Below are 119759 nucleotides of genomic sequence, written 5' to 3'. Positions count from 1 at the left end.
CAGCTCTCCTCTCCCCCACCCTGCTTCTAGCTCCCCCACTCTCACCCATGTTGGGACAAGGAGGTGTGAGGCCGGACAGACAGTTGGATTCTTTAGAGGAAGAGATGAAGATGGACAGTGGCTACAGCCCGTGTGATCCCACCCGTGGTGGCACAAATCTGGCCCCATGCCAGCCCCAATCCAAAACCGACAGGGACATTTCACAGGACAGGGAAGTAGCACCTGTTTGCTCCAGTTCTGGCATGGCTAGGAGGGAGTTGTCCTTTGAGCTTCTGGGTGTAGACCGGCCTGAGCCAGAGGAGAGGATGATGGCCCAGGGCCATCTTCCCGTGGGTGGCGCTAGAGAGAGACCGTGCAGGCAACAGGACAAGGCGGAGGCAGGCTGGCCCGGCTCCGACTGCCTGCCGAGAGTGCAGCGCAGCGGGGCGAGGGATTCCTAGTTGCCCAGAGCAGTCTGTGATTGGTGGTAGGTAGAGGCTTAGTGGACGGGCAGGGGGCCGGGGGGAAGGAGGGAAAAATGTTCTTCCAAAACTTTCCAATTCTACTCCTTTAGGGACAGCTTAGAACTATTTGCACTATTGAGTCTTCATGTTCCCACTTCAAAACAAACATGCTCTGAGAGCAAGCTGGTTTCAGTCGGTGACACTTTGTCACTCAAGCCACCAGACGTGACGGTGTTTAGAACTACCTGGATCTGTATATACCTGCGCTTGTTTTAAAGTGGGCTCAGCACATAGGGTTCCCACGAAGCTCCGAAACTCTAAGTGTTTGCTGCAATTTTATAAGGACTTCCTGATTGGTTTCTCTTCTTTCCTTCCATTTCTGCCTTCTTTCATTTCATCTTTTCATTTCTTCCCCTCTTCTTCCCTCCTTGTCCATCCCTTCTGTTCCAGGCAGCCGCAATGCCCAACTGTTCCCTGAGCTGACGCTGTTCAGCTCAGCTCCCTAGAACTTGCCCCACCCTTGGCCTTCTGCCCTGCCAACCCACTCCCACCCACTTCTGAGCCCTGAGGAAGCCCCGAGCTCTGCTGAGTCCACCTGGCCCCTAGCCCCTCAGCCTATCTAAAGGGCAAGAGAACAGCAATGTCTTGCTCTCCTAGGGAGCCCCCTTCCCTGGTCAGGCACCAGACACGGGGACTTCTCAGCCTTCTACTCGAGAGAAGCGGGTGGGAGAAGTTAGGCTGGATTTGGATTTGGGAGCCGAGGACAGCACAGAGAGACCCCCTGTGGCCTGCCAGAGTCATCGAGTGACCCAGCTCTGACCTTGGCCTCTACCAGCCCCGGCTAACGCAGTGTAGCAGCAGGGCAGCAGGCGGAACAAATGCAGACGCCCCCAGAGCTAAGCTGGGACCAGAGCCTAGACCCTGGCCTCTCTGCTCCTTCTTTAACCTTGAGTCCTTTTCAAATGGAAAACATTTGGCTTTTGCTTGCTGGAGCCTGAGTGGGGCCAGGACATCACACATTTCCACATTTGCGCCAGGGCTGTGGTGTGCCGGATTAGAGGCTCAGGTTTGCTGTGGGATGTTAACTGATCAGTTTTCATTTGGGTTCCCATCCATTCAACCTCTGTTCAGGAAGTCCTTATCTAGCTGCATATCTTCATCATATTGGTATATCCTTTTCTGTGTTTACAGAGATGTCTCTTATATCTAAATCTGTCCAACTGAGAAGTACCTTATCAAAGTAGCAAATGAGACAGCAGTCTTATGCTTCCAGAAACACCCACAAGCACGTCCCATGTGAGCTGCTGCCATGAACTGTCAAGTGCGTGTTGTCTCGTGTATTTCAGTTATTGTCCCCTGGCTTCCTTACTGCGGCGTAACCATGAAGGAGTGGAACATCCTAGAAACCGTCTAGTACTTCTTTGCCAGTCCTTAGTGATCAGGAACCATAGTTGACAGTTCCAATCAGTAGCTTAAGAAAAACCGTGTCTGTCTCTTCCAGAATGGTTAGAAGCAAGGGAGTTTGCCCTGTTCTGTTTGTACAGCCAGAGTCGGCCTTTCTGGCATTTTTGTATCCATCTCCTTATGCTGCAAAAGCCAGTCTCACAACCAGACCCGCTCTGCTGCCAGTCCCCCAGGCTTCACTTCTGACTCCTCCCCAGGAGGGGAAGGGGGGTCAGGAGGAATGAGTCCTTCGGGACCCCTCTTTCTCCAAGGACAAAAGGCTCCTGACCCTGCAGTGGCCTCATACGCCCAGCACCCCCAAAGGACGCCTATCCATGCGAGCATGACGTCAAGCCAGCTTGTCATGGAGGCCCGTCCGTTTTGGTCAGTCAGGTTTTTATGTGTTACACTTAGTCCAGTGAAATATAGCTTCTGGGACCAGTGTCAGGAGCCAGCTTCCCCATCAGCTCGGTACCATCTGGTCCTGGGAAGAGGAGTGTGGGGCCCACCAGGCCCGCCTTTCACCTGTGACAGTTCATTCAGGGGCTGGCTAGGCATTGGTGGTCAAGAGCACAGCATTTCAAGTGTCGTTTTCTTCCCATCCAGCCCGACCTGCAGCCCAGTTGTTCCCCAGCTTCTTCCCCTAGAGTTCCAAAGCTGCAGGCAGTGCCTGAGGCTCCTTAGGGTTTTCTCTCTTTTCTTCCCTTTCTTCCACGTTCCTTCTCCCCCCCCCCCAAAAGACATCACAAGTGAATCACCTTTAAGCAGGCTGCCTTGGCAATTTGTCGCCCTGGTGTGCAGGGGCCCTGCAGCTCCCATGCCACCCCTGTTCTAAGCCACGGGATTCTCACCAGCTTTGGCCCAATTTAGGGGTGTGACCTCAATTTCGTGTGTACTTAAACAGCACGAAGATTGGGGGGCATCTTGGAGGGACGGTGAACACAGGAATTGACTGACAGCTTTCAGATACCCGTGGGACTGGGTCACAGATTCACGTTCAGTCTCCCCAACCCTCGTTCTAGTTGTTAGTTACTACCTCCTCTCCCGACAGAGTTCTGTATGTCCTCCAGTTCCTCCCACAATGCCCGGCCGAGCCCAGCCCTGCCTGTTGATGGGCTTATCGTAACCAGTAGAATTGCCGACCTTGGACTGCAGTGAACTGGGGACACTGGGCCACAGCCAGGCTCTAGTACAGCTCCCTTCTGCTGGTGCTGTATTCCCTTATGAGAAGGCACAGGAGACACCTAGAAAGGCCACATCCCCCAGTCCATTGGTGCCAAACTAGCCAAGGACCCCAGCCCCTCAGCTCCCTGGAAGGTGAAAGCCATAGTGTTAGCCCAGGGCTACTGGCCACAGCCAGCATCTGGCTGCTACTCCTGAGACCCCAAGGCAGGTGCGGGCAACAGTTTGTTCAGTGGCATTATTCCAGGCTCGAGGCCATGACCCGTGGCATTGGGACCCGGAGCAGCCCCAAGTTGTCACTGGCTCCTCTGCGCAGCTTGTCATTGCTGTGGTGGTGATCATGAAAGAGGGTACTGGCCAGAAACAAACTGCCACATTGGTGAGACAGGAGTTTCCTTAGCTGATAGGACCTCTGGATTTGAAGTAATTTTCAGTAAGCAGCTCAAACCCAGGAGGGAGCAGTGGATATGAGCTGAATCCACCAGGTGGGGCCAACTGGATGTCACGGAGCCCAAGTGGAGCCTGGCAGTCGAGCTCTGTGCCCCCTTTCCAGAGCATTCCTGCCGGGCTCTCTGGGCTGACGGGGCCAGGAGAGGTCACAGGTACTGCTTCTTAGAGAAGAACTTTGTGCATCGGTTCCTAGCTGGTGTTGTTGCCCTGAGTTGTTTCCTGACTTGAGTTTCACGCACGGATTCTAGGACCAAGGGCCCAGATCTTGGGAAGCAAACTGTCTGGAGCCCTGTGGGCATTTGCTTAGCCAGTAAACCGAGTCCCAGCTGATGGCACAGGGAGCAAGTGCGACAGCGTCGCTAGGCCTGCGGGAGAGCCCCTGCTCCCGTGGTCCTGCAACCCCGCCATGCTGTGTCCCCACTCACTCTGCTCTCTGTAATGGCCCCATCTTTGCTCTCCTCATCAGTGAACTCGCCCACTGGGGAGGGGTTTGTTGAGTCTCCAGTTTTGTGTCTTTCTCTCTTAGATACTGTATCAGTCTTTACAAAAGGCATAGTCTCATTGTTACACACTGCTAGGATACTGCCTTCCCTAGGGTCTAAAGTTACATATTTAAAGGGGAAAAAAGTGAACACGGAATCCCGTTCTCGACAATTCAGAAGGAAAACCTAGAAAACATTTGGCAGAAAATTACATTTCGATGTTTCTGAATGAATAAGAGCAAGCTTTTGCAAAAATGCTGATCTAAAAATACTTGGAGCTTGGTCTGATGTGTGGTGGGCGCTTCAGGTGAAGGGGGATCCAGCCTGAAGCTGCTGGAACTGAGACTCAGGGCCATCCTGTCATTGGAGAGCCAGTCTCTCCTTGCGGAGCAGTCCCCGGGGACTTGGCTGCCACCCATGCCCTATGGGGTGGGCCCGCTTGATCCCAAAGCTGCAGGAGCCCAGCTCTTGGTGTAGAAAGTGGAGTGTTAACCAGTGACTCCGAAGGCCCACGATGTTCTTACTACCTAGTACCACCTGTGTCTTGTTCCTTTCTCATCTTGACAGAGCCTACCCAAGCACTAATTGGTCAGGAAAAAAATGACTTCTGACTAGGACCCAGGCAACTAGGAAGGAGAGGGTGATGTCTTCCCCTTCAGCCTCTGCCTGTGATGCAGCCTGTCCTCTGAGGACGTTTCCCTGTCTGCTCACCTTGGGGCCTAGGGCCTGGGTGAAGTGGCGCTCCCTTCTGAACTTGGAGGTGAGGACAAAGGCCTGAGCACTCACCAGGGTGTGTGCCCCCCTTGTCCCTCACCCATGAGAACCCCAGGGCAGAGGGAGGGCAGGTGTGAGGACAGGTGCTGGGCAGAGCTGAGACCCTCATGGGGGGGGGGGCGGGGCGGCGGGGGAGTTTTGGGGGATGGGACACGGGACTCTGGCCTTTGAGTTCCAGAACCTTTGGGAAACTTGCAGACTGCCTTGGCTCTCCTAGCTCCCTGTCTAGCTTGCCTTTTCTCAGGTCCTACGCAGCAGCAAGGGAAAAATGAGATGAAAAGGCCGAGAGGTTTGGCTCCTGCCCACTGGTAGTCCCTCTCCCCACAGTGTTTGTGTGTCAAGTGACAAAGCTGTTCTTCCTGGTGACGCTGAGTCTCTCCAATACCTTATAGACTGTACACATAGGCCTCCTTGGCCTCCTCTGTCCTGGGCTTTTGCTTTTTAGTTTTGCTTTTAGTTTTTCTGTCCCTTTTATTTAACGCACCGACTAGACACACAAAGCAGTTGAATTTTTATATATATATATCTGTATATTGCACAATTATAAACTCATTTTGCTTGTGGCTCCACACAAAAAAAGACCTGTTAAAATTATACCTGTTGCTTAATTACAATATTTCTGATAACCATAGCATAGGACAAGGGAAAATAAAAAAACAAAACAAAAAAAAAAAACACAAAAAGACAAATCTGTCTGCTGGTTACTTCTTCTGTCCAAGCAGATCCGTGGTCTTTCCTTGCTTCTTTCAAGGGCTTCCCTGTGCCAAGCAAAGGAGGCTCCAGGCCACACCTGGGTTTTGCACTGTTTCTCCTGTGCTTGAGAGAGAGGTCCCAGGATGCTGATGCAGGACAGTTCACCTCAGTGGGTGGGTGCAAGAGCGCTCCCTTGCCCTGGCGAAGTCCAGAATGTAGTTGGCACTGCCTGGTCCCCTTCCACCTCTGGGTCGGGCAGCTGGAGTCCATGGGGGTGTTTTGACACCCCTCCCCCACCCTTTCTAATCACCCAGTCAGAGTGATTGTGTGGAGTGGGCTCAGCAGGCCTCCCCACCAGTGGGGCTCCCACTTTGCCGAGTCCAGGGGCTGGAGGGGAGATGGGAGGCCTGTCGTGTCTCTGAATGTGTGAGCCACACCAGGTAGAACGCCAGGGACCCAGAACCACATATGAGAGTCCAGTGGGTCCCTTCCAGGAGGTAGCGAAGACTCCAGAAACGTCCCTTTCTCTTCTCCCCTATCCTACGAGTAATTGCATTTGCTTTTGTAATTCTTAATGAGCAATATCTGCTAGAGAGTTTAGCTGTAACAGTTCTTTTTGATCGTTTTTTTTAAGTAATTAAAAACACCAAAAAAAAAAAAACCTAGAAACTTGTTCTTCCAAAGCAGAGAGCATTATAATCATCAGGGCCAAAAGCTTCCCTCCCTGCGTCATTACTTCTTCTGAGGCCTGAATCCAAAAGAGAAATGCTCATAGGCTCTTTGGGTGGCCGGGCTGCCCTCGGGCCCATTGAAGGACCTGTGCTGGGGCAGCCTGTGCACCCACTCTCGGGCCTGCTCCAGTCTATGTTCAGTATTAGCGGTGGGTCATAACGTCCTTTCCCACCCAGCCTGGGATGGGGGCAGAGGAGGCAAGGAGGCCATTGCCGCTGATGTTTGGTCACTAACAGGTGGGTGTCCGAATGTGTCCACGTGCGTGCTTTCTGACTGCAATCTGAAATCAGCGCCCAAGTTAGCCTCACCGGGTGACCTCTCGCCCTGCCTGGATGGAGCGGGGCCCACCCAGTTCAGTGTTTCTGGGGAGCTGGACGGTGGAGTGCAAAAGGCTTGCAGAACTTGAAGCCTGCTCCTTCCCTTGCTACCAAGGCCTCCTTTTCCGTTTGATTTGTCACTGCTTCAATCAATAACAGCCGCTCCAGAGTCAGTAGTTGATGAATATATGACCAAATATCACCAGGACTGTTACTCAATGTGTGCCGAGCCCGCTCCTCGCGCTGGGCTCCCGTGTACCCGGACACTGTAACGTGTGCTGTGTTCGCTCTCCTCCCTCCTCCCGCGCCCTCCCCTTGTCGTTCTGGGGTTTTTCTGTTTGGGTTTGGTTTGGTTTTTATTTCTCCTTTTGTGTTCCAAACATGAGGTTCTCTCTACTGGTCCTCTTAACTGTGGTGTTGAGGCTTATATTTGTGTAATTTTTGGTGGGTGAAAGGAACTTCGCTAAGTAAATCTCTTCTGTGTTTGAACTGGTCTGTATTGTAACCATGTTTAAAGTAATTGTTCCAGAGACAAATGCTTCTAGACACCTTTTCTTTACAAACAAAAGAATTCAGAGGGAGGGGATGGTGACCGAGATGAGAGGGGCTCTCCTTTTTCCCCAGGAGGGGAGATCCGAAGAGATGACCCCTGCCCCAATCAGCCCAAATCCACCTGAAGAAGTGAAGCCTAAGCCGACGGACCGAATAGCTGATGTGTTGCCATTTTCAAAGTCAGAGCAAAACCAGGTTTTGTTCCACCCAGTGGATTCTTTTGCCTTTTTTTCACCCCCGAGATTATTAGCATCATCGCTATTTTTAAGGACTGACAAGGTTGATGTTCCTACGAGAGGAGCCAGGAGGGGTGTGTGAGCAGAGCCGACCTCGCTCCTGTGGGAGGAGGATGGGGTGGGCCTGAGTCGCGTGGCTCAAAGGGTGGGCATCTCCCTGGAGACCTCCGCTGTGGCCACAGATCAGGTATATGTTGACAGGGCACATTGGCCACTCTCCACCTGACACAGCTCTTCCTGGACAGGCCAGGCGGTGGGCATTATGGTTCAGGACACCTCCATCACATCCCACCCCGTCCCATGGTGCACAACACTCATGTGGCCTCTTGACCCCACTATCTGGGCGGTAGGATGTTGGCAGAGGGGGTGTGCTCTCTTTGCTGTCATCTAATCCCCAGCAAAATTTGGATGTGAGAAATGCCTTTCCCTTTCCATGTCAAAACCAGACCCTTCTCAGAAAAGTTGTTAGCCCCACCAGACATTGTTTTGGGTTCACAGAACAGGGACAAACATGTGCCCTTAGTGCCCGGCGGCCCCTCCCCTGAAAGGCGAGGACAGTGCTGACTGTAGTGACCATTTGCACATGGGGTTTAGTAGCGGAAAGAACCAGGCAGGGTGGCTGCCCCCTCCCAAGTCGCAGTGAGAGAGGCCGCCCTGTGCAGAGGGAGCCGGCTCCAGCACAGAAGCCCGGCTGAGCATGGGAGAGGTGTGTCTGGGGTGCGGGGAGCCGCCCAGGACAGACTTGGCTGGAGATGTCTTGAAAAGCCCTCTATCGCATTCACCTTCAGTTTTTGTGTTTTGGGACAATTACTTTAGAAAATAAGTAGGTCGTTTTAAAAAAATATATTGATTGCTTTTTTGTAGTGTTCAAAAAAAGGTTCTTTGTGTATAGCCAAATGACTGAAAGCACTGATATATTTAAAAACAAAAGGCAATTTATTAAGGAAATTTGTACCATTTCAGTAAACCTGTCTGAATGTACCTGTATACGTTTCAAAAACACCCCCCACTGAATCCCTGTAACCTATTTATTATATAAAGAGTTTGCCTTATAAATTTACATAAAAATGTCCGTTTGTGTCTTTTGTTGTAAAATCAAGTGGTTTTTTTTCATAAGGTTCTTTTACTATTTGAAAAGATGGGCAGCACGCAGTTTTATTTTATTTTTGTAAGTTTTTTAATACGTGTGAAAGCAAAGAATACTCAGCATGCCTTTCTAAGTGACGCGTTTGCACCTTTTGTTGGGAAGTACTGTATCCTGTGCTGTTAGCATTCTCGATAAATCTCTCTGTGAAAGTGACTCAAGGTCTGGGCTTTCATTATCAGACAGCTCATAGGACAGCATGGTGATGTGTTTCCTGATTCAGTCTGGCTGTCCCTAAATATAAAGAGCCAGCCGCTTTCAGGACTGCCGTGGGAGGAAAGGGCAGCCCGCTCCATACGCCGCCTTCCCTTGGGTGTTCCAAGGCCACCCTTTCTAGGCACACTGCTCCTGCGTGTGATGGGAAGCTCTGGGGCAGCAGGCTGGGAAGGGCCTGGCATGAGTCTGCCCGTCATGCCCTAGGTCGAGAGGGCAGGCAGGCTGCCGACCTTCTGCACAGCAGCACAACTTCCCTGTTCCTGAGGGCCACAGCAGGGGCGCCGCCTCGGTCTAGACATGCCGAGGTGCTTTTGAAACGCCCCCCAGCTCTGGTTCCTCCTGTGCCTACCGCCCAAGACCCTCCTATGGCTTCTGCTGACCTGGCTCGCTGCCAAAGGGGGCACTTGTCATTGTGGGGTTTGCAGGCCTTGTCACACCCTGCCTGTGCTCCCTGGCTTCCTGTAAGGCTGTGAGTTCTCAGGAGCTCCCTGCCCCACCACAGCTGTCCTCACCAGGCTGTTGCTGGGCTGGAAGGGATGACAGAACTGCTCAGAGTCCAGCTTCATGTGCAAATGTGGACACACCTACTAGAAGATACACTTGAAAGTCCTGGCCTTGAAAGTTAAAAAAAAGGGTTGAAATGCAACTTGTGTGTATTGAGCATCCCTCATGTGCCAGGCCTGTCCCAGGAGCTGCAGTCCAGCAGTGAGCAAGTAGGACCAAGTCCCTGTTCCCTTGGAGCTTAGTATGTGCATGCATGATAATTTCCCATACTCAGTTGGTAGTCTCAGTAAGGGCTGTCCTCATGATAAGCCACTTGAGGCTTAGGTCATAGCTAGCCTCCTCTTTGGGAGTGGCCAACAGTGGCTGTGGCTTCTGGGAAGAGGCTCCAATGGAGGGCTCGTCTTGGGCAGACCCAGTTTCTGGAAACTGCCGTAAGTCCCTGGGAAAACAGCTTAGGGGGGAACCCTTTGGGGTCAGGATCAAGAGGGCAAGGGGGGCCCATCAGGGAAGGTGACCTATTGCCTTGCAAGTATGCATCCAGCTGGAGAATCTGCTTGTGAGGTGTTCCCCTATCTAATGGGGGAGGTGGGCAAGTACAGAGGCTCAAGAAGGATGCATTGGAGATTCCCAGGGGGCCTAGGGAGTTTTCACCCTAGCTTCCACCTGGGGAGCTGTTGGAGCTCAACCTTGTCGCACCAGGGCCAGGAAACTGCACGTTCAAACTCCTGGATGCAGGAGCCCTGGTGCATTCACAGAACCCGAATGAGTTCTGGATGGATTAAGGCTGCTGACATGTGCAGAGAGCTAGACGTGAGGTGGGCGGGCAGGGGCCAAATGATGACAGCGCGGAGGCTGCACTGGGACCCCATCAGAGGCCTTCGGGAACCACAGGAAGGTCTTAAGCAGGAAAGCAATGTGGCTTGATTTTGTGCCCGAGGAAGACCACCCAGACAGAGACAAGGCAGAGAAGGATCAGGAAGCAGGTTCATCCAGGTAAGAGGCAGTAGTGAGAGAGCAGCGGGCCTGTGGGGAAGAGATGGGCTCCACAGATATTCAGGGAGATGACAGGAACATAGTGGCTGCTACTCTGGGGCTGGGGAATGGAGGGGTGCCAGAGAATCCGAAGAAATCAGTGGCTGCAGAGCATTGTGGGAATGGGCAAGAGAGAAATTGACGAAGGTGTCCAACAGGCTCAGAACAGCTGGGTGCCTGGTGACTGCTTCAGAGAACAGGGGTAAGAGGGGGCCTCTGCCGTCCTCACAGAGGAGAGTGCAAACTGAGGCAGAAGTATGACAGAAAGAGAGAGGAGGGACAGCAGTTGCTGAAGGCCTGTGTTTAAGAGAGGTAAATGTGTTTTCCGTGTTGGTGGGAAGGAGCCAGCAAAGAAAGAAAAGGGGCAGATACTGTAAAGAGCTAACAATCGCCGGAGCAGGTCCCTGAAGGAGCCGAATGATGGGATCCAGGGCGCAGGAGGTGGGCAGAAATCCTCGGAGCTGGGCTGGCCTGCCCTACAAGCTTCCAGACTGTTCTCCCTGCACCCAGCCGGACGGCTAGCTGACGGGAGTCGGCCCGGGCCTTTGTGGGACCCACATCTGACCCTGTCCTGCCCGTCTCTGTGACGACGCTCCACTGCCTCCCAAATAAAGCCAAAATTTCTTAAGGGGACTTCCCAGGGACTCTCACAAAGCCCGGCTCTAGCCCTTTCTGGAACGTCCAGTGCCTTGGCCGAGCCCTCTGGCCCCAGTGCTGGGAACGGCTGTCCTCCCTCCCTCACAGCCCCCCTCGGACGGCCCCTCCTCCTGGAAGCCCGGCCCGCTGACGCAGCCTTCGCAGGGAGGGACCCCGCGCGGCGCCCCCGTGTGGCCGAGGCGCGCGGCGGCGGCGGCGGCGGCGGCGGCGGCGGGCAAGATGGCGGGGGGCCCGGGCACCGCCCCTTCCGCCCTGCCGGGCGTCGCACGAGGCCAGCTTAAAGGGGAAGTGAGTCAGTGTCCGCGGACCGGGCCGGCCGAGGCCCGCGCCCGCCGCCGCCCGGAGAGGCCCCGGCCCGGCGGCGGCGGCGGCCATGGCCGGGGGGCCGGGCCCGGGGGACCCCGCGGTCCCCGGCGCCCAGCACTTCTTGTACGAGGTGCCACCCTGCGTCATGTGCCGCTTCTACAAAGTGATGGACGCCCTGGAGCCCGCCGACTGGTGCCAGTTCGGTGGGTGGCGGCGGGCCGGCGAGGGTGGGCAGGGGGGCGCTCGGGCCCCGGATGCCCAGGTCTGATGCCCTCCCGTCCCACAGCCGCCCTGATCGTGCGCGACCAGACCGAGCTGCGGCTGTGCGAGCGCTCCGGGCAACGCACGGCCAGCGTCCTGTGGCCCTGGATCAACCGCAACGCCCGCGTGGCCGACCTCGTGCGCATCCTCACGCACCTGCAGCTGCTCCGGGCTCGGGACATCATCACGGCCTGTGAGCGCGCGGCCCGGGACCCCCGGGCTGGGGGCCGCCCTCGGCCTCCCATGGGGCTCCTCCCCCCGGTTGGGCCTAACCGTCCTTTCCTTCCTTGGCGTCCCAGGGCACCCTCCCGCCCCCAACAAGCCCCCCAGCACCACCGCCCTGAAGCCCAGCAGCCTCTCTGCACCCTCTGAGGCCGAGGCTCTCAGCCCCCGGAAGTTGCAGTCGTCAGCCTCCACCCTCCTCTCCCCAGGTAAGAGGGCCCGGATGTTGGACTTGCTGGACCTGAGGAAAGGGCCACCTTGACCATGGCCACGGCTGTACCCTCTGCCGCCGGTCTCTGCCTGCCTCTCACTGATGTCTTTATGAAGCTTTTCCAGGCTCCCAGACCCATTCTGGGCCTGAGCTCGGCCCTGTCCCAAGCCTTGCTGCCCTCCGGCCACCACCGGCATCCCCAGCCCCTTCCTCTACCAAGGTAGGTGGGTCCTGCCCCCAGCAAAGGTTTCAGAGAAGGAGCAAGAAACCCAGCCTTTAGTACATCTGGGAGCCCCAACTAGCCCGCTGGAGCCAGCTGGGAGGCAGCTGGGGGAGGTGGGGCACGGGCTTGCGGCTGGGCAGAGGGGAGGAGACAGGTCCTCACCTGATACGGAGTCTCTTCCCACAGCCGAGCCCAGAGAGCCAGCTGTCCCTCCTGCAGGGGGCCCACCCCTCTCCGTTCTGCTGGCCCCTCCATGAGATTTCCCGGGGCACTCACAACTTCTCAGAAGAGCTGAAGATCGGGGAGGGTGGTTTTGGGTGTGTGTACCGGGCTGTGATGAGGAACACAGTGTACGCTGTGAAGAGGCTGAAGGAGGTGGGTGGAGCATCTCAACAAAGGACCTGGAGGGGGGGCAACAGACCCTCACTTTTCTGGTCCCCCCACACTGCTTCCCTATGCAGCTACTTAAGCCCTCTGATTCCCCGGGTCAAGGTCCCTGGCCCCTTGGTTGGTCTGGGCCCAGGACAGGTGGCCGTGGGTGTGGTCCTCAGTCCTTGGCTGCGAGAGCCTCATGCTGCCTGCATACTGTTTTCCCTGGGGGCTGCAGGAGGCAGATCTGGAGTGGACCACTGTGAAGCAGAGCTTCCTGACCGAAGTGGAGCAGCTGTCACGGTGAGCCTGGGGCATCCTTCCTGACTGGTGGCAGAGAGAGCCACACCAGGGCCCCATTAACCTCCAGGACCACACACCACTCCACCTGGCTCCCTCAGGCCTCCAAAGCCTGCCACGCCCAGCCTAGCTGAGGAACCAGCAGGGACTACCCACCCCCGCAATGGCCAAATGGAAACCGTGGTGGAGGCTGGGCGCCAGAGCACTCAGGCCCCACTTTTTCAAGCAGGTTTCGTCACCCAAACATCGTGGACTTTGCAGGCTACTGTGCTCAGACTGGCTGCTACTGCCTTGTCTACGGCTTCCTGCCCAATGGCTCCCTGGAAGACCGCCTCCACTTCCAGGTAGACTTACCCGGCGTGGCCTGCCTCCCTGGACCCGCAGCACTCTTGGCACCTAGGCTAGCAGGGGGCAGGGCCTGGGCTCTCAGCCTCTGGGAGTAGGTCCCACCAGCAGGCAGGGCCTGAGCTCAGGGTTTGACCTAAGGTGGGTCCCTGTTTTCCCTGGAACTCTTTCCTGTGGCGTCTCCCTGGCTGTTCCTGCATGCCCAAGAAGCTGGGCCATGGTGCCTCTAAAAAGGGGGTTGTCGACTCAGAGTGGCCTGACTCCAGCTTCTCCCCTGCGCAAGCACCGTAGCCGGAGTCTCTTGTCAGTGTCACCTTTGGAAAAAGGGGCGAGTGGGCAGCAGCAGCTGGGCCCTGCCTATCTTGTGTGGCATGCACAAGCCACAGGGCAAGAGCGTCCTCGACCTCCTCTTTAAGCACTCAGGAGAAGCACACTGGTTGGGGGAACAGGGAGAAAGCTTGCACCAACATCCTGATCGCCTGGGACGAATGAATGAACTCCGCGAACTGGGACCACCAGAGTCGGTAACGACTCCCAAAAGCACGTCCCGTAGGCATGCTGTACGAAGCATTGGGATGGCTTAATCTTGACCCTCTGGTGAAGTAGCTCATGGAGATTTGGCTCCTTGTTTTCCAGAAGGGGAAACAAGCAGAGAGTGAAGTGGCTTGTCCAGATCCCGTGGTGACAGGTGGAGGGAGGGTTGGGGGTCAAGGAACGGTGGCCCCCCAGCCTCCCCTGTGCCCCCTGCTCCCTCTGCCGCTCCAGACCCAGGCCTGCCCCCCTCTCTCCTGGCCTCAGCGACTGGACATCCTTCTGGGCACAGCTCGGGCAATTCAGTTTTTGCATCAGGACAGCCCCAGCCTCATCCATGGAGACATCAAGAGGTGAGGAGGGGCCGTAGCCTGGCGGCTAGGGCCCCTGAGAACTGCAGGGGCAGAGTCTACGGCAAGGGGATGATGCTCCCAAACCTGCCAGCAGGGAGCAGTGGCACCTGTTTGCCAGGGCCTGGTGTCTTATCCCGAGGAGCCCTGCCATGAGTGGCCCCTGTGAGGATAGGCCCACCCTCTCCTGCTTGAGGCCAAGGTGGGGACATCAGAGCTGGAGGCCCCAGGTCACTGAGTACCTGGCATGGGACAGGTGTAGAAGCAGAGGTCAAGGATGCACCCCGCTAATGAGCAGGGGCCGAACTGTACGAGGGTGCCCTGGCAGCTGCTGGCTCAGAGCCCCCCAGGTAGCTGGATACTTGCTTAGCGCCAGCCGCTTTCTCTGGGTGAGGTGTGAGTTAGTGGCCCCAGTCCGATTTCATCAGGGCCAAGCAGATGTAGGGGGCAGGGCCAGCCAAGGCCAGGGCCAGGCTGACACCACTCCCTTCCATCCCCAAGTTCCAATGTCCTTCTGGATGAGAGACTGATGCCCAAACTGGGAGACTTCGGCCTGGCCCGTCTCAGCCGTTTTGCAGGGGCCAACCCCAGCCAGAGCAGCACCGTGGCCCGGACACGGACCGTGCGTGGCACCCTGGCCTACCTGCCGGAGGAGTATGTCAAGACAGGGAGGCTGGCTGTGGACACCGATACCTTCAGCTTCGGCGTGGTGAGCTGCCATACCCTCTGCTGGCTTGAGGGGGGAAGCTGTGGCCAGGCAAAGGCAGGAGGGCCTGGAGAATTCCTTGTGGGGCCAGAGGCCAACCCAGCAGGAAGCTAATGGAGCTTCAGCTCCAGAGCCCCTCCCTCTGTGGCACAGGCCCCTTCCTTGGCCCTGCACCTCATTTCATATTTGTCATCATACATTCTTGTTCTTCAAGTGGACCCTCCAAAGCCCTGAAGCTTCGGTCCCATAGCGTGTGGCTCTGTTCCTGCTGGGGGACAGTCCTCATCTGCCCATCCAAGGGCCATGCCCGTCAGCCCTAATCCACACCTTAGTAGCCTCTTTGGGCTGGGCTACCCTGTCCACCCCACAAGCCCCTCTGCACACGGCCCGTCCCACCAAGGCCTGGAGCAGCACCAGGCCAGAAGCCGCTGCTACGCTCTGCATCCTGCCCTCTCTCCAGGTAGTGCTGGAGAGCCTGGTCGGCCAGAGAGCTGTGAGGACGCATGGTGCCAGGACCAAGTATCTGGTGAGCCTCCTGAGGCAGGGAGGGAGGGAGGTGCTGCTCCTAGCAACCAAGAGGTGCAGCCCTGGAGGGCAGAATGATCTGGAACAGAGCACCCCATAGAAGCCAGCCTCTGCTGCTGACTCATCTTTGAAAGTAGGCAGGGCCCCAAACAGCTTCCTTCACCTTGCCGAGGAGAAACCTGTCTTTCTTCTGCAGATGCCATAGGCCTTTCCAGACCTCACCAGGGCTGGGGGAAGGGGAGGGGGTGTCCCTGCAGGGCGGTCCCAGTGTGCTGGGACCAGAAGCTGCAGTGGAAAACAGAACACAGAGGCCTGGGAGAGGCTGTGGGAGAGAATCGGGCAGGCCTGAGAAGCCTTCTCTCAGGCCCCAACGGGCAAGCTGCAGACGAATGCTCCATGTTGTGGGGGCAGGTCTGAGCAGCCCCCTCCCCTTCCTCCTTGGTTCCTGTCTGCCTCACCATGGACTGAGACAGGGCCAAGAGACCTGGCATCTCGTCCCAGCTTGAAGGTGGTATTGGAGCAAATTCCTGCTCTTTGCTGGGCCTGTTTCCTCATATGCAAGCTGACTTCGCACACTTAACAGCACTCGGACACCTCCTGGGCCCAAAACGTCCTCTGTCAATGTTTGCTCTTCACGGTTTGCAAACTGCTAGACCTCCCGCTGCTTCTGCTCCTGGCTCTGGGCTATTTCCGTCCATTACTTGGTTTCAGCAGGTCCGGGCCAGAACCCAGGAGCCCCCTGCCTTCACTTTCCCCATCTGTCAGCGTGTCCTGTTGGCACCATCTCTAGAGCCGACCCCAGCTTGGGCTGCTCTCCATGTGGTCATCGCTGCCACAGAGCAGCACGCCAGTCTCCTCAGAGGTCCCTCTTTGGTCTTCTTGGACCCTTTTTATTTGTTTTCTGTGCCGCGGCCAAAGCAATCTTCAAAAACAGAAAGAGATCATGGTGGCCCCTTTGCTTTCCTCTGTGCTTGGGGCGAAGGCTCAATCCCTTAAGGTGGCCCAACCCCACAACTCTCAGGTCCTGCCGCCAGCAGCCTTCTCTCATCTTCCAAACTTGGCTGGCTCTCTGCTGCCTGCCCCAGGACCTTTATGGGAGCCTTTCCCTCTACCTGAAAGGCACCCCCCCCCCCGCCCGACCCAGGTGCTTCCTCCTGGGCCTTTCCATCTCAGAACTCAAGTTGGCCTCCAGTCCCGTTTTCCCCCGGGGTGCTTCTTCATGGGGCACTCCTCTTCTCCGCTCTGCCCTCTCTGGCTTGGTCATGCCTTCAGATCCCAGCTCAAGTGCCACTTACTCAGGCCCTGGTCAAAACCCCATGGGCCTCTCTGGCACAGCTCTACATTGGTTTATAGGCATGTGTGGGCACCTCTCCCCACCAGGAAGTCAGCTCTGTGAAGGTGGGCCTATGGCGTTCTATTTGTCACTGTATCCCTAGGGCCTAGGGCAGTGCTGGGTGCACACTGGTGCTTAACGCATCCCAAGAAAGACCACAGGAGTCAGTGCCAAGGGCCTGGGGGGTGTGGCTTCAACGCCCCAGGGCCGTTCTCACAGTATCTGTCCCACAGAAAGACCTGGTTGAAGAAGAGGCCGAGGAGGCCGGGGTGGCCCTGAAAAGCACCCAGACCACAATCCAAGCAGGTCTGGCCACAGATGCCTGGGCTGCCCCAATCGCCACCCAGATCTACAAGAAGCACCTGGACCCGAGGCCTGGGCCATGTCCACCCAAGCTGGGCCTAGCCCTGGGCCAGCTGGCTTGCTGCTGCCTGCACCGCCGGGCCAAGAGGAGACCCCCCATGACCCAGGTAGTCCTGCGGTCGGGGGGCAGTTGAGATGCTGGCCACCTCTGGGGCACAGTGGCCTACCAGAAACCCCACATTCCTGGCACTGCCCTGTAGTGAACCACAGTGCCTGCCAGACCTTTTTCTGGAGACAGAGTCTCCAAACATTCCTCACTTGCCCTTCGCTTTTGTTTGGGGTGGCCAGAACCCCACTGAACCCCCCTTGGTAAGTAGAGACAGGCAAAGGGCTTTTACTGCGCCCCCTTCTGGGTGCACTGCGCCACTGCATCTGCCTTTTCCTGTCCCCTTCCTGACCCCCACCTCTTCCCCTCTGACAGTTGAGAATACAGAAGGCTTATTTGAGGGCAGCAGGGCAGTGAGATCTGCTTTCTAGAAGACAGAGAGGAGCCACTCTTAGTTCTTAGCTTTGGTGGCTGTGACTCTCAGCACTCCCTGTGACAAGGACAAAGGGGCAAGGCCTAGAGCTTTCCCGGGGGCAGAGTGTACCAGCTTAGTTGTCCCTGCAACCCCCAGAGCATCTGCGCGAGGCCTGGGGTGGCAGCCCAAGCCCCGAGGCAGGTCACAGACAACCTGGAGCAGCCCTGTGAGGGCCAGAACTGGTCTTTGTGGCCAAGCCTGGCCCACCCAGGAGCTGCGGAGAGCTCCCCGCAGGCAACTCGCCCTGAGAGTCCCTCCCTCTCCTCGCAGGTGTACGAGAGGCTGGAGAAGCTACAGGTAGCAGTGACAGGGCTGTCCCTGGAGCCAGAGGCTGCCAGCCACAGCCCCCCTTCCCCGCAGGAGAACTCCTACGTGTCTACCGCCAGCAGTGCCCTGAGCAGTACCAGCCTGAGGCCACCCCTGGCAGTGCCCTCAGGAGCCCCAGCCCAAACTACAGAGCGGCTCCAGAAAGGCCCCAACCAGCCCGTGGAGAGTGACGAGAGTGTGTCCAGCCTGTCTGCTGCCCTGCATTCCTGGCATCTGACCCTGAGTTGCCCCCCAGGCCCAGGCCTGCCAGGCAGCCCTGGGCAAGGGGCTGCCGCCTGGGCCCCAGCACTCCTTGGGCAGGCCGGCTGTACTCAAGGGGGCACTGCCAGAGAGTCAAGCTGGGGGAGTGGCCCGGGTACCCGGCCCACAGCTGTGGAAGGTAGCTGGGGACAGGTACCCAGAAGAGGGACCAGGGGCCTCCTTTGACAACAGTCTCCATACTCCCCGCCCCCAGCCTTCTGGGAGGAGAGAACTGGGGCCTGCTGTTAAGCTCACTTGATCCTTAGCAAGCTCTAGGCCGTGTCTCAGAGCAGGCAGCCTGCCTGTCCTTGGACAGGGGCACAGAGGACAGCCCGGTGCTGTCTCGTCTACCCAGGCCGTGCCCCCAAGATGGGTGAGAAGAGGCCAGGAGCTCACTTCCTGAAAACTGGGAACAAAGAAGGTTCTGTCCAGGACCAAACTCCTGGCCTAGCTGGGAGCCAGGGCCATGGCGCAGCCCCTTCCAGGCCCTGTCCTCAGAAGGGGAACTGAGGACTTCTGTCTCGAAGGGGCAGGGAGCTAGGCTGGGGGCAGGGAAAACTTGTGAGGCTGGAATCGTCAGCGAGGAGTTCCCAGGGACAATGGCCCCTGCAGCTAAGAAGGTGCTGTCTCCACCTCAGGATCACTCATGGACAGCTCTGCGTCATCGCAGCCACCGCAGATTGTTATCAACCCGGCCCGGCAGAAGATGGTGCAGAAGCTGGCCTTGTATGAGGATGGGGTCCTGGACAGCCTACAGCTGCTATCATCAAGCTCCCTCCCAGGTACCCCCGGGACTGGCCCCATGTGACCAGAGGCTGCAGGTGACGGGGCTTGGACCCCAGAGGGGCCCTGGCTGCCCCATATGTGCTCTGCAGCTGGATGGCCAGCCACCGGGGGCTCTCAGGCACGTCTCCTCATGCCAGCCCCAGACAGCAGAGCATTTGTTCTGATCGTGCGTGGACGAGGCTGCTGCCCTCCAAGGGTATGGGACAGCGCAGAGGCCGGCCACCCCCTCTAACGATGGTTAGAAGCCCCACACCTCCCTTGGGAAGTTGTATATTCTGGGCTAGGCCCTGTCCCAGCTCCCTCACCTCCTGACAATGGCACCTTCCCTTAGACTGGGGGAGCCAGCGCCCCGCCATGCTTCTAACACTTCCGAAGCCCCGGTAGGCATTTGCCATTCCAGGTGCTATTTGAAGAAGTGCTGCTTAGGAATAGAAACCCCTAGTTCCAGAGAGTGCCCTGGGAGCTGAGGAGGAAGCACAGCCCAGCCCTTGAGCTGGGAGCCCTTAGCCTCCCCCATTTGCTAACTGGCATTTCCTGTTCCTTCTGTAGGCTCGGGCCTAGAGCACCAACATAGGCAGAGGCCCGAAGAAAGTGATGAATTTCAGAGCTGATCCGTTCACTTGGGCAAATCCCCAAAACCCGGAAGTCAAAGTTCTCATGGCTACAAGTTCTCATGGCACGCGAATCCTCGGCAGCCCATGGGCAGTGGGGGTGCGGGCCCCAGCCTCGCGGGGGAGAGCAGGTGGTGGCCCCTGCTGTTCTCGCAGTGTGGGCACAGGCAGGGCTCAGAGCCACCCAGGCTAGCTGCTGGAAGCCATCAGTAGGGCAGGACGGCTCAAAGGCCTGCCTTCGGTCCAGCATTTGGGGGAGGAAAGCTGATGTCATGGGAGGGGTGTTAGTGGGGCAGGAGAGCATGTCTGAAGGCTGCTAGCTGCACAGACTGAGGGAGTGGGGCCGCTGGTACAGTGGGACAGAGCAGGTAGCCGACTCCCCTGAGGGCTGGGCAGGGTGTCTGCAGCCCAGGCCTACAGCAGCGGCCCTTAGCCCTTCTCTTAGGATTTGCTGAAGCCCTGGGGGAAAGGGGCCACTCTGTAGAACAGAGCAGATGAGGCCTGGGGCCCTCCCAGCTGCTTGTAATTTGGAAAAGTGAGGTGTGGCCAGCCTATGGTTTAGTCCCCCAGCTAGAAGTGAGAGTTCTGAGATGCCCTAGAGAGTCCAGCAGCACACCCCATCAAGCCAGTGTCTGCAGGCTTCACCAGGGACCTGGGAGCTAGCTTAAGGTGACCACCTGCTAACCAGGACACCCCTAGGTGCTACAGACGGGCACCGAGCCAGGTCAGGCTCCAGAGGCCACAGGCTCAGCCTCAGGCTCAGGCACTGGTTGTGACAGAGGGGCCACTACCCAAAATTTGGCTAGCCAAGGCCTGTGTTAACCCAGACAGTGAGAAGCCCCAAGAAGGCAGGAAGTTGGGAATAAGGCAGAGAGGGAGGAAAAAGAAAATGGGACTTACGATTTTAGAAGCAAGCCAGGTTTCGTGTAACTGAGTGTCTTCAAAAGTAGCCCAGGGCTATCACACTGGCTTACAATGATTTTATGTCCTCAATCGTGACTCACACTACATGCCCCACGAAGCTAGGCATTGGCAAAGTCCCAGTTGTCCTGGAGTAATAAAAGCTTACATTTCGATCTCTGGCTGTACTAGTGGAGTTTTTTGCATGGAAAGCCTTGAGCTTTTCCAGTGCTTTTCATCTCAGGGTTCTTGACTGTCCAACCCCAAACAGCAGAGCCCCCCCGCCCAGTCCTCTGGAGGCTCGTTTCCAGTCCCAGTGAGCCACCATACTGCTATCAGATCCACAGCACTGCTACCCAACAGTGCTTTCACAGGTGGTTAAATTTTCCCCATGTATTTTATGGATTTTGATGCTATTGTAAATGGTGTCTTTATTTCATTTTCTAATTGATCATTGATAGTGTATAAAAATACAATTGAGTTTTATATATTGGCTTTCCATTCTGTGACCTTGCTTAAATTCGCTTAGTCCTAGTAGTTTTTTGGTACTTGGGATAGTCTCTATACAGAATCCTTTCATCTGCAAATAAAGACAGTTTTACAGCTTCCTTTCCAATCTGTATGACTTTCAGTTCTTTTTCTTGCCTTATTGCACTGGCTAGGGCCTCTAATCAAATGTGGAATAGAAGTGGTGAAAGTGGACATCCTTGCCTTGTTCTCAATCTTAGGTGCAAAGTGTTTTTACCACCAAGTATGATGCTAGCTATAGGATTGTCATAGATGTATTTTGTCAATGTGAACCACATCAATTGATTTTCAAGTATTAAACCAACTTTGCATTCCTTAGATAAAAACAGCACTTGGTCATGTTGTGTTATCCTTTCATATATTGCTGAATTCCATTTGCCAATATCTCCTGAGAATTTTTGTATCTATATTCATAAGGGATATTGATCTGCAGTTTTCTGGTAATAGCTTTATCTGGTTTTGGTATCAGGGCCTCATAAAATAAGTTGGAAAGTGTACCCTTCTTCTCTTATGTTCTTGCAGGGCCTGTGTATGCTGAGTGTTACTTCTTTAAATGTTTGATGGATTTACCAGTGAAGCCGTCTGCACCTGGACTTTTCTTTGTGGACAGGTTTTTAATTACAAATTCAATTTCTTTAATTAGATATCAGGCCATTCAGATTTTCTGTTTCTTTATGTGTCAGCTTTAGTAATTTGTGTCTTTCAAGGAACCTGCCCATTTTGTCTAAGTTGGCATAAAGTTAATAATACCCCCTTATCATCCTTTTACGTCTGGAGGATCTGTAGTGATGTCCCCTCTTTCATTCCTGATATTGGTAATTTGTGTCCTTCCTTTTTCTCTTGATCAACCGAGACAGACGCTTGTCAATTTTACTGATCATTTCAAAGAACCAAGTTTTGGTTTCATTGATTTTTCTCCATTGTTTGCCCATTTTCTAATTTCTTGATTTCCACTCTTTATCATTTCCTTTCTTTTACTTACTTTGGAGTAATAAAACTTATTTGGGGTTAATTTATTCATCTTTTTCCAGCTTCTTAAAGTGTAACCTTAAATCATTGATTTTAAACATTTCTTTTTCTAACATAAGCATTTAAAGCTATAAATTTCCTTTGAGGACAGCTTTAGCTGCATTCTACTCATTTGGATATATTCTGTTTTCATTTTCATTCAGTTCATAATGTTTCTAATTTCCTTTGTGATTATTTCTTTAACCAGTGACCTACTTAGAAGTATATTTAACTTCTAAATATTTGGGGATTTTGCATATATCTTTTTGTTGTGTATTTTTAATTCCATCATGGTCAGAGAATTTACTCTGTACAATTTCATTTATTTTAGACTTATTGAGAGGAGCCAGCCAGGTGGCGTAATGGTTAAGTTCAAGCAGTCTGCTTTGGCAGCCCAGGGTTCATGGGTTCAGATCTTGGGTGCAGACCTACACACTGCTCATCAAGCTGTGCTGTGGTGGTGTCCCACATACAAAGTAGAGGGAGATTGGCACAGATGTTAGCTCAGGGACAATCTTCCTCACCAAAAAAAAAAAAATATTGAGACTTCTTTTATGGCTTAGCATATGGTTTAGGTTGGTGAATGTTCCATGTGTGTGTGAAAAGAGTGTGTATTTTGCAGTTGGGTAGAATGTTCTATAAATGTCAGTGAGGTCAAGGTGGTTGGTAGTGCTATTCAAGTCTTCAGTATCCTTGCTGCTTTTCTGTCTACCAGTTCTGTCTGGCAGACTGAGAGAAAAGTATCGCAGTCTCCAACTGTAATGGTGGGTTTGTCTTTCAGTTCTGTCAGATTTTGCTGCATCTATTTTGAACCCGCAAACCCCAGGCCACCAAAGCAGAGTATGCGAACTTAACCGCTATGCCACCGGGCTGGCCCCCTGTTCTTTTCTTTTAGCTTATTAGTGTCTTTATATTTATTTTTATTTTTATTTGTTTTAGGAAGATTAGCCCTGAGCTAACTACTGCCAATCTTCCTCTTTTTGCTGAGGAAGACTGGCCCTGAGCTAACATCTGTTGCCAATCTTCTTTTTTTTTCCTTGTTCTTCCCAAAGCCCCCTAGTACATAGTTGTATATTCTAGTTGTGGGTCCTTCTGGTTCTGCTATGTGGGATGCCACCTCAGCATAGCTTGATGAGCGGTGCCACGTCTGCACCCGGGATTTGAACTGGTGAAACCCTGGGCCACCACAGCAGGGTGTGTGAACTTAACCGCGCAGCCCCGGGGCCAGCCCCTCATCTCCGCTTTTTAATTGGTCTGTTTAATCTATTTACATTTAGTGGTTGGGCTATTTGTTTTCTGTTTGTCCCATCTGTTCTTTGTTCCTTTTTTCCCCTGTTCCTGACTTCTTTGGGATTAATCAAATGTTTCTGGTATTCTATTTTTTCTCTACTATTGTCTTGTTAGCTCTAATAACTGCGACCACTGGTTCTGCTCAGGAGCCCCCTTCTTGCACCATGATCGGAAAGTGCCTCATAGGCACAAAAGCAGAAATCCAGGGTGTTTGTAGGGGTCACTGCATTTGTTTTCCCTCTGATCCTTCCAAAGTGCCTCTTGTCCAATATCTGCAAGTAATGGTTTCAGGTATTTTGCCGAGTTTTCTAGTTGTTTACATCCAGAGGGCTATCCTGGGATTAGTTATTCCATCATGACCAGAATCATAAGTTTCCCTTCTTTTCTGAGGAATTCTTTATTCCTAAGGTCACCCCATCTTTCTCCTGCATGATCAATGTCTTCCTTGCTCCTGGGTCTATTTTCATCAAATATGTTCTAGTAGCTTCCATTCTTAGAGAACTCCTTTGACCCAACACTTCTCTCCAATCACAACCCCAATGCTCTGTTCCTCTTAGAGCTAAACTTCTCATAGTAATTGTCTATTTTTTTTAGTTCTTCTCATTCCCTCTTCAACCCCTTCCAAGCTGGCTCCTACGCCACCACTCATCCAAAGATGGGGAACTTATGGCAACTGGGAATCCAAAGGTCCATTTTGTCATGTAAGCTGATGGTATCTGTGAGACATCAAAGAGGACGTGTGTGGTAGGCAGTTAGAAGTGTGGGTGAAAAGCTTAAAAGAGAGTTCATCGTTGGCCCAAGCCAGACCCTCAGAAGTTGTGCTTTTTTAATGGACTTTGTTAGAGGTGTGTAACTTAAAGGCAGAGAAGTACACAGACTGTACGTGTACAGCTTAAAGACTTTTTATGTATGTGTACAGCCATATGGCAGCCACCTCTCAGACCGAGGCGTAAGTCTGCTCCAGGTATCTGTTGCTAGGTACCAAACCACCCCAAAATTTAAGGGCTGAAATGGTGACCTCGTTTCTTTTGCCCCATGAACCGGCCACCTGGGCAAGCCTCAGACAGGGCAGGAGCTCACTGCTCTGCTCATTGGCAGCGGGGCTGGCCCAAAGGCTGGGGGCTGGAACCATCCAGCAGCTCCCTCCTGCTCATGTCTGGTGGTTGATGCTGGCTGTCAGCTGAGGACTCCGCCAGGGCTAGGACACTAAACATACCTCTTCCTTGTGGCCCTGTGGCTTCTTCCCAGCACGGGGGCTGGCTTCTAAGGATGAGTGTCTCGAGAGCAAGCCCAGAGGAGTTGTGTCACCTTTGATGGCCTGGCTTCTGCTGCACCCTCTTCGTTAGAAGCAAGTCACTGAGGCCAGGCCATGCTCAAGGGGGAAGGAGTTACAGCGCAGCTTTGGATGGGAGGAGGGCCGAAGAATCCGTGGACGTCTTTAAAAGCACGAGGGCATTTCCGTCACCCTGGAAAGGTCCCTCACGCAAGAGAAACACTATCCTGGCTTCCAACACAAAAATTCATCGTGTGTGTTTTGAACTTCATGTAAACAGAATCGTTTTGAGGGGCAGCTGTGTAGTTGCGAGCAGCAGTAGCTTGTCGGTTTTCCCGCCGCATGGTGCTCCCTCACGTGAACATGCCGCATTTCGTCCCCTCTACCCTGAGGGCCAGCTGGGCTATCTTCAGTTTGGGGCTGGTATAAACAAAGCTGCTGTGAACATCTTAGGCCCATCTTGGTGCCATATGCCCTTACTTCTCTCAGGTACTGTCTCAGTTAGGGTTCAGTCCGAGAAGCAGAACCTTTATCAGTGAGAGAATAATCCGTACAGATGGGGTTAGACCTGGTGGTCCATCCGAGGCTGTTGCATCTGCAGTTGGTGTTGGGCCTCAGGTCAGCAGGGCTGGCCTCTGGAAAGGAGAGACAGCCATTTGTTTGGGTAGCAAAGCCAAGTAGAGCCTGCATCTGTCTCACTGTATGCGAATGCTGATGATGCAAGTGGCCAATGGGACAAGCAGGTACCTTTCACCATGAAAGTGCACACACATCTGGGCTGGAATTTGGAGTGACTGGAATTGCTACTGGTGGCTGCTGCCCTGGCCAGAAAGGCACCTGGCCCTACACTAGCCTTCATAGCATAAAAATGCCTATGACTTTTCTCCTCCTTGCCAAATCCCATGCAAATATCTCCTGTGGCCAACCCTGACCTAGGACCACACAAGGAAGGGGATTCTGGGAAATGTAGTTTCAGCATAGCTAGATCGACACACTACAAAAGCAGCACAGGCATATATACTGGGAGTAGGACTGCATGTGGTCAGCTTTAGTAGATCTTGCCAGACGTTTTCCAGAGGGCCTGTACCAGTTTACCTCCTCCCCCGCCCCTGCAGTATCTGAGAGCCCCAGTTGCTCCACATCCTCACCAACACTTGGTATTGTCAGCATGTTTTAATTATAGTCATTCTAACAGGTGTGAGATGGTAGCTCCTTGTGGTTTTAATTTGCATTTCCCTGATGACTAATGATGTCGAGCCTCAGTTCATCTGCTTGTTGGCCGTCTGTGCATCCTCTCCAAGGAAGGGCGTATTCAAGTCTTTTACACATTGTGTAATAGGTTGTCGTTCTTGCTAATGTGGAGTACTTCTGTGTCTACTCAGGATCCGAGCTCCGGGTGACATGTGTACCAGAAACACCTTCTGCCACTCTAGAGTTTACCTTTTCACTCTCTTAATGATGTCTTTTGATGAACAGTTCTTAATTTTAGTGAAGTCCAATTTATCGATCTTTTCTGTTCTGGTTAATGCTTTCATGCTCTGTCTAAAGGATTTTTGCCTATCCCAAGGTCATGAAGATATTCTCCTTTGACTTCTAGACACTTCATTACTTTACCTTTCGTATTTAGGTCTATGCTCAATTGATTTTTGCTTCTAGTGATAGGTGTGTGGCAAGATGTCCTGTTTTCCCACGTGGACATCCAATTTATCCCATAGCAGTTAGCAAAACGATTATCTTTCCCCACAGAATCAAAGTGGGGACTTTGTCATAAATCTGCTGGCTGTCTTTGCACAGGCCTGTTTCTAGCCTCTATTCTGTCACATCAGTCCCTCTCTCTGTCACTGGGCCAAAACCACGGCAGCATCCTGGCTGTAGCCTTAGCGTCATCTTGATTTCCATTAGCAGGGAGCCCTCTAGTTGGTTTTTCTTCAAGATTGTCTTAGTTTGGGGGCCAGCCCTGCGGCCGAGTGGTTAAGTTCATGCACTCTGCTTCGGCAGCCCAGGGTTTCGCTGATTTGGATCCTGGGCGCGGACATGGCACCACTCATCAGGCCATGCTGAGGTGGCATGCCACAACTAGAAGGACCCACAACTAAAAAAATATATATACAACTATGTACTGGGGGGATTTGGGGAAAAAAGCAGAAAAAAAAAGAATATTGGCAACAGTTGTTAGCTCAGGTGCCAATCTTTAAAAGCAAGATTGTCCTAGTTATTGTAGGCCCTTTGTATTTCCGTATAAATGGTAGAACAATTGGAACTCTCATCCACTACTGGTGAGGCTGTAAAATGGTTCAGCCACTTTGGAAAATGGCTTGGCAGTGTCTTAAAATGTTAGCATCCACTTATACTATATTACAACTATTCCACTCCTAGGACTTGCCCAAGAGAAATAAATTCACACATCCACACAAAGACTTATACACAAATGTTCACAGCAGCTCAGTTCACAAGAGCCGGCCAGGGGAAACAACCCGAATGGCCATCAGGTGACTAGAGAAACAAATTGTGTGTTAATACAACGAAAGACTACTTAGCAATAAAAGGGAGCACACTATTGGGCTCAGAATGACTACACCAAGTGGAAGGAACCGGACAAGAAAAGCAGACACACCGTTTGGCTCCATTTATATACAATTCCAGGAACTGCAAACTTATCTCTTGTGACAGAAAGCTGATCAGTGGCTGCCCAGGGGTGGGTGGGGAGGGATGGGCTGGAGGGAGGGGCCACCAGGGGCAGGAGGACACTTTTGGGGGGTGATGAATATGTTTAGTCTCTTGAATGTGGTGATGGTTTCACGAATAAAACTGTCAAAGTGTAGGCTTTAAATACATACAGTTTATTTTACGTCATTTCTAACTCAATAAGGCTGTTTAAAAAAAATACACTGTGTCTCTTTTAAGCAGTATATTGTTGTTGTTTTTTCCCTTTAATCCAGCCTGGCAACCACTGTTTATCTATGGACATTTGAATGTTTTTGCCGATATGGTTGTGTGTGTGTGTGTGTGTTTATGGTGGTAAAATATATGTGACATGATATGTGTCATTTGAACCATTTGTATCCCATTCAGCAGCAGTGTGATGTACCCACCACCACTAGCTAAACCCCACCCAGAACCTCTGTGCCCGCTGAGCAGGAGCCTGATGTGCTTGTGTTACTGATTCCTGTTGTCCCATCTGCTCTTCAGGCCTTCCCTCTCTTATCTCACCTTCTTTCCATGTCACTTGTGTCATTACTCTAGGGTGAACCTAGGCCTGGGTCTGCATCCCTGCATTCCCCACCCCTCTTGCCTGCGTTTCACCCACGTGTCCTCCCTTCCTAGTGGTCTCCGTGGAGCACTGCAGAGCTGTTCTTCCATCTTCCATCTCTCCCTCCCTTTCTTTCTCAAATTACTTCATTTCTTGGCAGAAAAATGGGGTCAAGAAAATCATGAGAGGATAACATCACTATAGGAGACATTAAGGACTATGAGCCATCCTCAGCTGTTTCGGATCTTGACCACCCCTACAAACATTACCCAAAGCCCTCTGTGGGTCCCACAACATAGACATCAGGATATTTTGAGTAACACTTTATTTTTGTTTCTTCTCCCCAAAGCCTCCCAGTACATAGTTGTGGGTCCTTCTAGTTCTACCATGTGGGACGCTGCCTCAGCGTGGCCTGATGAGCGGTGCCAGGTCTGCGCCCAGGATCCGAGCCCGTGAAACCCCGGGCCGCCAAAGTGAAGCACGTGAACTTAACTACTCGGCCGCAGGCTGGCCCCAACCACCATAGCCTATTTTATGGCAGTTTCAGCACTGCAAAAAGAAACACTGTGCCTGCTGGCAGCCGCTCCCCATCCTCCCCTGTCCTCCTTCCAGCCTGAGGCAATTACTAATTTACTTTCTGTCTCTATGGTTTTACCTATTCTGGACGTTTCATATAAACGGGATCATACAAAGGCAGTCTTCTGTGTCTGACTTCATTCCCTTAGCATTGGTTTTCAAGGCCCACTCATGCTGCAGCATGGGTCAGGACTCCATTCCTTCCATCCTGTGCAGAGACCACACACACAAACCATCTCCAGCTGATGGACAGTTTGGGGCTGTACAGTTCAGTGGCATTTAAGTTCAAATCATTCATGTAGTCATATGGTAACTTATGTGTAACATTTTGAGGATCTGTCAAACGATTTCCACCCCAGTAGTGTATGGGGGGTCCAATTTGTCCACGTCCTCCCCAACACTTGTTATTGTCCCTCCTTTTGATGACAGCCGTTCGAGTGAGTGTGCAGTGCTATCTTACTGTGGTTTGGACTTCTACCTCCCTACTGACTGATGATATTGAGCATCCTGTCAGGTGTAGGATCATTTTCCTTCAGCTGGAAGAACAACCTGCCATATTTCTTGTAGTCCAGATAGGCTGGCATTGGGTTGCCTGAATCTTTGCCTGAAATGGATTTATTTTGCCCTCATTTGTAAAGGATATTTTGCTGGGTATAGAACTCCAGGCTGGCAGTTTTTCTCTTTCCACACTTTTACTGATATCACCCCATTACCTTTCATTATTTCTGTCGAAAAGTCAGCTGTTGGTCTCATTCTGGCACCTTTGCAGGCAACGTCTTGTTTCCCTCTGGCTGCTTTGAAGAGCTCTCTTCTGCACTGGATGCCCAGCAGTGTGACTCTGATGACGTGCCTGGCCCAGATTTTCTTTGTATCTATGTTGCTTAATGTTTATAACATCCTTGAATCTGGGGTTTGATGTCTTTTTGTCAGTTTTGGAAAATTCTCAGCCAGTATCTCTTCAAATATTGCTTCTGTCCTTTCTCCCCTGCTGTTTGGGGACAAGCCAGGGTGACTGTAGTGCTTGCCTCCTGCGTGCGCCCTTATCTCATCATACCTTCACTGCTTGTCCCCCAGTGCCTTCCAATGGTTCTTTAAAAATACACACTTTGTCCAGCTTCTACAGTTGTTATCAGTGACAGTTAACCTGATATACTCTATCATGGCCAGAATCAGAAAAAGTCTCAGGAAGTTATTCTTGACTCCTCTCATTCCCTCACGCACACCCCCAACACCAAATAACCAAGGCATCTTATCTTCCAAATTGTATATTTCTCCCATTTGCCTCGTACCACCTTCGTGGCCCCACCCTGGCCCAGGCCACCATCATGTCTGTCAAGGATAGCTACAGCAGCCTGCCACCCTACTGTAGGTGCTCCACCCCTGCCTGGCCCTCTGGGCTCCTCTCCTGCCACTCGGGTCTCTCACTTCTGTCAACATGAACACAAAACTCAGATATGAAACTCTGTGGTTGGTTTACCCTCAGTCAAGACAGATCTGTGCCCAGGCCAGCCAGAATGAAGTCAAACCAAACCTGTGTCCCTTAGCTTTACTCTCAGTTGAATTTATGAACTATACTTGGGGCCGGCCTGGTGGTGTAGTGGTTAAGATCACACACTCCGCTTCAGCAGCCGGGGGTTCACAGGTTCAGATCCCAGGCATGGACCTACACACTGCCCATCAAGCCACGCTGTGGCAGCATCCCACATACAAAGTAGAGGAAGACTGGCACAGATGTTAGCTCAGGGACCATCTTCCTCACCAAAACCAAAACAAAACAAAACAAAAAACATACTCAGTCCCACCACTAGTGGTGGGTGGCTTTTTTTGATTTTTTTTTTTTTCTAAAAATCTCCAAGAGCCATGCTTGTGGTCGACAGGCCACCAGTTGTTGTAGCAACCTTGAGTGAGCACTCGTGAAAGGAAGCTTGCTTTACACTGTCAGCAGGATAGTCTCGAGCGAAGCACCATGAGTGGAGGCGGCACATTCAGTAGAGCCAAAGGACAGGCGGCAGCAGGAAGGGGACCCATGGTCTCCTAGGGACACGAGAGCAGAGAAACTAGAAGAGAAGGTTGACTTCTCCACCCTGTCCATTTCTTGTCATCTCACCAAATTGCAAATGTGACATCAGAAATCCTCTGTCGCTATGGTTTTTCTAGAAGAGAATGAAAGTCAGCAGGCAAAGACTGGAGACGTACCTCTTGGGTTGGGTTTTCTGCTGAGTCATTGCCTTAATGGCCACCCGAGATAACCGACTCCCCCTCGCTCAGCCTGTTTCCACAGCAACCAGTGAGCAGGCTGGGAGCAAAGCCAACCTGGGATCAGAGGGAGTCTCAGTCCCAGCCACCATGTGGCCATTTTTTTTTTTCTAGCCAGAACATTTTCAGAGCCCATTTTTTTAAAAACAAACTTTTCCTTTTAAAAATACCTGCTCATTACAAAGAAAGCCAAGCAGTACAGACATGTAGTGTGCAGAGTAGGAAAACTCCTTCTCACTTTCCCAGCCTGCAATCTCGCCCCCACCCCAGCAGAACAGCCCCACCAGCCTCTACACTCCCCTCCCATGGGCAGCGCTGGTGATCCCGCCCCAGAGACACCGCGGGAGCAGAAGATGACTTAACGTCCTCTGCTGCTTCCAGTTTTTCTGTTTGTGCTTTTGCCATCGTAAGCAGTCCTGCATCCTTGCACATGTTTTTTTGCACACTTAGACAAAGGGATCTTTAGGCAAGACTCCTAGGAGCCAGATTCCCGGGTCATTTTGATAGATGTAGCCCAAAGTGGCCCCCACACAACGCTAGGTTTTGGAAAAAGTTTCACCTTTGCAAATCTAATGGGTGAAAAAGCGTATCTTGCTTTTTATTTGCATTTCTTTCAGTCTGAGTGAGATTGGACATGCCTTTATTGTCTTCATTGGCCTTTTGAATTTCTTTTCATGTAAGCTATCTAGACACATCTGTGGTGAGATTTCCACAGGGTTGTGAGTCTTTTTCTTTTTTTTTAAGATTCACGCCTGAGCTAACATCTGTTGCCAATCTTCTTCTTTTTTTATCCTTCTTCTCCCCAAATCCCCCCAGTACATAGCTGTATATTCTAGTTGTGGGTCCTTCTAGTTCTGCCATGCAGGACTCCGCCTCAGCGTGGCTTGATGAGCAGTGCCATGTCCGCGCCCAAGATCCGAACCGGCGAAACCCCAGGCTACCGAAGCGGAGCGTGCGACCTTAAGCACTCGGCCACAGGGACCGGCCCCATGCGTCTTTTTCTTACCAGTAGCGAGAGATGGGTCCATGTTCTATCCATATGTATTGCAAATATTCTATCCTGGTTTGTGATGTGTCTCTGAGTATGTTCATGGTACTTTCCATGCAAAAATTTCTTAATTTTTTCCTTTACAGCTTCTGACTTGCAATCTCAGGCTTTAAAAGGCTTTCCCCACTTCAAGATCATTTTAAAAATCCATTCATGGGGGCTGGCCCCATAAGCAAGTGGCTAAGTTCGCGAGCTCTGCCTTGGCGGCCCAGGGTTTTGCCGGTTTGAATGCTGGGCCAGACATGGCACCACTCGTCAGGCCACGCTGAGGTTGCGTCCCACACGCCACAACTAGAAGGACCCACAACTAAAATATACAACTATGTACCGGGAGGATTTGGGAGAAAAAGGAAAAAAATACAATCTTTTAAAAAAAAAATCCACTCATGTTTTCTTCTGGTATGAGTTTATCTTTTAATGTTTAAATATTTTATGCAAAAGACCAACATTGATCTGATAGGTCTACACACAGAACTGCGCCCAAGAAACAGAGAATACACACTCGTTTCAAACGTACGTGAAACATTCAGAAAAGTATTACGTGAAACATTCAGAAAAGTATCGTGCTGCGGGCCACAAAGAAAATGTCAACCAATTCCGGGCAGTGGAAATCAGATAGACCCCTGAATACAATGCAAAGAAATTAGGATGAACCAGGAAAAGATAACACCTCCTCCTTGTAGAATCTCCAACTGGAAATTTAAAATCACCCTTCTAAATAAAGTTTGGGTTAAAGAGGAAATTAAAATTAAAAATACTAAATACTAAAACTTTATGCCAATACATTTGAACTTGTAGATTAAATGAAGCTAGTTTCCTTTGCTCCGTCCCCAGTTTGACAATGAAATAGGAATAAATACCTGGTCCCAGAAGGGTTTCTCCTGGAGCCGGGAAGGACCGTTTGCTCCTGCTCTTCTTTAACATAGGGCTAGGAAAAGATGTTGCTTTTGGAGTTCATAACTAAGACCCCTAGGCTACTGTCGGCTCCCACTCCCCTCTGAGACCACCAAGACTAGTTGGACAAGCAAATCCAAGCTCATTGCTGCCTGCAGTAAGGGAGACCACAACCTTGATAAAGCCGTAGAAGCTTCTTGGAAGGTGAGGTCAAGGGTGGGGTGTTTTTTTGGTTTGTTTTTTGAGGAAGATTAGCCCTGAGCTAACTACTGCCAGTCCTCCATTTTTGCTGAGGAAGCCTGGCCCTGAGCTAACATCCGTGCCCATCTTCCTCTACTTTATATGTGGGACGCCTACCACAGGATGGCTTTTTGCCAAGCGGTGCCATGTCCGCACCCGGGATCCAAACCTGCAAACCCTGGGCCGCTGAGAAGCAGCATGTGCGCAGTTAACCGCTGCGCCACCTGGGCCGGCTCTGAGGGTGGCGTGTTTTTAATTTGGTTTGTCAGTCTAGTTTCAGGCAGGTCTTTCCGTGGGGACATCTGACTGGGACAGAGCACACCTTGTGTACGATGGGTGGGCCCTGCAAGGAGAGGGCTTGAGGGTAACCTGGGAGACTAAATGGTCCCCTGACAAGCCCAGCTGAGCCATCGAGTGTTCTCACTGGGGGGCTGTTCCCCTGATGAAGGCTAGTTGAATAATCTAATGTTTGGACAAATGGATTTTCAGGAAGTTCCTGAAATAAACAATAAAGTTATTTGCAACTTCCTCTTCCTAGACAAGAATTTCCTGGCCTAGTAAAGTCACATTAATACGGGGAGATGAGAGGCTGGGTGATGGTCTGTGCTTTTAGCTCTCGGCTGCATAGCTCACATTCTGAGGTCAAAAGCTGCCGCGTTTGGGTGAAGTCGCCTGTCCTTCAGGCTTGCTGAGAGACGCTGAGAGCAGCACTGGCCCCACCAACACCGCCAGCTGCCCCACTGGTGCCCGGGCGACGAGGGGCACTGGCTGCTGCAACGTTTGAAGGGAGGATGTGGAGGGGGGCTTGCCCTCTGCAAAGACAAGGGAGAGGTGCCTCAGGAGAGTCACTCCTGGAGACTAGGGCTGCTTGAATCACCCCGGTCTCATCTGGAGGTGGCCGAGCTCCTGGTGCTGGGGGCTGGCGTGAATGGCAGCTGAGGTGGGCCCAGGCCCAGGCCCAGGCAGCTGCTCAGCCACCGCTTGGCACAGCAAAGGGAGGGTGGGTCTCAAGTGAGCCATGTCACTGACTCTTACCCACAAGGATCCCCTACTGAGCCCCCCCACCCCAGCTAAGAGGAGAGGAAGAGGTCAGAGCCCAAGGCAGATGGACTCCTGTGCAGGGGAGTGCTTTGAATTGGTTACAAGGGTAATGTTTGAAAATGAACACCATTGGGTTTAAGAACCACAATGAGACAAACTACAGGGGCCCTGAAAAATGATGGCCTCAGCCTCTGCTGTCTTAAGGAGTTGAGACTACTACAAAGATGGTAAAGGAGTGAAACCTGATGATCAAATCAGACAAGCCCCAGGAGAAAACTATGTGAGGTCTCAGGGCAGGCCCAGCAAAGAGAGCCAGAAGCAGGCCTGCCTCCAAGGCCACTCTAGCCCACTGGGACCGGAAAGGTGCCTCCCTGACTGATGAGGGGCAGCTGCTGGGCTCACCACCACTACGGCTGTCTCCGAAACCCCCCTCAGAGCTGCGGGCAGGGGACGAGCCCTCTCTGCTGTGGGGCCTGGTCGCCAGGAGGAGCACCTCCCTGCGGCTCACCAGATGACACTTGAGAGCGGAAAGATGCCAGCTCTCTTGCATATTGGTTGGTTTTTTTCATGGGTGGTGTTGCTACAGGAAATGGGGACAGCACAGGGTCCCTCGATACATTTTCTACCTCGTTTTCACATGGAAACCCACCCTTTTTCAGTATGGTGTTAATTTTGTAACCAGCCAACTGACTGTGTGTGCTTATTTTTTTAGTTGACTCTCTTGGACTTTCAGTTATACAAAATCTGATTGACAAACAATGACAGCTTTGCTTTGTCCCTTCCACCAGGTATTCCTTGTATTTCTCTCTTCCAGTGTTCAATAATAATGGTGATCACAGGGATGTTGTCTTGTTCTTGGTGTTTCACCACTAAGCTGCCTTTTGCCTTGAGATAGATATATTGAAAAAAAATATATATATATATATATATATATCAGCTCATGAAGCTATCATCTGTTGCAAGTTTTTCTTTCCAAAAATGGCTGGAATATTTTCCATCCTACTTGCTCTTCCAGAACATCTCCACTCCCTCAGCAAGAGGTGGAGTCCCCTTGACCCTGGGTGGGCCTCTGTGACTCCCTTGACTAGATGGAGTCCGGCAGAAGGGACACTAGTGACTTCCAAGGCTAGGTCCCTCTCTTGGGATGCTCACCCTTGGAACCAGACACCACGCTGTGAGGAAGGGGACATGGCAAGGCATACACGCAGAGGAACCAATGCCCTCTGCCCTCTGCCCTCAGCCCCAGCTGAGCCTCCAGCGAACACCCAGCACCAACTCCCCCGCTTGCCAACTTGGCAACGGACACTCTGGCCTTCGGTGGGCTTGCCCCAGCTGACACCACAGAGAGCAGAGATGAGCCCGGCCCATGTTGCAGATTCATGAGCAAAATGAGCGCATGGAATCGTTTGAAGCCACTGTTTTGGGGTAGTTTGTTATGCAGCAATAGTTAACTGGAACATCATCTATTCCAATTTCTATGTTATTAAGAACATTGAATTTTATCAAATACCTTTTCTTTCTTTCTTTCCTTTATTGAGTCCCTTTTTTTTAATGTGGTAAGATATACATACAAAATTTACCATTCTGACCATTTTTAACTGTACAGTTCAGTGGCATTTAAGTTCAGATCATTCATATTGTTGTGCACCCATCCCCTCCCCCCCCCCCCCGCCCCCGCGGCCGCCATCCTCCTTTCTGTCTCTGTGAAGTTGAAGTTGACTGCTCTCGGGACCTCACACAGGTGGACTCACACAGTGTCTGTCCTTTCGTGGCTGGCTTCTTCCACTTAGCATAATGTCCTCAAGGTCCGTCCACGTTGTAGCACATGTCAGTACTTCATTCCTTTTCGTAGCCGTATGTTATTCCAGTGTGTGGAGGGACCACATTCTGTTCATCCGCTGATGGGCACTTGGGTTGCTTCCGCCTTTCAGCTATTGTGAGTAACACTGCTGTGAACACTGGTGTGCAAATATTTGGTCCTATCTGTGCTTTCAGTTCTTTTGGGTATATGCTCAAACTGTTTCAAATACATTTCTGACATCTATTGATGTCATGTTTTCCTCCTTTGACACATTAATATTACTAATTATAGTAACGTAATTCCTAACTGTATCATCTCTGCACTCTTGGAATGAATCCACTGGTTATGGTATATTTGTTTCTTAATCTGCTTTTGGATTATATTAGCTAATATTTTTAAGCTGTGCATCGATATTTATAAGTGAAAATGATCTGCAGTTTTCTTTGTGGTGTGGGTGTGTGATCTTTGTCAAGTCTGGAAACCAGATTCATTCAGTCAGTCAGCCCAGGAGGGCCCATGGAGCAGCAGACGTGGCTCTGGACTCTGGGAATGGAGCTGACCAAGACCCACAGAGACTGTCTGTGTAGTGCTAATGTGCTCCTGGGAGAAAAAGGTTCTTCCGGTTTTATAAAACACATTTGGAAGCTTTCCTTTACTCTCTTTAATACACTGGGACTACTTGTTTCTGAAAGGCCAGAAAGAATTCATTTGAGGATTCGCTAGGCCTGAGGCTGGTACAGGGGTGGCTCTCTGACAACTCTCCCCATTTTCTTCTCTGCTCAGCTGGTCTCTTTCCTCTGTGGCCAATCTCCCTGCTTCCCAGCCAGGAGCCAGCGGGCCCGGAGCAGAGCCACCACTCAGACCACAGAGAAAGTACCTTGCCTGGGGTTCAAGGGTTCAAGTCGCTCGAGAGTGAGGAGCCTGGCCCTGCAAGGCCCTGCCCTTACTCCCACCCTCCCTCCCTGCTTGCACACTCCCCTCCTTGAACCCCCCTTCTCCTCTGCCCTCCCTCCCTCCCCTCCTCCCACTCTTCTGCTGCTGCCTCCTGCTCTCCCTACTAGGGCAGACACAGAGGCAGCCGAAGAGATGCTCAACCTCATCAGTTATAGGGAAATGCAAGATAAAAACGACAATGACTAACATGAAAAAGATTGTCATACCAAGTGTCGGCAGGGACGAGGAGCCAGGGGGAGTGTCAACTAGGACAGCCACTTTGGATAACTGTTGGGCAGTGTCTCATGAACTTGAACTTCACCTACCCTAAGCAAGCAACTCCATTTCTAGGTGTGTACCAGAAAGAAATGATTGCACACATCCATACAAGGGCTTAGACATGAGTGTCACAGCAGCTTTATTTATAACAGCCAGGAAATGGAAACGACCCAATGCCTGGCCACAGCAAACAGATCAACAAAGCTGTGGTCTCAACAAAGCTGTGGTCTGTCCATACCATGGACCACCACTCAGTAGTAGACAGGAATGAACTGCTGATGTGTGTGTGACTGTCACATGCTCTGTGCTCCCATTTATATGAAGCTCTAGAACCTGCAAAACCAATCTGTAATGACAGAGGTCACAATAGTGTTTACCTTTGGGAGTTGGTTTGATGGAAGCTCCACTGTGCATGTGTGGAAGGTTCAAGTTGTACGCTTCATGTTTCGGCTCAAAGAAATTATTTAAATATGTGAGCTTTGAAAGCTTCAAGTACCACTGTCACTATCATCCACCAGTTTTATTGTGTAGTTATTTTGATTAATGTAGTTCTAAGTATTTTTAAATTCTCATTATCATTTTTAAAGCTTTGCAAGGTACGGTGATTGTGTGTGTGTGTGTGCTGTGCTCCGAGAATGTGGTCTGACACCAAGTCTTTGAACTTACTTGCTTCTTGCTTTATGGCTAGGACGCTGCCATTGTCTTTAGATGCCACTCGTGGTGGACATGGCGGGGCGGGGGAGGACACTCACCCATCAGAGCGCCCTTAGTTATTGGGCTTGTTCACATTTTCCGTATCTTCACGGAAATGTTTTAGGTGTGTCTCTAGTAAATACCAAATGTCTGGAGGTTGCGGTTTTGATACAATATGACAATCTCTGTAATCTCTGACAGTCCTCCCATCCAAAGCCCTCTCAGAGGTCACATCTGTCTTTGTTGTGTTGACCCCCACAGAAGCCCCCAGTAGGGTGGGTAGGTTGCCTCAGGGTTGGGTGTCACAGGCTCAGCTCTTCCACCTGTTTGGGTTGTACAATATAAAGAACAATCTAGAAAAAAAGCCCACCTGAATAGCAAAGATGAAGAGTTTCAAACAGTTAACATTTCCGGATGGCTCACCTGGCAAGGGCAGGGTGCTCTCTGGGGAAGCTGAGAAGCTGGTGTTACCGAACCAGGTTTGTTTTGCCCACTGCACGATTATGTCAATCACCGAGATGACGAGTTTGCAAAGAGAAAGGGTTTAATCACAAGGCAGCCAAGTGACGAGGCAGGAGACTCAATCTCAGATCCACCTCCTTGAAAAGAGGGGCTCAGGGCTATTTCCGGGATGAGGGGGTGGGGCAGGCTGGAGTGTGGGGATGGGTGATCGGAGGGAAGGAGAAGTGAGGTAACCAATGATCTGCATAAGTGTAGTCAAGCTTCGTGGCTCTTCATAGGACGCATATGTACAAAATGGCAGTGTTCCCATGATCTGAGGGTGAAGTTTTAGCTTCTTGATGTCAAAAAGGTCACTCGTTGAGCATTTGCCCAGGTCCAGTTGATGGGTTGGTGGTCTCAACCAGCCTGAACTGGACATGAACTTGAGATGTCCACAACAGGCAGATCCACAGAGGCAGCACATGAGAGGGCGCCCGGGGCTGGGGGGGGGATGGGGAGTGACGGCTAACAAGCACAGGGTTTCTTTTGGGTGAGGACAATGTTCTAGAATTAGATAGTGGTGAGGGCTGCACACCTCTGAATATTCTAAACCCTACTGAGTTGTCCACTTTCAATGGGTGAACTGGACAGTAAGTGATTTATTACTCAATTTAAAAACATTTTTTCAAAATGAAATTCGGATCCCCAAGTCCTGGTGACGAAGGCTGCAGTTACAACAACAAAGTAGCTGCCGAGGGAGGGAGGGCTGTAGGCCCCAGGGCAAACCCCACCTTGGCCACTTCCTACCTCCGTGAACTTGAAGGTCATTCAACTTCTCTAAACTTACTTTCCTTGGCACAGTAAACCCTCCATAACTGTGAGCTACCACCACTGACGGTGTTTTCTCCCCAACAATGCAGCCGTAGGAAAGCAGCGAGGCTGTGCAGAGGTGACAGGAGCGACCCCTCACTCTGGGCAGCCTCTCGCCTAGGCTGCTCTGGGGCTCCCTCTGCTACTCCTCACCGCTGCTGCTAGCATCTCCTTGTAGAGAGAGGAAGCTGAGGCACAGAGAGCTGAGGAAACTCACCCAAGGTCTCCCAGCTAGTGAACTGCAGAGATCAACATCGATTTTCTTAAAAATGTGGTTAAGTACAGATAACATAAAATTACCATTTTGACAATTTTTAAGTGTACAGCTCTGTGGCATTAAGAGCATTCATATTTTGTGCAACCATCACCATCATCCACCCCCAGAACTTTCCATCTTCCCAAACAGAAACTCTGTCCCCATGAGACACTAACTCCCTCTCCCTCCCCAGCCCCGGCACCCTCCGCCAGCCTCCTTTCTGTGTCTGCGAAGTTGACTGCTCTGGGGACCTCACACAAATGCAATCACAGAGTATCTGTCCTTTTGTGACTTGTTGGTTTGACTAGCACAATGTTCTCAAGGTTCATCCATGCTGTTGCATGTGTCCTTCCTCTTTAAAGCTGAGTAATATTCATTTTGTTTGTCCGTTCATCCACTGATGGACACTTGAGTTGCTTCCACCTCCTGGCTACTGTGAATCACGCTGCTGTGAACATGGGGGTGCAAATAGCGCTTTGAGACCCTGCTTTCCCTTCTTTTGGGGAGACCCCCAGAAGTGGAACTGCTGGATCTATGGTAATACTATGACTAATTTTTTCAGGCAATATTGATTTTCAGCCAGGAAAGGCAAAGGAGAAGGAAATGGAATTCGAGTCTCCCCCATCAGACCGGCAGACAGTAAATCCTCTCACAGCACCAAGCGCTGGTGAGGCTGTGGGGCAACAGAACTCTGGTGGGCAGTAATCTCGGCAAGCTCTTTGGGAAGGGATTTGGCAACTTGTAGTCAAGCGGAAGTGTAGCTGTGCTGCACGCAGGCAGATCTCCTTGCGAAGCACTCACAGGTAAGCAGAGAGGCGCGGAGCAAAGGAGGAACTACCCTAATGGGCGCCCCAGGACACCGGGGGAAAACTCCCACCGATCCAGGCCTGCAGCCAGTGGGAGAAGGATGTGGACCACATGATGCGTTTGTAGAAAGTTACAACACACGCCAGGCAGTAGTATACATTGCTGGTGCATATGCCGACACGCGGGAAAGGCGTAAGAGTGTGCCAGGAGTAGGGGCTCCCCAACTTCGGATGGTGGTCACCTGGGGGCTCCAACTGAATCTGTCAGGTTCCATGTCTTTTAAAGGAAGAGACCTGAGACAGCCGAGCTGGTGGCGGTGCAGATACCCTGGCAGAGGCCCCAGTGGAAGTCAGGCGGGGCTGAGAAAGAAGAGGCAGAAGTAAAACCAGAAGTCAGCGGTTCTGAAGAGACACAGAGGACAAAGATCAAAGCGAAAGGCGGGAAGCGGAAGAAAAGACTAGAAAAACATGAAAATGGTTAGAAGGGCCTGCCGTGCTGCCAACAGCAACCAGGCTTGGGTGGCTCTCCAGCCCCACAGGGGCCTGGCCCTGGAAACCAGCCAGCCCCCCGCTCACTGAGCAGCGAGGCAGCGGCGGTGTGAGGGGCACCCAGGATGAAGCCCGCTTGGCAGCAGTGCACTCAGGGGTGGGGGGGCGGCGGAAATATACTGAGGCTGAAACAGCCAGGGCCGCAGGCCTCCACTTAGTCGGGGAAGAGGCGCCCCTAAGCACACGACTATTTGGGGGCTCGTTTGAGGATGTAAATCACCTAGTTTATATTTATCCAAAGATTTCTGCTCCTGGAGACCTTCAGAGGCAGGAGGGAAATGCTTTGCCTGTTGGCTGTGCTGCTGTGAAACAGCTCACACAGGGCCGCGGCACTTCCTCTCCCCACGAGACATGACCACGGAGGGCACCAGTTCACCAGGGTTTGGGACACTGCCATGTTGACAATGATCACAGCTGCAGTGTTTTATTTCTAAGTGTAAATTTGAACTATTTTATAACAATTATTACTTTTAATAATCTTATAATTAAAATTTTATAATGACAAACATCTGAAGCAGCTATAGGAGATGCTGAAACCTGACAGAGCCAACTGATGCACAGACAAGGAGAACCGGGGCCCCCAGAGGCCTGTTGTAAGCAAGGCCGGAACCCCAGGCTCTAAAGAACAAGAATCCAGACACACGCGGCTACGTGTGCTATGCATGCTGCCTGCACATCCCCACAAAGCCAGGGAGAAGCGACAGATTAAGAAAACATATTTATCATCTGTGTGACAGATGAATGATTAATGTTTGTAATACTACAAAAAGAGCTCTTGCAAATGGAAGAAAAAGTCCAAAAATGAGGAAAGGACATAAAGAAGCAACTTACAGAAGAACAAATGCTAACTCCCAACAGACAAATGCACACGCACCAGTTGTGCACCTGTGCGTGTTGCACGTGTGTGTGGCAGGGGCATGAGCTATAATCACAGTAAGATCTCACTTCGCCCCCGTCAGATTGGCACAAACTGAAACAGCGTGCTAATGCCTAGCCGGGAGAAATGTGCATCATGAGCGTCAGTGGGAAAAGCACCCAGGGATTGAAACCCGCGCGAGCTTGCACTTCCACCGCACCCCTGACTGACCCGGAGGACGGCGGGCTCTGTGCTGCAGAGGCGGATGCGCAGTTTCCAGCAGCACTGCTCGTAGAAGGAAAGCTGGGAAGGCATCCCCGCACTGGATGAGGATAGGGTGAAGGAGCCTGGTGCCAGCCCCCAGCTGAGCACGGAACATCACTAAAGCGCAACCGGGCTGGGGCAGTGTCCGTTTTCACTGGGGGGCAAATTCCCAGGCTATGGTATGGGAAAGCAAGGAAGAGGCCAGGTGGCAACACTATTGTCCCTTCTTCGAGGGAGAGGGAGAGCCATGCTTTGGGTGAAGAGGCAGGACGCCTGGGTTTCTGATGCTCAGTGTTGCAACTTTTGGCCAAGCCCAACTTCTAGAGTTTCAGTTTCTGTGAAATGAGGGGGTTGGCACAGATAGTTTCTAAGATCCCTCCCAGCTTTGGAACCTTGCAACCGTTAGGCCAAACGCAGGGAGAGGGCCCATCTGGCAAGCACTGGCTTCTCAGCTGTGCGGGGTAAGACGGAGACAGTGACAACAACGACAACGGATAAATGAACAGGGAGGGGCAAGAAGAACTCCTCAGAGGCAGTGCGGACGAAAGGGCTGCAGAGCTCAGGGCAGAGCTAGGAGGGGGCACAGCCACCAGCCTCTTTCCTCTAGCATCTCAAACATTGCTGGCACCCTTGAACCCTGAGGCAGGGCTGAGGTGGCCAGGGCCGGTGGGGATGCAGGAAGCCGTGTGGCTAACGCTGGCCACACTTTGAGAAACACTGATCAAAAAGAGGGGGCAGGGAGAGAAGGTTCCAGGCCTCTGGCTTTGGTCGGCTCGGCTCAGTGTAGGGTTGTCTGGTCTAGCAAATAAAAAGATGGGACACCAGTTAAACCTGAATTTCAGATAAACAATGAACAATCTTTTAGTATAAGCACGTCTCATGTGAGATTTGGGGGACACTGGTACTAAAACATTATTCGTTGTCCTGCATTCCATCTGACATCTTTGGATGGGAGCCCCGGCAGGAGAGAGTAGGGTTGGGATTCTGGAAGTCTGCCCCGCCCGAGGTGTCCCTTCCACACGGGTCTCTCCTTTGGGTGGAGTCCCCCGCGCCCAGGGCCTCCCTGTGGCCCCTCCTCCCAGTGGTGTGCATAGTACTCCATGAAACTGTCCTGAATCACCCTAATCTGAGTGTGCCACCTGTTTCTTGTGGGGACGCAGCCTGACAGAGGAGTGGAATAGAAACCAGAAGGTTCTCAGGGTTATTTATTAAATAGGTATTGGCAAAAATAGAATAGAATAAAACAAAATAAAATAAAATGTTATTGGAGCTCGAAAGTGTGGAATGAATGAGACAATGCAAAGGCCCGACAATTCTGTTGTCAACGAGGGGACAGCCACTAAGAGAGAAACAGCAAAGTGGGGACTCAATTGGCTACCAGGTGAAAAGCCCGCCCTATACAAGACCCTGGTCCCCCACACTCCTCCACTCTCCCAACCCCCGTCTCTACGTGAGCCACCCAAGCAAGTGCATCTCCCCCCTCCCTCTCTCTGGCCTCTTCCAAGTACAGGTGGCCTCTCTGGAGACACCTATAACCTTTTTCCTTTTTTTTTTTTTTGTGGAAGATTAGCCCTGAGCTAACTGCCACCAATTCTCCTCTTTTTGCTGAGGAAGACTGGCCCTGAGCTAGCATCCGTGCCCATCTCCCTCTACTTTACACGTGGGATGCCTGAGACAGCATGGCTTGCCAAGCGGCGCCATGTCCACACCCAGGATCTGAACCAGGAACCCCAGGCCGCTGAAGCGGAACGTGGGAACTTAACCACTGCGCAACTGGGCCGGCCTGCCTTTTTCCTCTTTTGGGGCGTATAGAGCCTCCGAGACAACGAACGTACCAAAGCTGTTTCCCCAAGCAAATGCTGCCCCTGCTCTTCACATGCCTGCATACCCTGCCTCTGGGCCCCAAGGCCTGGATCAGGCCCCACCATTTGCGCAGGCCTTGGGGGAGGAGTAGAGGCTGGTTGGCTGCCGCCCAGGCAGAGGCAATGCTTGTGGGCTCTCACCTGCTGGGTTCTTCAGGTGACAGCTTGGTTTAGACCCACCACCCACCTGAGATGGACAGAACATCTGGTCCAGGTACTCAGTTTCAAAAGCATCTTGGTAGTCATAGCAGCGGCCTGTAGGTCAACCAGGGAGGCTCCAGGGGGAGGGGCCCCAGGGGCCACTGCGCAGAGGCATGTCGGGGGCTGGTCTTGAGAAGCATTCGGCAGGAACAGGCGTCTGCTCTGCTCTGCCCTTGCTTGTCTCTAAAGACCAGATGCCTTTCAGGTTGCAGGGGATGAAGCGGGCTTCTAAAGATACATGAACAAGTGGGAGGAAAGCATGCAGAGGGCATGGCCTCCACGGGTCTGCAGAGGGCAACCCAAAGGCAGAATCCTCAGCATCTCTTGGGCCCCAGCGTCACCCCTAGGCTCTCTGGTTCAAACACTGTCATCTGTACAAGAAGCACGCTTTGGGGTTTAAAGATGCCAACTCCAGGGCCCCATCCTGAGATGCCATCAAACATCATGGTTCCTAAGGACCTGGGGTGACAGGAATGCAGGGATCGCTCAGACCATGCTCTGGGTCTCTCTAATGGCGACAGACACACGACACCTGAGAAACCCTAGCTACTAAGGACATCTAAGCCACATGCTGGCTCTGAGGGTAGACCTGCCAAGCAACATCCTATTGAGAATCCAACTTTGGACATTTATACGTGTTTCTTCATCTAGACGTGCCCTGCTTTGTTCTACAAAGGACCTGAGGTGACGTGGCTTCCATGTGACCTGTGTCAGTCACAGATGTCATGTCATGGTGACATGCTCTGGCCTTCTGATTTCCCCATCAGTCTGCTGGGCTTGTGTTTAATGTGACTCAGTCTCCCTGAACCTAGTCACCTTTGGGGACACTCACCAGTAACCCTGCTGTCACCGGCCTGCACTTATAACCAAGATCCCAAAGCTATTACAAACAACCATTCTCTCTCCAACTGCGAATGTGATGGATTTCTTGGGGTCATTCCCCCCAACATTTTATTTTGAAAAATTTCAAATTACAGAAAAGTTACAAGAATAGTATAATAAACCCCACATCCCCTGAACCTAGATATTTGCTTTAGCTCTTTGAAAGTTAAGTTGCAGAGAGTATAACATTTCACCCCTAAATACGGAAGCCCATCACTTTGAAGGAAGGGACAGTCTTCCGTGTAATCACCCTGTCTTCTCACACCCAGGAAACTGAACACTGATGACAGAGTGTCATCTGTTAGTCCATGTCCACGTCGATGGTGGGGGGCAGCGGCTGTAAGTAGCTTCTTTCCATACTTTAATGCATCTTCCCCTCAGGAGGAAGTCTTTGGCGAGTGTTTAAATTTGTTAGAAACAAGAATGCAAAGTGGAACTGGAGCACATCACAGACTTTGGACCAGAAGTGGCCTGTGAGCCGCTGGAAGAGAGGCCACCGTGCGAGCTGACGGTCATACAGCTTAAGAACCACAAAGCCAAGGCAGGAGAGCACACCCAGAGCCAAGTATGTTCCTGAGGAGGTACTGCCATAGCGCCTGTGGGCACGCAGGGCCTGGCCCACAGTGGCTGCGATGTGTACACCCAGCGTGACCTCGAACCCCCAGGGGTGCAGCAGGGCAAGGCCGTAACTGCACAGGGAGAGGCACTCGATGGTGAGGAAGCCCCAGGGCATCCAGCCCCTGTCTAGAAGGAGGCACCAGGCCACTGGCCATGCGAAGATGGGCAAGGTGAGCCACTGGTCGAGCACGGCAGCAGGGCACGTCTGTGTCGCGATCCGCAGCCACTGAACGGGGCCATAGACCAGGGCCATGCCAGCAAAAACGTCCTTCATGTACCGAACCCTCTGCACCTCTACGGGGCGCCCCGGCGCGCTGGCATCTCTCTGTAGCCAGTACATTCCTAGGAGCACATAGGCCACGTTAATGAGCGAGTTAAAGGGCATGGCTAGCAAGGCGGGGAGGCTGGCTACCGGTGCTTCGGCATAGTGCTCATAGCCCACTTGGACCAGGACACCTTGGAAAAGGCCCGCATAGACGGTGGCGGCGCACAGGCAGCTGGCCACAGCCACATGGAAGAGGGCCCGCCCCGACTCAGGCTTCATCTGGAAGCCTAGGTGTGACTCAAGGCAGAGCATTTAAAAGAGCGGCGGCCTCCACGGTTCTTCCAGAATTCAGATAAACAGCTTCTGCCAAACGCTCCTCGGCCTCCCCGCTGAGCCAGCAGCCAGCAGGAAGAAGTCCCGTGATCTCCACGCTGCCCACGAGGCGGCCGCCGCCCGGCCCAGCAGCGTGGCGGGGGCAGGCCAGAGGAAGCCGGGGCTCCCGCTGATTGGCTGGCACGAGCGGAGGAACGTTCTGCCTTTTTCCTTTGTGGTTACAAAAAGAGTGTGGTTAGAAAGAAAACCATCCAAAAAAGAGCCTCCATCTTCCCGACTCTCAGCCTCAGGATCCACCAACAGTTTTCATCAGAAAAACAGTGATCAAAGTGAAGTGATTCCCACAGTATGGACGCCCTCTTATGCAGGGCCTCTAGAATCCTCTCTCCTGACACCCGTGCTGTTCTTCTTTCATCTGTGTGCTATAAAAATCCTGCTCACTGCCCTAGTTCCTTTAGAGTCACTGCATTCAGAGACTTAAACCCTCCCTAGGTCTGCTGTGACAACTCAGAACGGGCTTTCCCACCTCAGTGGCATTAGAAACGTGGACGTCTCCAGGCCAGCCCCAAAGCCCTTTTAACCAAATACCCAGTTGAACTCGAGTCCATTAGCTGTGGTCCGAGTTCTGGAATCCCAGGCAAGGGACGGCACAGCTGTGGCGGTGGAGGAGGGGGAGGGGGAGGAGGGGACAACAAGCATAATAAGCATCTCCCCTCTGCTTGTCAGGTGTGAGGCCAGGCAGCAAGGGCGCCATCCCCCAGGCTTCCTCCCCTCCCCCAAACTGCTGTACAGTCCGAAATCACCTTTCCTTGGCCCACAATAAAACCTTCCATTTCCTGCAGTCACAGAAGCAGACAGACAATTTAGAAACAATGTGGACTTACTGTCAACTGCTTTGTCACAGCCAGCTGTGGTGTGAGTTTGCCTAGTAGCCGAGAAATGTATTAATATAAAAGAGAGAAGAGCAGTGATGCTCTGGAAATGACTCAAAGCCAAGATGGCAGGCAGGCAGGTACTGGAACGAGAGGGACTGTCTACTGTGTCACCTGTAGAGCAAGGGCGCCATCAGCACCTCCCTCCTGCAGAGTCGTCACAGGGATTAAATGAGTGCCTATCGATGTAGTGCCCTTAGCAGTGGTATTTCGTGCACTTCGAGGCACAGAGCCCCGCCTGCAGGTGGGGTCCCCGAGGGAGGGCGCAGGCTCTGGCTGCTCTCCCTCGGGCCCAGTGCAGACCTGCTCCATTTTAGGTCAGCTCAGCTCCAGCACAAAGCCAGTGCCTCTGCTCCTTTTCCTCGCCCTCACTGGTCCTATTTGCCATTTCACTTCTCAGATGGGCCCTGGAGGCCCACCTGGATTCTCCGGGGAGGGGACTGCTGAGCTTTCTTGCTCCTATTCTGCCTTGGGGGTCTGTTGTTCAGAGGAGCACGAGGCCCAGCATTTCCATGAGTGAAGTGAAGCCCTTACCCCAATTCTGCATCCCCTCGCTGACCACAAGCCTCCATCTCAGCACATGGCACTGCTGCACACCTCCCCCAACCCCTTCCTCTCTAAGGAGCCTCCAGGCCCAGGGGGCCGCCCCTCCCCGGGGTTCCTACTTCGGGGCTGACCACTGCTAACGGGATCTGCACACAGCAGCCGCCAGCATCTTCCTCAAGTGCCCCTGGATTGGCTCATGTCAGCCTCTGCTTAGCACCCTTCAGTGGCCGGCTCTCTACTCCACGCACTATCACGTCCCAACCTCTTGGCCAGACATCAAAGTGCCATTCCCAGGTGGCCCTGCAAGCTCCTCAGGCCCAGTCTGTCCTCCAGCTAGAATGGGACTCTGCAGTCCTCCTTCCATCCTGTGCCTGGCCTGCTCACACCCTCAACTTAGCTGTCATTTCCTCTCGGGCGCTTCCCCATTCAGCTCCTGACTCCGGCTGAGACACCAGCTGAGGCCCCACCTGGGCTCTGGGTCCTTCCCTGCACCCATCTGGGGCCTGGCTCCCTGGTGGGAAGTGCCAGGCCTTCGGGGCCCCATGTGGCCCACGCTAGCCTGACCGTCTTGTCTGCCAGCAAGCATGGAGGAGGGCCGGGGCAGGAGTCAAACACTGTCGATAGAGAAAGAGGTTCAGGAAGGGTGTGGAAAGACTCCTCTGCAGCGCCAGGCAGAGTCTGCCTGAGCCCTTGTGCAAGCTGAAAGCGACATGTAACCAAAGCAGTCTTCCCGAGTCCACCAGGAAGACCAGGGTGGGTACTTTACGGACTAGCTCCTCCATACCCCCAAACTGCCATGACCCTGGTTACTTGACACTCAAAGTTCTTCGCAGCTTTCCCCGGCACCTGGCACATAAAGGCCTAGGGCTTAACCGCATAGGCCCAAAGTTCTGGGGTCTTCTGTGGAGAAGTCCTGAAAAGCATGACAGTCTCCTGGCTAAGGGATTAAACATGCTCTTTTCAGTCTCCTGCTTCCTAGGGCTGTATGCGTCTAAGCAGGAGCCACTGCGACCTGTCACACTGGTGGCTTCTTTGGCCTGTAACATTTATGACAACTGCTTGTTGTGCCCCTGACCAACCTTGCTGCCTTTCTGCAGATAAGGGGATGCCAGCCTAAGGGCTGTAATGTGGGACACCCCCAGCAGGTGAGGTCAACCTGGGCCACTGGATGCCCAAGGAGCCAGGAGCAACCACAGTGATTCCTGAACTCTGGGGAGAGAACTGCTGAACGTGGCCAAGGCCCCTGGTGATCGGCAGCTTGGCTCCCTTAGTTCACAGGGGAGGGACTCAGGGCCAGAGAGATGAGGTGTATAGCCAAGGTCACTTAGGGCAGTTGGTGGCACAGCCACACAGGTGAGGCCTCTTGTCCTACGGCTGTGTCACAGGCCTCTTTGGCCTTTCTCAAACAAATGCTTCCAAATGCATAAGCTGAGACAGAGAATTAAGACATAAATTTGTCGAAAGACGTTATTAAAATATTTTTGATGGGCCGGCCCAGTGGGACAGCAGTTAAGTGTGCACGTTCCGCTTCGGCGGCCTGGGGTTCTCCGGTTGGCATCCCCGGTGCGGACATGGCACTGCTTGGCACGCCATGCTGTGGTAGGCGTCCCACATATAAAGTAGAGGAAGATGGGCACGGATGTTAGCTCAGGGCCAGTCTTCCTCAGCAAAAAGAGGAAGATTGGCAGCAGTTAGCTCAGGGCTAATCTTCCTCAAAAAAACCAAAATTTTTTTGAAATTGTGTCATACGGTAACATATGTGCTTCTTCATTAATAGGTTAAATCACAGGAGCTATGGGCAGGTTGAATAACTACAGTAACTTCAAAGTAGTTATTTTGCTTGCCAGTACGTCTCGGAATTTAGTTAATTTCAGGCTATCTACAACAAAAGCTGTATGATCTGAAATGATCTGTCATTTCCATTGGTGACAAAGTCACCAGGCTAACGCTCTGCGCTCTGCTGCCTACACAAGTAATTGCAGGAAAGGCCAAATTTCGGCTACAGGCCGGTGAAAAAAAAATGAAAGTAGAAAAATCATCTGTTGTCGCTCCAAGCTCCCGGACATTAGCGCAGGAACCGCGCACTACAGCCTGCGTCTGGCAGTGAGGATGACGGTGCAGCCCAGGCGCCTAGGCGGCCTTCTGCAAGATTTGGAACATGGGGACGACCTGGGTACCCACCTCTCAAGCTTGTTGTGGGAACTTACAGGATTGGCGCGAAAAGGCCAGCGATCACCATCCGGGTATTTTGTTTCTCTCGCTTTGCTAGGGGAAATTCAAATCTCAAAAAAGGGCGGACCCGAAGAGCAGCCGTGCGCCTGCGCGCGGGGCGGGGCGGGAAGCTCTGGGAAGCAAGTGAGGCGACGCGAGGCGGGGCGAGGCGGGGTGACGCGAGGTGACGCCGGGCCGCGGGGGACTCTACCGCGCGCGCCTGGTCGGCTCGGGCTCCGCCGGTCGGCCTGACTGCCCACCCTGCGGCCGGCGGGGCGGGAGCCAGAGGGGTCCAGCTCGCGGCGGCGCTGGGCGCGGGTCCCGGCTCACTTTGTTGGGGCGCGGGCGAAGGTGGTGGCGCCCGGGGGCGGAGCTGGCGAGCCTGGGAGCCTGGGAGCCGGGCGCGTCACCGCCCACTCTCGCCCCGCCTCCGGCTCCACCCGCAGCGGACCTCGGGCCGCCTCTCTTGCGGCCACTGAGTGTGTAGAGCGGGAAAACGTCCGCTCCCTGGCCCGAGGCGCGAACTTAATGCCTCCCGTCAACCACTCTCAGCAACCTATACCCTGTCCCCACTGCTACTTAAAAGCAACTGCTCGGGTGTGTGTCCCCTCTGCGACCCGGGGGACAGTTCCCAAGGGGGGGCGGGGCCAAGCTTGTCTGAGGCCTTCTCATCCGGGCATTCCCCAATTGCCGCAGCCGCCATCTTTGTTTTGTGCTGAAAGTCGCTATTGACGCCCGCGGACGGCCGGGCGAGGGGAAGTGGCAAGATGGCGGCTCCCAGGGCGGAGGCGTGGAGGCGCACTGGGGGGGCGCCGCGGGGCTTGGCGCGCCTGCGCCTGACCTGAACGCGGCCTGAGACCAAACCGAGCGCGCAGCGGCCCTGGACCCTCGCCGCGGAGCAGTGCGGGGGTCCTTTAAGAGGTCTCGGCCCAGAGGCAAAGCCGTGCGAGGGCGGGAGGGGGGCAGTGACGTCGCCCAACTCCGCCCCCTCGCCCGACCGCCGCCGCCGCCATGTTTAGTTGTTACTTCTTCACACAAGATGGCGGCTCCCAGGGAGGAGGCATGAGCGCCCTGCCGTTACCGCTCCTCCTGCCGTACAGTTGCTACTTCGGGGCCTAACTCTGGCTCTTTGGAGCGGCTCCGGTGGGAAGGAGTCATAAGGAGCGAAGCCAGGATCGGACACTGCCTTGCGTTTGGTTTGCAGTGGAAGAACTGACCCAGGAGGAAGAGAATAGGGGGGAAGGGGGATCTAGTCTCAAGATGGCGGCTCCCAGGGCGGCAGGCGCAGCCTGAGCAGCAGAGGCGGACTAAGGGGAGAGGTTCGAGACCTCACGAGCTGTACGGCGCGAGCCTCCGAGCAGCCCCGGAGAATTGGAGCTCGTTCCACTGGCCTCTGGCGCGCCTCTATTTCTTACGAGTGTCGAAGCTGTCTTGGGACCGGCGGCTGCACTAAGCGCTGGGCGGGGAAGCGGGACGGTCTCAAGATGGCGGCTCCCACAATTGTGGTCTGAGCGCCGGCAGGGCTGGGACAACCGCGGCGCTTGTGGCTCCTTTCCACCCGCCCCGGAAGCCGGCCAGTGCAGGGGACTTGGGGGGTGTGGGAACCGGGCCGGGGCTCCGCCATTTCCGGCGGAGTAGGGCTACGACTGAGGAAGGGAGGAGAGAGAGGCGGCTCAAGATGGCGGCTCCCAGGGCCTCCCGCCCGAGCTTGTAAGCGGGAGCGTCCGGGCAAGTAGTCAGGACGGCGGGACTCGACGGCCTCTAGCTTCTCGGGCCTAGGCGCTCGACGGCTTCGCGAGGCTCTTGAGGACACGGGGTGAGCGAAAAAAAGGGAAAGAGCCAAAGGGAGGGAGGATAGTTAAGATGGCGGCCTCCATGGAGCCGTCCACCGCTGTGTGAGGAACCGCTTCTCCGTGAGAGCTGCCTTAGACGAAAGGGGGTGTGTGCGAGAGGAATTGGGGGCCCCCTTCCCGCTTGGTGACTTTTTTCTACCGCGCCCTTTCCCGGAACTATGGCTTCGGCCGTGTCGCCCGCCAACTCGCCAGCGGTGCTCCTGCAGCCTCGCTGGAAGCGAGTGGTGGGCTGGTCGGGTCCAGTGCCCCGGCCCCGCCACGGCCACCGCGCCGTGGCTATCAAGGAGCTCATCGTGGTGTTCGGCGGCGGCAACGAGGGGATAGTGGACGAACTGCACGTGTACAACACGGGTGAGTGCAAAGCCCGCTGGGTCCTCGGATCTTTCCCTCCCTCCATCTCCTCCCTCTCCCTCCTTTTTTTCCCTCCCTCCCCTTCTCTCCTCCCTCTCCGCCCTCGTCCCGCTCCTTCCTCCCTCCCTCCCGCTCTCTCCCTGTTCTCCATGCCTCTCTCTTCCTCGGCACCGATCTGCTTTCTCCTCCCCTCCACGACCCTTTGCTCTGCCCGGCTTCTTTGCTTTTCCCTTCTCTTTCTCCCGTTCTTAGCCTCCCTGACTCTCCTGCGTTTGAGGGATGCTTTTCATTATTGGAGTCGAACCCTGTAGCCCGGCTCGTGAGGGGGCGGGGGTGTCGCCAGCAGTGGTGACTTCAGACATACACCGTTAGCCCGCCGGGCGGGCGGATGCGTCCCTTTGGCGCAGGCAGAGTCCCACCCCCTCCCTCCTCCCTCCTCCCTCCTCCCTCCTCCCTCCTCCCACCTCCCACCTCCCTCCTCCCACCTCCCACCTCCCTCCTCTCTGCGCCTGCTGCGCTCTTCCTCATCTTTAGTGCTCATTCGGGAGAAATGACAACTTCGAAATTACAGATTAGTTGTCTATCTCAAGAAAAGGGGGAGAGTTGAGCAACCTGGTCCTGACCTCTGGCGAGTTGTGTGCCTCGGTGGGTAACCGTCTCCCAGCGTGTGCAGGAGGCTTGGGGACCCAAGGCATTGCTGCCTCCCCCTTTCGGCATTTATTTCTGCAGTGTCTCTCTTCAAATTGGCGGTCTGATGTAGGAGGTGAATTCCAGTGGCCCCGCAGCGGGCCAGATGGGCCCTGACTCTTCTCTTCTGTGAGGTTGAGGAGGTTGCCCTGCCCATTTTCATGCCTCCCCCAACTGCAAGGCCTCATTGATTGCGAGGAGCGGGACTCGATGGTAGACTGCAGGCGGTGGTGTGCCTCTGTCTCGGGAGATGGTGTGTGTGCTGGCTTGTCTTCTGCTTCTTGGCTGGTGTCCTTGCTAGGTCTCTAGGGCTTGGCCACATCCTCCTGCAGCTCCTCCCTCATGGTGGCCACTTGGCCTGAGTTGCACAACTATCACCTTGTTGGCCGGAGCTGCCTGTTGAATGGATGCTGGCCCATTGCCCCTCGCCTTGCTGGGAAGGCAGGCCTAGGTGTATGTGGGCCTGTGTACCTTCTGTTCTGGCTGAGAGCCTGAGAGACTGAGGCGTGGCCCGCGAAAGCCTGCCCCCGCCCCCTCAGTGGTCTTGTAGGAGGCTACCCTCCCCAGCGGGGAGATGCCCCCATTTGGGTTGGTGGTGGTCAGGGGCCCTCTTCCCCACTTGCCGTCACATCTGGCAAGCTCCTTTTGCTCCAGGTCCATCCTCTCCCAGGGTTCTGGCAGTAGGGACTCCTTCAGTATGGGTACTGTCTCCCAGCTTTGAGGTTGCCCTGGAGCTGGGAGCTGGCAACCGAGGGAGAAGTTGGTTGGGGTGGCCAGGGTTGGAGCTGGGCTCTTGGTTGGGTGCTTCCCATCTCTGCCCCCCCCACCCCCACCCCCACCCAGAGAGTACAGTTTTCTCTGCACCTTATAGGTTGTCGCCCTACCAAGTTGACTTTCGAAGCCTGGCAGGTTGCTGGTGACCCTTTGCCTTCCAAGTCTCAGCACCTGTTGCCTCCAGCGAGGCCGGGCTGGTTTTGGTGGTGCTCTGTGCCAGCTCAGACAGCTGTGGTGGCAGCAGTTAGCCCAGTAAGGTAAGGCCGAGGGGCAAGGCTGTTTTTAGAGAGGCTGTTACCCTGAGCAGAACCTCCTAGACTCCTTGGACCAACTTTGTTCTCATAAGGCCTGGAGCAGGTTCCTTGGCAGGGAAACACGATTTTAGAAAGTAGGGCAGGGGCCTAATTACCATCAGCTCCAAAGTCCGCTCCTTCCTGGGGCTTCTACAGCATATTCGCTGGTTGATTAAAATGAACTGACCACTTTGGCCTTGATACGTTCCCTGTCTGCAAGGACGTGTTTTGTAGTAGAGAGTAGCCCGCCTTCCAGAAGGCTGCAGTCTGGCTTCCTCCAGGGTAGCAGTTCGGAAACTGCCCTGTTCACCTCCTTTGTGACTTCTCAGGAGAGGGGCTAGCAGGCTCTACTCCCTGCTCCTCACCCAGCATTGACGCGTTATTTGACAGAGCAGGAATTTGTCCAGTATCTGGTGTCCTCTCGCCTCGCCGTGCTGTGAGATTCTGTTGTTCGTGGGAGAGACAGGGCTTAGTGTCGCCCCTCTTCCACCAGTGGTGGCATGGATCCTGTCATCTTTGGCTGCCTCCCGCTTAGCTTTGTTTTGTCTTAAGTGAGGTCGGAGCATATTGTCTTTATGCCTCTTCTCTCGTACTTTTCCTTCTGCAGGATTAGTGCTCAGAGAGGCTCGCCCTTTGGGGAGAGAGCTGATTTGGAAGCATTGTCTGTTGCTAAGATAAAAGGCTTTAAGGGGCGCGTGCATGCTTCACTGTCTTGGTTAGCTCAATGATCTGGGGGTGACCTGGGGGTGACGGGGCTGGGAGGTGGCAGGTGTGCACTCGAAGGGCGGGGTGTGTCCTTCCTTTTTGGCAGCAGTCACCACAGTGGCTGCAGGACACTTGGCTGGCCTTTGGGAGGTTTTAGGGTAGCTACTGTCCTTGACCTCAGGGAATTTTATTTCAACATAGCAAAGCGGATTACCCAGAGGACTGGAGCAAAAGGATTCCGAGTGCTGGCAGGGGGTGTGCCCTGGCAAGGAGAGGGCGTGACTGGTCCCCCAACCCGTTGCCCAAGGCTGGTCTGCCTCACCGGTTCTTTAATGTCCCTCAACTGTTACAGCTGGGAGGAGCCTTGGAAAATATCTAGTGAAACTTCCTTGTTTTTGCACATGAGGAAACTGGGGCCTGAGAGGGGAAGTGACGAGCCCAGGGTCACCCTACCACTTGGTGGCGGAGTTGGGCGGGAGTACAGACCTTCACAGAGACTGTTGGGCTGTCTCTTCCTTCAGTTAACAGGTGCAGGCCACTACCTTGGAAACTCCCCCAGTTCCTCCGTCCCTGTAGCTAATTGGTCAGTAAGTTGAGCCTGTCTCCAGTCTGTTCACCCTCCATTCGGGGCCCTCCCCTCTTCTCACTCAGCTCTTGCGCTCACTTCCTGATTGGCCCTGCTAGTTTCATTTGTTAGGAAATCCTGTTCACCCCTCAAGACCTAGCCCCAGTGTCGCCTCTTCTGAGAAGCCCCCTCCCCATAATCGCCCCTGCTCTGTGCTCCTCGGGCTCGCGCTTGGTGCAGAGTTCTTGCCGGCGTGGGAGGAGGGCACCACAGTCTCCCTACGAGATAGGGACTTCGAGGACTGGCGCTGGCTCCTCTCTGCCTCCCAGCCCCTGGCACCGCATCTGCCACACAGGCGGTGCCCCAGCAGGACAGAGCAAGCAAAACAGCAGCTGGTGGTGTCTGACCGGCCCTCCACCATGTGGGTATAGGTCTCCAGGTGGTGACATGTAGAGTTTGATGGGATGGCAGCAACCACCTGTCCTGCCCCTTCCCAGGCCCCTCAGGAGGACACGTTGGCAAAGCGTGGAAAGGCACGAGGGGAGCTGATAAAACACGGAAGCTGGGGTTTTGGTCTTGCTGAGGAGGGAGAAGGTGGAGTCGTGCTTCGGGTCATCCCATGAAGGGTCCCGTGTGCCGTCAGCTTCCTTTCCTCAAACCCTCCTCCCAGCTGAGAGCAGAGACAAGCGAGAGCATATCTAGAATGAGGGACCCAGAGGTTGAGTTACAGGACACCCTGCTGGGTGAACTAGAGATCATGTGATTAAGGGACAGTTGAAAGCAGTCGTTGTATTTAAGAGATGGTCGCTTGTGCCCTCTCAGGGGCAGGACTGGGACCGCGTGTGAAACAAAGAGAGGCAAGCTGCGGCTTCATACTATAAACTGTACTGCCCGACAGACTGCTCTTGACAGGGTGCAGAGAGCAGAGCCCCTGCCTTGCCTGGAGTGTTCTAGAACGAGATCAGCCTCTCTTGGGTACCATAGAATGAGTTGGTGATCATGAGCTCTGGGGACATCACAGGTCATTTCCAGCCTGGCCAGCTGGCTCAGTGATCAAAGTGTGATGGGGGAAGCTGTGGGGTGACCTCACTGGCCATGCAGCTTTGTCCCAGTGCTGACCGATGGTCCCTAGTGGCCCCATAACCATGTGTGGCGGCCATGAGGATGCTCAGGTGAGCGAGGGCAGCAATGGCTTCCCTGTACGTGGGGCCCTTAGGTGGGCATCTAGCGATCACTTTAAGTTGGTGGCGAGATTCTTGTCTCTCTGTCTGTTTTGCTCTGTGACCTCAGGTAAGTTGCTTCCCCTCCTGGACTCCATTTCTTTATCAGTTGAGGGAGGTTGGCTGAGGTGATTAGAGGTTTCTTTCAGCTTTTACCCTGGTAACCTTGGATGAACCTTCTTCCAGGGCTCCCAGGAGGCTTTCTCTCCCCATTTTGCAGGGGTGACTTGCCTCGGCATGGAAAGCTCCTGCTTCTCTTGGTTTGTGTTTGCACTAGGGATGAGAAGGAGGTGGAGGGCTGGGATGTGGGTGCGCTCGTGCATGCGTGCGTGTGGCCGGCAGCACAGCTTTGCACCTCTAGTAGGAAAATGGCAGAGGAGAGGAGAGGTGAGTCAGTGCCAGGCCTCCTGAAGGCCCAGTGACTCCACTAAACTGTGGAGTTCCAAACTACCCTGTGGAAGTGGGGAGCAGGAAGTGAGGGTGCACTGTTACCCTGGGAAAGGCCTTAAGGAGATACTGATGTGCTTTTAGATGAGGGCAGGCCTTTTGGCCACGGTGCGTGGTGGGCCTCGGGGGTGACAACCTAGGACTTGGGTCACCCACCATGAGGATCGGAGGGGCGGCTGAGTATCAACAACCAAGTGTGTGCTTGTGCAGAAAGGCCGAGAAGCAGTGAGTAGCTGGGGCCTCCTGAGGCCCTCCCCATGGGAATATCCTGAGTCCTAGTCAGACCCCAGGGTGTGCTCTTTTCACACCCAGGTCCCTTCCCCACCTGCCGGCTCCTCAGTCCCAACCTACTTGGTCACATTTGACCAAAAACTGATTTAGGGGCACGGAATCAGATTTGTATCTGGCCTCCAGTTTGAGGTTTTTGGAGGGAATGTGGCATATCCTTTAGGAAGCAGCCCTTTAAATAGTGCGTAATGCAAGAGACGCCTCAAAACAGGAGGATGGTTGCCCCATGGCTTTCCTGGAAGTCTTGGCATGGCAACTTTGAGGGGAGTTGAACTCAAGGATGTGGGAGCCTGAAACGAGGGTGAGCCGTGGATCTAGCTGAAGGCCGAAGGCCGGGCCACCAGGTCCTGCCTGGCTTCTGATTTACCCTTTTCCTCGGTGGCCTCCCCACCCCACCCCCAGCTACAGGTGATGGACTTTGGGGAAGCTTCTGTGGCTGGCGGAGGCTGTGATGCTGCCACAGAAGCTCATGCTACTGCTGCCACTTCTGGCTCTTGAGAATTTTCTGGAGCAGTGTGGGCGTGGCATAGGGGGAGAGGCGATGTGGACCATCACCTAGGAGATGCAAGCAGAGATTGAGTCTCACCCGGGTGGCTCTCTCAGCCAGCAGGCTGGGCTGCCTCGACTGGCCTCCCCCGCCTGCTCACTGCCTGCTGCTAGCACCTGCAGGAGGGAGGGCCCCTGCCCGTGCCTGTTGCTCTTTTGGCCACTTAAAGGTGTAGCTGTGGGCCCACGAGAGGAGGAGCACAGGATCACCAAGAGGATGTTTTGGGTGTTGGAAGTTTCTTTCCAATGACCCACCAAGTAGTAGTGGAAGAAAGTTGGTAGCTACATTCCCAGAAGCTGATGAGTTATCTTGGTCAGTGAATTCCTGCTTATGACAGTCTTGACAAGAAGCAGGGTGATCACAGGTCGCTTTGAGGTGGCCTCTGAGGTCGAGGGGTTTGGAAGATGGCTTAGGTAGAGGGCTGGCCCTTGAACACCGAAAGGAGAGAGTCCCGCAGCCTTGGGACAAGAGGCGCTGTCTCAGCCCCTCCTTTCTCGGACCACATTTTGAAGGCTGGTGGATTTGGGGAGTGGGAGAAGTGTGGGCTCTGGTTCTGGGAGCTCCCGAGGTGTTCTGACTTCTATTTCCTTTTGTTCTCCAGCAACTAACCAGTGGTTCATCCCGGCCGTGAGAGGGGACATCCCTCCTGGGTGTGCAGCCTATGGCTTTGTGTGCGACGGGACTCGCCTCCTGGTGTTTGGTGGGATGGTGGAGTATGGGAAATACAGCAATGACCTCTATGAGCTCCAGGTAATGGCCCTGCTGTGCTGCTTATGGTAGTTGCTGGGGAGCCAGGGGCCGGGTTGAGGCAGGAGAGAGGAGGTGGAGGGGGCTGCTTAAGAGATTGCCTAGGCCATCCTGAATGTGCCAGCCTCACCCTGACCAGCTCCTCACTACATGACAAATGGCCCAGGCCCCCACGGCGGCCATCTCATCCCCGATTCAATCGTCATGTCTTCCTTTTGCAGGCAAGCAGGTGGGAGTGGAAGAGACTCAAAGCAAAGACACCCAAAAACGGGCCCCCTCCATGTCCTCGGCTTGGGCACAGCTTCTCCCTTGTGGGTAACAAATGCTACCTGTTTGGGGGTCTGGCCAACGATAGCGAGGATCCCAAGAACAACATTCCCAGGTGAGACTTTGTTCTCTTCATGTGGAATCCCACAAGCATAGCTGTGCTTGCCCATGTGCCAGCCAACCCCACTGTGCCAAGTCCCTTTCCTTTGTGAACCGAGAGGGTGGCAGTAGGTGCCCTCTAAGGAGCTTTCCGGCTCTGAGGTCTCTAATCCTGAGGTGGCCTCGTGGGAGGAGGGCTGGGCCAGGAAGTAGAAACCCACTTTGCCGTGGGCTGACGCCTACTCCTCAGAGCACGGGTAGAGCTGGTGCTTTCCTTCTCAGCCTCCGCTGCCTGCAGGCTTAAGGATGGGTGTTTTCCAAGGCCAGCGGCCCACGGCCTTTCTGAAATCTGGAGGTAGTCCTGAACCAGCACCTCCTCTTCCCCTGGGAGGCCCTCATTTAATACCCAGTTTTGTGTGCAAGACAGCCCAGCCCCATTCCCCTGCTGCTCTTGGACTCCCATTCATCCTCAGGCGCTTCTGGCAGCTCCTTCTTGCAGGCGAGGGTAGAATAACTTGGAGTTCATGTGGCCTTAGCCCCCTTTGTCACCCAGGGACCCCACGGTTTGCCCATAGATGCTGATGAGGCCTCTGGCGCATGCAGTGGTTGCGGCTTGCCATATCTGACCTTTTATCTCGAGGTACCTGAATGACTTATACATCCTGGAATTGCGGCCAGGCTCTGGAGTGGTAGCCTGGGACATCCCCATCACTTACGGTGTCCTGCCCCCACCCCGGGAGTCACATACTGCCGTGGTCTACACTGAGAAAGACAACAAGAAGTCCAAGCTGGTGATCTACGGAGGAATGAGTGGCTGCAGGCTGGGGGACCTCTGGACCCTGGATATTGGTAAGATGTGGGCGTGGCTGCTCCACTGGCCTCAGAGCAAAGCTAGTCTGCTGGGCGACCAGCGTGGGACGGTGAGGTGGGGCTCTTGGGAAGAGGGAGCATCCTGCTTAGCTCCTTTGTCTTGTCATGGTGGAGTAGGGGCAGGACCCTGTGATCAGTGATCAGACTGTACCAGGAGTAGTGTACCCTGGTCTGTCACGGTCAGATGGGATCAAGAGGCCGTAAGATCTCTAGGGGCTACTTGGGCTGATAACTAGGTGGAGTGTCAAGAGTAGTTGACGGAAGTTCGGGTGTTTGACTTGAAGAAGGCTGAGGGGAGAAGATGGCTGATGACATGTCTCTGGAGGGTTAGCCTGTTCTGTAGATCAGTGTCAGCACTCAAAAGAAAAGTTTATCAGGGTCCGGCCTGGTGGTGTAGTGGTTAAGTTTGCATGCTCTGCTTCGGCGGCCTGGGGTTCACAGATTCAGATCCTGGGCGTGGACCTAGCACTGCTGGTCAGACCACGCTGTGGCGGCGTCCCACATAAAATAGAGGAAGATTGGCACAGATGTTGGCTCAGTGACAGTATTCCTCAGGAGAAAAAGAGGAAGATTGGCCAGAGATGTCAGCTCAGGGACAATCTTCCTCACCAAAAAAGAAAAGAAAAGTTTATCATGAGTGGAGTTCCCAGCAGCACGGTGCTTCTGGACACAGTCTGCACACGGTGGAGGTGGTGTGGGGATGAACACATTTTGTGGAGAGTAGGACACAAAGCAGCGTGCCTTGAGGATTTGCTCACCACCCCTACCCCCATTCTAAGAGCAGTGCTAGCTCCTAGCAGGTGCTCAAAAATATTCAAAGAGGGGCTGGCCCCGTGGCCGAGTGGTTAAGTTCGCATGCTCTGCTACAGTGGCCCAGGGTTTCACTGGTTTGGATCCTGGGCGCGGACATGGCTCCACTCATCAGGCCACGCTGAGGTGGCTTCCCACGTGCCACAACTAGAAGGACCCACAACTAGGGTATAGAGCTATGTACGGGGGGGATTTGGGGAGAAAAAGCAGAAAGGAAAAAAAAAAAAGATTGGCAATGGTTGTTAGCTCAGGTGCCGATCTTTAAAAAAAAAAAAGAAAAGAAAAGTGTTCAAAGAGATGCCCTTGGCAGGAGGGTGAACACAGCTTGGGAGAGGCTGGAACCTGGTGATCTGAGGGCCTCCCACGGGCTGCAGAGAGGCCAGGCATGAAATTCTTGCACTGGGTTGGCACCCCCCATCCAGAGCCTTCCCCACATCTGGGAAACATCTTCCTGATCGCAGGGCGTGTGTCTGATCCAGTGTGGGTAACCCTCCTTTCTCCATCACTCTGCACAGAGACTCTGACATGGAATAAGCCCAGTCTCAGCGGGGTGGCGCCACTTCCTCGAAGTCTCCACTCGGCCACGACCATAGGAAACAAGTGAGTAGCTGGCCATCGCTTTTCTCTTCCTTGCTTGCCCCTGTACCCACCGGACTCTCAGTTTGGTTCTAGCAATCCCTAAGGCCTGAGAAGGCTTTTTCTGGCTGGGCTGGCATTTAGCAGCCCCGTCTTTCCATTACAATCCTGGGGGACTGAGAGAGGGCAGACTCAGGATAGAGGGGCACAGAGTGTTCTAGATCCTGTACACGAGCAGCTGGGTGTTTTTGTCAATGCCAAGGTTGCCAAAGTGAGTATAAAACAGCGGGGCCTGAGGTGAGTTTTAGGTGAGTGGTTCCTCATGGTGGAGGTGACACAGTTCTTGTGAGGGCTGAGCCACCAAGTAGGAAAAGGCCTCGTCAGGAGCTTCGTGCTTCCTGGGGGTCACTCCTGGGGAGAGTTAGGGGACCAAGCTTGTTTAGAACTTTCTGGATGGAAGAGGTGGCCTCTAGCTTGCACCTCCTCTACAATCCTCTCCTACTCTTCCCTCCCTCGTCCCAGAATGTACGTGTTTGGTGGCTGGGTGCCTCTCGTCATGGATGACGTCAAAGTGGCCACACACGAGAAGGAGTGGAAGTGTACCAACACACTGGCTTGTCTCAACCTGGGTATGGCCTCCTCGGGCTCGGAGTGGCCTGCGGAGGGCTGCGGGAGGCTGGCCCTCCTCGGCCCCGAGAGCTGTGTCGGGTGTGCAGGGAGCGAAGCTTCTTCTAAGGCCCATGCCTGGCAAATGTACCAGAAGTAGCCACTGGTCAGAGCGCTCTGAGGGACGCTCCTCCTTTCCATTTTCTGAATAGGCTCTTCCCACACGTGGTCCAACACGTGAACGGACACAAGCAAGCCAGCATGCCGGCGCAGGGCCTCCCTCCTGCCCCGCTCTGCTCCTCAGGCAGCCACTTCGGTGGCTCCTCCTCCGCCCTGCAGGGGCTTTTCTATGTAGACAAGCCTTGCCTATAGGTTCCTTTAAAAACAAACAAACAAGCCGGCAGCCCGCTCTCCATGGCGGTGCGGCACCTGGCCTTTTCCGTTTACTCTGTCTTGGAGACCATCCACTCCTGCACGGCGAGCAGCCTCATTCTTTTGAATTGCTTTCGTGGTGTCGAAACTTGCACAGACCCTGCTCCGTGAGTATCCCTGCATTGTTCTCACCCACGTGCAAGTGTGTTTGAAAGGTAAAAACCTAGAGGTAGAATTGCCATCAAAAGGATGTTGCCGAGCTGCCCTGCACGGAGGCTGCACCCACATAGACGCCCCTGGCGGTGCCGGCACCGGCCGAGCATTCGCTCCTCACCAAGCCCATTGGTGATTTGAGTCTCCCCGTGGGCCAGCCCCTGCCCCTGGCTCACCTTGAGCCTGGTTGCAGTGGGCATAGAAACCAAACTGCCAGGCCCCTCCCGGGTTCAGTTTGCATTTCTCTTGTTTTGAGCAAGGGTGTGTATTTTCTCTCTGATCCTTGTCGCCTTTCCGTAACTTGCGTTCCTCTTTGCCCGTCTCTCTATAGGCTCTTGTGTTGTTTGATGTGCAACAAGTGAAGCCTTTGGCTGTGCGTTTCAAGGAATTTTCCCAGTTTCTAGTTCGTGGATTATAGTTTTAGTTTGTATGGTTTTTTTGCCATACAGAGTTGTTGTTTTTCGCCTTGTCTTTTTTTAATTTAGTAATCCTTGATGACTTCCTGGTTTTAATTCCCCATCCCTGACAGCAAAAGGCCAAAGGGCTACTGGGAGTTGTGGGTTTCTTTGCCTCCCTGCTGACCTCTACCTCCTGCCCTCCCCAGATACCATGGCCTGGGAGACCATCCTGATGGACACACTGGAGGACAATATTCCCCGGGCCCGAGCTGGCCACTGCGCTGTAGCCATCAACACCCGCCTGTACATTTGGAGTGGGCGCGATGGCTACCGAAAGGCCTGGAACAACCAGGTCTGCTGCAAGGACCTCTGGTACCTGGAAACAGGTAAGGCCACCACAGTGCAGCCCTGCCCACCCCTGAAGCTGCCACCTCCCCCCTTCTCACTAACTTGTGCTCTCTTACAGAAAAGCCACCACCCCCGGCCCGGGTACAGCTGGTGCGAGCCAACACCAACTCCCTGGAGGTGAGCTGGGGGGCAGTGGCAACAGCCGACAGTTACCTTCTGCAGCTCCAGAAATATGACATTCCTGCCACGGCTGCTACTGCCACCTCCCCCACACCCAATCCAGTCCCGTCTGTGCCTACCAACCCTCCCAAGAGCCCTGCCCCGGCAGCAGCCGCACCTGCCGTGCAGCCGCTGACCCAAGTAGGCATCACGCTCCTGCCCCAGGCTGCCGCCGCGCCCCCGACCACCACCACCATCCAGGTCTTGCCGACAGTGCCTGGCAGCTCGATTTCCGTGCCCACCGCAGCCAGGACTCAAGGTGAGCTGGGGGCCGGGCACTTGAGTGCAGGGGCTGGCCCGCCGGGAGCTTGCGTGTCTGAGTGAGGGCCTCTGAAAGACAGCACCCCTGGCAGCTGGGAGCAAAGGCTTATTCCTGGGGGTGGGGAGGGCCTCAGTCCCTCCCTTGAAGACTGTCACTGGGAGTGTCTGGAAGGGCCAGACACGAAGCACAGGCAGGTCACAGAAGCAGCTCACGTCTGCACGCTGAATGCAACAGAGGGGCTGGGGCTCTGCTGATGGTTGCCCTCTTCTCCCGCCAGGTGTCCCTGCTGTTCTCAAAGTGACTGGTCCTCAGGCTACCACAGGAACCCCATTAGTCACCATGCGACCTGCGAGCCAGGCTGGGAAAGCGCCCGTCACCGTGACCTCCCTACCTGCAGGCGTGCGAATGGTCGTGCCGACGCAGAGCGCCCAGGGGACGGTGAGGAGCTGTCCCTGGACTGGGCTGGGTGGGGCAGGACTTTCTCGTGGTTGATGGTGCCCTGACCAGGTTTGAATGTCACCCAGCTCTAGCACCATTCATCCTGGGCTTTTCTCAGCTGTAAATTACTAATAAGGCGATCTCTCGTTACTAAGTTAATGAGTTCATAAATTAACACTTCCAGAGGACCTCCCTGCTCTCTGATCCCAAGAGCATTTCAAACATCAACTTTCTAGTCCTGAAGCCTGAGGAGAGAATCTAGCCAGCTGGGGTTTGACTCAGGCCCACGAGGAGAGAGCTGCATCTGACTCCACGGTCTTTAGAAAAGACTCACGGCTGCTGGCAGACTCCTGCTGCTGGGTTGGCGCGCCTGATTGGGTGGTAGGAGTCCAGGTTGGAGCCAGTAGAGCAGGGCCTGGCAGTCCGAAAAGCTGAGAGATGCTGCTGTGAGGCACGCTGGACGGGAAGGAGGCTCTCAGAGCAAGGCTGAGCCTCTTGGCCGATTCTGGTGGAGTCCACAGAACAGGGAGCTGGGCGGCCTTCGTCCCAACGCTGCCCGCGGGCTCACATTCCCTGTGCCCACTGCAGGTGATCGGCAGCAGCCCGCAGATGAGTGGGATGGCTGCACTGGCGGCCGCAGCCGCCGCCACCCAAAAGATCCCTCCTTCTTCGGCGCCCACAGTGCTGAGTGTCCCAGCGGGCACCACCATCGTCAAAACTGTGGCTGTGACACCTGGCACTACCACTCTCCCGGCCACTGTGAAGGTGGCCTCCTCACCAGTCATGGTGAGCATCCCTTGGGCCTGGTTCTGAGCTGGCAGCCTTGGGGCTTCTGGGCACTGTGGTCAGACAGCGGTCGCTCCTTCTGGGTTTTGAACCACCCCACAAAGGCCATCAGTCCATAATTGGTGCTTGCTGTGAGCTGTGGAATAAACTGTCACCGTTAGGGGTGTGCCAGACTCAGGCTAGACCTGTCGCTAGGTCCCTTCCCTTGCTTTGCTAGGAAAAAGTAAATCAAAGTGAGCTGTTCTTCAGTCTAGGAGGGGGAGGGGGAGAGGAGGAGGAGAAAGGTAACTAGCCAGGCTAGAGCTGTGGGTCCACTGGGACATTCCCAGTGGAGGCGCTCAGCCCTGCCCATCACTCGTTTCTGTCCCCTCCAGGTGAGCAACCCAGCCACTCGCATGCTGAAGACCGCAGCTGCCCAGGTGGGGACATCCGTCTCCTCCGCTGCCAACACGTCTACCCGCCCCATCATCACGGTGCACAAGTCGGGGACTGTGACAGTGGCCCAGCAAGCCCAGGTGGTGACCACGGTGGTGGGTGGGGTCACCAAGACCATCACCCTGGTGAAGAGCCCCATCTCCGTCCCAGGAGGCAGTGCTCTGGTGAGGGACGGGTGCCACCCTGCTGCATGTGACAGCTGCCAGGCTGTGGCACTGCCCTGGGCCCGTGCCAGGAGTGCCCTAGCCCAGGCCGTGCCCTTGATTGGTTTCTGGATCACTCCCTGCTGTGTTCTTTCCTTTTTAGATTTCCAACCTGGGCAAAGTGATGTCAGTGGTCCAGACTAAACCAGTGCAGACTTCGGCAGTCACAGGCCAGGCGTCTACGGGCCCGGTGACTCAGATCATCCAGGTGAGCTTGGGGGCTCTGTGACACAAGCAAGAGTGGGCGCTGGGCCACAGGTGGAACTTGCATCCCTGCCTAGAAAAGATCCCATGATCACATGTGGCACAGAAAGTCCTGCTGCTCAGGTTTGTCACCTGCAGTCTTCAGAATATTCCCTGAGATGCTTGAGCTACCGGTGGCGAGTAGCTGGACCAGATTTCCCGTCCTGGCAAAGATGCTGGTTTACCTCACCCTCCTTCACCTCGTCATTTCCCCTTGTAGACCAAAGGGCCCCTGCCAGCCGGGACCATTCTCAAGCTGGTGACCTCAGCAGTCATTTCCCCTTGTAGACCAAAGGGCCCCTGCCAGCCGGGACCATTCTCAAGCTGGTGACCTCAGCAGATGGCAAGCCCACTACCATCATCACTACCACGCAGGCCAGTGGGGCCGGTACTAAACCCACCATCCTGGGCATCAGCAGTGTGTCCCCCAGCACTACGAAGCCTGGCACAACGACCATCATCAAGACTATCCCCATGTCGGCCATCATCACGCAGGCGGGCGCCACAGGTAGGGACCTCCCCCACTGCGCCAGTGAGGAAGTGTGTTGGGCTAAAGCCAGATAGGTGGATGGAGGCCGGGCTACAATGTGCTCTTGCTTTCTGTTCTCTTTCTCCCTCCTCCCTACTCTCTCTGGCTTTTATTGAAGATTTGTCGGGAGGTGGCAGGGGTGAGGCTGTGATTGTACTTGTTGCATTTTAATCAAGGGGCAGCAGGGGTGACTACTTAAAAGGGGGCCTAAGGGAAACGGGCCATGGGAGCTAGCGCAGAGTGGAGCTCCGGAGGCAGCAGGCCTGAAGCCAGCTGCCCCCTGTCTCCCATCCAGGTGTGACCAGCAGCCCTGGCATCAAGTCCCCCATCACCATCATCACCACCAAGGTTATGACTTCAGGGACTGGAGCGCCTGCCAAAATCATCACTGCTGTCCCCAAAATTGCAACTGGCCATGGGCAGCAAGGAGTGACCCAGGTGAGGCAGATCTGGCCCTCTCCTCACCCCAGTGTCCAGTCCAGGACCCCAGCAGGCCACACGTGTCCTCCTGAGGGGCCTGGGATGGGGCAGGACAGGATCCGGCCAGCCTGTGAGTGACAGGGGCACTTTCCTCTGGTGTTCTAGGTGGTGCTAAAGGGGGCCCCTGGACAGCCAGGTACCATCCTCCGCACTGTGCCCATGGGGGGCGTTCGTCTGGTCACCCCCGTCACTGTCTCCGCCGTCAAACCGGCCGTTACCACATTGGTTGTGAAGGGTACCACAGGTGTGTAGCCCACAGGCTGGGTGCCAGTCTGCATAGTGTTCCCAGGACCACCTCCCTGTAGGAGGGCTGGGGGAGGATGCAGGTACTCTCTCTCTGGAGCTTTCTGGTCCTCTTGGGTGCACTTCAGAGTTCCCATTGCCCCCAGCCCCACCCAGGGAGAAAAGCTCCTGGAAAGGAGGCACCAACAACAGGCTTCACCCATCTCTGCCTCCCTCCCTGCTTTTAGGTGTCACAACATTAGGCACGGTGACAGGCACCGTTTCCACCAGCCTTGCTGGAGCTGGGGGCCACAGCACCAGCGCCTCCCTGGCCACACCTATCACCACCTTGGGCACTATCGCCACCCTCTCAAGCCAGGTGATCAACCCCACTGCCATCACTGTGTCAGCGGCGCAGACCACGCTGACGGCGGCCAGCGGGCTCACCACCCCCACCATCACCATGCAGGTAGGGTGGCCGGGAGACCGTGAGGGTGTGTGGTTGCATGTCAGTGACACTACGGAAAGCATGTGAGCCCCAACCTGACTGTTCTAGTCTCCGTCTTGGGACCATCCTTGCCAGGCTTCCTGCTGCTGCTGCAGGCAGCCAGCTCCTCTTCTTCCTTCATGCGTGTAGAACCCGTGGGACAGTGTCCCTGTTTGTTACAGAATCATGATTCTTCATCACTGCCTAATAGTCCGTCACTTGGAGACATCACGTTTTTCCCATTTCCAGTTTCTGAATACTAGGGTCTTTCTCTCATGGTGTTATAGTGGGTGTGAGAATTCACCTTCATGTACATATAGCATTTTTCTTCTCTTCATGCATCTTAAGCTGAATTCCTGGAAATGGTGATGCATCTGTTGCTGGCCTCTGTTCAGGCAGGGCCCGTGACCAAGGGTGCGCCCCAGCCAGGCCCCGCCCCTGCCCCACCCCTGCCCCACCCCCACAGCCCCTTCCCAGTCCCTGGGGCCCTTGAGGCCAAGCAGTACCTCTTCCCTGGTCTCTGAGTGAGGCACTGTCTTGCGGTCAGAGGGCAAGCAGGTCCTGGCTTTGCCAGGGCTGTTGCTTTAGGAGCCAGGTCGGTAATATCAGCCAGGGTGGGTGACACTGCAGGATGGTGGGAGGGACAGGCAGGCAGAAGTTGCATGCTAACTCTTCCCGTCTGGTATCTCCCCCAGCCTGTCTCCCAGCCTACCCAGGTGACTCTGATCACAGCACCCAGTGGGGTTGAGGCCCAGCCTGTGCATGACCTCCCTGTGTCCATCCTGGCCTCGCCTACTACAGAACAGCCCACAGCTACAGTTACCATTGCTGACTCAGGCCAGGGTGATGTGCAGCCTGGCACCGTGACGCTGGTGTGCTCCAACCCGCCGTGCGAGACCCATGAGACGGGCACTACCAACACCGCCACCACCACTGTTGTGGCTAACCTCGGGGGGCACTCCCAGCCCGCCCAGGTGCAGTTTGTCTGTGACAGACAAGAGGCAGCTGCTTCTCTCGTGACCTCACCAGTGGGGCAGCAGAATGGCAGCGTGGTTCGCGTCTGCTCGAACCCGCCGTGCGAGACCCATGAGACAGGCACCACCAGCACCGCCACCACCGCCACCTCCAACATGGCGGGGCAGCATGGCTGCTCGAACCCGCCTTGCGAGACCCACGAGACAGGCACCACCAGCACCGCCACCACCGCCATGTCAACCATTGGTACCGGCCAGCAGCGAGATGCCCGGCATGCCTATGTGGCCAGCACTGCTCCTGCTGTGGTCCGGGTCAGCCTGGCTTCTGGGGCGTCACAGGGAGCCCAGGGTTCTGTCAAGCCCTCGTGCCAAACCTGCCAGACCAGCGCAACCAGCACCACCATGACTGTGATGGCCACCAGTGCCCCGCTCCTTGGGCCAAGCCTGGTGCTGGAGGCTGGCGGCCACAGCACCACTTTTGTGCAGTTGGCCCCTGTGAGCAGCCAAGTCAGGCCCAGCGGCCTTGGCGGCAAGGACAGCCCCATAGCTGGCCTAGGTCAGCTGGTGTCTGCAGGGCACCAGCTGGAGGCACATCATACCCACACAACCAACACACCCACCACAGCCCGCTCCACCATGGGTGCCGCAGAGCTCGGTGAGGCACAGGGAACCCTCATTCCTGTGTACGAGAGCTCATCTGGTGCCGCTGTGACTGTGACAGCCCTGGAGGCATTGCTGTGCCCTTCGGCCACCGTGGTCCAAGTCTGCTCCAACCCGCCATGTGAGACCCATGAGACGGGCACCACCAACACAGCCACTACCTCGAGCGCAGGCAGTGCCCAGCGGGTCTGCTCCAACCCGCCATGCGAGACCCACGAGACGGGCACCACCCATACACCTACCACCGCCACCTCCAGCGGGGCTGCGGGCCAGCCTGAGGGTGGGCAGCAGCCCCCTGCTGGCCACCCCTGTGAGACACACCAGACCACTTCCACTGGTACCACCATGTCGGTCAGCGTAGGAGCCCTGCTCCCTGCCACCACTCCCTCCCCCAGGACCCTGGAGTCCACCTTGGAGGTGGCAGCACCACCCACGGTTACCCCCCAGGCCGGCGTTTCGTTACTGGCTCCTTTCCCGACACAGAGGGTGTGCTCCAATCCCCCCTGTGAGACACACGAGACAGGCACCACGCACACGGCCACCACTGTCACCTCCAACATGAGCTCAAACCAAGGTGAGTGAAGGCAGCCGGCCTGGCATTTCTGCTCCCTCAGAGCCCAAGGCTCAAAGGATAAGGGAAGTGGTGGCTGAAAGGTCTGTCTAGCCAGAGGCCAACAGGTACATTCCGGGGAGCTCAGTTTACGTGGCGGGGGTGGGGCACGGGTCCTCCAAGCAGCTGTGTCTCATGGTGGCAAAGCCATGTGGAGGGAGGCTCTAGGGCTCCTGCCACCCAGCCTCCTCCCTAGGTTCCTCCAGGCCGAGTGCCTCTCACCTCACTCTGCTTCCTCCCCACAGATCCCCCACCGGCTACCAGCGACCAGGGAGAGGTGGAGAGCACCCAGAGTGACAGTGTGAACCTCACCAGCTCCAGTGCCATCACGACCACTGTGTCTTCCACGCTAACGCGGGCTGTGACCACTGTGACACAGTCCACGCCGGTCCCTGGCCCCTCGGTGCCGGTAAGAGCCCTGGCTGGGTCCCCTCTTGCCTCCCTGTTGCCCACTGTGCCTTTGGCCGTGCTATTCTGGAGTCAGACACCAGGTGTCACTCTTGTACCAGGCACTGTGCAGTTCCTGGTCCCTTCTCCAGACCATAAAAGGGCAGGTTGGTGCATGACAAGGCAGGAGGCAGGAGTCCCCCATCCTCTGGAGTCTCACAGGCACTTTCATTTCCGTAGCTGTTTCCCACAGCCTGTCATTTCACTGTAGCCTATGAGAGTGACACAGTGGGAGTCTGAGTGCCACTTTGGCTAGACCAGGAGGCCTCTCTGAGGGCAGGTTGAAATGACCAGCAGGTCTCAAAGGTCTCGCCGCCTCCTGCCGCCCCCTCCCCATTTCACGGGGTTGCGCTGGCCTGTTGAGAATGAAAATCCAGGCCCACAGGGAAAGATGAAGGCTGCCTGGTTCTGGCCTCTCTCTCCTCCCCTCTGACGGGGGCTTCTCTCCCTTTCTAGAAGATCTCATCAATGACTGAGACTACCCCAGGGGCTCTGACCACCGAAGTCCCCATTCCGGCCACGATAACAGTGACCATAGCCAACACAGAAACTTCTGACATGCCCTTCTCTGCTGTTGACATCCTGCAGCCCCCAGAGGAACTCCAGGCCTCACCAGGGCCTCGCCAGCAGCTGCCGCCACGGCAACTCCTGCAGCCCGCCTCCACACCCCTGATGGGGGAGTCCACCGAGGTCCTGTCAGCCTCCCAGACCCCTGAGCTCCAGGCCGCCGTGGATCTGAGCAGTACAGGGGACTCATCTTCAGGCCAGGAGCCTGCCAGTTCAGCTGTGGTAGCCACTGTGGTGGTCCAGCCACCCCCGCCCACACAGTCTGAAGTAGACCAGTTGTCACTTCCCCAAGAGCTGATGGCTGAGGCCCAGGCGGGCACCACCACCCTCATGGTAACAGGGCTCACCCCTGAGGAGTTGGCAGTGACTGCTGCTGCTGAAGCAGCTGCCCAGGCCGCAGCCACAGAGGAAGCCCAGGCCCTGGCCATCCAGGCAGTGCTCCAGGCCGCCCAGCAGGCTGTCATGGGTAGGTGCTGGGGCAGGGTGGCTCTCCACGCTATCTTCAGTTGAGGCCAGACAGGGGCCCTGAGGGAAAGATGGCCCCCTCAGGAGGAGCAAGGACATGGGATTCTGGAGTGTCCCTGTTGATGGTCCTGGCTGTAGGGCTGCAGTGATGGGCAGCTCGAGAAGAGGAGGCTCACTTCCTGCCAGGGTGGCATGAGTCAGAGGTGAAGGGGAGGATGGCCACATCGGACAGGCTGGACTTGGCACCCAGGAAGGAGGCAGGGCCCCTTGGTTGGGGAAGGGGAGGGTAGAGGTGAGCCAGGAAACAAGGTCCGGGGTCAGGTTCTAAGGGTCTTTGTCTATTGGGACTGCCCATAGTGCTCAAGTGGAGAGACCAGGCTGGGAGGGGAGTGACAGTGGGAAGCCAGGGACAGGCTCCTCCTGGCTGGCTTTCCTATTGAGTAGTGTTTTTCTCCACCCTGGAGCAGGCACTGGAGAACCCATGGACACGTCCGAGGCAGCAGCAGCCGTGACACAGGCAGAGCTGGGCCACTTGTCAGCCGAGGGCCAGGAGGGCCAGGCCACCACCATCCCCATCGTGCTGACACAGCAGGAGCTGGCTGCCCTGGTGCAGCAGCAGCAGCAGCTGCAGGAGGCGCAGGCCCAGCAGCAGCACCATCACCTCCCCACCGAGGCCCTGGCCCCTGCCGACAGCCTCAATGACCCGACTATTGAGAGCAACTGCCTCAATGAGCTGGCCGGGGCTGTTCCCAGCACTGTGGCCCTGCTACCCTCCACAGCCACTGAGAGTAAGTTCCTGCAGCACCCGCTCCGGGGTGGGCCCCCCTGTGCAGAGGTGGGGAGTGTGGTCTGGCCCAAGGGAGGAGCTCCCACACAGAAACCAGGTCTCTGGGGCCTTTCCCGTTGACGCCTTCTTTCCTCCCAGGCCTGGCCCCTTCCAACACATTTGTGGCTCCCCAGCCAGTCGTGGTAGCCAGCCCCGCGAAGCTGCAGGCTGCAGCTACCCTCACTGAAGTGGCTAACGGCATCGAGTCCCTGGGCGTGGTAAGTCTGGTGTGACAGGGATTTAGGGAGCACTGCCTCTGGGTTCTGAGGGCTGAGGGCCTGATCTCTTCTCCCCTTTCTGTCTTCCAGAAGCCGGACCTACCACCTCCACCCAGCAAAGCCCCTGTGAAGAAGGAGAATCAGTGGTTTGATGTGGGGGTCATTAAGGGCACCAACGTAATGGTGACACACTATTTCCTTCCACCAGATGATGCTGTCCCATCTGATGTAAGTGTCCCTAGGAGCTGATGCCCTCGGGTGGGTGGATCCTGGCCATGAGGCAGGTACCGGGGCTTTCAGGGACTTCTGAAGCTCCCCAGGGGTGGCATCTTGGGGCCGGCCCAAGGACAGCCAGGTGCAGAGCCTTCCCCACACACTGCCTCGTCCTGCACCCCTTGAAGCACCAGAGAAGCCCAGTTCTGTCCACCTCGCCATGTCCCCCCTTGTCACGAAGGGGCTGCCATTGCTGCCCTCTTCCCCCCTCCCCCCACTCCTCTCTCACATGGACCTTCATCATGCCCCAGGTGGAAAACTGCTCTATGGGCCCCAAAGCCATACCCCATCCAGAGCTGCCATCTCGACGGTGAGGTTCATGTCACTTTTTTCTCTCTCTCCCTGTTCTTTCTGTCTTTTTCCCCAGGATGACTCGGGCACTGTCCCAGACTATAACCAGCTAAAGAAGCAGGAGCTGCAGCCGGGCACAGCCTATAAGTTTCGTGTTGCTGGGATCAATGCCTGTGGGCGAGGGCCCTTCAGCGAGATCTCAGCCTTTAAGACGTGTCTGCCTGGTTTCCCAGGGGCCCCCTGTGCTATTAAAATCAGCAAAGTGAGTCTTTCTGTGGTGTGGCTCTCTGTCCCCGGCTGGTTCCCTGCTCACCTGGAGCAGAGCAGGCCTTGGCTAAGGCCATACACACGCAACTCCCTTCTATGCTGGGGCAGGTGGGGGTGACCCAAGAGGGGCCCCAAGATGTAGGCAGAGTCAGCCAGGTCTGGAGTGAAGCCTGTCACCAGTTGCCAGGGTGACAAGAGCAAGTTCCTTCCTTCTCTTGGCCTCAGTCTCCCTCTCTGTAACATGACAGCTGATGTTCAGCGAGTGTCCACTACATGCCACATTCAACATGTTCTTTTATCCAATCCTTGAAACATCCTGAGGAGGTATGGAACCTGTTGTTAGCTCCATGCTCCTGATGAGCAAACTAAGGCACCAAGAGGCTAAGTGACAAGTCATAGATTAGGGGCAGAGCAAGTATAGGCAGGCTGTGTTCCGAGTGGGGCAGATGAGGCCGTCTCTTTGGAGCTTCTTGAACTCTGCTGTAAAATAGCACTGTGTCAGGAAGAGGGGTGAAGTATGAGCAGTCAGTTCTGGAAGCTGCAAGGCATTCTAGCTCGTCTATTCACAGATAGGCAGAGTGGGATAAAGTCCCACAGGCCGAAGACAGCATCACTTGACCTTTTCCCCGTTGCTTCTAGAGTCCGGATGGTGCTCACCTCACCTGGGAGCCGCCCTCTGTGACCTCGGGCAAGATCATTGAGTACTCCGTGTACCTGGCCATACAGAGCTCACAGGCCGGTGGTGAGCCCAAGAGCTCCACCCCGGCTCAGCTGGCCTTCATGCGGGTGTACTGCGGGCCCAGCCCGTCCTGCCTCGTGCAGTCCTCCAGCCTCTCCAACGCCCACATCGACTACACCACCAAGCCTGCCATCATATTCCGCATTGCTGCCCGCAACGAGAAGGGCTACGGCCCAGCCACCCAAGTGAGGTGGTTGCAAGGTAGGTGTCATTTGTTGGGCTCCTTGGGCAGCCTCTGGGTGGGAGCTGAGGAGTGGACACCCCTGGTTGAGTATCAGGTGGGGCAGAGTGGCCCAGCTTCAAGCTGGACTTTGGAGCTTTATAATCTGGGGCGCCTGATGGCCTAGGGTGCTACGGAGGTGTCTTGCAGGGGTACCTCGCCTCATCTGGGGATACAGGGAAAGCTTCCCAGGGGCGTTTGAGGTAGATGGGTGGGGAGAATGGCAAGAATGTGAAGTAGGAGGCGCCAGGGGAGGCTGGAGCCCAGTGGGCAAGGCACGGGGTGGGGAGCAGAGGCCCAGGCTGCAGGTTGTATGCCAACTCCCACGAGGCTGACCAGGGAGGACAGTGAGGGCCTCTAACCTGAGTTCAGGGCAACCCTTGGGGGTGGCACACAGGTGGCCAGAACCATGGGGAGCATGCCTACGGGAGGGGTTGTCACGCTCTGGAGGTCAGCTGGCTGTGCTGAGGGGAAGGGGATTGCAGATACTTCCTTTGCTCTTGCTCTCTTGGCCCATGTGCTGCTGTGGGACTGGAGTCCTGCTGTCCACCTTGCTCAGCTGCTCACCGCTCCCTCTTCCCTTTCAGAAACCAGTAAAGACAGCTCTGGCGCCAAACCGGCCAGCAAGCGGCCCATGTCCTCTCCGGAAATGTAAGCAGGAAGCCCCTTTCAGAAACCTTCTGAGGCTGGGGGTGGGCAGCTTCTGGGAGGAAGGAACAGTGGGAATACTAGGGCTCCACTTCTCCTTAAATGATTTGGGGGGGGGCTCAACTGGGTGTGAAGCCCCTCTAGGTACCAGGCAGAGACTTGTCAGGACCCATGCTAACACTGTCTTTACCTTTTCCTTCCATTTTCCAAGGAAATCCGCTCCAAAGAAATCTAAGGCAGACGGTCAGTGAGAGGCAACTGCCCCGCGCCTGGATGCTTCTCCAGACACCCCTTCTGCTTCAGGAACGCCACCTGCCAGGGCCCGCCCGTCCCACCCACTCGGCGCTCACACTTCACCCTCACGAGCCACTGGCCGCCATTCATTCTCTCCCTCTCTGTTTTTAAAATTATCTCAAGAAAGCACATTTTACCATTGCTGTTGGGAGGAAGTGGAAGGCAGAGCTGGAAGAGCAGTGAGCAAGTGAGAGCAATGCGCCTTCCTCCCCCACCCGCCCCTCCCCCGCCAGCGCCTTCCCCTGAGAGCTGAGCAAGCCCAGAGAATTCAGAGGCCCTCAAGGGAGAGAACTAGAAACCTAAAAAGAAGGAGACGGCATAGAAGGAAGGAGACGGAATGCATGCACCCCCAAAACCTGCACACCTCTTGCTGTTTGTCACCCTTGGCTCGAGGGGGCAGCCAAGGGCTGGGGGGTGCAGGCATGGAAGCTGAGGAAAGGCGCCGCCCACTCATGCCCCTGCCCCGCCTGCTGCCACAGGCTTTGTGGGGCACCCCAAGCTGGGTGTCTGGCTGGTTGTATTTTATTTTGTTACCTTCGCATTTTCTGCCACCTAACAGCGGCCCCCCTTTGGCTTACCCAACCCTGTCTTTGCCGGCGATCCCACAGGAAGCTTACACGTTTTCTCAGAGGCCTTCGTACTCCCACCTCTTCTCGCCTTCCCTCTTCTTTCCCATTTAAAAAAAGAGAAGAAAGAAAGAAAGAAAAAGAAAAGGGGCGAAGAAGGAGCCCCGTGGTGGCCTGAGCAGTGTTCTGTGAAAACCTCCCGACTCCCAGTGGGGCCTAGAGTAGCCCCCGAGCCTGGCCTCGGCCCCCCGGGTCGGGCTGGGGCCACATCGCCAACTGCTGCATTGGTTGTATTGTTTTCAGTTGAAATTGATGAAGTTAACATTTTTATTGTAATTTTAGCCTTAGTGTGTGGGGTTTTGTCCCTTTTTTTTTGTTGTTAGCTGTGTACAGAATGTGTATCTTTTTTTTTTTTTTTTTTTTTTACTTTTTTCTCCTTGGCTAAGCCTTGGCAGGGATCTTTCTGGAGGAAAAGCCCTGGGAGCAGCTGGGGCAGGAGAGGCGGAGAATCTCCCCTGTAGGCCTTGTGTTTGCTGCCCAGCCCGATTTCCTCTTGCTGGCCCCTGCCCTCTGGGACAAGGGAGGGTGAGCAGTCAGACCTCACTCACATGGTCTCCACACCTATAGGATCGAGCTTGAGAGTCTGCTGGAGCCTGCAGTCGGTCAGGTTTCTGAGGATGGCTGGGGGTTGGGAGCAGCTGCGTGCCATCCTCCTGATCCTGGGTTCCCAGTGCCCTCCAGCACCCCCAGGCTCCCTCCTGGGCACAGCTGGCTTAGAGTGTCTGACTCCTCCACTGCTGCTTCCTGCGGCCGCCACCTCCAGGCAAAGTTGTGAGGAAAGGGGGTTGGGGGAACTGGGGCTCAGGCAGCCTGGGAAGGAGCCGGCCAAGAGCACTAGCCACCAGCTCTATGAATCTGCAGCGCTGTCCCCAGGCCGAGCCCATCCTCCTAGGGCCAGACTTGGGCTTGGGGCTCTGCTTGGAGTGGCTAATGAGACAGCTTTCTGCCCCACACCCCAGCTTTAGGCAACCAGCAGGGCTGCAAGCAGGTTACAGAAGGATTTAAAAGGAGCAGCCAATCTTTTCAGACCCCACCCTGGAGACAGCTGTGGCCTGGGGCCTCCACAGACACCCCCCCCCCCAACACCACCACCACCACCAGCCAGTGGCCTCTGGGCCCCTGGTTTGTTGTATTCTAGTAGATTTCGCTGTGGAAAACGTCCCGTTTAGTCACCTTGGAGCCCACTCGCCTGGTCCCATTGTTGACCCCGGTCCCTTCCCCTGAGTGCCCTTTGATTTCTCGGTTCTGAGAACAGTACACCCGTCATCTATTGTAGAGTAACCCCGTGACTCAATATTACCATAGTGCGATGTTGTTTTGTGCTATTTTGAACAATTAAAAGACTTTTTTTGAAATAACCATCTGCTGCCCCTTGCTCTGTCGAGGCCTCTGACACGAAGGGGCCAGAGGGGGGAACTGAGCCCCCAGGGCTCACTGAACCCCCTGGGAGCCTCTTGCTTGCTGGGCCTGCCATGAGTAGGATTCTGCTTCCCAATTGCCCCCCAAGTTTCGAGACTCCATCACATTCCTGGCCTTGGGACTGAGCCAGGCTGCCCGCAGAAGGTCCCACAATGCAGGGCACAGGCCAAGGGGCTCCCTGTCACGAGACTGGATCACCTTTCCTTCCCTCCCCAGCCAGAGGACGGGACTAGGGCAAAGGCCTAGGCAGGTCACCAACTACCAGCCTCCTTGGATGGTTAGGGAGGGCCGAGCTGGAGCTCTTTCCCCTAGGAGCTCAGGGCCCCCAGAATGCCCCCGGAGTGTCAGCTGTGCAGGACAGATTGGCGTTACCCACAGGCTGGTTTCCCTGTGTGGGGCTCAGCAGGTGCTGCAGGTGGGAATCCTCTTGTCTAGCTCCATCTGGCACATGAACCAGGACCCCAAAGGGGAAGAAGCCTAACTTTTATTGAACCAACTGTGACAGTCCCACTGTTGGGGTGGGGTGGTATTGCTAGGGTGGGTGGTATAGGCAGGGTTAGATGGATGGAATTAGTACTTAGTGCCAACCATCCAGGAGGCCCAGAGAACCCGGGGCAAGGCAGCCGGAGGAGTGTGGCCAGGGCTCAGCAGGTGTGGGTCTTGGTGCCAGACAGGGCAGAGGGGAACAGCACAATGCTGCCAGAGGGCACGCTGGTCCCAGTGCTGGTGCTAGGGAGAGAAGGGGCATGGGGAGACGCTTCTTCAGCATGCCCCCCCTCATTTCCCCCTCTGGCCCAGTCACTGGTACCAAAAGCCACCTCCTCCATCTCTGCCTAGTGAGTGTGCGTGCACGCGCCCATGGGCCGAACTCACGGACATAAGGCCCAGTCCAATTCCACCTCTCCCAGGAAGCTCCAAAGGCGAGCTCTTTCTCTGGTGCTCACTCCACTGGGCTCATGGTGTCTTGTATCATATGGGGTCCTGTGGATCTTGGCACTGGGAGCTATGGCTCTGTCTTCCCCACCTCACCAACTCTGACATGACCCAGAGCCCAGTGGCCTTATGGGGGACAGGGGCCCAGGAAGAGGGACAGATACGTGTTCTTCAGATTGGAGCAGTAGGAGCAATCCCCAGGGGTAGGAAGACATGGGCCGGCTGGGGCAAAGAGTACATGTGGGGCTGTCTCCAGAAGGGGAGGGGCCTGTGCAGATCTGCCAGACATGGGACAGATGGCTCTGTGGCTGCTTAGCCTGGTGAGGGCTATAGGGGTTCTTCCCACCCCGCTCTGCCATCTCTCAGCTCACCTGCCTCAAGGGCCACACCAGTAGCGTCTTTGGCGCTGGTCTCCAAATGCTGGGCTCAGCCTCCTGGGGAGAGACCTGCACAGCACCCACTGGACCCAGGGCCAGGGGGCCCACCCACAGGAACCTTGGAACCCTCCACACACCAAAGCTTGTCCTTGGCTAGGTATGAGGGGGACAGAGTGCAAGAAAGGCAGGGAGAGGCTGGACATGAAGGGAAATATGCCATAAATAGTGACAGGTGTCTGCAAGCAGAGTGGGTCAACACAAGCCCAACTGGGCCCAAAGCCAGAACACTTTAAGCATAAGCTAAGGTGGGGGTGACACAGAGCAGCTACAGTATACACCTACCTGCCGGCCAGGAGCATCAGTCTTATTCCCAAGCATCACAAAGGGGAACTGTTTTCGGTTGGGAGGGTCAGCCTGCAGCAGGAACTCTGCCCGCCATGCAGCCATAGCCTGGAAGGAGGCAGCTACAATGACACCAGCACACAGCAGTGGGAGCCGCCGAACAGCACCATGCCCAGGAACTGGAACCTCTCCATGCCGGCTGTGGCCCAGTGCTGCACTGATGAGGTGGAGAGGCCCAGTTACACTCCTGGGCTGCCATGGATCCTTCCAGAAGAAAGGATGACCGACCCAGAAGTCCAAGATCCTCCGAGCCACACTGGGAACCCAGGGGCCTCAGGCATTCTGGCCCTTGGAACACTCTCTCCACATAACTGCTGCTGGCAGGGAAAGTGAGGGACAGTTCGGCCAGCCTTCCTTGGAGCACCTGATCAGGTCAGACAGTCACAGAGCCACACAAAGCAGATCTGAGCGCTGGAAGACAGGTCTGGAGAACTTGGTGGGGCCTGAAGGCAGAGAAGTCCTGGGATGCCCACACTTATCTGCACAGTTACCCTCTGGCCTTCCAGCTGCATCACTTGAGTGAAGAAGTCAGCACTAACGGTTGCCTGCTACTGACTGCTGAAGCAGTGGGTGAGGAGCTGATTCATCAGAGGGGACTTGCCCACCCTGTGGGGTCACAGGTCAGAGGAGCCTCTGGGTTCAGGCATTTCCAGCTGTCCCCTCTCTTGCTGTACTGCACCCTCACGCCCTTGCTGGGGCCACCGCCCTCGGTCGCCCTGCCCTGATCAGGCAGGCCCTCGCCCACTAGGGCCCCTCTCTGGGCTCAGCTCAAGGGTGGGGAAAGGTGTCTGCGGGGGGTGGAGGGGGCGGCCCCGCGTTCCCCGCTCCCTCCTGCCCCAGACCGTTCTGCCAGCCCACCCAGCATCTCCCAGAAGGAGGATCTTGAGCCAAGGGCGCCTAGCAGCCGGCATCTCGAAGCCCTGCAGGACTCTACCGCCGCCGGAGGGTCGCGGAAGGGCTGAGCGTGGGGGCGGAGCCAGAGCGCAGGGGCGGGGCCCTCGACCGCCAAGTCCCGCCCCTGCCGCGGGCCCCGCCTCCGAGCCCTGCGGAACCCCCGATAGGAGGGTGTGGGTGGGGCGCGGCTGGGTCAGCTGAGTGACAGTCACGGGACCGCGACCAGCTCCGTCTGGCTTCCTGGAGGAGAGGGAGGGATGATCGGGGGTCTCCGAGTGTGGCAGGCCAGTGGTGGGGCCCGTGGGAGGGAGGGTGCAGTCCTGGAGCGTCCCTGGGACGGTGGAGTCAGCACGGTCCCGTGCTGGAGGGCAGCCCCGAACAAGGGTGGGGGAAAGCCCAAGGGCTGGGTCCCAAGGCCGGGGGGCCTAGAGGGCCTAGGGGGCCTCAGGTAGCCCTGGGTCCCACTTAAGTCTGGAGTGATCTGGGGCACAGTGGAGCCCGTTGAGGAGGCTGGGCCCCGGGAAGATGGGGAGATCTGTGAGGGAGCTGCGCTTCTAATTGCCGAGTTCCCCCAGGACATGGAGAAGGAGCAGGAGACTCTGCAAGCCTGGAAGGAGCGAGTGGGGCAGGAGCTGGACCGAGTGGTGGCTTTCTGGATGGAGCACTCCCATGACCAGGAGCATGGGTGCGCCTCCCCCTCCCAGTGCCCTCAGATCTGCTGAGCCCAGAGGGGCGGCGAGCCGGTCGGTGGGCGGGTGCGAAGCCCCTTCCCCCTTTGTTAATGCTGCACGTCCTGCAGGGGCTTCTTCACGTGCCTCAGTCGCGAAGGGAGAGTGTATGACGATCTCAAGTATGTCTGGCTGCAGGGGAGGCAGGTAGGGGATGTGCCCAGGCTGGCAGCTCTCCCAGGGGTGGAAGCCAGAGTTGCCTTGCGCTGTCCTGCCTCGGTACACACACACACACACACACACACACACACACACACACTCCATACACATACACGACAAGGCCCATCATCTCAACACTCTTCCTCCCACAACAGGAGCACCTAGGACTCACTGCCCCTCATGCCAGCCCTGAGGCCCCCACTGCTCTCCGTTAAAGGCGTGTTCCCTCCACTCCCCCACAGGTGTGGATGTATTGTCGCCTGTACCGCAAGCTCGAGCGCTTCCGCCTCCCTGAGCTTCTGGATTCAGCTAAAGCAGGTGCCTCCTCTCTGCCCCCATCTCCCCAGAGGTCCCTCCAAGTTAGTGCACGTGTGCCTAGTTCCTAGCGGGTCTAGAAGCAGCAAAGGGCCTGCGGACACTCACAGGGAGGAAGGAAGGGGGAGGTGGGGGTTTCCTCACCTAAAGTCTAGCATGCCAACTTCCCAACCACCAGGTGGTGAATTCTTGCTGCGTCATGCCCGAGTGGCACCTCCTGGGAAGAAGTGTGCCTTTGTGTTGACACGGGACGGCCGCCCTGTCAAGGTGCAGAGGACCATCTTCAGCGAGTGTTTCTACACCATGGCCATGAACGAGCTGTGGCGGGTAACAGGGGAAGCGCGTTACCAGGTGCGTGTGAGGAAGGCTACCCTGTGAGTCTCTGGGCCCTAGCCTGTGCAGGGAATGGCCACCTGACACATTCCTGTTCCCTGTGCAAGCCCCTGCCCCCGCCGGAGCCCTGTCTGCAGGCTGGGTCTGTCAATGTCAGGCCTTCCTCTGGGCCGCCACAGCCCAGCTGCTGGCAACACCCCCTTTGTTGTGCTGTACTGTCACCATGTGTCTATGGGTGACCCCCTAGAAGTCTCCTTTACCTCTGAACTCTCCTCCACACACTCCCACAGAGGCCCTGGGCACAGAGGGACCAATCTATGCCCTGCCCGGGCTGGGGGGTGGGCCTCTCTCTCCTCCCTGGGCCCCCTGTGCTTTCAGACCCGACCCCACTGCCTGGGAGCGGCCTGCACCCCCAGACTGGGAGCCCGCAAGGCAGGTGGGCCAGATCCACCCCAGCCCCCAGCACGCACCCTGGGGTGAGGCCCAGAGTGGGCCCAGGGGAAGGTGTCCTACGAGTGGGTGGGAGGACACAATTCTCTCACCCCGGTGCCGAGTCCTGGGGACCCTGCAGGTCAGCACGTGAGGGACCAGACTGCATGGGAGGCAGCGTCAGCTTGGGCCTTCCCTCACCTCCTGTCCCAGAGCGAAGCGGTGGAGATGATGGACCAGATCGTGCACTGGGTGCGAGAGGACCCGTCAGGGCTTGGCCGGCCCCAGCTCCCGGGGACCCCAGCCTCGGAGTCCATGGCGGTGCCCATGATGCTGCTTAGCCTAGTGGAGCAGCTTGGGGAGGCGGACGAGGAGCTAGCAGGCAACTACACGGAGCTGGGCAACTGGTGTGCCCAGAGGATCCTTCAGCACGTCCAGGTGGGGGCAGGAGGCTGATGCCAGCTGCCAGAGGGGGCCTGGGAGCTGGGGGGCAGAGAAACCCCCATTCCCCACCCCCCGGGGCACCCCCTCTACTCGCACCCACCTTCAAGCTGGGCCCTGATGGCCTCCTTCAGACAGGGAGACACGGGAAGGCTGGGCCGGGGTGAGGTGCGGCCCAGGACCCTCGGGAAGGTGGAGGGCCCCAGGAGAGTCCACACACCCCACCACAGAGAGTCGGGTGGGGCTGAGGGCAGGAGGGAGGGTGCTAGAGCCCCTGGGCATGCCAGAGAGCAGGAAACCCGGCCAGACCCAAGTCCTTTCAGGCCTCAGGGGGCAGCCCAGCCCACCCAATCTCAGCCCCCGTTCAATGTTTTACCCTTCCCACCTCAGGGACTCAGGCCCGAGGCAAGTGTTAGAATCCGTCCAGGCCCTTGAAGTGACTCAGGCCCCCCCCTCAAATGCCTCTCTCAGCCAGGCCTGCTGAGCCTGCAGATCATGGAGGGAGGGAGGGGGGGAAGGAGAGTCTTTCTGATTGGATGGGGGCGCTGAAGGCAGTATTACCTTCTCTTGCTCCTCCTCTGGCAGAGGGATGGGCAGGCTATACTGGAGAACGTGTCAGAGGGCGGCGAGGAACTTTCTGGTTGCCTGGGGAGACACCAGAACCCAGGTGAGAGGCAGGGTGGGCTGGAGGCCTGCACTCAGGGGAGGCGAGCGCTCAGCCTTGGGTTCTGGGCTTCGATGTGGTGAGCACCTGGGGGCTGCCTTCCTCCCTCCACCTTCCACACAGACAGAGAAGTAGGGACCAGCCTTTCAGGCTGGGGCATCAGCAGCAGGAGAGCGAGACTGAGACAGACCGGGAGAGCCAGCTTTCTGTAGGGGTGTTCGGGAGGGAGGGAGGAGGGAAGGCACTGTGGTCAGTGCAGGGGCTTGGGCCCCCCTGCCTGGGGAAGGATCGGCTGCCTGTCTTACCCCAAGCCCTCACCAGGCCACGCGCTGGAAGCTGGCTGGTTCTTACTCCGTCACGCCACCCGGAAAGGTGACCCAGAACTTCGAGCCCATGTTATTGAGAAGTTCCTATTGTTGCCTTTCCGCTCTGGATGGGACCCTGACCACGGAGGCCTCTTCTACTTCCAGGATGCCGACGGCCTTTGCCCCACCCAGGTGGGAATGTGCCTAGGGCCACATGGTACTAGCCTGTTCAAGGCCTTCTGTCCTGGGAGGTGGGTGCTGTCCTTGGCTGGTTCATAGAAGGGAACCTGGGACTTGGAGTGGTGAACTTGCCCAGCGTGACCCCGGTGGTCAGCTCTTGACTTCTGTGCTGGTGGTTCTCACCCTCACATGCATAGGAAGGCCAGTGCAGCGACACGTGTCCCCCTGGTCTTTGAAAGGCTCTCTGGCCTTCTGAGGCATCAGCAGCTGGAGCAGCTTTCCTCTCTTTATGTCCATTCCCTCTGACCAAGGCCTTGGTCCTTCTGCGATCTATAGAGGGGGCTGGCCCTGCCACTAGCAGGAGCTGAGCGTCCAAGGGGCTTTAGATAGACTAACAAAACAGACAGCATTTCGATTCCAGGCCTAAATGGGAGCTGGTCCCACCCTTGCCTTTTGGAAGGGGCTACTCAGAGAGCCTCTGGGTCGGGCAGCTAGTCCACCTCTGAGGGGTCGTTCAGACTCCCAGGGATGACCATCCCATGATTAAGCTCCAAGTGCTCAGGCCAGATGGAGTCTGAGCCAGGATCTGAACCATGGGGTTGACTGACTTTCCTGCCGAGAGGGGCAGTGGAGGGTGGGGCTCAGGGGCCTCGGACACATGCCTCTGCTCTGCTTTCAGCTTGAGTGGGCCATGAAGCTCTGGTGGCCACACAGCGAAGCCATGATTGCCTTCCTCATGGGCTACAGTGACAGTGGGGATCCTGCCTTACTACAGCTCTTCTACCAGGTGGCTGAGTACACCTTCCGCCAGGTAAATGCTGCTTCCTGGACCAGAGCCCTCTCTGGGCTCAATGGGGGTATGGAGGAGACAGCAGGCAGCCCTTCCTCCCCAGGCAGGCCTGGGCTGTCTGGGAAGGCTGGGCAGGAATGAGGAGGCTCGCTCCACACCCCCTTCGACCCCCCTCACTGAGCGTGGTCCCTCCACTGGGCTGAGAGTTCCTGGAGGTCCAGGCCGGCCCTCTGTTCAGTCAATGAAGCGGCCCCTGGCCTTCCTGGAGCTCACATTTCAGTGGTGGGGTGGGGACAGATTATAAACAAGCAAGCCAGCAAACACAGAGATGGTGATGAGAGCTGTGGAAATAAAGCAAGGTCAGGGGACTGGGGTGGGGGGCGAGAGGAGGGAATAAAGGTGAATCAGAGGTGCTCTGCACAGAGGGGTCTCCTTGTCTGACTTAGGTGTTATGGGTCCTGGGACTTTGGGAGGGGAGGCTGTAGGGCCCGGGGCAACGGCAGGGAGACAGGAGGCTGTAGCTGTCATCTCAGCCAGCAAGGACAGGGCCTGGCCTGAGAAGCGAGCTGCAGTGGGCAGAGAGGGCTCAGAGTCTGGTTGAGTGGGAGAGGTCTGGGTGGCCACAATCGTTCAGGTGGCATAGAACATAGATGGTACTGTAAGCTTTTGAGGACAGAAGGAGAAGAGGAGAGGGAGTAGGAGAGCCCAGTAAAGGAGACAAGAAGAAGCCAGGGGCGCCCAGAGGCCAAAGTGCTATGAGCAGAGTGATGAGCTGTACCAGCTGCTACCAAGGGTGCTGAGCCTGGTGGTGAATGAAGGAAGATCCCTGATGTGTTTGTAAAGCCACCTCTCACTCCACTGGTAAACCCCAGTATGGGAGGGACTATATCAGGGGGCGTTATTCTGGGGTCTGTGGCCTTCGAAACCTAGGAGCAAATTCCATCGTTGTTTGCACTAACCTCAAACTGAAATCCAGTGTGTGCTTCCATTGTGAACGGAGGCGGTGAGCCACGGTGGTATTAGCAGTGCTCAACTTTGTCACCGATCGAAATCCCAAATGTGTTCATATTATGTTGCAGTTAGAGAGGCATCTCCAAGTATCGCGCATGCTCATCACTGCTTCCCAATACAGGAGTTGTGAGGCCCTTGGCTCTCTTTTAATCTTGAATGCATTCATAAAGAACATGTCTTAGAAACCACTAGTTTTAACTGCATAAAGTGAAATTTAAGGAATACATTTTAAACAGAGAGAGATGGCATTGAACAATTACAAAAGTTATAATCAACAGGTAGATCATTATGCACTAACCAACATAACAGAATACAAAAAACAAAAATTCAGACATCCATGGAAAAACTGAACAGGAAAACAGTTAAATTCTTCATTATCTTCCCACGTCAGATCAAGCAGTTGAAAAATAAATAAGAACAAGGAACATGAACAATGTCCCTAGAAAGATAGAATGAATAGATACAGAACGAGTTATACCTCCTACGAAAAAAAATACACCAACTCATAGGCTCCAACTTAAGAAGACATTTTGATAGTGGACTTCAATGTCATTGATTTCATCTATGACCCTTGAGAGAAGGGGCTCCACCGAAGTCTCTACTGGGGGAGGAAAGAGAAGGGTGGAGGCCAGGCCTCTGAGGTCCATCCTGGGGCATCTGGAAGGAACTGACAAGCCTCTGGGACAGGCGCTCAATGGGATGCGGGCAGGAGACAAGGAAGGAATGTGGAATGGGTCAGCAGAGCTGCTGGGCAGGCGCAGATTCCAGGTGGCTCTGAGGGGGGAGGAGATGTGTTTGGGACCTGCAGCGAACAAGGCAGGAGTCAGATCTTGGTGCTGCATGTCCACAATCTCACCTACTGGAAGACAGTCCTGGGAAGAAGGGAACAGGGGCTCCAAGGGAGTAACTTGTTACAAAGTTATGTGACAGGTCAGCACCTCCATTAGGATTCTCTTTGTTTCTTTCTTTAAATCAATTTTATTGAAGTACGATTTATATACACTAAAATGTATCCATCTTGTGTTCAGTTCACTGAGTTATGACAATGTATGCATCTGTGTAACCACCAGTGCAATCAAGATATAGAATGTTTCTGTCATCCCCAAGCAGGGTTCTTTTTATTCCATCTTGCAGTGTTTCATCTTACAGCCTGTGGTCCCTTCCCCCAGTGGGTTATCTAGCTGCAGACTTCTACCCCCCTGCAGAAAGAGGAAAAAGGAAAGCCCCTTTGTCTCATCTTTGTCCAGGACACGTTATCACGGTTAAGAGCACTGAATCTGGAGCCCACGTTACCTGGGGTCAACCCAGGCTCTGACCCGGGGTAGGGGTACAGTAGGGACGGTGAGCACCCCTTCCCCAGGCCTTTGGCATCTGGGGGGCTGCTGTCTGGGCAGGCGCTGGCTGTCACTGTCTCATTGTTATTCTAGTTTCGCGATCCAGAGTTCGGGGAATGGTTTGGCTACCTGAACCGTGAGGGGAAGGTCGCCCTCACCATCAAGGGGGGTCCTTTCAAAGGTGAGTGGGGGTCAGGGCGGGGCCGCAGGGTCTCGGGGCACTCGGCTGCCCCCCGCCCTCCCAACCCAACATCACGCCTCTCCCCGCAGGCTGCTTCCACGTGCCACGGTGCCTAGCCATGTGCGAGGAGATGCTGGGAGCCCTGCTGAGCCGCCTTGCCTTGGCCCCGGCCCCCGGCGCCCGGTTTCCGCCCGCTGTCCCCGCCCGCCAAGGAGCGGAATAAAGCTGAGCCTACTCCACTGCCCGTGTGCGCGCGTCTGTGGGGTCGCGGGAGGCGCGGGGTGCCGCGCGGGCCGGAGGGCACCTGCTCCTTGGGACGGCGGCCTGCCGGCTCGCTGGACCCTCCCACCCCGCCGACAGACCCGCCCCGCGCTGGGGCTCGCCCGGCCATTGGTCCGCCCCACCCCGGCCCGCAGACAGGCCCCGCCCCGGCACTGGCCCGCCCCGTGCGTTGGCCGAGCGGCCTGGAGGGCGGGTCCGGCGGCGCGCACATCCGGCCGGTGGCCGGGCCCGGCGCGCACCGCCCCTTCCGCCGCCGCTCCCGCGAGCCCAGACCTAGCTCCAGCCCCAGTCCCGGCCCGGCCGCCCCGGCGTCGCTTCGGAGCGCGGCGGCAGCTGACTGCGCGTTCACGCCCCGCGGGGAGCAGCGAGCCCCGCCGCCGTTATGAACATCCGCAATGCGAGGGTGAGGGGCCGGTGGCTGTCCGCGCCGCGTGGGCGCGGGGCCCGGTGGCCGCGTGCGCATGCTCCCGAGGGGCCCGGCCGAACCCGGGCCGGGCGCGGGACCTCCCCGAAGAAGAGGCCGGGGGAGCCGGGGGCGCAGGGCTGGGGCTGCGGACCCATTCGGTGCGGGATGTCGGGGCTTAGGTGTATGGTGTCCGGGAGCCTCCCGGCGCTGCTGTTCATGGCTGGGGCAGGCGATTTTGGCGTAGCGGCTCTGGGCCCGGCCTGTGCAAGGCAGATAGTCACAGCGCCCGCCCAGCCGTGCGCGGCGGGGGGGTGTCGGGGAGTAGACAGCTGGGGAGCAGGGTGCTAGCACAACTGAGGCCTCCTTAGCGCAGCCCCTGGCCTGAGCGCATTCCACTGCCCTGGTCCCCGCAGCCAGAGGACCTGATGAACATGCAGCACTGCAACCTCCTGTGCCTGCCCGAGAACTACCAGATGAAGTACTACTTCTACCACGGCCTGTCCTGGCCCCAGGTGGGCCGCTTTTGAATTTGGAGACGGGGGAAACCAGGCTGAGAAAAATCCAACCTGGATGGGCTTGGGAGAAGTGGGCAAGGGCAGAAAGAGCCCGGGGCGTGTTGGGTGAGTGAGGCCCGCGGTGTTTTCAGCTGGAGGTGGGACAAATGGAAAGGAGGTACCTGAAGCGGGGCAAGACTCCAACCTGTGTCTGTCCTCCTCTTCTGGACTAAGGACAGGGGGCACAGTGTGGTGTGGGGAAACCAAGACACCTGGCCTGGATGTCAGGAGCTGTCACTGAACTCGCCACTTGAGCCGCTTCTGTCATGCACACAGCCAGAGGCAGGCAGTCCGCCAAAGGCTCCTCCAGCTCAGACAGGAAGTTGTTTTCTGACTTCTTTCTCCTCCCTCTCACCAGCTCTCTTACATCGCTGAGGATGAGAATGGGAAGATTGTGGGGTACGTCCTGGCCAAAATGTGAGTCACCAAGGAGAGAGAGAGAAACCTAGTGTTGGAGCTGGGGGGACTTCGGGGCTGGGTGGGTAGGGTGGCGGGCAACGATACCACACGTGTCTGGAGAATACTGCCTGGATTGTTTTTTAAAAATTAATTAAGAGACTATATTTTAAGTTCAGTTTTAGGTTTACAGAAAAATTGAAAGTACAGAGAGTTCCCATATAACCCTCCCCTCTCCCCCCAGTTTCCTCTGTTATTAACATCTTGTGATACGTTTCTTACAATTGATGAACCAGTATTGCTACGTTATTATTAAAGTCCATAGATTACATTGTTTCACTCTTTGTGTTGTACCTTTTGTGGGTTTGGACAAATGCATAATGTCATGTATCTATGATTATAGTATCATACAGAGTAGTTTCACTGCCCTAAGAACTCTCGGTGCTCCACCTGTTCATCCCTCCCTCCCGCCTCCCCTCTGACAACCACTGACCTTTTTCCTGTCTCCATAGTTGTGCCTTTTCCAGAATGTCTTATGATTGGAATCATACACTATGTAGCCATTTCAGATTGGCTTCTTTTACTTGGTCATATGTGTTTAAGTTTCCTCTCTGTCTTTTCATAGCTCATCTTTTTATCACTGAGCAATATTCCACTGTATTCCATTGACACTGCATATGTCTTTTGGCTGCTGCGTGGAGTTTGCAGTCCCAGCGCTCCCCGACCCCAGCGTTTGGGGCGACTTTGGGGCCAGCCAGAGGAGTCTGCACTCCTGCTGTGTGCACGTGCTGGAGGGTGGTTGCATCTGCACCAGGCTCCTTTCTAGCCTCTCTCCTTTCTTTTTGCTCTAGGGAAGAGGACCCGGATGACGTGCCTCATGGACATATCACCTCACTGGTTCGTAGGGCCCACCCGGGCTCTGGTGGGGGTAGAAGTATGGGTTAGTTGGGGCAGCCCTCGAGGTCCCACTGTTCTCCCACCAGGCTGTGAAGCGTTCCCACCGGCGCCTCGGCCTGGCTCAGAAACTGATGGACCAGGCCTCCCGAGCCATGATAGAGAACTTCAATGCCAAATATGTCTCCCTGCATGTCAGGAAGAGGTGAAAGCCGGGGCCCAGGGAAGGGGGAGTGTGTGGGGGCGATACTGTCTTGATGTGGGTCCTGGGGTGCCCTGGCTTTTGGAGAAGATCCGGGAAGTGGGATTATTGGGGAGGGGGGACCAAGAGGAGGGGCAGGACCTGGACATGCTGTCCCTGCCTGGCCAAGTCTGTGCAGCTCAGCAGTACCTTATTCCCCTGCAGTAACCGGGCCGCCCTGCACCTCTATTCCAACACCCTCAACTTTCAGTAAGTAGATCTAGATTTTTCTAACGGAGCGGGGTGGTCCCAGGTCTAGCTCATCCAGGCGGCTGAGATGGGCTGAGCTGCCTTCCAGGCAGGGGGGTGGGGGCGGCTAGAGGAAGGAGCCGGAGTCAGCTGAGATGGGGAACAGGCCGTGGATGCCGACACATTGCCCGGATGCCTCCTGCACTCTCAGTGGCACCAGCACCTGCCCACTGCAGTCTGCCCGCAGCGTGCTGTGGTACAGGAGGATGTGCAGCGTCTCTTGCTGGGTGGAGGAGTGCTTGCTGGATGCTGGCTGGGGCTGAGTGAAGGGCAGTGTGGTGAAGAGCACACAGGCTTTTCAGTGAAGGTGCAGGACTAGAGCTGAGGGCCCAGGACATGAGCAGAAGCCAAGGAGCAGGACCTAGTGACCAGGCACCTAGAAACATCTAAGTGGGCCCGGAAGGAAGGAGAATGCGGTGCTACAGAAACCCAAGCACATCCAGGCAGAAAGGGCCATGGGCAAGAGCAGCGAAGGAATCTAGAGCCCTGGGCATGCTGGCGGATGAGGGCATGTCCGCTCAGGGATGTGGGAGTCTCTGTGTGCCCAACACTGGACAGAGAGAGCCTGGTAGCGAACTGATACACCCAGTACATGGTGCCAAAAGCCACTTGAAAGTGAGGCTGGGGTGGGCGGCCCCTGGAGGGCGCACTGAGATGGCACTCAGGTTGCTTGGGGGTGAGGTGGGTCTGTTGGGAGGGGCAGTGGCCTCAGGGCTGGGCATTTGAGGAGGGATGTTTGACTTGGATGCGGATGCCTCTGGTGGTCAACAGTTCCGGGGTCTTAGGGCTGACAGGGCCTTTCTAGGCCATTGAGTGCAGCTCCCCTCCCAGCGTCAGGGCACTCGAGTCTGCACACAGGCCTCCCGGTGCAGGCTCGGGCCTGGGGCCACGCCACCTGGCAACGACTGCCAGGGACAGGCCTCAGCACCCTTCCCCGCTTCCCAGGCATAGGAATCGGCTAGTAAGTGACAGGGAGCAGGGCAGGGAGGGAAGGGGATGGCTAAATGCAAGGCTTCAGCTCAGAAGAAACCACAGAAACATCCTCGGTAGCCAGGTTAGGGGTGCAGGATGGTGGCAGGCCCGGCGGGGGAGAAGCGCTGGGCACTACTTACTGCTTACTGCTGGAGAGAGCAGAGGGAAGGCCACGCTGGGAGTGGGGCTTGCCTTCTCCCAGAGGGTCCTTCGGGGAGAAATGATGCCCTGTCGTAGCAGCGGCTGAGGCCAGAAGGCCGAGGAGAACTTGCCCCCTGATTTGGGTTGTCCTCCTTCTCTCCACCCCCTGCTCCCAGGATCAGCGAAGTGGAGCCCAAATACTATGCAGATGGGGAAGATGCATATGCGATGAAGCGGGATCTCACCCAGATGGCCGACGAGGTGAGAGTCCCGTGAATTGGGGGCTGCAGTCCCCGCAGATGAGGATGAGCAAGGCCCTGCTGGAGGGGAGGTGCAGCTTGGGGCTCTCTTCACCTGTTTCCTCAGCTGTCAGGTGGGGAGCTGGGCTTTGGTGGGCCTTTAAAGGAGGCTATTGGCCCAAGATCCCATTCTCTGAGGAAGAAGTTGGTACAGCCCCGAGGCGTGATGTGAGAGGCAAGGGAGGGGGCCCCTGGGTGTGCTGAGAGGTGGGGCCCAACAACAACTGTGGGGGCCTGGGGACAGCCTTGGCCTGCCCCAAGGCTCAGCGCTAAGACAAAACTGGGCTGAGGAGAAAGTCAAGGTCCTGCCCAAGGCTCCTTGGGGGCCAGAGCTGTTCACAGGGCTTCTCAGCAGCCCGTGTGAGGGAGGCATGAGTACCCTCACTTTGCGGGGAGAGGAAATGGAGGCCCCGAGAGGGCAGAGCCAGGACTCAACTCGTCTCTCCTGATTCAGTGCTGTGCTTCCTGCCCTGCCCCCAGCAAGTGACAAGTGCAGGCTCCCTCCCCCCATCTTGGGCAGCCAGAGAGGGCCTACATGGTCTGGAGCCTGAGGCCCTGTCTCTTTCCTCCCACTTCTCCCTGGGCTTCTGGCGGCAGCTGAGGCGGCACCTGGAGCTGAAGGAGAAGGGCAGGCACATGGTGCTGGGCTCCATCGAGAACAAGGTGGAGAGCAAGGGCAACTCACTTCCAAGTTCGGGAGAGGCCTGTCGTGAGGAGAAGGGCCTGGCCGCTGAGGATAGCGGTGGTGACAGCAAGGACCTCAGCGAGGTCAGCGAGACCACGGAGAGCACTGATGTCAAGGACAGCTCAGAGGCCTCTGACTCGGCCTCCTAGAGCCTGCATGCGCTCCTCTCCCTGCCCTGGCCTGCTCATCCCATCCTCACCCTGTGAGGTTTCACAATAAACTTCACCCAGTGGCCTTGGGGAGTTTGTGTGTGCGAGTGTGCACATTCAGGGGGTGTGCCTCTCTCTGGTCCCTTTGTGTCCCCATGGATGGGGACCTCAAGCTCAAGTAGAAGGGATTCTCTTTATCAGGGCTTTGGAGGGGGGGAGGCTCCCAAGTCTGATGGCTTTCTGCATCTCTGGGCCCTGGGGAGCCAGCCCCACCGTGGAGGCTTGGAAGCTCTGCCACTGCCTTGATGGGCTCCAGCTGTGTGAGTCCAACTGCTCACTGGACTTCCCTATCGATGTTCTATCTGGGTAATGGATAGCCACCCAGTTGCTCAAGCCCTAGCAACTGTTCTTGATTCCTCCCTCCCCTGCCATCCAAAAGGTCAGCGAGTCGTGTGTGTTCAACCACCATAATACCCCTTGAATCTACTCCCTAACCCTGAGCCTTCATTTGAAAATAATAGACTTTATTTTTAGTACAGTTTTACATTTACAGAACTGAGCAGTCAGTACAGAGTTCCCACGTACCCCCACTCCCCAGTCACTCACAGTTTCCGGTATTATCAACATATTGCATTGTGGTGCATTTGTTAGAATGGATGAGCCAATATTGACACATTATTGTTAACTCTAGCCCAGGGTCTATATTTCCCTTTGTGTTACATTTTATGGATTTTGACAAATTCTCATGTCATTCCATGCAAAATATAAGCCCTCCATTTGTCATGGCTTCACTCTAACCCTAAAATTTGCTCCTGTGCCTTTCGTAGCTGCCCTTCCCTTGATGGCTGCAGCGCCATCAGTTGCTGCTCCTAGTCCCTGGGCGGGTTCGGCCTGGGCTGCCCACCTTCCAGTGGAGCTCAGCATTCCTGAGCTGTCACTGTATCTTAGGCCCCTGCTAATACAGACGGCACGCCTGCTCCCCTACTAGGCTGAATAATTCGCCACCGGAGCCTGGACCTCGGTTCTCTTTGGCTGGCGCCTGGCACGTGACCCACAGGCGGCCAGGGAAGCTAAGACCAGGGGCTGGTGGTGGGGGCCGAAAATACGCGCCCGCGCGTGCCCTCCTGCTCGCCGGCTCCGGCGAGGCTTTGTTCTGATTGGCTCAAGTCCCAGGCTCCGTGGTAGGGATCGGAGGCGGGGCCCTGCCCCGCCCTCTGCGCCTGGCGTCAGTCCCTTTCCGGTTCGCAGGCCGCGGCAGGCTTCGTTCCCAGGCTCTGATTGGTCCGGAGGGGGCTCCGCGCGGCGGGGTGGGTGGGCATGCGCGGTGCCTCCGCCGCGCCCCAGCGCTGGTGGGAGGGAGCCGGCAGAGGCTCCCACGGCGCCTTGCGGCGCTCTCTCTCTGCCGCCGCCCGGCCCACAGGCAGCCGGCCCGCCCTCTGCCCTCCGTGCCCTGCGTCCCGGGCGGGCGGGCTAACGTTCGGCCGCCCCCAGGCGGTTGGGTTTCCTGGGCGGAGGTGGGAGCTGTGGCTGGCTGGCGGGCGGGCGGGGGGAGAGAGGGGAAGCCGCAGGCCCGACTGGCCTTTGGGGCCCAGCACTTCCCCCGCCTCTGCAGCACCCGCTTCTGGCAGGGGCCGCTTCTCTGCCATGAAGCAGAGCTGAGGTTGGAAGGCCGAGGGTGGGAAAGCGGGCCCCCCGACCCCTCACCCTGTGGCTGGGAGTGGGCTCCAGGGACATCTCCCCAGGGGATGACCCTATAAACAGAGGTGCATAACCTTGACCCCTGAAGCCCCCGTTGTTAAATGCCCAGCTTTTTTCTGGAAAGCTGACTTGTAGGAAAATAGAAGGGGCCTCACAGCATCTTCATGTGGGACTCTCACTGCCGCATTCACGTACTCATTTATTCTCGATTTCACGTGGACGGCTGTAACAGCCTCCCCATTGATCTCATCTCCCTCTGGTCTGTCCTCCATGCAGCAGACCTGAGCACGCCAGCCCTGCGGTCACCCCTCAGGACCAAGTGTACAGGCCACTGGTCAACAGGATTAGTAAGGTCTAGCAGATCTGGTCCTTGCCTTCTGTGGGATAACAGGCTTTTGGATTCTTTGACGGGGAACAGTGGAGCTGAGGATAGCACAAGCAGCAGGGCCTTAAATGCCAAACAAGCGTCCTACAAGCTAGAGCTAATTACTGGAGATTTTATTTTATTTTATTTTATTTATATTTACATTTTTAAATTTTTTTTTTCCTTTTTCTCCCCAAAGCCCCTGGGTACATAGTTGTATATTCTTTGTTGTGGGTCCTTCTAGTTGTGGCATGTGGGACGCTGCCTCAGCGTGGTTTGATGAGCGGTGCCATGTCCGGGCCCAGGATTCGAACCAACAAAACACTGAGCCGCCTGCAGTGGAGCACGCAAACTTAACCACTCGGTCACGGGGCCAGCCCCTACTGGAGATTTTAGAGCAGTGACTGAATGGGGTATCAGGCGAGTATTTCTGGAGTCAGAAAAGGATGGAGCAGGGCATTTGAAAGGAGCTGAGGCCAGTTCAGCAGCAGTTTCCTGTGGGCTTCAGCCTAGGCCTAGCTCTGCTGGATGGGTAAGGGACTTTTCGGAACCAGTCAGGGCTCGGTTGGAAGATAGGGGGCAAGGTGTGTTGGGGTTAGCTGATGAGGGGCATGAGTTCCTGACAGGGGAGCAGCTTCGGGGGCAGGTGCGCGTGTGTGTGCTGCGGGAAGGGGCAGGAGGCTCGTCCACCTTGCTGGAGGACATGAAGGGTGGTGTGCTGAGACCAGCTCCAGGAAGTCCAAGTCCTGGGCCTGCTGGGGTTTGGCCAGCTCCCCAGGCCTTCCATCCCCAGGCCCTGTGGACACATGGCATCTTGGAAAAGGGCCTTCATCTGGGGCGGGGAGGCAGGGAGCCAAGGAGGTATGTTTTCCCCTTCTGGGCAAGAGAATTGTTCATAGTTGAAAGGCAGGAAGTACCTGCACAGCCTCCCCTCCGTCTCAGAGCTACAGGCCGTGGTCACGTGTGCCCACATTTGCACAGAGCCTGACTTTGACATCCATGCACACACAGGCCTGGACCCATTGCACTAGTGCTTCCAGGCCTGCTCCCCCGGCACGAGTCTGGAGCCTAACTGCCTCACCCCTCTCCTGCTATCTGTACCCCAGAGATTCTTCTGTCACCTAGCTGAAGACTGTTGTCTAGACTGGCTTGTCACCTGCCACCTGCATCCTGCCTCCTCAGTTTACTGGAGAAAAGCTCTTGCCCTGTGGCTTCAAGCTGGTAGAGAGGAGTGGAGGGAATCTCCAGGACCCTTGGATAAGGGAGGTCCCAAGACTTGCACCCAGGCTTGCTAAGGCCTTGCTCTGAGGGGGCAGGAGAATGGCTGCCCCTGCTCCCCAGGCCGAGGACGGGGCAGGTGCGAGCTGCAGGGGAAAGGAGGCAGAAGAGTCTCTTCCGGCAGCAGGAAGTGGTAACCACCTATGGGGAAATGAGGCTTGTTCCTCCCTTTGGGGTTGAGCAGAAAGGGAACCTTAGCTGAACCCTGCTCTCCCTGCCGCCCTCCCCCACCAAGGGAGCCTAGAGGGAACAACCGCTGAGCTTCTGTTCTCTGATGCCCACCTTCCTTCCTACCATCCTGGGAACTTCCCACCCAGTCTCCAAGCCCCTTGTGCTTATCACTCAGGGCTGTGACTTGGGAAGGGTGGGCCCCATCTGATGTCCTGGGAGTCTGGGAGAAGCAGGTGATCCAGAGGAGTCCAGGGTCTGAAGCGGCTATGGTGTCTCTGCCCACTGGCATTGAGAGCCAACAGCCATGCTGTGAAGGGTACGGTCTGGCAGTGGTGAGCAGATAGCCTTCCGGAGGTGGGGGCGGGTTACGGCAGCCAGAGGGTGCCCGCTTGCTGGGCACCGTGGAGCTCTCACACCGGCCCTGGCTGCGTGGCAGCCGAGCTTAGGGCACAAGACAGCCCAGGTGCGCTCCCAGCGCCCGGCGCGAAGGGGCGGCGGGCTGGCCTGCGGCCGCAGCGAAACCACCCCAGGAGCCCCTCAAGGGAAGTACCGAGCCTGGGCCGCCCAGCCCCGGGAGCCCGCTGGGGGCGGGGCGGGGCGGGGCTGGCGCAGGGTGCTGGCTGCAGAGCCCCAGGTCCCAGCGCCTGGCCGGCTCGCGGCCGCGTGGGAGCAGCGGGGCTCGACGGCGCGGCCGCCTGGCCGCCATGGCCACGCACGGGAAGCTGCGCCGGGAGCGGGGGCCGCAGGCAGAGTATGAGACGCAAGTCAAAGGTGAGCGGGCACTGGGCGCTTGCCGCCCGGTTCCCTGCGGAGACCCCGAGGGTTGTGGGAGAGCCCGAAAAGTCCCGCCGCTGGCCCAGGGCCCGCTGCCCTTCCCCAGCGACCTCTGGAGGGAGTTGGGGAAGGGAGCCAGAGCCCCCTGCCCACCCCCTCCCGCCCCTTTGGCCTTAACCATCCGCTGTTCCCCCTTCCTCCCTCCCTCCGTCCCTTCCTGTCTTCCTTTGGTCGCTCTGCCCTTCTTGGTTCTCCCTACACCTCACCCAGGGAGCCTGAGGAGGGAAAGGGGGCACCGGGTGAACTAAGGTGCCCCCCAGAAGTGGCATTCTAGGCAGAGTGAAATCGAACACCTTGACTTTGCTGAGGTGGTCAGGTAGGGGAGTCCGAGTGCCTAAGTGGATGGATTAGTGGTGGCTTTGCCCTAAAACCACTCCAGTCTCTGTAGCTCAGTCCCTTTGCCCTCCCTTGGGCACTGAGGTGGCTCAGAGCTGAGGGCCGCTGTCTCTGCGTCAAGCTGGTGCAGTGAGTCTTGGGCTGAGAGATTCAACAGGGCCAGCTTTGCAGTCTTCTGAGAGTAGACCTCTTTGGATTCTGGTAAACACTGTGCAAATTACATGCAAATCAGCTTTGCAAATTCTTAGTCATGGCTTCTGATGGTCTTATTCAGGGTGTGGTAGCTCTTGCAGAGGAAAGAAGGCAGCATCCAAGCATCAGCAGTTTGGGGCCATAAGGTTTCCTGGTACCTTCAGATGTGTGACCTCATAGATCACTCTCAATTGCTTTGTCTTACCTATGAAGGAAACTTAAGCTCAGAGCGGAGCAGTAAATTTGCTCATGGTCACACAGCACTACAGCTCCTAGAAGGTAGAATGAAATGACCCTTGAAGTTCCTTTCAACCCAGAGATGCAGGTTCCAACGTAAATATCCAATGCAAGCAATTTACACCAAAGTATGCACGAGTCCTCCAGGGCTGGGAGAGGTGGCCTGCTACCCAGAGCCAGCTTAGGTGACTGTATGCAGGGTGAGCCAGTTCTTCAAACCTTACCTTCGTCGTTTCTCTGATGGCGATAAGGATCCCCATCCTGTATCCCCAAAATGTCATGAGGCTGAAAGACTTTGGAAACTCTTCAGTCAGCAAATACGGGTCAGTTAATTCACACTGGAGAATTGGGGTTTTGAGTAAGTCTGTCTTTAAGACAGTCCTTGCCTGCTCTGGGTCTCCAGCCATTTTAACTTCTGTTCCCCATCCCTTCGCCCCCCAAAAAGAAACTTCCTACCATGCTAGAAAAACAGGATCACTGTCTTGACACCCTAAATTCTGAAAGGTCAGCACAGTCGCGGTTTGGGAGGCCATCTTCTCTTCTGCTCTGCTTGTCAGCAGAAGTGAGACCATATGCCTTGCTCGCAGGAAGTGTTGGTGGGGCCCGAGTCCCTTCCTTTTGACAGATGTTTGTATGCATCTCTTCTGTCCGAGGCCCTGGGCATTCAGTGCTGAGCAAAAGAGAACCAGTCCCTGCCCGCCTACGGCTCCCAGGTTTAGTGGAGGAGACAGAGAGTAAACAACCCATCATGCAGTTCATTTCAATGGTGATGATGACTGCTATAAAGGGAAAGCACGGATGTCAAGAAAAGGGGTGGGAAGAGGGCCAGACCTAGTTTGGGAGGTGGTCAGGGAAGGGTTCCCTGATGATTGCTTCTGAGCTGAGACCTGAGAGCCAGACAGTGACACAGCCTAGAGGCGGGGGGCTGGGCACCAGCTCACTGTGCCCAGATGGTGCTCATTCACAAGTCTCCTACTTGACACCAGCCAGTGCACGTGTCTGCATCCTGACTGAGGTGTGGCTGCACTGAAGAAGAAATGGAACAGTTTGGCGTGCTGGTCCACTCATCACTGTGCAGTTGTGATAGCTCCCCAGGGAACTATTGCTCCGAGAGGGCTGGGCAGATGCCAGAGAAGGTGAGGTGAACTGGGATAGCAGACCTTTCTAGGAATGAAATGAAATTTAGTTTTATCCAAAAAATGTTACTCTGATTCAATGAAGACTCTCTTGATTGCAAGTGGCTTAGAGCACACTCCACCTGGCCTGTGGAGCTGAGTCAGCACTGGAGCCCAGCCTCGGATGGTATAAGGAGACTCCGGGTCTCTCACTTGCCTCTGCCCTGCTCTGCATTGCTTTCGCTGTCAGGAAGCACCCCCCACCCCCAACACACACACACACACACACACACACACACACACGGGTTTTCTTTTACTCAGCTTGACCCCTTGATGAAAAGAGAGTGCTCCAGTGAGAGTGAGGACTCTGGCCCCGGGTCCCATCCTGAGCCCTTCCTGGTGGTGGACGGGGTGGAGGGGCCGAGGGATGGGTTATGCTGAGTCAGGGAGAGGGACCCAGGGGCTGTGAATAAGAAGGGGACAGTCTCCAAAGAGAAATCAGAGAAGATGGCGATGCCAGGCAGGCAGAAGCCACAGAGGCCACCACACACCTCACAGCCCCTGGGAATTCAGTAGTGAGACAGAAATCCAAACAGTACCAGTACCGAGCTGTTCACAGTAGAGTCCTTTCAAACAGCCCCCTCGGGTCCTACACTTTCTCCCTTCCTCCCAGGCTGGCTCTCTGGTCCGAGCCCCTGCTGTCTTTTGCCTGGACTGGTGCCATAGCTGCCAACTGGGCTGGGTGCTTTCCCTCTGTCATCTGACCTCCGCCTCGGCTCCCCATGGCAGCCCGAGGGGGCCTTGAGAGCGAAGCCAGGTCACATCACCCCCACTGGCCTCTCAGATTCCCCGGCACAGCTTGCTTCAGCCACACTGGCCCCAGTAGCCTTCACTGTTCCCTCTACCTGAACACTCTCCCCCTACATGTCTCCACGGCCCCTCTGTCATTTCCTTCAGCTCTCTACTCCAAAGTTGCTTGTTCCTGACCGCCCTCCTCTAAAAGAACCTGTCCCCGTCCCCACCTCCTGCTCTGATCTTGCTTTGCTGTGGTCGCCTTATCAGCACCCCTTGTTCCTGGACATTCTAGTATGTGTCTGTTCCCTCATTCCCATCCTAGCTCTGTGGGGGCAGGCACTCGGTCAGCCCTCTTTGCCACTGTATCTGTGTCTAGAATGTGCCTGGTACAGACTCGGTACAGAATCAACATTCTGCTGAATGAAGAAATCAGTTAATGTCCCTCCCTGGGCACGTGGATGGAGATTAGTGAATGGGTGACCCACTTGCCAGAAACCAAGACAGTGCCTTATTGACCTGGGATCCTCAGTGCCCACTTGGGCACCCAGTGAGTGGCAAAAATGTTTGCAGTAGGTTGCTTAAGCTTGTCATTCAGGCAGCTCTCTGCTTTAGGTCTGTGTGAGGAAAGCGGTGTTGTTGCCAAATCGAGCCAGCAATAAGCTGTCAAAAGCCAGCAGTGTGAGGGCTCTGGGTGTGGTTCTCACTGCCAGGAGGTGGGGGTGGAAGTGCCCTGGGGACAGAAAACGGGGAGTCTGCACTGTGGGGCTGCCGTTGCCCCTGGGGCCGAGGGCAGAGTTCCCAGCCCTGAGGCTGCAAGTTCACTGCAGCCAGTGCATTTATGTGTTTGCAGGGTAGGCTGCCCTACCCGGAGTCCTGGGCACCGGAGGGGCAGGAAGTCTCAGGGGAAGCAACTCGGGGGCTTTCCAGGAACCAGGGAGTGATGGGAAGCCCAAGTGAAAGGCGCCTGGCTGGGGACAGGACAGGATGGGGCTGGGGCTGCTCTAGGTTCCCACCATCACAACCGGCTCCAACCCTCCCGCATCTACCCCACTCCCTCTCACCCCTGGGCCTTCGCGTGGCTCTCCCCCCTCCCCGGAACAGCCTTCCCTCCCATTCCTCTTCAATGGGTTGGGCCTTGCCTGTTCCCTTTAGCCTCAGCCCAGCTGGATGGCTGAGCCCGGAACGTCTTCCAGGAAGCCAGCCTCCTTCCTCCTCCTCGGCCCCAGCCCTCACCCCTGGGGTAGACGGGACCGGGGGCTGTGTCTGCCTCTTGCACCCCCGGGCCCCGCCACCGAGGCCTGAGCCACAGTTCCCCTGTAGAGATGCGCTGGCAGCTGAGCGAGCAGCTGCGTTGCCTGGAGCTGCAGGGCGAGCTGCGGCGGGAGCTGCTGCAGGAGCTGGCTGAGTTCATGCGGCGGCGGGCCGATGTGGAGCTCGAGTACTCCCGCGGCCTGGACAAGCTGGCCGAGCGCTTCTCCGGCCGAGGAGGCCGCCTAGGGGGCAGCAGCCGGGAGCACCAAAGCTTCCGGTAGGTACTGGCTGGCAGGATGGCCGTGGCAGGGCCCAAGGCCCTGCTCCTGGTCTGAGTGCCCCTCTGCCCCCAGGAAGGAGCCGTCCCTCCTGTCGCCCTTGCACTGCTGGGCCGTGTTGCTGCAGCAGACACGGCAGCAGAGCCGGGAGAGTGCGGCCCTCAGCGAGGTACTGGCCGGGCCCTTGGCCCAGCGCTTAAGTCACATCGCTGAGGATGTGGGGCGCATAGTCAAGAAGGTAAGGCCCCTGCCCCGGACACAGGAGGTGTGCACGGCCTTGGGATCGAGCAGGGGCAGCCCGTGGGCGTTCAATCCAGAGGCGTCAGGGCTGGGAGGGCATGGGAGGCCAGGCGGGCATCAGGCAGAAGGGAGCTGGGTGGAACCTTGAGTGCTGAGCTAAGGTGTGGCGGCCAGCAGGAGGGCAGCAGGTGCCACACTGGGGCAGTCCTGTGGTCACACTCCCCCTCCTCCCCAGAGTAAGGATTTGGAACAAGAACTGCAGGAGGAGCTCCTGGAGGTGGTGTCAGAGCTTCAGACGGTGAGGACGGGACAGGGCCCACCCTAACTAGAGGGAGGCCATGCCATCACATCTCCCCATGCCAAGCTCGAGGAGTAGGCTTGGGTGTCCAGGAGAGACCTGGGTTTCAAGGACCGCAGCATGGCCCTCTCTCCCTGCTCTGGGCACAGGGGGGTCGGGCTAAGTGCTCATGTGGGATCGCCTAGCTCTCCGGTCCCAGTCCCGGATGGGCCGGGAGGAGGGGGGGGAAGGCTGGCCGTGGCCATGGCCTTCAGCAGGGCTGCCTGGCGTTGGGCCTCCCTGCAGGCCAAGAAGACGTACCAGGTGTACCACACAGAGAGCATGAATGCCGAGGCCAAGCTCCGGGAAGCCGAGCGGCAAGAGGAGAAGCGGGCAGGCCGGAGTGCCACCACGGTCGTCGCCACTACCGCCACCGCCGAAGCAGGGCCCCTCCGCAAGAGCTCCCTCAAGAAGGGAGGGCGGCTGGTGGAGAAGGTGGGCCTGGAGGGCACTGTCTAGCTCCGAAGGTGCTGGCTCCTGGCCTTTGTCCCTGCCGGTCCCCAGTCCTCACTAGCATCTGCTGGGAGGTGGTGCATGGAGGGGGAAGGCAGGGCTAGGGAGGGGAGAGCCGCAGACCTCTGGTGAGGCTGTAAGGGGTGGGCCTGGGCCTGGTCAGCCCTGCTGGCTCTGGAGGGCTCCCCAAGCTGGGGTGGTAGACAGAGGGGACAGGAGAACAGTCACTGGGTCTAGGACAGCCCGATGCAGTCTTCCCCGTGCTCCTAGCTGGTCCCCCCCAGCCCAGCTGAGGCAAAGAGCGCTTTCATGCTCCCAAGCCTGGGGACCCTCCACTCACCCGTCCCTGCCTCACACAGTGCTGTGAGGTTTCAGAGGGGCGAGAAGACATGTAGGATGGGTGATCTGGTGACATGCAGGGAGAAAGAGCATTTGAGGTGGCTCCTGAAGAGAGGATGGGAAGGCTGAGGCTGGCAGAAATGCCAGAACAGAAGTGCCAAGCTGGGCAGAACTGGAGCGGAACAGGAGTTGCTGGCCCTGGACGGGAGAGTTTGTGTGGGGCAGGGCGGGGTTGGGGAGGATGATAGGACTTCTGGGCTGTGTTGTTTGAGGGGCCTGTGGGACATGGGGCGTAGCTGTCCACATGGGGAGGGGAGACAGTGTGGGAGGGGATGGGAGTGGGAGTTCCATGGTAGGCCACAGTTGGGGGCTTCCTGGCCAGCAGCAGGGATGACCCTGGGGTGCCTGTATGGTCTCGAGCAGCGTCAGGCCAAGTTCTTGGAGCACAAACTGAAGTGCACGAAGGCGCGCAACGAGTACCTGCTCAGCCTGGCCAGTGTCAATGCTGCTGTCAGCAACTACTACCTGCGTGATGTGTTGGACCTCATGGATGTGAGTGCTGGCTGGGCGGGCCGGGGGCTGGTGCCCAGGGCACTGGGACCCACCCGAGCTGTGTCCTTGCTTCCTCCCCAGTGCTGTGACACAGGGTTCCACTTGGCCCTGGGGCAGGTGCTCCGGAGCTACACAGCTGCTGAGAGCCGTACCCAAGCCTCCCAGATGCAGGGCCTGGGCAGCCTGGAAGAGGCAGTGGAGGCCCTAGATCCTCCAGGGGACAAGGCCAAGGTGCTGGAGGTGCATGCGGTCGCCTTCTGTCCCCCGCTGCGTTTTGACTACCAGCCCCATGACGGGGATGAGGTGAGGGTGACTGCCCCGCCACTTAATGCCCCAGCCGAGGGCTTTGTGTTGTGTGGTGCTCAGTGGAAGGGGAGGTGAGGCGAAGCAATTCCACTTTGCTCTCAGCGGCCTCCAGGCAAATGAGGCTCACTAGAGGTCTCCCACTTGCATTTGAAGCAAGCAAACTTCTGCAGTTCAGTCAGGGAACTCACACCCCTGCCCCCTACAACTACAAACAGCAAAATGATCACCAGTGTGTACAGCTGTCTCCATCAACTCTTCTCGCAATTCTTCTGTATATTTTAGACATTTCACAATACAGACTTGGGGGAAATAAACCTTACAAGCAGTAAAATATAGGCATCTTTTTACTTGCCTCTGAGCTGTTTTTGTCTTTTACCAGTTTGCCCGAATGGGCATTGCGCATGGACTGGGCTGACAGAGCCTTTAGTTCTTTAATGTGTATTTTGACCAAGGTAATAGTTGAAAAAGTCAGCATCCCTCAAGTCTTATGACAGCACCCAGGAGTTTTCTCACTCCCCCTTTCTGTTCACGATTCCCACTCCCCAGAAACAGCTGCTTTCCAGTTTGCTCCCTGCTGCTTCTGGTGCTTCCATCCAGGTGTGCACAGAACACAGCAGGCTGCGAGCTGCTTTGCAACTTTCCAAAGCCTCCACCGACTTCCTTCCATGGACCATCAGCCCGCCCCCACCTCCCTGTGACAGTGCTCCCTCCGTGCTGTCCGTGCAGTCCCTCCAGTCCCTATTCTCTTCTGCTGGAGCCGAGGGGTCCTGCTCAGCAGCCCTGCCATGCTCTCCTGCGGCACACCCTCTGGGGCCTGGGGCTTGTATCTTCCTCTTTTTTGGAATTCAAGGTTGAAAATCATTTTCCCTTTAGAATGTTAAAGGCGTTGTTACAAGCGAGGCTGTTAGGATAGTCTCTTTGCCCCTGGTTGTGAAATGTTGTGACGACCTGCCCTGCCCTGCCCTGGGGATCCTTTTTTCTTCACGGTGCTGGGCAACCAGTGGGCAGTGTCAGTGTGGAAAGTTGTGTCCTTCGGTTTGGGGCTCATGTTATTAATAATCCTTTAATAATCTTCTCCCCTTAATTTTCTTTTCTCTCATTTTCAAGAATTCTTGTAATTGGACGCCAGACGTCATGGGTGGATTCTCTAACTTCCTTGTCTTTTCTTTTTCCTATTTCCCATATCTATACCTTTTAATTCTGCTTTCTTTAGCGATTTCTCTAATTATCTCTTCCAACCCCTTCTTGAGTTTTTTAAGAAAATTTATTTTTGATTTTTTCTTTTTAAGTTCTGTTTCCCAGCTTCCCAAACTCCTGTTTAAAATAACCCTTTGTTCTTGTTTCATGGATACAGTATCTTCTCAAATCTTTCTGAAATGTTCGTTTTTGTTTTCTTGACATTTGCTTCTGTTCCCTGCATTTTCTCTGTTTGCTTGCAGTTTTAAAAAGCTCGCTTCACTCTGTGTCTTCCAGCTTAGAGCATCCCTCCTGAGGAGGAGGCGCCAAGAGGGAGACAGGATTCCGTGCCCGTGAGCAGAGCTGGTTGGCAGCAGGATTCCTCACAGGGCGTGAGGCAGGGGCTCAGAGCGCTGCTGCCCAGAGACCGAGGGTTGGGGGGGGCGCGTCTTGCTAAGAGGGTGCTGGAAGGGATTGTAGGACTTGGGCTAGGGCTAGGGGCAGTGGGGGAGGGCTTGGCCCTGGTTTGGATGCTGTCAGGAAGCAGGGGTAACTCTGACTGGGTGTCTTAGCAAATATTATCTAGAAGATGGGGGGTGGGCGGGATGAAGGGAGGCTAAAGCTGCCGTCAGTGCATATTAGCCAGGACAGAGGGCAGTTTGGTCTTCTTTGTGGCTTGGATGGAGTTCTTGTCTTCACCCATCATGGTCACAGAGTGGCCTTGTCTGATGTGCTCTGTGACATTCCTCATTTTCAACAGGACAACCCCAAGGCCCAGCTGTGAGCACCTGGCCAGCCCCAGCTGGCGGCTGCTGCTCTGCTCTTTCTCATCAGGAGGGAGTTTTGTCCCCTTCTTCAGCTGTGACTAGTGTCCCTGAGTCCAGAATCCCTCTGACTGATCATTTCCCGAGAGTAAATCTCTAGTTTTCTGCTACTTGTGTGGGTTTGGGGCTGCGGGTCTTCTAATGTCAGTGTTCCCTCGGGCCTGGATAGACTTTCTTATAATTGTGGTAAAAAATACATAAGGTGTACCATTTTAACCATTTTTAAGTGTACAATTCAGTGGCATTAAGTACATTCCCACTGCTGCGCAGCCATCCCCACCATCCATCCCCAGAACTTTCCATCTTCCCAAATGGAAACTGTCCCCAGGAAACACGAACCCCCTGCCCCTCCCCCAGCCCCTGGCACCCCCATCCTCCTTTCTGTCTTTATGAATCTGACTACTCTAGGGACCTCATACAGGTGGAATTATACACTATTCGTTCTCTTGTGTCTGACTTGTTTCATTCAGCATAATGTCCTCAAGGTCCGTCCAGGTTGTAGCACGGATCAGAATGTCCTTCCTTTTAAGACTGAATAACATTCCAATGTGTGGATGGACCACATTTTGTTCATCCGTTCACCTGTCGATGGGCACTTGGATTGCTTCCACCTTTTGGCCACTGTGAATCATACTGCTGTGAACACAAGTGTACAAGTATCTATTTGAGACCCTGCTTTCCCTCCTTTTGGGGACAGATCCAGAAGTGGAATTGCTGGATTATAGAAGTCTATGTGTAATTTTTTGAGGAACCGTTGTACTGTTTCCTAGATAGACTTTTAACCAGTCCTGGCTTCCATGCCCCCTGCCCCTGGGAGGCACTCACTGCCTCGGTCTCCTGAGCATTCCCAGGTTCAACTGCGCGCTCTGGCTGGCTTCTGTCTGGGCTCCATTCAGGCAGATACACCAGGCTCCATCTTCCACAGCCCTGTTGACATCTCTCGCGGGTCGTCATCTCCGCTCTGCCCGGGGTGTCCCTGTGACTTGCACCTGTGTGCGCCCCTTACGGTGGGACCTACAGGGAGCCTTTAGTCAGCTGTGGATAGATGAAGTCCTCACTCTCACTTTTAACTTGATGTCCGAGTTCCCTGGATGTTTACATGTTCCAAAGTGAGGAATTCCTCACTTCCCAAAGCCACTCTCATTTCGCCACGAGGAACCTACTTGCGCTTGATTCGAGTGAACGGTTTCTCTGCCCTCTCCTCTCCACAGGGGAGGTCTGGCTGGGCCCTTCCTCTTCTGTCTCAGACCCAGCCCTTCTGACCATTCGTTTTTTGATAATAAACTGCTTTATTGAGGTATGATTCACATGCAATACAATTCACTCATTCAAAGTGTACAAGTCGGTGGTTTTTAGTATATTCACAGAGTTGTGTGACCCCCACCACCATCTCATTCCAGAACAGCCAAAAAGAAACCCCGGACCCATTAAGCTGTCACTTTCCCCTCCCCAGCCCCTGGCACCCACTGTCCTACTTTCTGTCACTATGGATTTGCCTCTTCTGGACCATTGATGTAAATGGAATCGTACGACAGTGGCCTTTTGTGTCTGGCTCCTTTCACTGAGCAGCACGTCTTCATGATTCACCCGCACAGCAGCAGGGAGCCGCTGGGACCTCCTGCCTTCTGTGGCCAACTGACATTCCACCATACGGACGCACCCCATTTGCTTGTCCACTCATCTGTGGACGGACACCTGGGTTGCTTCTAGCACTGGGCGACCATGCCTAGTGCTGCTGTGAGCGTCCGTGCCCAGGGCCCAGTGGGCATGATGTGCTCCTTTTCCTTGCAGAGGCGCCCTCACCCTTCTTCAGAGCCGGGAGTGTTAGGCGTCAGGCCTGGTGGTCCTATACGGCAGCCACTGAGGCAGTGGAAATGTGCCTGGCTCCCTCATGCCCCGGAGACCTCGCAGAGACCTTGGTGCCCACTGCCCAGGCCCTCTCCTATGTCTGAACTCAATGTCCCCAGGCTCGGCCCTCAGCCCCTTGGATACTTCCCTCCACAGGTGGCTGAGATCCAGGTTGAGATGGAGCTTCGGGATGAGATTCTGCCCAGAGCCCAGAATATCCAGAGCCGCCTGGACCGACAGACCATCGAGACAGAGGAGGTATGAGTGGCCCAGGAGATGTACATGGGGACAGGGACCTGGAGACGTGGAGCCAGGTGCCCATGGTCTCCCCTCCCCCTTCCTTCTGACTGGGACTTCCTGTCCCTCTCCTGTCCACCACTTCTTCCTGCCCTGCTGCTGTCCTCTCCCCAGGTGAACAAGACGCTGAAGGCCACACTGCAGGCCCTGCTGGAGGTGGTGGCGTCGGAAGATGGGGATGTGCTTGACTCCTTCCAGGCCAGCCCCTCCACTGAGTCCCTCAAGTCCACCAGCTCAGATCCGGGTGCTCGGCAGGCCAGCCGGAGGCGGGGCCAGCAGCAGGAGACTGAGACCTTCTACATCACGGTGGGGAGAGCTAGCCTGGGGAGGCAGGGCCGGGTCGCAGGGAGGGCCCAGAGCTGGGACTAAAACTTCGGGCTCTTCTTGGGGTTTCCCAGAAGCTGCAGGAGTACCTGAGTGGACGGAGCATCCTTGCCAAGCTGCAGGCCAAGCATGAGAAACTGCAAGAGGCCATTCAGCGAGGTGGGTCCCGCTCCTGGCCCCCTCGGCCCCTTCCTCCCCACCCCCAGGGCCAGGAGCGTCACCTACTCTCAGCTCTCCTCCCTGGGAACCCTAGTCTGCCCAGAGAAGTCGAGTGGCATGCAGGAAATGACCCAGCAAGGGTCCTGGCCCCCATCCCACCCTTGGCCTTCAGGCCGAGCCTTTCTCTCTGCGGTGCACTGAGGACCTTCTGGCCCGAGAGGCACACCAATGTTTTCTCCTCCCCAGGTGACAAGGGAGAGCGAGAGGTGTCTTGGTGAGTCTTTCATAAGGGCCGGGTTGTTCCCAGGTGCCGGGCTTCTGCAGGGGCCAAGCTGTGATGTCCCCACCTTCCTTCTCGTTGGGGCCCAGCTCCGCTACTCATTCTTCTGTGGCCTCAATTTCCCACTTTGCCCAGTGGGTTCTGGAATAACTCTCGAGCTCCAGGGCCCTGTTTGGCTGGGCTGGGGGTGGGGCATCCTATTCTCTATGCCCACTCCCCTCAGAGCCAGCTCCTGTTTACCACAGGACCCAGTACACACAGAGAAGATTCCAGAAGAGCCGCCTCCCCCGCCCCACCTCCCAGTATAACCAGAAACTCTTCGGGGGAGACATGGAGAAGTTTATTCAGGTACTCGCTTTGCCTCACACTCCAGCTGAGGGCAGGCCCTCCCCCTATATTCTGGTCTCTCGCCAGCCCGGCTGCCTGTGACTCCAGTGTTCCCCGTTGCCAACCACTGGTTTAACTGTCCCTTCCTGGGTGGGCCTTTGCCAGGCCTCCACTCATGGAAGGGAGTGTCCTTAGCTAGTACCAGACATCTACAGAAAGCCTCTGGTGGCAGCATTTTTCAGGGTGAGAAATGAGCTTCTGGCCAGCATGGTACTGGGAGTCCTAGAGAGTGAAATAAGGGAAAGAAGAAAGATCAGAAAAGAAGAAATACCACTATTATTTGCAATGATGTGATTATATACGTAAACATTCAAACGAATCAACAGTCTATTTAAATGAACTTGCAGTGTGACTTGATTCGAGGTCAGCCTACAGAGTTCGATTGCGTTTTCACATGCCAGCAATAAACGGTCAGCAAATAACATGTCAGGGTCTCCCTAAACCTGCACCAGGGATACCAGACCCCCGGGGGGAGCTGAGGAGCCATGGGCTGGTGGCCTCCTTGGTTGCCCACAATCGTCATGCCTTGTTAAGAGAAAGTAAAAGCGAGCGAATGTTGAGGTGGGACGTGACATGTCCACAGTGGAGTGAACACCTTTCTGTCCCCAGAGCTCTGGCCAACCCGTGCCCCTGGTGGTGGAGAGCTGTGTTCGCTTCATTAATCTCAATGGTAAGCAAGACCCCGGCCCTCCTGCCTCTGGCCTGGCACCCAGCACCCGGCAGCGGTCCCAGAGGGGATGGGGAGGGGACTCCGCCCACTGGCTCTTCGTCCTCTCTCAGGCCTGCAGCACGAGGGCATCTTCCGGGTGTCTGGTGCCCAGCCCCGGGTCTCGGAAATCCGCGACGCTTTCGAGAGAGGTGGGACTGGCTGGGCCGGGCGGGGGTGGAGGGCTCCCTAGAGCCCATGTGATCAAACTTCTCGCCCTGCGTGTCGCCCTCAGGGGAGGACCCACTAGTGGAAGGCTGCACAGCCCACGACCTGGACTCGGTGGCAGGGGTGCTGAAGCTCTACTTCCGGAGCCTGGATCCCCCGCTCTTCCCCCCGGACCTGTTTGGAGAGCTGCTGGCTTCTGCGGGTGAGGCCAGGGCCTGAGGCCAGCTGGGTGGGAGGGGCTGCTTCACTGTGACCTCGGCCACACTCACCCACTTCTCTCCGGGGTGGCTGCCTTGGCATAGAGCTGGAGGCCGTGGCAGAGCGAGTGGAGCACGTGAGCCGCCTCCTGGCCCGGCTGCCTGGATCGGTGCTGGTGGTCCTGCGCTACCTCTTCACCTTTCTCAACCAGTGAGTGCTTCTTGGGGGGCGAGGTGGCCAAGGGGTAGCCCCACCCAGCTGACAATGGGGGTGCAGAGGACACTAGAGCTCCTTGCCTGTGACCTGTGTGTGCTTCCAGCCTGGCCCAGTACAGCGATGAGAACATGATGGACCCCTACAACCTGGCCGTGTGCTTTGGGCCGACGCTGCTACCCGTGCCTGCTGGGCAGGACCCAGTAGCCTTGCAGGGTCGGGTGAACCAGCTGGTGCAGACGCTCATCGTGCAGCCTGCGCGGGTTTTCCCGCCCCTGAGTCTGCTGCCAGGGCCTGTCTACGAGAAGTGCATGGCCCCGCCTTCTGCCAGCTGCCTGGGGTACACTCTTTGTGCTGCCTGGGGTGGAGGGTCCAGCGGAGGGGAGCCCCCTCATCTGTTCATCTGTCTCACTCTGCTCTGAACCTTAGGGACACCCAGCTGGAGGGCCTGGCAGGGGAGAACGAGCCAGAGATGGAAGCTGGGACCCCAGCCCAGGAGGATGGTGAGGGCGGCAGAGAGGAGGGCCCCGCCCTGTCCCTGCCCCTGGGTGCCCACTCCACCCCCCCTACTCGGACCTTCTCTTCTCCCTAGACCTGGAAGGGGTTGTGGAGGCCGTGGCCTGCTTTGCCTACACTGGCCGCACAGCCCAGGAGCTGACCTTCCAGCGTGGAGATGTGCTGCGGCTGCACGAGCGGGCCTCGGGGGACTGGTGGCGGGGCGAGCACGCCGGTGCCCGGGGACTCATCCCACACAAATATATCACGCTGCCCGCGGGGTGAGCGAGCGGCACAACCCCTCCAACCCCCAACCCTGCTTCCCTTTCACCTGGGTTTCTGGCCCTTCCCCCACCCGAGTCCCGGCTTCCATAAGCCTTTCCGACCACTTGTGGCCGACACTGAGCCCGCTGGCCCCAGAGCCTGTGCCAGAAAGAGCACTCTAGACAGGCTATCTTTCTAACCCCAGAGCAGAGAAGCCTACGGCGGGCCAGGGGCTGCAGGCTTCAGGGGAGCCAGTGAGCAGTCCAGAAGGCCTCCTGGCTGCGGAGTTCATCCATCGGTGAGCAAGGGGAAAGCAGCCCTCGGGAAGACCTCTTCTGGTGGCCCCAATTGCCCACCCTGGCCAGGCCGGAGGAGGCTGGGGTCAGGCTTTCCCAGCTGGAGAGGGGCCCAGTGGGGAGAGAGTTGTCCAGGTGAGGGACACCAAAGGAGGACAGAATGGACCCACTGGACCAGCTTCCCTGTTCCTTTTCCCTTGGCCACGCCCTGGGTTTGGGAGGAGCCACTGCCAGGTTAGCACAGGAGCTTCCCAAGGAGCCCCCTCCAGGCTCACTGTCTGTACCCTGCAGGCCAGAGCCGTGCACCCTACCCCAGGCCCCTCTGGGCATACCCGGGGACCCCTCTGGGCACAGACGGCACTACTTGGTCCCAGCCTCCCCAGAGCGACACGTGGAGGTGGATAAGGTGAGGCGGGGGGGCACCTCTTCTGGGAACTCTCTGCCTCCCCTCATGAACCAAACTCTTCCCTCCCAAGGTTGGAGCCAGCCCAGGGTTGCGGGGGGGGGGGGGGGGGGTAGGCCTGCAAGGGTGTGAGTGCCGGGGGGAAGGACGGGCCCAGAGGCTGGGTCAAGGGGGACGTGGGGGCTCACGCATTTGGGTTTCATGTCTGATTCTTGAGCGGGAAGTTTCGAGTGGTGTGGGTGAGGGGTTCCCGGACAGACTTCAGGGCTGGTGTCTAGAGCCAGGCTAGGTGACGTGGCAGGCACTTGGCGGGCCAGGGAGGATGAAAGGGACAGATGGAAGAGAGACTGGAGGGGGTGGCTGACTGGGGAGCCAGATGGGGCAGTGGTTCTCGCAGAGGGAGAGAGTGGGTACTGGACGCAGCCCCTGCGAGGGGTGCAGCCTAGGGAGCCCCGGCTCCCTGCTCTGTCCGATGGGCCCAGCGCACCCACCTGCCAGCCCCCAGTGAGCAGCACTGGGCTGATGAAAGCCCTGGGAACAGTCTGAGCTTGAGGAGAGACGGGGAGGGAGCACGCAGTGTGCCGGGTGTGCCCCAAAGGCCAGGCTTAGGAGCCCGGGGACAGGGGGGTGAGCTGGGCCACACAGACTTGACGGCCAGAGGAGCAGGAGCCAGGCGGTGGGGGCGGGGCAGGGCAGCCGGGAGACCCCAGGGGAGGCAGGCAGCAGGTGGGGCCGGGTGGGGGGTAGGTGCACTCTGACCTGGGAGTCCCCAGCACGCTGGTGGTCCCCAAGGCCCCCAAGGTAGGGGGTTGGGGTGTGGAGTGGTTATGATCTCAGCCAGAGAGAGAGAGGGCGTGACAAGAGGGGAGGCCCGTGGCCCAGCCAGAGGGGCCCCGACTTTAGGGCTGGGCTAAGGATTGCTGTCTCCAGAGGAGGCTGTGACAGCCACACCAAAAGTGGCAGGAGGAGGAGCCAGCCCCGTGGTGTAGTGATTAACTTTGTGCACTACGCTTCGGCAGCCCAGGGTTCGCCGGTTCACATCCCTGGGGCGGACCTACTCACCACCCATCAAACCATGCTGTGGCAGCGTCCCATATACAAAATGGGGGAAGACTGGCACAGATGTTAGCTCAGCGACTGTCTTGCTCACCTGAAAAAAAGTGGCAGGAGGGAAATTGGGCAAAGGAGGAGGGACAGCAGTTGTGGGGGCCATGGAGAGGGGGTGGCCAAGGATTGTTTTTGGAGTGGGGAGAGTTCTGGTGGAGGCTTGAGCATCAGAGGGTGGGAGAGCCTCACTCCTGGGTCAGTTGGCAACACACTGACCTGGGGGTGGTGGGAGTGGATGGACAGGTGGGGGACATTCTCGCCAGATGCGCTCCCTTTCTCTCCTCTCTGCCAGGCCGTGGCACAGACCATGGACTCCGTGTTTAAGGAGCTCTTGGGAAAGACCTCTGTCCGTCAGGGCCTCGGGACAGGGTCCACCAACTCCCCCAGCCCCGGGCCCCGTAGCCCGAAGCCTCCAGCCTCCAGCCGCCTCGGCAAGAACAAAGGCTTCTCCCGTGGCCCTGGGGCCCCCGCCTCACCCTCTGCATCCCATCCCCAGGGGCTGGACTCACCCCTCAAGCCGCACTGAGGTGCTGCTGGCTCCTTCACAGGCCCTACCCCACCCTAGGCGGCCACGGGTGAGACCGGCTGCCCTCCCCAGGCCCTTTGCTTCTCCCTGGCCCTGTCCAGCAAGTGCTAAACACCTGCTCTTGACTCTTTGCAGAGAGGACCATGTGGCTGTCCAAACATGCCCCGGCCTGCCCCCAGCCCTGGCTTAGGCCCCTTGGGGAGGCAGCTGAGGAAGGAGGCTGGGGATAAGCCCCTCCCTGGCTTTGCTGTGAGGGCTCTTCAGTGGCTGTTGGGTGGCAGGTGCCCTTGCACAGATAAGCAGGCCCACCAGTGCCCAGGCCTGTCTCTGCCTCAGCTGAGGGTTCGAGCATGGTGGGGTTGGCAGGTGTTGGCAGCCATTCATAAAGACCTGTGCATTGACTTCCCTGTGTGAGCCAGTTCTCTGTATTAGGGGGCTGGGCAGGTGGGTACAGGGCCAGCCCCATAGCGCCCCAACTGCTCCAGGACAGATGCCAGGGCAATCAGCAAGAGGCAGCAAGTTGGGCTACTGGAACACCTTCCACCAGGGGTCCCTTGGCACAGAGCTCTCCACGACAGGGCTGTGTGGGTTGCGGACTTGCATCTTTGAAGGCTCAGTCGCCTGCCTCACGGGTTCCAGAGCTGTGCATGTGTCTGTGGGTGTGGGTGTGTGTGTGTGGGGTGGGGGGTCTGAGAGTGTCTTTCCACTGTTACCCTGATCCAAGGAGACTCTCGGATGGAAAATGAGCTGCAACTTTTATCAGGGAGAGAGTGAGAAGGGAGGGCAGAGGGGGACTAGAGGCAGAGAAAGGAAGGTCCCCTGGCCCCGCCCCTTTCCTTCCTCCTGGCGCCCCCCACCCCCACCCTGGACCTCTTGGGCAGGCACTGGCTGGGGTGGAAGCTACGTGCCACCCTCAGACTCTGCAGCCCCTCCCCACACCTGGCACCAAGGAGCTGACCTCTGGGGCCCCTCACAATCCCGGAGCCAATTCCCAATCGGCCCCCCTCCCAGTAGCCCCTAGGGCCAGCCTCAGGCAGGCAGCTGAACTTGGTAGAGCCTCTGGAAGGAAGGCGCCCCCTGGCTTCTCAGGAGGAAGTGTCCTTGGCCAGGAAGGAGCTGGCAGTGGCACAGGACTCATCTTGGGGCCCTGGGCTGGGTGGGGCACGCCTCCGGGCCCAGCAGAGCAGGCTGCGCAGCTCTGAGGAGACGCTGCTACTGAAGGAGGCGTAGATCCAGGGGTTGGTGCAGCTGTTGAGGCTGGCTAGCAACATGAGCAGCACGAAAGGGGGCCCTGTGGGAGTGGAGGAGTCCGGGCTGGGGCTGAGGGTGCCTGGGCAGGGGCGCGACTCCCCACCCCTCTGTGCCTGCTAGGGGCTAGCATGCGTGTGCTCCTGAGCCCACAGCTAGATGTGTGTGTGTAGGGGGGAGTAGAGGTGTGTGTGCAACCAAGACCCGTGCCCCACCCCCCGCCCACCGTGCCCCTAGCCACAGCCACACCCACCTTCCCGAGGTGCCTCTGGGTCCCACGCTGCCCACAGCTGCACGAGGAAGAAGGGCGCCCAGCACAGCACATAGACAATCACAATCACCAGCGTCATCCTCACGGTCTTGGCCATGGCTGCTGACACCCGGGCTCCCTCTCTGGGACTGCCTCTCCGGTGCCTTCCGCGGTGCCCCCCAGCCCTCTCTGCCGGCCCTGGCACCAGGCTTGCATGAATCTCCCGGAAGATGAGCACCTGGCAGGCGGTGATGCCCAGGGCTGGTGCCACAAACACCATTAGGGCGATCCAAGTGACATAGGCACGGAGGCCCCAGGGCTCGGCAAAGTGGGCCCAACAGTCGAAGACCCCGCTGCCATCTCCCACGTCACGCTGGGCGAAGATGAAGAGCTGGGGCAGGCTGAGAAGAAGCGAGAAGGCCCAGGCCACCAGTACAGGCCGGTTCCAGCGAGCTCCACCTCCGTGGCGGTATGCCAGCATGGGGTGGCAGATGGCGCGGTGACGGTCCAGCGTCATGGCCAGGATCATGTAGGAGGAGGCATACATGCCCACCATCTGCAGGTACTTGACTGCCCGGCACAGGGCATCAGGCCCACGGAAGCGATCGGTGGCATCCCAGGCCAGCTGGGGCAGCACTTGGAACAGAGCCACGGCCAGGTCAGCCAAGCATAAGTGGACGATGAAGACGTGCATGGGTGCCCAGTGGCCCCGCCGGCCCCGCCGCACTAGAGCTCCCAGCACCAAGCCATTGCTCAGGGCCACAGCCACAAAGACCGTGGAGAGCAGGGCCAGCTCTGCCTGGGCTAGCAGCGGATCCCGGGTGTCCAGTGCCTCCTCCTCGCTGCTGTTGCCAGGTGGGGTGGGTCGAGAGGGGGGCTGGAGCACAGCTGGGCAGGGGTGGAGGGAGAGGGCCAAATTAGGGAGTGTGTTCTACAGGGGCCCCGGGCCCAAGGAGGTTCCAACTGGACAGGCAGAGCTGGTGGCCTGGGCAGCCCGTCAACCTGGGCCTCCTGCTTCCCTCCCACCTCCCACTTCCTGGCTCTCATTCTTCCAGCAGAGCACACACCATCCCCCCCCCCCCCCCCCCCCCCCCCCCCCCCCCCGCCTCATGTGGTGGGGCGGTAAGGGTAGCCCCAGCCCCCATTGAGTATGTAGGGCTATGCTCTCTCTTCCCGCCAATGGCAGCCTGGAGAGGAGGATTTAGGAGGTCTGTGCAAGAGGGGCTTCTTGGCTTCGTCCAACCCCACTCAGTCCACCCAGCTCGTCCCGGTGGGGGGATGGGTGGAGGATGTGTAGGGGCCTGGTAGCTGGAAGCTGGAAGCTTACCGGAGGTGGTGCGTGTTCCGAGCATGATGGGGCCCGGGGCAGGTGTCCTGAGTGCCTGGAGGAGACAGGGTGGTGAGGTCAGCTTCCTGTTCAAGGGGCTGGCCTGGCTGCCCAGAGTCTCTGGATAGGGGTCCTTAGAGAGGTGCTAGGGTGGCCAGGTCCCTGTCTGTGTGCGTGGTGGGCTGAGGGTCCAGCCTGTACATGCAACTGCATGTGTGCATGCGTGCCAGTGATCGGGCACTGAGGGTGCACCTTTAGCTCCATCAAGGTTAGTGCGGTCTGGCCCCACTGAACCAGACATGGACCTTTGGGCACTGCTACGCTCCTTCCCAGGACTGGGCAGGGGAAAACAGAGAGAGGGACAGTCAGACAGATGGATGAACCAAGCCTAGGACCCACCTAGGCAGCCCACGAGGGCTGAGGCAAACATATGACCCCCCTGCCCTGACAGAGGTCAAGAGAAGTGGCCATAGGAGGGCTGGGGACCAGGCGGGAGGGGCCAGCGTGCCCCCGCAGCCCCTCACAGCACCTTACCTGGCCAGGCTCCCGGGATCCTGGGCGGGCAGCTGTGTGAGAAGGTGGCCCAGGAGCTCAGATCTGCTCTCCACCGCCCGCCCCGCCCCAACCCAGCCTCTGGGAGGGACCTACCCAGGAGGGGACTTCCTCCCCCACCCCTCCCCCCACGCCTCCCAGGGCCTCCTGCTTAGGGCACCGGAAAATAAGCTCCTGGCCTCCTCTGCTTCCTTACCTGGCCGCGGCCTCCCCAGGTCAGTCCCCAGGACTCCTTTCCCCCCACTCTTGAGCACCTTGAGCCCTCCTCGGCTGGCCCAGCTGTGCCCACCACACCGGCTATCCTTCCCCCACTCCCCGCAGAAGGCCCACCTTGCTAGAAGGTCGGCTCTGGCCAGGCTCTGGGAGACCACTTAGTTCAAGCGTCCGTTTTATTAATGAGGAAGCTGAGGCCAGAGAGGAGTGGGACTGCCTCAGGATCACACAGCTTTTTCGTGGCAAAGCTTGACTTCTCTTTCCCAAGTCGGGCTCCTTCTGTCCCTCTTTGGGCCCAGGCGAGGGAAGCAGGGAGAGCTCACAGAGTCCCCACCGCAGAGAGGGATGGCCTCTCCCAGGCCTATGAAGGCCCCTCCCCCTCCTCAATTTGGGCCTCATGGAGATGAGGGACAGAAGGGAGGGGGTGGGGCGGGGCCAAGCCAGGCTTAAGGTGTCCTGTGAGATGCAGCTTCCTCCCTAAGGCCCTGTGGGAGCCAGGGAGATCACGACCCTCTTCCTCCTCCCCCACCTGCAGCTACCTGTCCTAGGAGGAGGGGGCATGTGGGCTGGCAGAGATGGCACATTCCAGCTCTCGCGCTCTCTCTCTCTTATACACACACACACAGACACCTTCATTTACGTGAAACAGCCACATGCCCACAAAGGCGCACACACTCGACACAGACAGATACACACTCACATCCTGAACACTGTGTGGAGGCCCTGAGAGAGGAGCTCCCTGGCTGGGCTGCAGGGCCGAATCCTCTCTCCTCTTCCCTCTCAGGCTCCAGGACCCCTCCTCCCTCGAGCCCATCCTTCCTCCCATCCCTGAGCCCTTTCTCCACCTCTTCCCATCTCTGCCACAGGGGCTGGCCTGGCCCAGCCCAAGGCAGAAGCCTGCACACTGCCTGGGGCCAGGCTCTAGGCCAGGATTGGCCTTTTTCTTCTGTTTTTCTGTCTTCTGTGGTGACCTGCACTGACCAGGCCCAAGTACAGCCAAGGCCAAGGCCTCGGCCTCCTCTTTCTGGCCGGAGAACCTGGTGGCGCCTCAGCCCCTCTCAGCCCCTGACAGGGCAGCAGGGGACATGGGGGTGAGTGTCTTACACCCCTACGTACCACACACACACTACGTCCACATGTGCCGCACACACACAACACCCAGTACACACATGCACACGGCTCACACACACACCCCATGCCCCACCACACTGCACATGCATATTTATTGTTTTTTGCAGAACCATTAGGAAATGGGCTGCAGAATGCTGCCATCACAGGTCCGAACACTTCCACTGCACCCCCTAAGGACAAGAAGCTCCTCACTTTCTGCCCTGTAGCCACACTACCGTTATTAACCGAGCAGCACAGAAATCACTTGCTATAGGAGCTCCTGGGACTGGCTGAGGAAGTGAGGCCAGCCTTGTGCGGTAAACGGGCAATCATCTCCTTATGGGTTTCTCTGCCCAGACCTAAATGAGGCCGTGCAGGGCTGGATCCCCGCGGAGTGCTGGCACAGGTTGGGGCCCCTGAGTCATGAGGCCAGGCCCACAGCCGCCTCTCTGCTCCCTGCATTCCTGGTTTCCTGTTGTTGAGCCCCGGGAAAAGCCTTGGAGAAGGCCTCCCCTCTGCAGTTTTCTCTGGGCTCTAAGAAGCAAGGGGAGGGCTTTGTGTCCACACCAAAGCCAGGACGTAAGGGGAAGTCGTGCATGCAGCTCCCCTGCTCAGCGGGAACGTGTGCTGGGGGCCTCCGGAGGAGCAGAGAGCTGCTGGGGAAGAGGACTGCCAGGGAGCCTCTGGCTCCTCAGCAGGGAGCCGGTGGTGCGTGTGCAGGTGCTGCATGGGTGCCATGCCACCTGCACGGAGGCCGGGCCAGGCCGGGCCAATCCCACTGCCTGCAGCAAGGAGCTGATCAGAGGCTGGAGGCTCTGGGCAGGCCTCTGCCCCAGTCACCCGACAGGGGCCTAGAAAGATGGGGCTGGGAAGCAGTTCATGAGAAGAAAGGCCGACTGGCTTCTTCACTGTCAGGGCCATGTAAGCTGGCAGAGATAGCACTGGGCTGCCCAGAAGCCCCTGCCCTCGGCAGTATGAACTAAGAGCAGGGCACCTACCTAGAGGGGGTGCGCTGCCCTCCCTCCTTGGGCTGCACAGATGGCCCTGGGCCTGTCTCCCTGAGACAGGCAGATGGGTGAGGGGCCCTGGAGAGGCGAGAGAAGAAAGGATCCCCAAGAAGTGTTTGAGGAGGTGGCCGAATAGGGCCCATGCTCATCACAGGGAGCACTGGGAAGCTGGTTCTGGAAGGCTGGAGAAGGGGTTGGCCATGGGGCTGGCGAGTTAGCCTCAGTGGGCCTCAGGCCCGGGCCTGGGACTGAGCAGACACTCTCCGCATCTCCCATCCCCTCAGCGCAGCCCCGTCTGTGCCCCCCACCGAGCTCCCTCTAAGATTACATTTGCAGAAAGGGTTCTGTGGGTTGCCAAGGTGTGGGTCTGTGTCTCCCCCAGCCCAGGGCCCAAGCAGAAGAGGCCAGGAGGCCCCAGGATGTGGAGGGCACAGACCATCCCAGGTGCCAGCCACCTGGGCAGGGGATCAGAGCTGGCAGGACTCCAGATCGCCCTGTCCTGCTCTATCAACGGCTCCCGGCAAACAGAACCCTTTGCTCACAAACAGCAAGTGCTGCTGGTGCTGCGCTGTGGGTGTGGAGGTGGAAGGACCTGGGCACTGCCCTGAGGAGCACACAGTCCTTTGCCAAGAGGAGTGGGGGCAGGGAGGCTAGAAGAGGCTGTTGCCATCACTCAGAAGAGAAAAGGAGGGACCTAATTAATGCCACCAGGCAGTGGGGGTGGAGAGAAAAGGCATTTCATGGACTCTGGATAGACCCTTGAAGGACATTTCAGGGATGAAAGAGAAAGAGGAGCCAGCCAAGGACCCGGAGAGGACTGATTAAAAAGCTGGGAGAAGAATCAGGAAAGCATGGGCTCACAGGCCGTGAGGAGAGACAGATGCCCCAAAGGAAGGAAGGACGCGCCAGTAAAGCTGCTGAGAGGCCACGCCCTGGGAGGCAGAGAGGCGCCCCAACTGGGTGTCCCTGAGGATGGGATGCAATGCAGGTGGGGGAGCCCGCGCAGCAGCAGCAGAAGGAAGGAGCTCCCACCAACCCGAATGAGAGTAAGGAGCAGGAGGAGGGGAGGCCTTTGTGAATCAAATGCTTAGAGGCTCCCATGGGGTGGAAGAGCATTGGGTCAGAGGATGGGATCCAAAGGGGAAAAATAAATTTAATAAAACCACGTGCGTGCGTGTGAGTGTGTGCTGGGACATGCATGGGCCAATGACGACAGGAAGACAGGGTGTCCACTTACCTGAGGTCCAAATTAAAGTGAATAGTAATTTTGAAAGTTAGATAGAGCCTGTTTGCGAGTTTCGGGAGGGAGGAAGAATGGTACTTGATGGATTAGGAGCCCTGCGGGCTGGGAGGGACAGGGTCCCCAGCAGGCGCTGGGGGGCACCCCTCTCCTGGGCTGAGGAGCTGGGGGGTAGAAGGCAGGTGAGCAGTTGAGGGCTGTGCCCCCAGATGGCCATGAAGTCCTCATCTGAGGGGAAGGCAGTCCAGCAGGAGGCGTCTCCGTTTTGGTCAGAGTTATACAGGCATGTGGTTTAAAGTGGCAGATTGTTCCGAGGCTGAGGCTTGTAACAAAGAGCGGCAGCCGCCCCTCCCCGTTTCCCCTTCCCAGAGGCGCCCGATTGTGGCTCCTTCCAAGGGCTCTCTGAGTAAGCTCCTCCGTCTTGCTCAGAAGTGAACCTCTAGTCCTCTTTCACCACTGCCACCACCACACCCGCTTCTTCCTCCGCCTGCTCCCCTTCCATTATGGCTGCATCTAGAGCCACCTCATCAGTGTTCAGTGCCTCCACTGTTCTGGCCAACATGGCCCAGGCAGCGATTTCTCTCCTTGTCCCGAATGACTTTTTAAAAGTAGCTTTATTGAGGTATAATTAGTATACAATAAAACTCACAAATTGTTCAACGAGACTTGACGTATGTACAGTCATGTAATCACCACCATAATCATGACATAAAACATTTCCATCACTCCAGAAAGTTCTCTCATGGCCCTTTACAATCTCCTTCCCCCACCTGGAACCTGGCAACCATGATCTTTCTATCACTATATATTGGTCTTTTCTAGGATTTTATTTTATTTCATTTTTTTGAGGAAGATTAGCCCTGAGCTAACATCTGCTGCCAGTCCTCCTCTTTTTGCTGAGGAAGGCTGGCCCTGAGCTAACATCGTGCCCATCTTCCTCTACCTTCTATGTGGGACGCCTGCCACAGCATGGCTTTTGCCAGGCGGTGCCGTGTCCGCACCTGGGATGCGAACCAGCGAACCCTGGGCCACTGAAGCAGAACGTGTGCACTTAACCACTGTGTCCCCAGGCCAGCCCCTAGAATTTTATAAAAATAGAATCATAAAGTATGTCGTATTTTGTGTCTGGCTGCTTTCACTCAGCAGAATGCCTTTGAGGTCCTCCCTGTTGCTGTGCGTATCAGGAGTTCCTCTTCTGTGCTGAGTAGAGTTCCGAGGTGTGGATGGACCACAGATCATTTATTCCATTACCACTTGATGGACACATGGGTTGTTTACAGTTTGAAGCTGTTATAAATGAGACTGCTCTGAACACGAGTACAAGCCTTTGTGTGCACGTGTTGTCACTTCTCTAGAGTAAATCCTCAGAAGCAGGACTGCTGGGTCACGTGAGGGTGTAGTGTTTCAGTTGATGAGAAACTGGCAGATTGTTTCCACGTTCATCATAC

The 119759-nt window shown here is 56.2% G+C and overlaps 7 protein-coding genes across 27 annotated transcripts; 5 read left to right on the top strand and 2 right to left on the bottom strand.

Annotated features, from left to right (window-relative positions):
- Positions 1-11128: 11128 nt before the first annotated feature.
- On the top strand, positions 11129-20463 carry IRAK1 (interleukin 1 receptor associated kinase 1). 6 transcript variants are annotated; one of them, XM_044763982.2, is made up of 15 exons: positions 11129-11366; positions 11450-11617; positions 11724-11855; positions 11974-12077; positions 12267-12455; positions 12688-12752; positions 12979-13093; positions 13511-13618; positions 13731-13978; positions 14477-14684; positions 15142-15207; positions 16773-17009; positions 17694-18143; positions 18629-18772; positions 19326-20463. In XM_044763982.2, the coding sequence occupies exons 1-15, from the start codon at positions 11231-11233 to the stop codon at positions 19335-19337; spliced, it is 2382 nt and encodes a 793-aa protein (XP_044619917.2). In that variant the 5' UTR covers positions 11129-11230; the 3' UTR covers positions 19338-20463. The 6 variants fall into 6 exon arrangements, with proteins under 6 accessions (XP_044619917.2, XP_070359141.1, XP_070359139.1 ...); XM_070503040.1 differs by having other exon boundaries at positions 11130-11366; positions 17694-17925; XM_070503038.1 differs by having other exon boundaries at positions 11130-11366; positions 17694-18129.
- A 23963-nt stretch (positions 20464-44426) lies between these two features.
- On the bottom strand, positions 44427-45715 carry TMEM187 (transmembrane protein 187). The gene has a single exon (XM_014832505.3). The coding sequence runs from the start codon at positions 45577-45579 to the stop codon at positions 44746-44748; it is 834 nt and encodes a 277-aa protein (XP_014687991.1). The 5' UTR covers positions 45580-45715; the 3' UTR covers positions 44427-44745.
- Positions 45716-50931: 5216 nt separating this feature from the next.
- Positions 50932-76116, top strand: HCFC1 (host cell factor C1). Of its 8 annotated transcripts, none has more exons than XM_044763116.2 (26): positions 50932-51493; positions 57621-57769; positions 57988-58148; positions 58773-58981; positions 60328-60412; positions 60911-61017; positions 62184-62363; positions 62444-62803; positions 63084-63244; positions 63833-64030; positions 64405-64629; positions 64772-64876; positions 65200-65419; positions 65736-65878; positions 66026-66164; positions 66391-66611; positions 67325-68837; positions 69119-69282; positions 69909-70353; positions 70820-71140; positions 71278-71396; positions 71487-71624; positions 72037-72222; positions 72867-73167; positions 73774-73837; positions 74046-76116. In XM_044763116.2, exons 1-26 carry the CDS (start codon positions 51301-51303, stop codon positions 74083-74085), a joined length of 6147 nt encoding a protein of 2048 aa, XP_044619051.1. In that variant the 5' UTR covers positions 50932-51300; the 3' UTR covers positions 74086-76116. The 8 variants fall into 8 exon arrangements, with proteins under 8 accessions (XP_044619051.1, XP_044619050.1, XP_044619049.1 ...); XM_044763115.2 differs by having other exon boundaries at positions 70817-71140; XM_044763114.2 differs by having other exon boundaries at positions 69780-70353; positions 70817-71140.
- A 2797-nt stretch (positions 76117-78913) lies between these two features.
- Positions 78914-85888, top strand: RENBP (renin binding protein). 3 transcript variants are annotated; one of them, XM_044763745.2, is made up of 11 exons: positions 78914-79063; positions 79355-79464; positions 79579-79654; positions 79909-79984; positions 80160-80332; positions 80957-81181; positions 81770-81851; positions 82170-82345; positions 83013-83144; positions 85562-85649; positions 85739-85888. In XM_044763745.2, the coding sequence occupies exons 1-11, from the start codon at positions 79037-79039 to the stop codon at positions 85870-85872; spliced, it is 1299 nt and encodes a 432-aa protein (XP_044619680.1). In that variant the 5' UTR covers positions 78914-79036; the 3' UTR covers positions 85873-85888. The 3 variants fall into 3 exon arrangements, with proteins under 3 accessions (XP_044619680.1, XP_044619681.1, XP_044619682.1); XM_044763747.2 differs by lacking the exon at positions 79579-79654 and having other exon boundaries at positions 78986-79063; XM_044763746.2 differs by lacking the exons at positions 79355-79464; positions 79579-79654 and having other exon boundaries at positions 78980-79063.
- Positions 85889-86092: 204 nt separating this feature from the next.
- NAA10 (N-alpha-acetyltransferase 10, NatA catalytic subunit) lies at positions 86093-91010 on the top strand. Of its 2 annotated transcripts, XM_014832507.3 has the most exons (8): positions 86093-86334; positions 86751-86849; positions 87250-87308; positions 88139-88184; positions 88271-88386; positions 88588-88632; positions 89961-90045; positions 90681-91010. In XM_014832507.3, exons 1-8 carry the CDS (start codon positions 86314-86316, stop codon positions 90915-90917), a joined length of 708 nt encoding a protein of 235 aa, XP_014687993.1. In that variant the 5' UTR covers positions 86093-86313; the 3' UTR covers positions 90918-91010. The 2 variants fall into 2 exon arrangements, with proteins under 2 accessions (XP_014687993.1, XP_070359257.1); XM_070503156.1 differs by lacking the exon at positions 88588-88632.
- A 3936-nt stretch (positions 91011-94946) lies between these two features.
- ARHGAP4 (Rho GTPase activating protein 4) lies at positions 94947-111766 on the top strand. Of its 5 annotated transcripts, XM_070503152.1 has the most exons (23): positions 95080-95199; positions 97014-97163; positions 99258-99465; positions 99542-99704; positions 99942-100004; positions 100290-100478; positions 101259-101387; positions 101469-101690; positions 105698-105799; positions 105953-106144; positions 106237-106321; positions 106568-106595; positions 106847-106949; positions 107598-107658; positions 107769-107846; positions 107930-108064; positions 108165-108270; positions 108380-108613; positions 108703-108776; positions 108866-109049; positions 109238-109330; positions 109620-109734; positions 111131-111766. In XM_070503152.1, exons 3-23 carry the CDS (start codon positions 99260-99262, stop codon positions 111362-111364), a joined length of 2796 nt encoding a protein of 931 aa, XP_070359253.1. In that variant the 5' UTR covers positions 95080-95199; positions 97014-97163; positions 99258-99259; the 3' UTR covers positions 111365-111766. The 5 variants fall into 5 exon arrangements, with proteins under 5 accessions (XP_044619773.1, XP_044619774.1, XP_070359254.1 ...); XM_044763838.2 differs by lacking the exon at positions 97014-97163 and having other exon boundaries at positions 94947-95199; XM_044763839.2 differs by lacking the exon at positions 97014-97163 and having other exon boundaries at positions 95019-95199; positions 101505-101690.
- Positions 106944-114819, bottom strand: AVPR2 (arginine vasopressin receptor 2). Of its 2 annotated transcripts, none has more exons than XM_070503155.1 (4): positions 114724-114819; positions 114190-114244; positions 112866-113750; positions 106944-107210 (listed from the first exon to the last, which is right to left on the bottom strand). In XM_070503155.1, the coding sequence occupies exons 2-4, from the start codon at positions 114212-114214 to the stop codon at positions 107167-107169; spliced, it is 954 nt and encodes a 317-aa protein (XP_070359256.1). In that variant the 5' UTR covers positions 114215-114244; positions 114724-114819; the 3' UTR covers positions 106944-107166. The 2 variants fall into 2 exon arrangements, with proteins under 2 accessions (XP_070359256.1, XP_044619779.1); XM_044763844.2 differs by lacking the exon at positions 106944-107210 and adding an exon at positions 112099-112655.
- Positions 114820-119759: the final 4940 nt, after the last annotated feature.

This window comes from Equus asinus, chromosome X (genome assembly GCF_041296235.1).
Source record: "Equus asinus isolate D_3611 breed Donkey chromosome X, EquAss-T2T_v2, whole genome shotgun sequence".
Classification (NCBI taxonomy): Eukaryota; Metazoa; Chordata; class Mammalia; order Perissodactyla; family Equidae; genus Equus; species Equus asinus.
Note: the sequence above shows the minus strand (reverse complement) of the source record. Positions and strands in the feature narration are given on the sequence as shown.

What these genes read in the sequence shown, in the direction of transcription:
- IRAK1 (XM_070503038.1), top strand. Translation starts at nt 11,231, where the DNA reads ATGGCCGGGGGGCCGGGCCCGGGGGACCCCGCGGTCCCCGGCGCCCAG. An exon ending in AACTGGGACCACCAGAGTCG is followed by an intron (nt 13,619 to 13,730) that starts GTAACGACTCCC and finishes CTTGTTTTCCAG; the next exon opens with AAGGGGAAACAAGCAGAGAG. An exon ending in ATCATCAAGCTCCCTCCCAG is followed by an intron (nt 18,773 to 19,325) that starts GTACCCCCGGGA and finishes TTCCTTCTGTAG; the next exon opens with GCTCGGGCCTAGAGCACCAA.
- TMEM187 (XM_014832505.3), bottom strand. Translation starts at nt 45,579, where the DNA reads ATGCTCTGCCTTGAGTCACACCTAGGCTTCCAGATGAAGCCTGAGTCG.
- HCFC1 (XM_044763112.2), top strand. Translation starts at nt 51,301, where the DNA reads ATGGCTTCGGCCGTGTCGCCCGCCAACTCGCCAGCGGTGCTCCTGCAG. An exon ending in GCCACGACCATAGGAAACAA is followed by an intron (nt 60,413 to 60,910) that starts GTGAGTAGCTGG and finishes CCCTCGTCCCAG; the next exon opens with AATGTACGTGTTTGGTGGCT. An exon ending in GGCAGCAAGGAGTGACCCAG is followed by an intron (nt 65,879 to 66,025) that starts GTGAGGCAGATC and finishes CTGGTGTTCTAG; the next exon opens with GTGGTGCTAAAGGGGGCCCC.
- RENBP (XM_044763745.2), top strand. Translation starts at nt 79,037, where the DNA reads ATGATCGGGGGTCTCCGAGTGTGGCAG. An exon ending in CTGAGTACACCTTCCGCCAG is followed by an intron (nt 83,145 to 85,561) that starts GTAAATGCTGCT and finishes TTGTTATTCTAG; the next exon opens with TTTCGCGATCCAGAGTTCGG. An exon ending in CAAGGGGGGTCCTTTCAAAG is followed by an intron (nt 85,650 to 85,738) that starts GTGAGTGGGGGT and finishes CTCTCCCCGCAG; the next exon opens with GCTGCTTCCACGTGCCACGG.
- NAA10 (XM_014832507.3), top strand. Translation starts at nt 86,314, where the DNA reads ATGAACATCCGCAATGCGAGG. An exon ending in TGAACATCCGCAATGCGAGG is followed by an intron (nt 86,335 to 86,750) that starts GTGAGGGGCCGG and finishes TGGTCCCCGCAG; the next exon opens with CCAGAGGACCTGATGAACAT. An exon ending in TCCCTGCATGTCAGGAAGAG is followed by an intron (nt 88,387 to 88,587) that starts GTGAAAGCCGGG and finishes ATTCCCCTGCAG; the next exon opens with TAACCGGGCCGCCCTGCACC.
- ARHGAP4 (XM_044763838.2), top strand. Translation starts at nt 95,133, where the DNA reads ATGGCCACGCACGGGAAGCTGCGCCGGGAGCGGGGGCCGCAGGCAGAG. An exon ending in GTATGAGACGCAAGTCAAAG is followed by an intron (nt 95,200 to 99,257) that starts GTGAGCGGGCAC and finishes GTTCCCCTGTAG; the next exon opens with AGATGCGCTGGCAGCTGAGC. An exon ending in ACATGGAGAAGTTTATTCAG is followed by an intron (nt 106,950 to 107,597) that starts GTACTCGCTTTG and finishes TTCTGTCCCCAG; the next exon opens with AGCTCTGGCCAACCCGTGCC.
- AVPR2 (XM_044763844.2), bottom strand. Translation starts at nt 114,214, where the DNA reads ATGCTCGGAACACGCACCACCTCCG. An exon ending in CGGAACACGCACCACCTCCG is followed by an intron (nt 113,751 to 114,189) that starts GTAAGCTTCCAG and finishes ACCCCTGCCCAG; the next exon opens with CTGTGCTCCAGCCCCCCTCT. An exon ending in CCCAGAGGCACCTCGGGAAG is followed by an intron (nt 112,656 to 112,865) that starts GTGGGTGTGGCT and finishes CCACTCCCACAG; the next exon opens with GGCCCCCTTTCGTGCTGCTC.